The following is a 144,179-nucleotide window of genomic DNA, read 5'->3' as shown; positions in this document are numbered from 1 at the left end:
CGGACAACGGAACACCGTTTGTGTCTGCGGAGATCCTCAAGTTTTATCGCGACAACGGGATCTCATCAGTTACATCGGCCCCCTACCACCCAGCGACAAACGGACAAGCCGAGCGCTACGTAGCCGAGCTAAAACGCGCCCTTGAAAGAGATCAGACAGGCTCGCTGCAGCGCCGCCTTGCGCGCTTTCTCTTCAAGCAGCACACGACGGTTCAGAGCACAACAGGCGAGACCCCCTCGAAAATGATGTTCGAGCGTGAAATGCGAACCCAGCTCACAGCCATCCTCCCCGAGCCAAAGGCAGAGACGTTCCGGGAAGAAAAAGCAATTCCGCGCTGCGGCACGCTTAATGAGGGGCAGCGCGTCCTCGCCCGACAGTTTCTGAAAAAGCCACGCTGGGAGGAAGCTACAATTGTCAGACGCATAGGCCTGCGCTCTTGGCTCGTCAACATACATGGCACAGTAGCACGCCGACATCTCAACCAGCTGCGTAGATTTACGACGCCGTCTGAGAGCTGTCCGCCAGCGGAGAGAACACGTGCACCATCTTCCCACATAGCCTGGCACCTCTTCCCGGAAGAAGAGACTTCGCCCAGGACAGACCTAGGAGACACAGCGAACAACAGCCAGCCTACAAGTGTTTCTCCCCCGAGCGCACAAAGCCAGCGCGCCTCCACGCGTGAGCGCCGACCCCCTGCACGATACCAGGCAACTTTCTAAGGGGGAAGGAAGTGTTGTGTCCCCTTATTGCTTTTGTGTGTGTGCGCCCCCGCATCCTCCTCCTAACGACCACTCGCATCCTCCTCTTAACGACCACTTGCCCCTCGTCGCACGCTGTCGCCAGATGCCCCCCCATGGTGCGCCCCCGCGTCCTCCTCCTGTTTTGGGAAGCCACTCCCTCCCGTGGACGCTTCTCCGCTCCCTCCTTTCTTCGGGCGGCCAGTTCGGCTCCTGCCTCGGTCGACGCTGGTCGCACCCTCATCAGCTTTAAATAAACGAAGTCTTAAAGTACCGTGTGCGTCTTTCGCTGCATTCAACACAGCGACCGGACACGACATTTGGTTTATTTGGTTTACTGGGGTTTAACGTCCCAAAGCGACTTATGCTATGAGGGACGCCGTAGGGAAGGGTTCCGGAAATTTCGACCACCTGGGGTTCTTTAACGTGCACTGACATCGCACAGCACACGGTCCTCTAGAATTTCGCTACCATCAAAATTCGACCGCCGAGGCCGGGATCGAACCCGCGTCTTTCGGTTCAGCAGCAGTGTGCCATAACCACTGAGCCCCCGCGGCGGCCAAAGTACAGCCTTCCGTGAAACAACATTTAGCGCATTCCCTTATAAAAATGGTCTATAGACCGTCTATAGACTTCTTATTGGCTCTATTGACTTCCTATAGATATTGATTTTTGTCTACTCATAGTCTATAGACTGTCTATAGACAAAAAGTCTACAAAAGTGTATGGCCATAAATCTATAGATTATCTATAGGCTGTCTATGTCATTTGTATTGCCTATAGACTTTTGTCTATAGAAAGTCTACAGAGTTTATAAACAGAAGCTTATAGACACTCTATAGACTGTCTAAAACTTTTTTTGTAAGGGAATTCATCTCAAAGCTATCCATGGTACTCATAATCCACTGTGTGTAAATATAATACGGCTTGCAGGAACTCGCTCGAAACAAACTGCCGGTTTGCGTTAGGTTAGGTTGCTTGGTAAACGCCCCATTAGCACTAAAGCACTAAATGGGCTCGGAAGTTGAGCCGCCTGCGGGTCCGCTGTGGGCAATGCAGACGAGTCCCTAAGGGCTCAATGTGGGTTCTGCAACGGGGGCCCACATGGGCCTCATGTCTGAGTATGTGTTGGCATACACCTCATGCGCGCCGAGTCGGATGGAATGAAGGGATTGAGAAGGGCATGAGAGAAAAATTCATGGTCTAATACATGCTACGACTGGAATACTCCACTGCATGAATCGATGCCTTCTGCTCCGAGCTTTGTTGTCATGCATGGACATCACGCGTTATCATTAAACAAATCCTTGTGCACTGGTTTCGTTGATCTTATATTTCGTGCCTTTGCCCAAGACACTGACCAAGTGACCAACGCCATGCTTCAAGCGAAACCTTGTCCACTGTTCAAGCTTACAGTGCCAAGCAGCAATTATGTTTGCCAGACGTTAAATCTCGGCGACTTAAGGGCTTGCTCTATGACCGCATGTGGACACCACCGACCCAGTACAAATGACGAGGAGAGAAAAAGGATGTGAACGAACTACCGTGTTTTCTCGCGTAATGAACACACATTTCTGTGAATAAATGTGCTGGTAATGTGGGACGAGTGTTTATTACGCGGTAAACATGCACTAAGTGCCGCGAAAATTTTCACAAATTTTAACAGCTTATGCACGGGACGAGGTTATTTTGCGAACACGTCCTTCACACGACTATAACACCGTATTTATATGCCGACATATCTCATAACGAGTTTCATAATAGAAGAATCGCTATAAAGAATGCCGCAGCGATGAGCGATGCGTATTCCCCACGGGAATGCAAAGAAGACCCCCTCGGCAACAACATCGAGTGCTTTATCACCGCGATTAATACAATGACGTCTATATATATGTCGTACCTTGTATTGTTTCGCCAGAAAGAATCGCTTTGGAACAAGGCCATATGTAATAGCAGCTATCTCAATGCTGCGCGCAATCTTGCATATATCGACTATCACAGGGCGAATGCGGCGCCCACGGCGTGACGGAAACTCGCGTTATAGGTGGCCGGAAAGAAAAATGAATGCGGAAAGCGATGGTCAAGAACTCGGGCGTTAAGATTGCTCGATGATACGAAGATGGATCGGTGCTTACAGGCCGACCTCTCTTCCGGTGTTGCTATGCAGCAGAAGTGGAAACCCGTAATGGTGGACGAGAGCGAATTATATACCCCCTTCCACCCACCCGATCGCCTGCTTTGTTGTAGGACTTTTCCTCCGTAACCCACGTTCGGCTTAGCGCGTGCCCCCAAGTCGGCTCCGCAATACCCCACCATTATAAACTGCGCAACACGCCCGAGTATATAGCTCTATATATGCATATAAATGTTATCGCGTCGGCCAGAGTTCGCCGCCAAAGGCCTCGACAGATGCCCACGCAACACATGTGGGAGGCTCCAGTTGCGCGCCGGCCAGTCTTGTCTTTCTCATATTTTTATTCTTTTTTCGCGCCGAAGCAAGCCAGCAACGAAGACAAAACAGCCCACTGTTGCTTGCACGGCTGGGTGAGTCAGAGCGTCGCAGCCGGCTGCACACTTGCCGCAGAGAAAAGAGAAAGACGCGGCAGCCGCGAGAAAGAGAGAAGAACGCAATCAAAAGAAGACGGGAAAACGAAAGAAAGAGAACGCTCTAAAGCCGCAGGCACGCTCGCCGTCTGCTACGTCTCTCGGAGGGAGCGTCGTCTGGTTCAAGCGCTCTTCTTTCTTTTGCGTTCTTTCTTCATCCGCCGTCTATTGCAGGCAGGCCGCAGTATCGCAGCTCCGCTTCACTTTTCTTTTCTTTCGTTTTCGTTCGCTGTTTTGCTTTCTCGGCGCGTTGCCTCACGGAGCGGCACGCACGGGCGATTTCCTGCCCTCACGACGCACAGCGCTCCCCGGCGGCGGAATTTCGACCGGAAACGGAGGAAGAAACGAATGAATGCGGAGTTTTCAAATACCTCCCTCCTTAATGGTATAGACGGAGGAAAGAAACTTGTGGAGGTTCCAAATGTATGTTGAAGGGTTACAGTCACACCTCGTTAATATCAACACTGTGTGTACAGCCTGCTAGGCGGCCGTCTAGTATTACGGAAGACAGCCACAATGGAGTTCCTTTCTTCTCTGTTGGAGGACAGGCATTGTGTTGCGGTTCTCGGAGAGGCTGGGTAGTGGCAGTGACGAAAAGCATAACACGGGTTCATCGTTCCGTTCCTGGCATTTCTATCGCGATAGCTTGGCGTCTTATTTACTCTTTTTTTTCTCCGCGGATGAATGTCTTGGCACAAGGCGACGCCTTTCCATGCTTGAATAGACAGCGTAGGCATTTTATTCCTCCTGTAAACAACTTAGCACGGTTAATTAAAAGTTCTACCCCAGCTTTTCCGGGCCATTTTTTATTCTACAGCTCTCTCTACATCCTGTGCCTGAGCTAGAAAAATGCATATAGCTGTTTGTTCCTCGAATAAACCTCAGTTGAAAGCTTGCGCTCGTCCCGCCTGGTCTCTCTTCTGAACATCCCTTTCGCGCAACCTGTCTTACCATAATGCCAACGTTTCCATACCAACCCTGCATACGCAGGTGTCATTTCATGGCCCAAAAACTCGCATAGTTCGACGAAAACTACTGCCAGATAAATTGGTTGCCCTTGCCTTCAAAGCGCATTTCAGAACACTCCAAAGTGACGTTGGTGCAAATATGCGAACGCAAGCCCGATATCGGCAGGATGATAAGAACGGAGGTGAGAAGCATAGACGGCCACGTCAAAACCGGTGTGAATGGTTAGCTCCGCGAAAATTCACAACACTATCGCAAGTTTGTTTTATTGTTTACGACAGGAACCGGCGACTGGTATTCAAATCTCGCACCATATCTCCGTCCGTTCCTCCAGCTCTCTCTCCCCACTCGCTCCCGAGCCTCTCCTCGAGCGGCGGAGCGCAAGGATTGGATAGCGCAAGCCACGTGACCTCCTTTCCGTTCGCCGGTTGGCCGACGCGTCGGCCGGCCGGCTCAGTACGGCGGCGGCGCCTCGCATGGATGTCAGTGGAGCAGGCGGAAAAGCCTGCTGTGTTTTGTCGCTCGCGCGCAGCGCTAGTCAGTTCCGTGAACCTTTCGAGCTGTGCATCGCTTCTGGATTGTTCTCAGAGTGCTAGACGTCGACTTGCAAGCATACCGAAGCCGTGAGTGAACTAACATGACCGTTTATGTGCGCAGGGCGCAGTGTCTTTCCGTGTTATGAACGCGCACACGTTGGCATCCAGTGACAGTTCGCGCGAGCCGGCGAAGCGCGGCGCAGCTTTCTTTAGCGCCGGGCGTTGCCGCCTTTCCGCTATTGTCAGCGTCTTCCGCGCTATCAGGTCGAGCCGGCGGGGCGTCGGGATCCTAAATACGAACTGCGGGAGGGGCTGACGGTTGATGACGGTGCTCCGTCTCGTATTCGTTTTGCCGGCGACGCGAGACACGCTTCGCCGCGCTCAGGACCGCGTAGCTCTGAGTCATACGTGGCCTTCCTTTAGGTGCGCTGTCGGTGGCGCATAGCTGCCTCGCATTCTCTGCTTTTGTTTTTAGGCCCGTCGTCGATATTCTCGCCGCATAGCAGCGCCGGTATGCGCTATCTTTGCAGTGTCGGCCCTCCTGCCGGTGTTCAAGGCTTTCTTTGCAGAGCCATTGTGGGACGGAGATAACGGTCCGGAATGAATGTCAGGCCGACCGAGTTTCGCTATCAAAGCTGCCTTCGTAGTGGCAGTGTAGATGAGACGAAGGGATATCAGCCTCGATATGTACTAGCGTAGGACAGGCCATTGTTTTTTTCAGCGCTTGTTTTAGAAATAACTGGCACATATATGTGTCGTAGTTAACTTGCTCGTAAGATAACAAACGAGACCTAGGATTAGGTTTCTAGGCTTGGAGTTCTGTATCAAGTACTAGCGTGCCAATTATGTGCTTTGATTTCTGTGTTTAGGGGCGTGTCCATGAAGGTGGAGCTCTCTGCGAGCTCTGTTGCATAAGGAACATTTTTGAGCGCCAGAAAATATTCAGGTATAGATTTTTGCTCACAGCACTCGAAAGACGAAGGTATGACGCGAACAAGCGCTATCAACTGGGTTTATCGAAGAGCGAAACATATCTACAGGCTTCGAAAGAAATTATCACAACCAGATAGTTATATAAAAGACACGTGGGAAGACAGATATTCCAAATTACCCTCTCGATCTTTATATGTGAGCCTTCAAAGCCGTTTTGGTGTTTCGTTCAATAAAACCAGTTGATAACGTATAAACGCTTGTTCACGTCATACCCTCATCTTTCGCGCGCTGTGAGCAAAAATGGACACATTCCAACTAGCCCAACTTTTTTGCTTTACTCAGTATTCACGTAGTACATACAGGCTGCGACCGTGTTATATTGGCAAACGTATTTCCGCGGAGACACTCTTTGTTAACGCGTGCTTCATACGTCTTTACGCGCGGCGATCCCTGCAGCAACTTGTCATTACATCCCTAGTAGAGCGTGATATATTTTATTTGCCGCTAGGTTTTCACCAGGGAGGAAAGTGTGCGCAGCTTATCGCCTCTTGTGCGGTTACAAGTTTCGAGAGCGAACGATTCTGCCGCTTTCTTATCGCATGGGAATGTGCGCACCCGTGCATATGCACCGAGATTGCGTGCATATTCCGGGTCGGCGACCTCTCATCTAAAGCAGCTTGCGAAGCCTCGGAATCTCCCTACTTATCACTGACCTCTATTTTAATGGTGGTAACTGTTGTGAAACTATTACCGCTGCATGGTGAACGTTTGCAGACGTACGCTTCACATCTCGAGAATGTGTTCATGCGATGAATTCGAGAACGTTAGGAGGGTTTCAAACTGGGCTAGTTGCTTGTAACCATGGGTCTTTCGTTATTGAGCTTTCGAGAAAAGGCCCATCCGTGTTTTGTGTTTTTTCGCTCTCGTGTTTAAGTGTTTTCAACAGCGCAGTGATGAAAGACCGTGAATTCTAGAACGCTTCTCGGCCGGACTTGATGGGGTCAGTTGTATGGGTGTGCCTGTGGTTTTATTTTATCGTGCCGTCGGCGACGGTGTGAGCGAAAAATCCCCCAGAGAAGCAACAGGTGGACAGGTTGTGAATACGTCACAAGGTCACGTGACTAGGGGAACCCACCTGTCATCTGTCACGTGACTTTGTGACGTCATCACAACCTGCCCACCGTAGGTGGCACTTTCAGCATTCCCCTCCCTTGTTCGCTTTTTGAATTCCGTATATATGAGCATTTGTCCGTTTTTTCGCGAGTCAACCGCGGATTTACTTTCTTTAACGTTTGCGCTGCAGTAAACGTTTTCGTGCAAGCGAAGTTTGCATATAAAGAGTGTGCTTAACAGCTGCAAGTTGAAAACCCCTCCCTGGATCGAGCTTATAGGTATGCCAGTGCCGTTCCTCCGTGTATACAAACAGGCCTTGGTGCACAGTCGGCGCAATTACCGGGCCGCACCTGTGTTTCTCTATGTGACGAGATAAGGGCTTGATAGAGGCCACGGAGGAGCCTTGTGAGGGCTTGTACGGAGCTGCTTGAAGCTCATGCATACAGTCACTGTGGGTGGGAACCTTGGTCCAAAAGCTTTCTTACGAGTGAACTGCAAGCACGACTTGCCTTGTGGACGCATTACTTGCCCGTCAGCGGCAAAATTAAGAGGGCGAGAGAGCAAAGAACCCGGACGGCTAACACGGTTGCTGCCTTTGCGAAACTGCAGCTAGACGAGCCGGCGAGTTGAGGCAGTCGTGGAGCGGCGGCCGGGCACTGTCCTCAATTTGTTTCGTCCGCAGCGGTCTGCGGACGTCCTCCAAACGACTTGAAAGACGCAAGTGGCCGAGAAAAGGAAGTGCTCAAAATTCAGATAAACAAAAGTGGTCGGGGAAGCTAGGCGCGGCTTTGTGTGGCGGGCTAAGCAGTTGAGCCGGGAGAGATTACCGTGTTTTCATGACCACAGCCCGCAGGCTTTTACGTTTGCTCTGCCAACTATTTGCTGGAGTGCACGTTATTGCCCATTTTGGTTTGGTTTTTGGAGGTCTAACTTCTGAAAGCGACTCAGGCTATGACGGACGCCCTAGTGAAGGGCTCCGGAAATTTCGGCCACCTGGAATTCTTTAACGTGCACTGGCATCGCGCAGTACACGGGCCTCTTGAATTTCGCCTCGATCGAAATTTTAAATGAGCATTGCATTTATATTTAAGTTGGCCTGTAGATCCTCGCGTTCTAAGACATGGACTGCTTGAAATTTGGCTTCCATAAACAAGAAAAGACCAGAAGCTGAGATACAGGTATTACCGACACCAGCCGTTTCCGCAGCAAGCCGCGTTGACGTGAAGGCTGACTTCTCACGGGTCACGGGGGCTAGTCTGCTCCGCCATGAGACTCTACAGGGATCACAGAGTCTTTTCTGTCTTGACATCACGAGTTTGAATCGATTTGAAAAAAAAAAAAATATATATATTTAAATTTTTAGAACGTTTTTTTTTTTTTCATCAATGAATGCTTCGTTTCCTGACAAATAAGCACCTACATAGCCAGAAAGAGTCATACATGGTCTGTTCTGAAAGTAGTAGGACTGATCTTTTTAAACAAAATTTATTCAAGAGAATAGCACAAACGATTACAATTTTTCAAGGTAGCACCCTTCCGCACCTACACGCTGCTGCCAATGAGTTTTACAGTTTTCGTACGCCTCCAGGAACGCCTGGACCGGAATGCTGTTTAGCTCCCTCGTCACGGCCTGTTGAACCACCTCTACCGATCCGTGATGTTTCCCCACAAGCGTCGATTGTATTCTCGGGAATAGAAAAAAGTCTGGCGGCACCAAGTCGACGCTGTAGGGGGGCTGAGGCAGCGTTGCCGCCTTGTGCTGGGCAAAAAATCGGGGTCCTCGTTCAGATGCTGAAGAAGATCCTACCGGTTGGCCTTTTCCTCCTCTGACAACACTCCCGGCACCAACTTCGCGCACGCTTTCCTCATGGATAAGTTTTCTGTCACGACCTTAAAAACTTGGGTTTGAGGAATGCTCAAGTCATCAGTAATCATTCTGATACTCATTCTACGATCACTGTTAAGTAAATGTTTCCCTCGCTACACATTTTCGTTGGTCTTGCTGGTCGAAGGGCGTCTGAAGCGGTCGTCTTCCTCCACTCTTTCCTTACCTTCTCGGAAAAGCTTGTGCCACTCAAAAAACACCTGATAAACCCATGGAAGCGTCACCGTAGGCCTCCTTAATCATGTTGTGAGTCTCTTTGCCCGTTTTACCAAGATTTACTCAAAATTTGATCGCGTATCGCTGATCCAGTAAACGCTCGACGATTCTGCGTGACGAGACGTTTCGACAGGGGTTCACAGTACAAGCGACCTCCTCTCTTCAACTGCCGAGAGTCGGCTGCCGATCCTGCACGCGCAGACCACCTCTCGTCCGCCCGTTCGCCCAGGAAAAAACCAGTGCTACTACTTTCAGAACAGACCCTGTAAAATCGATTTTGCCTAGCATGCGGGAGGTACGGGCTTAGATCCCGAGTGCCGCCGGGTACCCACCGGTGATGCAATGGGTGCAAGCTTCCGCTGGCCTGTTTGGGAAATGGGTCTGTGAGCCCACCTTAAGAAGACGAAAATACCTTGTGCAAAGGCGCTCTTTGGCCGCCGATGCCCCTGCGCCATAAAAAATCACTATCATCATCATCAGGTTAACATTAGAGTGCCCAGTGCGATTCTGCCACGAACTCTTTTTGAAGACATCTTTACCACCAGCCATAGTTTCTTACTATTAAGGAACGCTATGCATCCAGCCACCGCAACAAGGATATGACTTGTTTTGTGTGCGTTATCCCTGGCACTACTTACAATTTAGATTTCGAAGAATATCGATCGCTCGGACGTCTCCTTTTCAAAGTGGAAATAACAAGCGCTCCATGCTTAAAATCTAATAATCTAGGCTGATCATCCACAAATCCGCGCTGCCTTGTGGTTAGAGTGGCTATGGCAGTTCTCTCCTTTCGCCTGTAGTCATGAAGTTAGTGGAGGCCGTTCATTAGAAACACGGTCGCGGTACCTCTAAACAGAAAAGCGTCCACTTACCGGAAACGCAGTGTAGCTAAGCGCGCGAAACGGCCCATTGAAAGTCGTTATGCGTTCATCGTTTCGAATGGCGAAAGACGCGGGTTCGATCCCGGCCGCGGCGGGTGAATTTCTTTGGAGGAGAAATTCTAGAGGCACGTGTACTGTGCGATGTCAGTGCACGTTAAAGAACCCCAGGTGGTCGAAATTTCCGGAGCCCTCCACTACGGCGTCTCTCATAGCTTTAGTCGCTTTGGGACGTTAAACCCCATAAACCAAACCAAACAGTTTCGAATGGCAAATGATAATGAGGGGAGGATGGTCTTCTTCTCAGGTCCCGACTCTGCGCGTGGGTTATGTATATGAGGTGCTGTAGTGAAGGGCTACGGATTAATTTCGACCATTGAACATGCATTGAAGTCGGACAGCCCTCAGATGTCTTTGCTTGCATCAAAATTTGGCCGCCGCGGCTAAGATTAATCAGCGCGTGTGCGTTTCTTTTTTGCTTGCGGGTTGTGACCTGCACACTATTTACGGACAGCAGACAATTAGATCCAATTATTTTTTTTTCGGTCCGAATTGCGCTACGGACGCGGGTTATAGTCCGGAAATTACGGTACTAGGAGGGCGAGGGTGAAGCTCTGGGAAAGGAGTTGCTGTGCGCGTCGTCTGCTGCTTCGGCGAACGAGCGCCGTCAGCAACACTTCGCGCAGACGAGAGAAGACTTCTTGGTCTCGACCTGCCGGTTTTTGCCAGCCATATTTGTCGAGCTTCAAAAAGTGTCACCGTGGGCTCGTTTGTCTCGGGCCTCGGGTGGAAAAACAAACATAAAAAAATGCCGCGTAAGCGTCGCGATAACGATGTGCACACACATACGTGTAGTGTGCCGGTCTCGTCCGGTCTAGGTAGTATACGTGGGCGTGCGTTGATCGCGTCTCGCTACGCTTCGAAGCTCTGCGGCGACGTCGACCGACGTTGCGCCAAGGCCAGCACGTGCAAGCCCAGCGTCACGATATGAAAGGACGTCCGACGTCTCCACCGGGAGATTTGTTGCGAGAGATCACAACAATATACGCGCGCCCGCGTCCGCAGCAGGTCGCGATGACTCAGCGGGGGTCGCGTCTTGGCGTTTCTGCGGAAAGAGCGTTGCCGAGGCGCAGTTGAAAGGAGTTTTTTCATGGTCGATTATGTGCGCCGCGCGGAAACTTCCCGCGTGCATAGACGTCACGCGCAGCTGGCGCTTTCTGTTCCAATTTTCTTCTTTTTGCTAGAGCAGTACTGTGCCGAAGTTTCCCCCGGGGGTTCCGTATGTGTTTAAATTTTCTTTTAGTAAAAATATACGTAAGACATCAATCCCCCATTCTGGCGTTTCAGCTGAGATGTTCTCCAAAAAAAAAAAAGAAAGACAAGCTTTTTGAGTTGAATGCCTTTTTCGGCATAGCATTGTCAGCGGTGGAGCACTTTTTCGTCGTGGAGGAATTCTGTGTGCGGAGGCTGAACGTGGGCAGAGCTTCACTGCACACTTAAATTGTATCCGACTACAGCACAAATTATGGCTTTATACAATAATATCAGCTATGTGAACACTTTGGACGTACACCAAGACTACCGTTGTAGGCTCTAATTTATTTTACACCTTTTTACTTTGAGCCGAATAGTCTGCTGGTAAATTTTCTTCATGCATTGTGTGCATTGCCATTTTGTTCTTGTTTTTTGTTTCTGCTGTTGTGTGAGCTCCCGGCTGATATACATTTGCTTGCACATGCATAGAAAGTACTATAGTCATTCCGCTGTTAATTAGTATAAGATGAATTGCTCATCAAGCTGTTTAAGGCCTTCCCTTTGGCCCTTGTCATCTTTCAAGGTTGTCTAATAAGTGGTAAAGTCTGAGGGTGTGCACACTTGAAATAGATATCTGCCCTCTTCTAAACAGAAGGCATTTAGCTTGTGGTCACCATGCAATAATGGCTTTCTTTTTCACATTTCGATTATGGAATGTACCAGATTATAGCATGATTGCTTAGGCCTTCAAAATATGCCAGTACTAGAGCTCTCAGCACATGCGTGCAGAATGGATGCATATGCATCCAGTGTAGAATGCGAGAACTATATGGTTGAATGTTCAGTGAGAACTGCGCCTATGGCTTTAGCTGAAGTGTGTCACTTGTGATCACTCAGTTAAACATGTGGTGCTTAATTATTGTGCATATATACGTGGTATATATTTATTCTTATTTGCATAACACATCATAAAGGCAAGCTTTGCTTTGTGTAAAAATTTCAGGAAATGTGTGTCTTAACTGTAAGACAGCTGTGACTAGGTTCAGGGTGTGTGAGCATGAATTTTTTTTTTTTTTGCTGCACGGCGTTAATTTTTAATACTTTGACTGGTTAGAATGCATTGTTTACTAGACTCTTGCTTGCTTTAAGGTGACTAACACTTCAATATGTTCTCATTTCTTTTTTTGCAAAAATTTTTTCATTCCATAGTCAAACATTAGGCTTGTGAGTAATGTTCACAGTACTGACTTTTCTTGCTTGTTCTGTTAATTGTCTTGAGAGAGACTATAATACTGCCTGCATTGTAATATCTAGTCTTTTATTGCGAAAGCAATACTACTCCCAAGAACGGCCTTTCGCGTAGCGGCGGCCACTTGGCACGTTTGACCTTTAGAATGACCCCTGACGTCATACCATGCCTAGTGACGTCACAGCGTGATACCAGGAGCGAGAGACGGGCTACCAACTCGGCTCGTCGGGTAATGGCGGCCGCTTGGCACGGTGCGCCGCGCTCCTCCCGCTAGAGGCGCTAGTGACGTTATGGCGTGACGTAATACCACGAGCGAAAGACGGGCTACCAACTCGGCACGGCGCACCGCGCTCCTCCCGCTAGAGGCGCTAGTGACGTTATGGCGTGACGTAATACCACGAGCGAAAGACGGGCTACCAACTCGGCTCGTCGGGTAACGGCGGCCGCTTGGCACGGCGCGCCGCGCTCCTCCCGCTAGAGGCGCTAGTGACGTTATGGCGTGACGTAATACCACGAGCGAAAGACGGGCTACCAACTCGGCTCGTCGGGTAACGGCGGCCGCTTGGCACGGCGCGCTTCTCCCGCTAGAGGCGCTAGTGACGTTATGGCGTGACGTAATACCACGAGCGAAAGACGGGCTACCAACTCGGCTCGTCGGGTAACGGCGGTCGCTTGGCACGGCGCGCCGCGCTCCTCCCGCTAGAGGCGCTAGTAACGTTATGGCGTGACGTCATACCAGGAGCAAGAGAGGGGCTACCAACTCGGCTCGTCGGGTAACGGCGGCCGCTTGCCACGGCGCGCCGCGCTCTTCCCGCTAGAGGCGCTGCATATGCAGTATAAAACACCTGCTTTCGCAACCTACCAGGCTTAACCAAAGCTAAGCCCCCAACAATTTTTAGTAAATATGCATCCGTTCAGGGTTATCTCATAAAATTTTGGTGTGCTATAGGAAACGGCTTAACCTTTTTATTATAATAATGATCCTCACTTGTTACATTGAGTTATACCAACATGGGCTGTGAACAAATTACTGGCTTCTTTAAAAGTTGATAAGCATTTTGGCAGCATCAACAAACTAGGCTTGCGAGTTTTGCATTTAATTGTTTGTTGAGTTGTTTTATTTCTGTACTTAAGTATATTGACACATAGCTCTCAGCAGAATGTAATTTACTGTAACGTAACCCAGTAGCATGAGTGTGCTGTCGCTTTTTGAAGATGTACTTGTTCGTTTTTTTCTTTCTTTTCTGTTTTTCATTTTACGTCATAGTGTTGATTTATGAATCAAACAAATATACTTGTGAGCATTGCGTTGTTTGGCACATGGTATACACTGCTTCTGCCAGCCCATCCACAAGCACCGAGATGCTTAGGTGCGGCAAAAAATTAATGCATAAATATATTGATGCTTCTATTATCCTATTCTATTAACGCGTGCAAATGGGCTAGGCTCAAAACGATTTTTTTATTAGGTACTTAGAAAACGAGCGTTTTGTTTGGTATTTAGTGTGGCACTTTTTTTTTATTGTTGCACTGCGCTGGGCAGTGATAGCAGCGCAAGTGTGCATGGTAGAACGGTGATCTTAGTCATTTCTGCTCACGAAAATACGAGGATCACATATGGTAGTCTTCTCGTCATTAAGCGCAGACAGTATTAACACTGAGCTGCCTTACTGCAGGGAAGGATACGTCGTAGCCCATCGACAACATGTCGGCCTCGCGCCTAGAGCAGATGAGGAGCCAGTTCCAGCAGAACCTGCAAATACGCAGTGGCCTACCACGGCCAACGCGGATCCCTGGACCAACATCCGCTGCTGCCAAGACCGCAGCTACCGCCAAACAGACCCCTCCTTCATTAAGAGCGAACGGCCATGGCCTTGCAGCAGCAGCTTCGCCAGCTTCACCAACTTCACGTGCCAATCTCATTGGAAAGCTTCAGAACGGAAGCGCCCACAAGGATGTTTCAGGCATCAGAAACGGTAGGTTATGACAGGTTTTCACATGCTCACTAGTGGTAGTGCCTTTATGTAATGCTGTTATGCAATTTTGTGTAATTTAGACTGTGGTCACTGCATTTGTGGGAATTAGAGGAACCGTGAAACCCTCTCTTCAGCTCTTTTCTATGTACCAATCCATCACTGTGCCCTTTCTTGGCTTCTTTGCATCAGTTTGACATGCAGTGCTTTGCAGAAACAAAGTCCACTGATTGCTGGTTTCACTGTGGCCATAAAAGTTGTGGGGTTGAAATGGGGGAGATAAACACGTATTCCCCGTTTAAGCGCGGCTGACATGGTTCAAAACCGCGCGGACCCCACCCCGTGGTCGCGTACGCTACTGAGCGCACGCCGACCACGGCGGGCCGTGCTCTACGGGAACAAAGGAACGACACACTGGCTGACACAAACAAGGCATTTATTGCTATAGCAACAATAACGCCAGCTAGCAACAAAATACACTGAGGAATCTAGGATGTCCGACTCACCAGCACGGCTACGAGCGAACGTCCGCCCACGGTAGGGCAAAGGGATAAACTCCGAGGCCCGACGGAACGAGCTGAGGGGAAGAAGTTTCCACACGAGGACGCCCGCGTCCAAGAGCGGAGCTTTGCGCGTGAACGTCCAACACGCTTCCCCACGCCGAGCAGAAGAGACCTACCCTTCCCCCGCGCGCGAGCGGCCAAACACGCCATCCGTGGCGCTGCTGTCGCTGCGACGCGAGCGCCCTCCCCTGTTAGCTAGAGTAACCAAACTAAAGGGAGTGCTTTTCGGGGGCAGCTAACAACAGTGGGGTGCAGTGCGGGAAAGTGAACGCAGGGGACGAAGGCGTCCCCACATCCCCCCAACCTTAAATAGACCCACGCGCCTGCAAGTTACATGCTATGGAGGAGTCTCCTGGTCTTCATGCACTTGAGGCAGGTCGTGCAGCGGAGGTCACGCCGACAGAGTGCACGCAGTCTTCCGCGGTATTCCGAAGGCGGCGTGAAGGTCTCCGCTGGGACGACTCGCATGGCCCGCGGACTATGTGCCCGCAGGCCCGCGAAGAGGAGGGCCGGTTGACCACTGCAGTCCAAGATTCCGCAGTAGTCGCCAGGGCAACAGCAGCCAGAGGTGGCTGCTGTCTGGTCTCGCCACAGTTGCCCCGGATGGATGCGGCGAACAGGATACAGGCCGCTCCGTCGCAGCAGGCGGCAGCGAGACGATGTGCACAGGACAGCAAGCCGCAGTGGCTCCGCTGGATCTGAAAGATTGCCAAAACACACTCCGCATGCCTTTAACATAGGTCACGGGAGGGGAAACGGCGTACACAAAGGCCTGGTGGCTCAATGCTCAACTCGCTAGCAAAACGTGTCGGGCGGCTGTGCAACGCAAAGTTCGAGTGAACAAAGCCCTTTCTTGAGTTGAACGAGAATGCTCGGTTCATGCGAGGTTAAAAAAAAAACAGGCGGCCAGCAAAGTGCGCCCCCTCTCAACACCACGGTCCGGTGGTCGTGTCACTTTTGACATGGCGCAGGCAGCTATGAATAGCCTTAGGCCTCACTACCACTGTGAAGGTCGACGACCCCCAACAAAAGAAAGACCCGAAACGGGTTTCGTGCGCGCAGCCGCGAGGAGACATCAGCGTTGTGGGGTGGTCCTCCCCGCTCACTGCACGAAGCAGCTGCTGAGTGATCGGCGCCCACAGTATCGGACGGTGTCGGAACGCCCGGTGCCGAGCTGCAATACCAGCGAGCTCGTTACGGCACCCGTGGCCCCAGGCCACCCGGCTCCCAGAGCCGCGACTCCCAGAGTCGAAAAAGAGACAGCGAGAAAATATATACAGAAAACTCGGACCACCAACGCGGCTTCCGTACTCACTCGCTTCGGGCTCGGCAACTCCGCGGGCGCTAGGCCTCGCGCTCCCTCGATGCGGACCAAGTGGTTCTTGAAGAAACTCCAGGAAGAAAACTTCACAAAAAAACATGCTGAGCATGTCGAAAAGTTCAAACATGCTGCAGCGCAATACACCTCGCACTCAAGAAAGCATGCCGCAGGTCCTAGCGATCAAAATTCACTCTAGGCCTAGCACTTGTCAAGTCCGGACAAAGAGCGTTCCTCGAACCGAACAGACTGTCGTTCAATGTTCCAAGAGCAGGCCCCACGTTGGGCGCCAGATGTGGGGTTGAAATGGGGGAGATAAACACGTATTCCCCGTTTAAGCGCGGCTGACATGGTTCAAAACCGCGTGGACCCCACCCCGTGGTCGCGTACGCTACTGAGCGCACGCCGACCACGGCGGGCCGTGCTCTACGGGAACAAAGGAACGACACACTGGCTGACACAAACAAGGCATTTATTGCTATAGCAACAATAACGCCAGCTAGCAACAAAATACACTGAGGAATCTAGGATGTCCGACTCACCAGCACGGCTACGAGCGAACGTCCGCCCACGGTAGGGCAAAGGGATAAACTCCGAGGCCCGACGGAACGAGCTGAGGGGAAGAAGTTTCCACACGAGGACGCCCGCGGCCAAGAGCGGAGCTTTGCGCGTGAACGTCCAACACGCTTCCCCACGCCGAGCAGAAGAGACCTACCCTTCCCCCGCGCGCGAGCGGCCAAACACGCCATCCGTGGCGCTGCTGTCGCTGCGACGCGAGCGCCCTCCCCTGTTAGCTAGAGTAACCAAACTAAAGGGAGTGCTTTTCGGGGGCAGCTAACAACAGTGGGGTGCAGTGCGGGAAAGTGAACGCAGGGGACGAAGGCGTCCCCACAAAGTGCACGGCAAAGAAAGGCAAAACCTGTAGCGATGCATGATTGACGCAGTACTACATGTGCTGTGTAAGCAGTGTTGCGCTTCATGTGCCAAGTATTCCTTTAGTTTAGGCACCTATAATCTTCATCTTTACACATTTCGGCATATTGGCAGTGACAGATGTACCAATTAAAAATGATCAATTATGTGGAAAAGAAAGAACCAGTAAAAGTCTTGCCATTGGTGAACGCGTCAACTGTGCTTTAAAGGGGTCCAGAAACACAATTTTAGTTAACTGTATTGCCTGTTGATTGCATACAGTGAGTTATAATGGTGCTATTAGCATCGGTAATACCGCATATATTCCGTTTTTTAATATTTTAATGTCCTCCCAAGAACAACTTCATGGCTCTGATGGTGTCGCCACACAGTGGCGGGTTTTTAGCAGCGGATATGACATCACCTGGCGCGAGCTTGATGATCGGACAAACAGTAAATATACTTCAAATTGTGTGAATAAATAGACACATTTTGTCACCTGTCTGCGTTTTTTATTAGATCAACAAAAACAACCTGTTTGTCTTAGATAAAAGCCCTGCAAAGCAAGTAAAATAAAAATACACCACCAGGGGCGCTCTGGCATGGAAACGACGCTGCCATTCTCAGCAAGAACGAGTTACAAAGAGCAGGCAACCATGGAGTACAAACTTCCGCGACGTGCTCTGGCTGGCTGTTTTGATTGGTTGCGCCAGGTGCCGTCATTGGGAGAGCGAAATAGGAGTGGGAAGCCCCGCCAAAATCGAGTTGAGGGCAGTGTTTTGTTTGCTTGTATTTTGAAATTTCTTCACTGAATAACTCCCGTTCCTGTGCATCGATTCCTGTAATTCTTTTTAAGGCAGCATCTGTGTGGCATAAACAACCCGCCTGAAGTATAGCCGGTATCCCCTCAAGCAGTGTTTTGCAGCCCCTTTAAGGGAAGAGATAGAAGGTGTGAAAAGAGGGAAAGTGAGAGTCAGCATAGTGGAGGGCTCCAGGTTAAATCACAAACTCGGGGGTTCTTTAACATGCACTGAAATGGCACCACACAAGGTTGCTTTTCATTTCACCTTCATCAAAATGCGGCCACCACAGCTCGGACTGAGCCATTGCATCGGGTGCTGCTTTCCAGTTCACTTCACTATGTCTTCATTTCACTTCAGTCTTCACTTGTTTTCACTTCACTTCAGTATGTAAGGTACAAGAAACAGAAAAAAGGCTACATTTTCGTCTTACTAAGGAAAAGAACAGTATCCAACTGAAGCTTCGAAATTCAATAGAGTAAACATTCCTAAGGATGATGGCAAATTATCTTGCAGGGTTTTAGAAGGCATGATGTGATTGCATATGAGTGCTGATTGATGGCTGGGAATAGTGCTCTTCATAATTTCCGCTTGTTCACACATAGTGGAGAGCTTCAGTTTGTGTTCACATTTGCTGTGAATTTGCACTTTTTTTCACATCGGTGCAAGAACTTCATGTAACACTTACTTGTAACACGGAGGAGGTGAACCAACTGTTGTTTCTGCTTCACAGGAGATCAGTGCTCTCTCACACAGACCACACATCTTGAGCAGACATTCAGTGTCCTTTGCTTCGGCGGCTAACTGCATCAATTTCCAGTACTTCTTGGCTGTCGCTGCTTCGAGTAGAGGTCGTCTATCACAAAAGCTTGCGCGTTGCAACTCATATTGGGCGCGATAGTACTATATATGCATGTAACTAATGAAATTCTAAGAAGACATTTGAAATAACAAGAGCAAAATTAGGTCTTAGCCAGGAAAAACTCAACACTTAATGAGGTTAATTTCATATTAAAGGCGCGGAGGCTGTCCTTTAGAACTGTTAGTCAATGCCGCTTGTATTTTCTTTCATGAGCAAATGTTTATTCCTTTGTGTTGGCATTTCATTGGTATTGCTCGCGTTTCATTTGTTGCCAATAGTACCCGTGCTTAATTGTTGCAGTCTGAATGAAGCATTGGCTTCAAAAATCATTATTGGTGCAAACTACTGCATGCTATTGTTGCAGAGGAGTGTATGCTGAAAAAAAAAAGCATTGGTGTAGGTAGTCTGCTCATTACTAGTAATATACAACTAAAAAACAAGGCTGCAAATGCCCCTCAAGGGGAGCCCTCTCAGCTGATAGCCTGGAATGATTCTCATGACTTTGTAGTTAATCCCCTTTGGCCTGTTTGCATGAAATCCCAAGGGGTGGCAGATAAAAGGGAACTATAGCTTAATCGGATTAACTGCTGTGTCATGAAAATCAATGGACGCCATTGGCGGGAGGGTCTTTTTTGAGGGATGTCTACTGCTTCATGCTTGAGTTGTATCCAGCTATAGCAGCTTTTGTCACCTGTTAGCCTAGGTATTTTTCATGGGAGAGCTGTAGCAGTCAGTCTGCAGGTGGCAGACGCAGATTTTATGACCAGACCTAATTCATTCTACCAACTTTTCCAGGGCAACACAATGGGACTCCTCGCTCTTTAACCAATGGGACGTCGCAAGCAAGGACTCCAGTTTCGAATGGCGTGCGGTCACAGGTGACTTCCACGGACCAGACTTTACCACCTGTTGTTAAAGGTGGTGTTCTCATGACCATGACAACAACCCAACTGAGGCAGCTTTCTAACGGACATCAAAACTCTTGCGTATGTTCACTTCACTTTAGTACACGTAGTGTATTTTGGAGTGCAATATTGCCGGTGAACCATTGTAGAATGGCATTTGTCCTTTCGGTAACACTAGTGTAGCACATTGTATTATTGTATTACACATTGTATTATTGCATGTCTGCATAGAGTGAAACTGTTGAAATGAGGACTGTCGTTCACAGGAATATTTAATTTTTATCGGTACCATGTGGGGCCTACCAGAATCAGCTGCTAAGAGTTGGGAACATTTGAATAAACGCATTTAGTGACACATTCTTTGGTTGTCGCAGTACGTATTGGCATTAATGTAAGGTTCCAGCGTACTAATGGGCAAGTGCACCTTCATTTAGATCATTTGAAGTTATTATGCAACATGTGATGCAGGGTATGTGTCTGGGTAGTAGTGTATTTATTTTTTGCACACTGCAGCCTCGCATGAGTTTTCACAGTGTAGAGACTGAGAAAATGTAAAGAGAAGTTTCATGCCTGATACGCCTTTCATTTTCTCAAAACCGGTGCAAGGTTTAGACTCCTTTGATTGTGAGGAAAGAAAATGCACATAACTGGCTCCCCTGGGTCAATGGACACTTTAGTTGTGCTTTGTGGTATGTGGTGGTGGTGTCCACCTGCAAAAAAAAAACGTACTTTCGCACAGTATTTCATGCTTAGCATGGCTTAACTACGTCATTGTTTTTTCTTTCCTCTGCGTTTTTGAGGCGGTGTGACATCATGATTAACCAGTTTTCCAAAAGCATTGTTTCGGGCTGGAATGAATGTCACTGATAGAAGCTCTGTCAAGTGGTTACATTGTTAATACTTGAAATTACTGAACTTGATACTGAACTTACTGAAGAAAGTTTATTTGCTCCAGGTTTGTGAGATTCATCCCATCGCGTTTTTTATTCTCAAGTGAAACGTGACAGTTTTATGTGCAGACATGAGCAGAGTTATCTAGAGTGCTCGCACGGTGCTCTGCAGACTACAGAAAGCGAAATTTTAAAGCACGTCATGGTTTTCATAGAAATTTCTTCTGCTCAAATGCTGCCATGTACCTTTAAAAATGACAAGCTTACGTGCGGGCCTCCAACTTAGTAGATGCACTACGATTTCGATTTATGTCTTGCGGCGTACCACTACAGCACTCTAGACAAGGCCTGAGCTGCCAGATTTCATCGTGAATTCTACATGAAGTAAAGGATGTAAAGAGATAAACAGTATGTGTGCAGATCATAAGGAATGTTCAGTGCATTGTTTCTGTTGTGGTGCACTTATGTATGGTAATAATTTTTCTCGCATATTGGAGCAACTCTTGTGGGAGCAAGTAAGCAAGCTGCGATGTGTAGGCGTTGCAGCATTTGATTGTCAGATGTCTGTGTTGTGTGCGAGCTACACGAGGTAGTCATTGATCGTTTTGTAGCCTCAGAACAACCCTCCCTGGCGAAAATCTTTCCCAGCCCAACAGAACAATTTCCAATTGGTTCCAGTTGGAACCAACTGGGTTCTAGTTGGTTCCAACTGGAACCAACTGGAAATTGTTCCATAAACCAGTTGAGCTGGGAAAGATTTTCACCTGGGCTTGGCGTGCTTTTTTGACTTAGCTGATGAGAACGAAATCTGAGACCACTTCTGTAGACTTTGTTCTGCACTTCAGATAGCAAAACAGGAAAGGATGACTTGTGGGACATCAGTTTACTAGTGCACAGTGTATATAAATATTTGGTTGCAGGGATCTCCAAAGCTTGCAGCCAAGCCCATTTCCAGTCCACCTGTGAGGACAATGACCCCGGTAGCACGGACATCAGCCATGCCTTCAAACAGAGCTGTTGCAACCAAACCCACTCCCAAACCTGTCTCTGCTGATCCGCCAAAGAAGGCAAGTTACAACATGGATGCAATGCCATTGTTGGCATAGTAGGTGATGTACCTGAGTTACATGGGCCAGTGGTTCCAGCAAGGTTTCGAGTTTGTAGAGAGGCTTGCAAACTGAATTTATGTCCATTGGTCATTCATGGCGAAGAAAACAGACATTGCATGTGGAGAGTAAAGCTGAGGTACTACTACTATTGTTGACAGCAAAAGTTACTAACGGGATGTGGATTTGGAGAAAAAAATTGATTTCGGCACAATCACATAATCCTATTGCCTGAAAAGCGCGAAGGTATGATAAGTGCGTGCTTGAACGGCACAAGATCGTCAAGGTGTGCTCCATCCACTGGTAACATACTAAGTGAGCTAATTGCAAGGCAGAGCTGAAATTTTTCTTTTTTTTTGCAGAACACATATCCTGTAAGCTTTTTCTGCCAATACATAGCACCTTTTTTTGTGTGTCTACAGTGACACTTTTCTTGCTCTGAGCAACCGTGCCTTTTTAATTTCTTTTTGCTTGAATTCTCTGGATACAAGGGGTAAGTTGAAATTGGCCATACCCACTAAAGTGTATTGTTTTTGTCTGCATCTGCTGCTGTGTTGTTGTTCAGGAAGGAATCAGACTTCTGCTGTTTGTACTTCGAAATTATCATGTGTGTCATCTCGTTTCTATTATCAGAGCTGAGAAAGGGTGTGCCTTGTTCAGAGGCACATTCCTAGTTGTTATCTGTTTAAGATAGCACCAGAGGTGTTATCTGCTTACTTGACTGATTGCCTACCTTCCTTCTGCATTTTACTTCAAGTGTGAGGACAGCACTATTGTTTCCAAATCTTTTGGACCAGGAGCACTTATTTCTTTGTTTGTGCCTGCAGCCTGCCGTGGCAATGGCTAGACAGGCCCGACCTACAAATGGTGTCACATCCAGTCCACTGAGGACGCCAGCGGCTGCGAAGGCCGCTGTGCCTCCCGAGGCCCGACCCCTGGGCCCGAACCAAGAACGGTGTGACATCTGCGGCCGGGGTTTCAACAAGGACCGCATCGAGAAGCACAGGACCATCTGCCAGAAGGCAGCCACCAAGAAGGTGAAGGTCTTCGACGCGACCAAAATGAGGACCAAAGGAACGGAGGCGGAAGCCTTTGTCAAGAAGGGCTTTCACAAGAAAGAAGTGCCTGTGAGTGGCTATATGCTATTAGCACGCTGCTGCGGACTTGTGCATCAGTTTTATCATGGCATTGAGGCTTTGAAACAAGAGCATTGCATTTTACATGCTGCTTTTATGCATGAACCCTTTGCAGTTCTTGTCATGTAGCTCTGTGCAAGAATGTGCAACAGTACAAGCAGAAATTGTGAGAACAGCATGGTCACATGTAAACGATGGAAATTTAAGGCATATATACATTGAAAATTGGACTAAAAAGATAGCTGTCCTCAAAATTCAATGTCAGGCTGACCTTGTGCCATATCCTAGAGAGGAATCAGATGGGCCAGTTGGTGCATGACACAAAATTTGCAGTGCAACAAATGGGACAGGGTAGAAGGCACAGCACTGATGTCTTCTACTCTGTTCCGTTCGTTGCACTGCTAATTTTGTTCATAATTAACACTGCGCGAACAAAAACAAGGAGACAAGCAAAAAAACAGACAACACACACAAGCGCAGACTTCCAACTTTTATTCGAAAAGATTGCCGCAGTCTTTTTATACATGTCGAGGACATGTGTTAGACATGTCGAGGACAAGGCACGTGGCTCATGACCTTTGTCTTTTTGAGGTAAAATTTGCGCGTGTTTATGAGTCACTTGTGTGCCGCTAGGCGCCTGGTCATTAACGTGGATTGTTTCGGACATTCAGAGGAGATAAGCGCACGTGTTTTAAATGTCACGGATGGGTTTGAGGGTGTGTTGATTGTATCCACAGAGGGTATAAAAAGACTGCGGCAATCTTTTCGAATAAAAGTTGGAAGTCTGCTCTTGTGTGTGTTTCTGTTTTCTTGCTCGTGTCCTTGTTTTTGTTCGCGCAGTTTTAATTATGAATGATTCAAACCAACTAGCCCGCCAGAAGATACTTTTGAACTAATTTTGTGTTGTGCTCATATGTGAGAGTACCTTGAAGAAAAGTTTGTAGGTACATTAAAGTGTATGCCTCGGGCCCTCCTCAGAGCCTATTTCAGATTAGTCGTTGAAAGAGTCCACAGCCACACTAGAACATCTGGCTACCAACATCTCTTCTCCTTCATGTGACTTAGTGATGCCAGTGCCCATACTGTATGAACTGCTTATGTGCGAAAGACTGATAAAAGCTTTCCGCACTAATAAAAGACTAATAAAAGACTAATGAGCTGTTCTCACCCCCCCTATCCCAGGTGAAGAAGCCCAACTGGCGTGCCAAGCACGAGGAGTTCCTCAATGCGGTGCGTCAGGCAAGAATGGTGCAGGAGCACTTGGCCGCGGGCGGCAAACTGTCGGACCTGCCGCCACCGCCGCCCTCTGAGAACCCTGACTACGTGCAGTGCCCCAAGTGCCTGCGCAAGTTCAACGAGACTGCCGCGGAGCGGCACATTCCGCGCTGTAACCTGGCCCCCAAGACCACAATGAAGAGGCCTGCCACCACCCTCAATGGCCGCAAGTGAGGGAGCTGTCATTTATCAGTGGCTGCTGGTGGCCTCGCTGTACATCTGTGACTTGGAGGTGAGCTCATCACCTCCTGATTCTTTTCTGGTTTATCACTTACATTAAGAGACCTGCACTGCAGGTCTGCATCGGTAATCCTCTACCTTCGCCTCACTGTTTTCCATTTAGAGGTGGAAAGGAGACGCATCTGGACTTCAGAATGAGCGTAGTGGAGATTCGGATGGTTGAAAATCTTCAGCCTGGCAGCCTAAAACGCAGAGGAAGTGTTTGGTACCTACACGTCGACACTGCTCCATTGGTTTCAACCAGTCATAAGGCGACAAACCAAAAAACACCTGAACATAAACGCAGACATGGTTCAAAGACTATGGTTGTGGTACCCTGTTTTGGGATTACTGCTGCTGCTGTGGCTAAGTGGCTATGGTGCTCGGCTGCTGACCCGAAAGGCATGGGTTCAGTCCCAGCCGCGGCGGTTGAATTTCTTTGGAGGAGAAATTCTAGAGGCCCGTGTACTGTGCGATGCCAGTGCACGTTAAGAACCCCAGGTGGTCGAAATTCGTGCTCTATCACAGAAGTTATGACTGCCAACCACTTTTCTTGATGGCAACATGTGAGCGTGAACTTTCCTGTCGAACACTTTAGGCACAACCATGAACTCCTGAAAGAGATGCGCAATGAAGCTGAACCACCACAAATAATTTGCCATGAACCCTAAATATTTTTTTTGCATTTTCAGTAATTTATTTTACTGTTTCATTCATAAATAAAATGAAGTTTTTTGCTTTTTCCTTCCTTTTGTTCTTTGTAGTTAAATGGAGCAATGAACGAATCGGTATTTTTTTTTCATTTTTTGGCAAAACGATTTGGGCAGTTTGAAGGTTTGGAAGGGTTGGAATAACCTGTCCGAAATAACTGCAGTTATTAAGAGTCTTAAATGACCAAGAGCAAGCTTGAAATTTTCTCATTCAGCAAACAGTGAATTTCAGCAGGCAAGTAGTTCACACTGTCACTGCTGCAAGGTTGCCCATAAAATGGTTCTTAGGCCGCAAAATAGAAGGTTTTGAAATTTTCGTTCAGTCAATGTGCCACCCTGATGCGAAATTTGGGAAGAACAACAGGAAGACTGTGAAGAACCAACGCCAAAAGTTTCAGTGGGCCTCAAAAAAAATTACCCTAGGGTAAGCCTTTGACAACTATTTGTACTGCGACCAGAGATGAACGGATACATGACATGAACTTTTCTTGTTGAAATGTGTGTTGAAATATATATATATATATATATATGTTCCTTTTCGTATACCTTTGCAGTGGCTGATAGTCTTCCCTGGAGATGATTGCTTCAGACTCTGCACCTGCCATGCGTGGTTGAAGTGCTCAGCCTTTCGACATTCAGTAACCTGTTTACCACGGACTACTGATTGCTGCTAGTGTTTTATGTCTCTACGACGGCGGGCTGGATTGACCATTACATGCCTTCCACATGCTTTTTAGGTGCATTTCAAGGACAGAGAATGCAGTGTTGTCTGGGGAAGATGTTCCCAGTGATCAGTGTTTATTTTTTTCATGGCGACTGAATTTTTGACTGCAACCACATCTGTAGCTGGTGATACCTTCTGCATTTAACGCATTAGACTGAGGTGAACTTGCATTTTGCTAGTTAGATACGGCACACTTCAGTTGGCATGTCGCAAGAAATTGTTCCTTTCTACTGCACCCAAATCTGGAAAATCAAATTGTTGTGGATATTAAGGAAAATTTCGCTCATTTTCTGCTAGCTCGGAGCCTTGCACATAGAGTAAACAACTATAAAGTTCCTGATTAGCCATTTATACTGAAATGCATTGATACACATGCTTGTCTGTGCCGTTGACGCATTGTTGATGCTGGCATTGTTGCTTTAAGATATGTTGATTAAGCTTGCAGATATTTCTACCTGCTGTGATGTGGCACTTGTTCTAGTGTTTATATAAATGACTGTGACCACAAGGTTAAGGTCAATCCTTTTGAGAACTTGGAGGCATGTAAATAAACACATTTTTTTCTTGTATTCTGCTGTGCAGTCTCTGCAATGAGTACAACTGAGTAAAACTCAAAATCTGATCTTGGAAGCCTACAGGTTTGAGGGACCCGGGAGGTACGACAAAGCTGACAAAGTTGCACTTCTCACACGACCAGAATGTGATTTGTGCACGGAAGGGAAGTGCAGAGAATATCCTTCATTTTGCGAGTGCATGCTTAGGCTGTTCAGCAATTTAGTCTATTTGTCGATTCCATGTTCCAAGAAAAATCGGTGAATTGGTTTTTGAGGAAAGTAGATGGCGCAGTATCTGTCACTTTGTTGACCTCAGTGTTGCTGCTTGTGTTACTGATGTGTGGTTAAGATGTTAAGCTTTGCCTCTAAGAGTAGAAAGCTACATTGTCACTGCAAGGGAGTCCACAGAACACCATCCCCTGTTTTGCTCGTAAAATGGTTTTGAGGAAAGGAAATGTTTCTGTTTGGCACATCTCAGTGGACACCTCAACCTCGCTGTTAGGGAAGGGGGGAAGATCACTAGACATGCCTTTGTTCATTCGAAACCATCGAGCTGGCATGGCAGATGGTTAGCGTGCTGTCTCACACTCCGGCAACCCTGGTTCGATTCCCCGACTCCACCAATTTCCTATGCGATTTTATTATTTTTCTGGTCTGACTAGAAAGGTTAATTAGGCTAATTGGTTAATTAACTAAACTCAGTCCCACTTGATTGGAGCATCACTACCTATATCATCCCTTTAGTTGGTTGCATGGTTACTAGCCTAAATACAATTGGCCCCGTTAGGAATTCGTGCACTTGGACGTCACGACCGTTTCGACCAATTGAAAAGCGTGACATTTCTGTCGACAACCCCTGCTTACAACGATGGGGCATTAAAGGTTTCCGCCTTAATGCCGGTGGGTACCCATGCATCCTTGTGCGCTATGGGGCGGCATTAATGGTATAAGTATTGTTGGACACTGAATCAACAATTTTCTGAACATGTGTACCAATGTTTTTTACTGTAAAGATTAGAAAACAACGGTGTTGAAATTATTGCTACGTGCGTAGCCATCACCTTCCACGCTTGTTGTCTTAGGGACCAAATGGTTTATGCATGGTGCGCTATCCTGTGCTGGGTTGTGAACAGCATTGTGTTGATGACTTCATCAACTAGCTTCAGGCTTCAATGCTGATGTGAGCAAATAGTTTTTTGTAGCTGCAGTTGCATGTAAGATATGCAAAGAGTCTGCTTTACTTTTGCATAAGAGATTTCACTGTTGTAACATCACTTTGGGCATTTAGCTCAAGTGAAGTGACAGAACATGTGCAAGCTTTGCTGATTGTCTGTGGAATCCCATGCTATTATAGATGAAGCTAGTTTTTCATTCTAGTTTGTTTTTTTTTTGCAACTTTTTTAGGGCTCTGAAATGTACGATTCACTTTTGAATATTGCCAGTTGTATTGAAAACCTTTCTGCTTCATGTCAGAAATAATGGCTTTGCATCTGCTGGGCAAAAAGCTGCACATTCACTTTGATGACAGCTGCGCTGCACCTACAAAGGATTTGACCTTTTCGTAAATCTCACTGCTGCCGTAGCACCTTGAATTACCGCTTACTGAACTAGCTATAGTCAGCCATCTTGATTTAATTATACCTTCTCCTAGCACCTCAGCAGGCACCAGAATAGGTGCATTAGTTTTTTCCTGTGTACAGTGTTACATGCAAAGCAACAAAAAAAAAAGAAAAATGTGTTCAAAGCTGTCAAACTGCTCAGGACGGAAAGCCTAACCCACTACACTATCGCGTCATACCCTTAAGGCGGAGCTGAAGTGTCCTCTTCAACTTTTTGTAGCGAACGCTACATTGGTCACGAGCTTGCGATTTCGCTGTGGCGGTGCTCCGAGGAGGCACAGAGACCGACCTTGAGCTGTTGCCTAGCAACCGCCGCAGCTGGCGGACGCCGCACGCTCGCCGCGCCATCTGGCATGACGTCACACCGCGCGCCTCGCCGCGGAGCCACCGCCGCCGTTTGGTGTGACGTCACACCGCTTGGCTAGTCGTGCTCGCTTTCAGTGCGCATATCCTGGCATAGCCGAGCTAAGCCACTGCCATTTTTTTTAGTTAGAAAAGCGCTGTTTTCGGCAAAGCATTGTTAGCGTTGTAGTACCCCAGAATACAGATAAAACGTGCGGATCAGTAGGTTGGTTAACCAATATTGAATAGTTAACTTTGTAACTATTACCGTTAAAGTCCCAAATTATTGAGAGGCGTGTAACACACCGTAAGTCATCAGCTTTTCAAAGTTCGAAAACGCGGTTTATCCTCTGCGCTATGCATGGCCCAACAAATTTTGGCTATTTCAACGAGTTGCGCGCACTTGAGAGATTGCTTTGCCTGCAAACTTCTCGGAAGCGAATGTATTTTGGTGCAATGTAGGTAACATTTGTTGGGCCACAGCGCCGAGAGTAACCACGTTTTCAAAGCGTTTTCGACCGCGCGCCTCGCCGTGGAGCCGCCGCCCTTGTTTGGTATGACGTCACACCGCTTGCCTCATCGTTGCGCTCGCCTTAGCTTTCGCTATGCATGTCCTGGCATAGCCGAGCTAAGCCACTGCCAATTTTTTTCCTCCCATTTGCTAACGAAGTGATACTGATCGCGATTTTATTGTGCCTAATGAATGGATGCATATTATGCATAGGTGCGACTTATGCGCAATTTTTTTTTCGGAAAAACTGCCATTTGCCAGGGGTGTGACTTATATAGAGGTGCAACCCAGACAACACAACTACATCCTCAGAACGTCCTGAGGATTAATTTTTGAGGACATTGTTGTGTCCTGAGGACGTCCTCTTCTAATCCTCAAAAGGTCCTCATTTAGTCCTGTTGTCCAGCCTCAGTATGTCCTCAGGACATCCTCAGATTTCCTCTGGAGGACTTTCTCAGTCTGTTTTCAGGACATCAGATGACATGTAGCCCAAGGAATGTGGGTCACTGTTTTCTTAATTACTGTTTTCTTAATTTTATTGTTTTCTGTTTTCTTAATTTTCACAACCCCTGTGCACACTGCACAGGGGTTGTGAAACGGCTTTTCTTTGTGCTTCTTTTGTCTTGGATTTTAGCAAAGAAATTTTGCAAAAGTTTCGCATACTCAAGAAGTGATTGGTTCATTCACCATATTTGTTGGCATTTACAGGTTATTCTCCATGCAATATTTTCCTACAGCAATGACTATATAACTCTACCATGCGACTCGCCGGCGGTGTTAGCTCGCTTTCCCAACTGTGTTGAACAACGTGATTCAACGCTCACCTCGCAGTTCCCCTGAACCACGTGACTCGCCGTTCATCTGGTAAGATAAAAAGCACGAAGCGTTGTCTGACGTTCGCAGGTCGCCACGGCGCAGTCACGCGCTGGAACCACTGCTGCTTCGGCTGTGTATCGTAGACGGATGATTGAATCTGGTGATTCTTATGATCAAGAATGACAGCGCGTTGGCGAAGGATATAGAGCGAGGGAACGTGTTAAAATTGAAGCCGAAACCGAAGAACGAGAGGCTCGTCGTGCGCTTCCGTTCAGACGGGTTGGACCTCAGCAATTTCAGAGCGCAGCTCTTTGGCGCCCGTTTGTGCGTTTCGCGGCGTCGCCGTTGTCCGTTGTAACCAGCAGTGGACACCTTAGTCGCGCTTTAAGCTGCGAAACCAATCGGGAGCTTTGAAAGCAGAAGGTAAAATTGGTAAATTGGTTTTTGAGGAAAGGAAACGGCGCAATGTCTCCCACATCTCGTTGGACACCTGAACCATAGGAAAGGCGCATAACTAAATTGGTTTTTTGAGGAAAGGAAATGGAGCAGTATCCGTCTCACGTACATCTCTCGGTGGATACCTGAACCGCGCCATAAGGAAGGGAAGGAGGTGCACTGACATCGCAGAGCACACGGGCGCCTCTTGCGTTTCGCCTCCACCCCAAGAAGTTGCGTGGAGGCAACTCCAAACGAACACCTTCCCCAACCCCGCGATATATGCCCGCATATACCCTGGGGTCTACTCCCCTTCCTGTCAAATGTGTGGCCAACATGCCACTCTATCCCACATAATCTGGGCTTGCCCTCGGGACTACCCCCCTAGAGGCTTGCAGCTCTCGAATCCAGACCAGTGGGAGGCCGCATTGCTCAGCTCCGACTCGGACCCACAGATCCGGGTTGTGACAAGAGCCCTAGAAGTCGCCGAACGCCACGGGCTCATGGCCACTTGATGGGGCTATAACCCCACACCGTCAGATACATCTGTCGACGAAAATAAAGTTTATCCTCCCCCTCCTCCTCCTCCTCCTTCGCCTCCACCGAAACGCGGCCGCCGCGGTCGTGTTCGAACCCGGCTACTCCGGGCCTGTAGACGAGCGCCTTACCACTGAGCCACCGCGGCGGGTTAAGTGGGTAGAGGCAACAGCGTTTTCCGCACCACTGGATGTGTGACGTCACCAATGGACGACGTCACACGTAATTAATGAATAATGAATAATTACTAAGCCGCCGCGGTGGCTCAGTGGCTATGGTGCTCGGCTGCTGACCCGAAAGACGCGGGTTCGACCCCGGCCGCGGCGGCTGGAATTTCTTTGGAGGAGAAATTCTAGAGGCCCGTGTACTGTGCGATGTCAGTGCACGTTAAAGAACCCCAGGTGGTCGAAATTTCCGGAGCCCTTCACTACGGCGTCTCTCATAGCCTCAGTCGCTTTGGGACGTTAAACCCCATAAACCAAACCAATAATTACTAAGTAATGTCAAATTATTAATGACTAATCACTGATTAATGAATAAACACTAATTAACGGCTAATTAACGACGCTTAAGCTTCTCCTTTAGGAGTGGAACGCGGCAGCGTGTTTCAGCGCTGCCAGGGAGTCCACGGAACCCACCACCCGTTCCGCGCAATGCCTTGCCCTTTGAAAGCAACGCTTTTTGAGGAAAGGAGATGGCGCAGTAATTCTCTGTCATCTCGGTGGACACCTGAACCTCACCATACAGGAAGGGAGGGAGTGGGAGTGAAAGAAGAAAGAGGGGCAGTAATGGAGAAAATGAAAATTGTATTTGAGGAAAGGACTTTACGCAGTAACTGTCTCACATATCTCGGTGGACACCCGTCATCCGTTTGTAGAGGAAGGGAGGAAATGGGAGTGAAAGAAGAAAGAGGGGCGGTAATGACGAAAATGAAAATTGTATTCGAGGAAAGGAAATTACGCAGTAACTGTCTCACAGTCGCTCCTCGCGCATGCGCAGTTGGCGCTCTCAGGGGCTCCGCGAAATCGCTCACACCTAGCGTAGTGTTGCTTCCGCAACAATAATTGAAATCAAGCGACCGTAGGACGCACACAGCAAGCCGAGCACCTCCATTTCAGGCAATCGTGTGTCGTTCGGTTATACCGGGTGTCCCAGCTAAATGTAACCAAACTTTTAAAAAAGGCTAAGTGTCCTAGTCCAGTGAAACCAACTCAGGGTTGTTCATAGTTGCGTGGCCTCTTTTCGCTCTTCAAAGTTAATTAAGTTTAATTAGCTAACTTTTTAATTATCAACTTCAGGTAGAAAGTGTCAATACAAAAGTTTTAGATCACCTCGAAAAACCGCTAGTAGTGCTGTTTCCATCAAGTTACGATTTACGTAGCTTCATTTATTGGCCTTAAAAGAAAGTTGTCACGTGACCAGCTGCTCGCTCACTTCTCTGCCCCAGTGTGCACCCAAAGTCTCATCGAGGAGAGGACTTCAGAAAAAATGGATTTTGTTCTTTAAAGCCCGTCTTGAGACGTTGAAGTGGCACAGTTGTCACGTGGAAGCTTTTTCTTATTGTGCGGGTTATGGCTAAAAGCCGGTAAAAAAACTTTACGGAAATATTACTTTGCTGCAAAGGTCTCAGTCAGCTGTTTTTCAAAGCGATCTACAACTTTTCCATTGACACTTTGTTCAAGTCAATAATTAAAAGTTAGTTAATTAAGCTTGACTAATTAGTCAACCTTGAGGAACGAAAAAAATACTGCAGACTAGGTCACGCGACTCTAAACAACCCTCATTAGGTTTGAGACGGCTAGTTCACCCCGTGTTTTTTTAAAGCTTGGTTATATTTAGCTGGGACACCTGGTATATACCTCCACTGGCCGAGCTGAACGTGACGCCAGTCTTCCCGACTACATTCGTACCAAAACTATGAGCGACCGTTTGCCGTACAGCATTCCGGGTCGTAGGATTTCTCGTTGCATATATCTTGCGTGTGCTGGTAATGTTGGAGGCTAGCTTAAGACAGGGATTGGAACCGACGTCATATGCACCTTCAGTTGTTGGCCTGTAGACTTTCTCCCATATCTACTCTACCAACTGCAGATTCTGTGCTGGGTACGCTACCGTATCCCACATCATGTGGGCCTACTAGTGATGCAAAGCTATCGATAGTACTATCGATACTATCGATGGTAAAAAAGGCAATCGATAGTACTATCGATAGGCGTATCGATACTGCTTGTTATATATAGTACTATCGATAGAATAAAATCAACCACGCGTACCCACAGCATCCTAAACTTGGTTTCCCGAGTGTGTGGTTTGGAGGTGATGACATGATTAACTGATAGGACTCGCCCGTTTTCGCAGCCTACGCGGCACCGAGCTCTGCAGACGTTCCGTATACGTAAAGTTGCTTGATAAAATGTTAGCGTGCGAATGTCCTAGTCGCGAAGCATTTCTGCAGCGGTTACGTCAGCAAGACGACGTCTGCAGTGCACGATAGTGTCGTGTAAGCCAGCACAACTTGCTCCGTTTGTTCTTTCATCAGATGCAGTTCCAGGTATTTTTCCGAACTGTCCCAGTGCACGTTGAAGAACCACAGCTGGTCGAAATTTACCCGGAGACACTGGCAGCCCGGCCGGTGGCGATGGTCTGCACGGCCGGGTCCTCCGACCGCAGCAGGGTCTCCCAGTCCTCCCAGCCTTGAGGCTCTCTAGGTCCCGCGGGGGAGGGTTCGCCGGGCAGAGGGAAAGGATGTGGAGGGAAGAAGTGAAGGGTTCTGGGCATAGGGCGCATGCTGGAGTGGGGTAGGATGGATGATAGTGGGCTAGGGTAAGGGGTGAGGGGAGAGAATGTGTCTGTAGTCTGCGCCAGGGTGTTGCTTGTTTGTTATCTAGGGAGGGATGGGGCGGGGGGTCGAGCTGGCGTGAGGCTCTGTAGGACTGCGTCAGCTCGCTGAATGTGTGCATGCGCTCCTTCGTGAATCCCCGATCCGAGGGCTACCGGCCGCCGCTACGCGAAAGACCGTTCATGAGCGAAGTATTGCTTTCGCAGTAATAAAAAACCCCAGGTGGTCGAAATTATCCCGGAGACTCCCACTACGGCACCTGTTTCTCTCTTTCTTCTTTCACTCCCACCTTCCTCGCTTCCCTTACGGCGTGGTTCAGGCGTCCGCCGAGAGATGCGGAACAGATGCTGCGCCATTTCCTTTCCTCAAAAATAAATTTACCAATTTTAGGGCGGCAGTATGCACTATGCACAAATACGGAGGCTCATCGAGCTTTTCAGCCGGGTTGAAACCCAGCCGATTTTTTTATGCGTAGCATATTGCAATCACTCAGTTCAGCCCTTGGGCGTGGCCTGGCAGCCACCAAACCACATGACGTGACGTCACCAAACCACGGAAAAAACGGAAGAAAAGAAAAAAAAAAAGACGGCTGAGCATGGTGGCGGTTGCCACCGCCCCGTTTCAAAGGGGGCGCTCCTATCCATCCATCCATACGTCACAGAGGAACAGCTGCTGAGAAAATCGAGTCGGCACATGATTGTGGTCCAGTGGTTATTGGGGGTGATTCCTGTGAAGATTGCTCCCGAGTGATTAATGTTCTTCTAGAGGAGTGAGAACGTCGCTGTTCTCGGCGCTGGGTGAGTTCGTCTAGTCGACGGCGAGCCTCCACGATAGCATTTTCTAAAGCTGCGTCTTCATCTGTGGAATCCACTGATGAAGACGCAGCTTTAGCGTGACTACCCCGACAGTGGATAAAATATTGGCGCTCATGAAGCAGTTGACCTCCCTCATCATAGAAGCTCTTCGGCCTAGCCATGGATAGTGCATCATCTATGGTGGTGCAGTGGAACTGTCGAGGCTTTGCTAATAAGGCCACTGAGGTGAATATCCGCCTTCGTGACGGAAAGTTGAAGGCATGATCGTTCCTGTTGCAAGAGCATAATTCACTACCACGCCTTTCGGGATTCTGCGCATACAATTCACCCTCGATCCCTGATCGCCGTTGCATCGCCTCCTCCCTCACCCCAGGTAAATCTGCAATTTATATTCACAGCTCCATTCCCCATACTCCGCTAGACCTTTCACGGTGGTGCAACACACGTCAAGAGGTCGTCGCCATTCTTGTTAAACCAGCACGCACCCCTCTTATTCTAGTTTCGTTTTATGGCCGTCCTAGCTCCGCATCTCCCAATCTTGGATGGGTACGTTTACTTCGTTGTACCAACCCGGGTATCCCTATTCTAGTTGGTGGAGACTTCAACGGCGCACACACTTCGTGGGGTTACCCAGCAGATTCCTCAAGGGGTGCGCACATCCAAGGCAGCTTTTCAGATAATTCCTTTCAACTTTTAAACCACCCGAATACCTCTACCCGCCCAAGAGGTGGCCCGTATTCACCTGACTTGACTTGGTGGTTAGGGCCCGGTAACCCTCGTTGGGATGTTGAATCAGACTCTTGGGGTAGTGGTCACTGCCCTATTTTTATCTCCCTCACTCCTTCGCGTCTACGGAAAGTGCGCCGCAGCGTACGCATAACATCATGGGACTCTGTACGCGCTGACAATCGTTTATCAACATTCAACCCGTCTTCAGCAGTGTCTACCCTCTCTGATGTTCTCGCAACTCATACTATTACCAGTACTGTAAATGAAGGCGACCCAAACCCGGACATACACCTCCTGAATCTGTGGGCTCTTCGTCGCCAGGCCGATCATTATGCTTCTCGCAACCCTGAGGACCCCTTGGCTCTTCCCTCTCTTCACCGAGCTACCGCCCGAGCGCGGCGTTATGCAAAGCAACTAGGCAGGAAACGCTGGGCTGCATGGTGTGCCCGCCTGTCCTCTACGCAGGGCAATCGACATCTTTGAAGAGTGTTTCACGCCATGGAGCGCCCTTCTCAGGTTGCAGATTACACTGAAAGCATTCGCCTCGCGCTGAATGTGGACGAAGATACATTTGCACAACAAGCGGCCCGTCAGTTTTTTCCACACCATGACTGCACCCCTACATCTCCTCCAGTCTTATCGGTTACACAGCCTTCCGACGAGGTTACTTCTGATTTAACCATGGCAGAATTGCTAGCCTCCATTGAACGCCTCAAAACTACCACTTCTCCCGGGCGGCACGACGGCATATACCAAACTCTTTATTCCGTAACTTGGATGGGTCTGCTTTGCAAACCCTACTGGATACTTTCAACCAAGTGTGGCGTTCTGGTGTCATCCCTGGAGAGTGGAAGCATTCTATTGTGGTCCCAATACCCAAGTCAGGTCAGCCTCCAGTATCTCTTTCGGCCCTTCGACCAATTTCTCTCGCGCCTACCATCTGCAAGCTTTACGAAAGCATTCTCGCCGCACGCTTGTCGTGGTGGCTAGAATCATACGATTTTTACCAAGATTCCCAAATAGGTTTCCGTCCCCAAATTGGAACGGAGGATGGTCTTGCTACTTTGGCTACTGACGTGCTTCACGTCTCTCCGCATAGTCACCTCGTTCGAACGGTAATCGCGACAGACATAACAAAGGCATATGATAACATCCTTCACTCTGCCATTCTTGCCTCCCTTCAAACTCTTGGCCCCCCTCACCGGTTTCTCCTATCCATTCACGCCTTTTTAACAAATCGTACCTTCAGTGTACGGGTCCATGGAAAGCCCTTTGGTAACTTCACTTCCAATAGAGGAGTGCCCCAGGGCTCCGTTCTCGCCCCCACATTATTCAATGTGGCTTTTATTCCTCTTGTTAGAGCCCTAGAAACCATCCCTTCTATCCGTGTGCTTGCGTACGCCGATGACATAACCTTGTGGTGCTGTCACCCAGATGCGTCTATCCATCAGTCGGCCCTCCAACATGCACTAGATGTCTTGACATCTCGCCTCCCACCTGTGGGTCTAACCCTCTCGCCTACTAAGTCATGTTTCATTCGCATTGGTAACAAAGCCGGCTTACGGAAAGCTGCCCCTTTAAACTTTACAGTAGATAGTTCTCCGATTCCTCAGGTAGAAACTGTTCGTATTCTTGGCCTCCTCCTTCATACCTCTGGGACTGGCACCCCTTGGCTGACAGCCACACGTAAATCAGCTCACGCTACTATAGGTCTGATTCGTCGCATAGCTATGCGATCTGGTGGCGCACGTGCTCATACGGCCCGCCAGCTTGTGCGCTCTATCCTTCAGCCACAGATAATATATCAGGCACAATTTCAACGTCTCACCCGCAGACAGTGGGACTCCCTTGAGGCTATCAATCGTGAGGCTATGCGCGCCATAACATTTTTGCCTCGTTTGACACCCATACCCGTGCTTCAGGAGTTCGCCCAAATTAATACTCTCAGTGAACTCATCGGCCAGCGGGTGGCAAACAGAGCTCGCAAACAGTCTCTACAACTTCATCGTTTAAAGACGCTCCCTCCGTGGTCGTATTGTCAGCTCACAGCCAATCGCTCCACTGTTTCCCCGTCGGTATCAGCCGCGCATCTGCCTGTAGGGTGCATATTGTACACCGATGCATCACATACTGCAGAGCGGGGAGTTACTGCTGTCCCTCTCATCCGCATCTCAACTCTCGTGCGACGTACACCGCAGATACATGTACCCCCCTGGCATTGGAACTTCAAGCCATTTACAATGCCATTGCTTCACTTCCGCTCGTTCCCACATTCAATGCAGTTCATATTTATACAGACTCCCTCGCCGCCCTTAAGCAGTTTAAGGCTGTTCGACGCACATTCCAGATTACACAATCAATTCACCTACTCTGCGCAAAATACCCATGTCCTGTACGCATACACTGGATTCGCGATCATGCTCACGATCCACATAACATTCAAGCAGATGCTATGACTCACATTGACACATCAGACGACCCGCCACCTTCCCCTCTTCCCCCAGGTCCGTTCCTGTCCCATGTCACCGATTCACAAGCTCTGCGCCAGCGAACACGCGCTCTAATTCCTCCGTGTTCGCACCGTCTCCCCCGTAGTCTTACTCGGCAGGAGGAGGTATCAGTGCGCCGGATTCGGGCAGGGGCGGCCCTGACCCCATCTGTCCGTTATCGGTGGGGTGATAAATATCTGCCAGCAACTGACAGGTGCCCTCACTGCGGCGCTGCACCGGACATTTGTGATGTGCGGCACCTGTTGTGGACTTGCCCAGCGACGGCCCCTATTAGAAAACGGCTCCTCAGGGAGGTCGGCCTGTGGTGGAACCGCGACGGGGACTATGTGAAGTGGACTATGGACAATCACTTCACCAGCAGCCTATGCGAGTACCTCGCCCAAACTGGTCTACACTCCTTCTTTTAACTTTCTGAAACCTACATTCCACTCCCCCTTCTCTCAACTTATGCCTCATGGCAGACTTCTCGAATAAAAAAAAAAGAGAAAATCGAGTGCCGCCAAGCAATACCTCGCGCAAAAAGACCGCGCAATATGCAACGCATTCTTGGCTTAACCAAGCTAAGCCTGGGCATCTTTTTTTTTTTTTTCTGTGGGAAATGAGACGAGAATTATGCTTCAAAGCGATAATTAGAGAAAACTGGCTCCGAGGAAAGCAGGATTGAGTGAATGCCTCCTTCCGGGTAGCGCACCGTGAGGGAAGGGGCGAAGGAGCCTCACGTGAAGATAGGCTGTAGTGGAGGGCTCCGGAGCAACGCGACCACCTCAGGTTCTTTAATGTGCACTTAACAGCACTGGGGCGTCTTGCACTTCGCTTTCATCGTATGCTGCGCTGGAACATAACCGTCCAGTCCGACTCGGCGGAGAGGTGGAGACATTCTACAAAGAATGACATTATGCTTAATTCATATAGGGAGCTTTAGAGAAGCCTTGCCACATGAGCTCATTCCCCTTTAAAGTTGGGTTTAGAGGCTTACGCAATGAGTGGAAAACATTTTGGGTATCCAATCTGATTTCATTTTGCAAAAGGAATCAGCATTTAGATTGATGGAAATTTTTGTTTGTTTAATGTGCTTGCTCGTGTTTTAGCGAGTAGCAATGAAGTGGTGTTGTGCCGGAAGAATCAGCTATGTGAGTAAACTCTCGGCGACTTTTGGAACGTCGGACCCAGAAACTATGCACGTCGGACGGAAGGACGCTGTCAGTTTTGATACGAAAGCATTACTAGCTCTATTGCGAGAAGAGCAGTTAAAGGAGGGGTGTTGTGGTCGGGGTCCCAGCCAGCGGAAACAGGCGAGCCAGGCAGGCGTCATCAAGCTACCATGACCATAAGCGCTGTGGTTCGTGGGCGACGCAAGAAACGTCGGCGTGGGGGTGGCTACTGGCGACGGCGTCACCGTGAACAAAGGCGTATAATCCCCTTTCATTCATTCATTGATTTTATTTGTTCTTCACAACATGACGAACACATTGTGAAAGGGGCCAAGAAGAAAAGCCGTTCCTTTACGGCTTGAAAAAAATCTTGGTCCCCCTGGCATTGACGGCAACGAACAACAACAGAATCCAAAAAGAAATGTACAGAACAACATGTACAGAAATATACAGAAACAAACAAAGTTACAACTTGACATTTTTATGGGTGATATGGCGACAAGCTCATGGAACGGTCGGGGAATAAAGACAGTTATAATGAAACAGTGGCGAAATATCTCTGCAAGGTGTTTTGTATATGAAATGCGTAGTGTGTATTAAAGACATGCAAATTAGTAAAACAACGCCTTCAGGTTCCGGAAATTTAGTTCTAAAATATCTGTTTCTGCTTTAATGTGTTCATTTAGTAATCGAGGCAGGTTATTCCTAAGACTCTGAAGCCCATAGTTCGTACGGCACTTTGGCACTTTCCAACGGTCTGTTGTCCTCGTATTATAGGTTGCATTGCCTATTAATTCGTTATGTCTTTCCAATGTCTGCAAAACTAGCCATTTATTATGCCTTATTTTCTTCCTACATAAACTATTCTCATTTAGTCTGGGGCACAACAACCGACAAAAACCTCAGTAGTGAAGTGAAGTGAAAAACATTTATTGTCCAACAGAATGAGACTACCTCACCCAGACCTCCCCTGTCCCATACCCTCAGTTGAGGGAGGAGGATCAGGAGAGATCCGGCCGCATGGGGTAGTCGCGTCAGATGCTGGCCGGGATCTCTTGTATCCCGGCGGCCTCTTCAGCCAGTCTTTTAAGGATGCAAAAAAAGGTTTTACGAATAATTAATAATTTGCCTAAGTTTCACTCAAGTAAACTTATCTTCAGAAATCTTAAGGTCATTCCAATAACTAAAATGTATCATTATAAACTCCTACGCGAATATAAATTCAGCATCAAGGAAAATCAAAGGCTGTTTTTGGACATATCGAACTTAGAATTAATACCTTCGCCGGTGGTGCTGAATGCGGCCTCCCGAACTGCGCATTCCCGCGGACCGACGGACTGGACACCCACTGGCGGCGATGGCGGAGGCGACGGCGGCGCCAACCCATTGCCCGCGTGCGCCCTGAGCAGCCGACAAAGCGGGGGTGGTGACGGCTGATTGTTCTTCCCTTGTGAAGAGTTCACCGGTTCGAGCCAACAGATCTCGTGTTTCCAACGGCAGGATCGCCGTACAGAAGCCGACGACCCTTGCGCCTGGTCGGCGCGCGAGAAACCATGCCATCCGCGACTGCAAGGCATCGGGATTCCTCCTTGCCTCTGCGTGTCTGTGGTGTGTGCGCGGTCACGTGGTGGAGGGCGGAGCCTATGAAGTGGCTCACGGCCCATTGGACACTCGGCCAGAGATTGAGATTCCCTAGCTAGGTCCTGGGGACTGTCAACGGTATTTAAGCCGCAAACCGTTGTGTGTAGAGAGCTTCTTTCCTGACCTTTGTTCTCCCTGTTATTGCGAAAGCAATACTACTTGCACTTTCACGCCTTTGCCGTGCCGCGGCGGTGACCACCATTGACCTTCATTTGACCTTGATTGCATTAGATTGGATTTGATTGGATTAGATTGGACTGGATTTGATTAGATTACATTAGATTAGAGTAGATTACATTGGTTTGGATTGGAGTGGATTGGAATGGAGTGGATTGAATTGGATTGGATTGCATTGGAATGGATTGGATGGGATTAGATTGGATTGTATAACCGATGCGTCACCACAAGTCTAACCACAGGCATCACCACCAGCTACACTACCAGCTGTACCATGGCGTAGGTGCGGATATTGCTTTCGCAATTACCGGGCTTAACCAAGCTAAGCCACAGCGAATTTTTTTTATATTGTAAATGGTGTCCTCCAAGTTTGTTGCGACTCCTGAAGACTTCCCTCCGCAGTCTGCCCGCTTCATCGCCATGCGGTGAAGACCCTGATCCTGACCGCCAAGCACATCAGGGGTCAAAATGTTTTAGTGCTGCCGGGCACAGCAATGTAATTGGTGAGAAGGCAGAGGAAGAGCCGCTCATTCGCCTTCTCGAGGCTTTTACATGTGCGAGGAGAAAGGTGATGACTATGTTGACAGTAGGTTGTAACATCTTTGAAGGTATAGACCGATTAAAATCGGGTTCCTCATCGGTTGGGGAGGTGAAAACAGCCCCGGTAAGAGAGTGCGCGGGCGGCTGCTGTCTCGTTTCCTGCCAGCCCCTGATGACCAGGGGTCATATCAGGTAACGGTGTGCTGGGTCCGTGTCCTGTATACAATTTTGGTTGATTGGATAGGCTAGGAAGAAAGTGCAGCCTTGTTCGACTTCCTACAGGCCCTTCGCGAGTCGGTGATTATGTACTTTGAATCGGAATGTGTGGCCGCGAGAGCAATCGCGACCTCGTGTTGTACTGCGCGCTCTGAAGATGAGACCGTTAAATGTGTTGCTGTTGCGAACCACCGCGACCATGCACCATGCCCCGTGGTGAGGGCTGGAGGCGTCCACGTAGTATACACCTGTTTTGTTGCCATAATGTCAGGCTAGGGCTACCCCTCGTGCCAGGCGCCGACCATTATGGTCTTCGTGTGACACGTTGGCTGGAAGAGGTCGCACATGGAGGGCGCGTCTCCACAGTTCTGGGATGTGAAACCTGCCTTCCATAGGAGTGGTGTGGTGGACATGGAGTCGAGCAAGAAGGCGGCAACCCGACTCTGCGACAAGCGCGTGTACTAGTTTGTAAGGTGCGCCTCCCAGAGCTCCTGGAAAGTATTCACCACCGCAAGGGCAATGAGCCGGCTGTTTGAAGTAGTGATGGGGGCAGTCAAGGGCACGTTTAATAATTTTGCGAAGGTTGATGTCAACGGCATCCTCCTCTTGCTTCCGTAGGTGGAGATAAGCAGTCGAATAGAGAATTCGACTGGTTATGAAAGCGTTTGCCAGCCGCTAGGCATCCTTCGTAACCCTCCGCGTTTTCAGGAAACCCGGCGGACCATGCGGCCCACCTGGTCCTCCACCTTACGGCTTATGGCTAATGTAGTGTCTGGCCGTCTGTGTTTGGGGATGTGAAGTCCGAGTACCCGTATCTTATCAGTTTCGCGTATAGGCCTTCTCACCAATACGATGCTGTGCCCGGCAGCACTAAAACATTATGGCCTCTCCTTTAACGGCAGCTGCCCGCACTGTTGTGCGGTGTCTTCGGACACCTATCACATGGTCTGGCCTGCCCCTCCAACCCGGCCATTCCCCCCATCCCCAACCCAACCCGGGAGGACTGGGAGGCGAACCTGCTCGGTTGCCACGACTTACAGGCCCAACAAGCCTTAGTCGGGCGCGCCCGGGCGGCGGCCACCGCCACTGGTATCCCGAACTCAGAAACCTCCACCTAGTGCTTGCAAGAATCGGTCCCTTACGGGCTGATCCAAACATACCTCCTGTCCTTCCTAATAAGTGTTTTCGCCACCACCACCATCTGAAAAGCCGGCGGCGTGTGTTAGTGTGTAAACTAGGCGCAGGACGCACACACCAAGCCGAGCATCGCCATTTCAATCATATATACTTGTTTGTCTATATTAGAGCTAAGCTCTTTATCGCCCGTTTCAGCGTTTCGCGGCGTCGCCGTTGTAACCAGCAATGGACACCTTAGTCGCTCTTTAAGTTGCGAAACCAATGGAGCGGGAGCTTGGAAAGCAAAGGAAAGGCGCATAACTGCCCTTTTGTAACAGTGTACACCTCAATCGTGCTTTAAGCTATATGGCGGTAGTGACAAATGTGCGCTTCATGCGTTGGCATTATTTTATTTATTTATTTATTTATTACATACTGTTGGCCTCTCTTTGAGGCCGTAACAGGATTGGGTGCACATATGCATGAAAAAGTACACAATAAAAGACTGCAGAGAAGGAACTTTTCACTCTCATAGAAAGAAACATGGTAAATGACACATGGTGACAATGTTAACCGTTTTGAAAGTGGTTTTCTACCTTCGACACGAATGCTTCAGGAGTGAGCTGGCTTACAATTTCAGAAGGCAACATATTCTATTCACGGATTACATGCGGGAAGTATGAAAATTTGAATGCATCACTGTGGTATCTATATTCAGATAGATGTTTTTCATGTTTTGTTCTTGTGACACGTGTATTAGGCGTAAGCAGGTATCTAGTTTTATCAAGTTTTGTGTCGTTATTCAAGAGGAGGAACAAGAACTTAAGCCGCAACAGTCTAGCTCGTGTGTGAATTGTAGATAGGCCGGCTTTTTGTAAAAGCAGTGAGGGAGAGTCATGGCGACTGTATTTGTTATAAATGAAGCGGACAGCTTTTCGCTGAACACTTTCTAATCTATCAATATATTGTTTAGTGTAGGGCAATCAGGCAATAATACTGTATTCTATAACTGAGCGGACAATTGAAATGTAGGCTAACAGTTTTGTTTCAGGTGAAGCAAGTCGAAGGGAACGTCTTACGGTATAAAGCGCGGAATGTGCCTTTGTGGCAATGTGTGTCACGTGCTTGTTCCAACGTAGATCGGAGCTAATAATCACACCAAGATACTTGAATTGCTCTACTTTTGTAAGGGACTTCTGTTCAATTCCATAAGTGAAGTTTAATGGTTGTTTCTTTCTTGTGACGGTCATGCAGACGGTTTTCTCCAGGTTGAGGGCCATCTGCCAGTTGTCGCACCATTCCGATATGTACAGCAGGGATTTGTTAAGCAGTATTTGGTCGGCAGAGCTATTGATTTCTTTGTACATCACACAATCATCCGCAAACATACGTACTGTTGCATCAATATTCTTGCACAGATCATTAATAAAGAGAAGGAAAAGAATTGGGGCGAGCACTGACCCTTGTGGTACGCCAGATAATACTGCTGCTAAATCCGACTGGCTGTTTTCAAAACAGACAAACTGATGTCGATCAGTTAAGTAGGCTTTTATCCAATTAGTTATTGAGCCGTTTCCAAGAAAGTGAACTAGCTTGTAGTGAAGTTTAGAATGAGGTCGAATGCTTTTGAGAAATCAAGGAATACCATATCTATTTGCCCCCCTTTGTCTATTGTCATAGCTAGGTCGTGGACAGTTTCTACTAATTGCGTTGTCGTGGACAAACCTTTTCGGAAGCCATGTTGATTGGGAATAAGTAAATTGTGGTTTTCTACAAACGTTGTAATGTACTTCAAAATTAAATGCTCTAAGATTTTACAAGCCTTACATGTAAGGGAAATAGGGCGATAGTTGGAAGCATTTGCTGGGTCTCCTGATTTATACACCGGAATTACCTTTGCTATTTTCCACATTTCTGGGAGTTCTGCATTTTCTATTGATTTCTTGTATAAAATAAGCAAATACTTGGAAATCCATTCAGCGTAACGTTTCAGAAATGCGTTCGGTATATTGTCTGGGCCTGCCGATTTTTTCGTGTCAAGACTGAGAAGTAGGGCAAATATTCCTTCTTCAGTTAGTGTTATTTCCTCTAGTGTATTGCTGCTGTCGTTAATATGGGATTCTATCGTATGGGTGGTGCCATCATCCAGCGTAAACACAGATTTAAAGTAATTGTTAAAGGAAGTGGCTGTGATTGGTGCAACATTCGGATCAGGTATACTCTTTCTAGTCCTTGAGTTCAAGTACCGCCAGAATTTATGAGGAGCCGTCTTAAGAAAGTTAGAAAGAGTGACGTTCATATACTTCTGCTTGGCCGCTTTCACAGCTTGTTTGAGTGCTCGTGAATGGATGCCGATTTTCGTAGCGTAACTTGACAAGTACAGTCTGCGTTTCAGCTTTCTTAGGCGTGCAATTTTGCGCTTCAGATTTATGATCCCTCTGGTTATCCATGGGTTTGTTCGGTGCACTGGCTTGGCTTTCTGTGGGATATACTTAGATACGCAATCTTGTACAATAGTTACGAAAGTCAGCCATAACTGGTTGACAGACATTGAGGGATCTTGGGAACTAACGCAGAAGTTTGAGTATGACAGTTCCAATTGATCAAGAATGCTGACATCATCCGCGGCTGACCAGTCAAGAATCCATGTTTTTTGCCTTTCAAAAGAAGTCGATATGCTTAACGGGAGGACACATAATGTAGCCTTGTGATCTGATAGACCATCTACTACCTCGCTTGAATAGTTTGCAAATTGAACTATATCGCTAATAAACATAAGATCAAGAGTGCTAGTACTTTCTTTTGTAACGCGCGTTGGGTCGCGGATTACTTGCATGAGACCAAAGTTAAAAGAGATGTCAAGCAGTGCTTTTGAGCTAGGTATGTCTGCATTACCGTGATGGAGTGTTTCCCAATTGATACCGGGAAGGTTAAAATCGCCTGTAAGGATAACTTTTTTTGACTCGTTTAAGTGGTGTTCCATGTAGTCTGCCATCAGGCATAACGTTTCGTCGGTATCATCAGGCGGGCGGTACATCGTGCCTAGATAAACCAAGTACTGACCCACAGTGACTTTGCACCAAAGCGCTTCAACGCCATCGATAGCTGGCATGGTCGCTGCGCGTATGCTATCTTTGACCAAGATTGCCACTCCACCGCCACGTGTACATCGGTCTTTACGCATGACAGCATAGCCAGGCGGGAAAATATCCGCATCTGATATACTGGGAGAGAGCCAGGTTTCTGTTATGGTGATAACGTCAGGGTTATGTTCGATTAAAAAGGCTTCAAGCTCAGATGCTTTATTCACGACGCTTCTGGCATTTATGTTGGCTATTGTTAGAAAGTAGGGCGTAACGCGTTTGCTTAGTTTTTTTTCCTTCGTGGTTGTTTTTTTCCTACGGTTACTTTCGTTTCCGTATCACAGTTCCAGGTATAGAGCACATCGTTAACTTTAATCTTGTCATAGACCAACGAAACTTTGTCACCTTTATCCTTGTTTGGCTTGCAGCTGTCCCTAAGCTTTTTTCGGATGCTATGAAGCCGCGGCGAAAAATCTTCGCTTACTGATATCTCGGAATCCTTCAATTTGTGACAGTTTTGGAAGATTTTCGATTTGTCTCGAAAATCACATAACTTGAGAATGACAGGTCTGGTTTTGTTGGCCTTAGCTACGCCTAGGCGATGAATTCTTTCAACTCCCGATATTGTGACACCAAGAGTGGTAGCTATGACGCCGTCGACAACTTCTACCTCTAGGTCCTCTTTAGTTTCTTCGTTTGATTCTTTTATCCCATAGACAATTACGTTGGACCTTCTGCTCCTGTTGTCTAAGTCATCAACTTGAAGTAGTAATTTGTTCATAGTGCTTTCTAGACACGCAACTCTGTCTTCGACGCCAGTCATTCTCGATTCTAGAAGGGATAACGTGTCGAGTTTAGTGTGGATCGCTTCTAATGATTCGTTAGTGGCCTTGTTTTCGTTTTTGATCTCGCTGACATCAGCAGCAATCTTTCGCACTTCACTCAACACTTCTTGCAAACTAGGGCCTGGATTAGATTCCACGTCGCCGGCTAACAACAGCAGGCACTTTAAAGAGGTGAAATATTCAAAAATGGCAGAACACATTTGCCGTGGGCATGGCAGCACCAACAGGAAGATGTCATTACTTCGAAAACATTTACCGAAACGGTTTCTCACCTGGACGAAGAAAACGAGAGGGTTACTGGTCATCATCCTAGCAGTGCCGCCATGCCCAATGCCGGTGTAGGGCGTGTCGCCGTATCTATAGGCAGGTGATATCGATGCCGTTGTGGTTCCCGGTGCGCTTCCGGAAAGAGCGTAGCCGAGAAATTCAGGCTGGTCGAGCATCCCGTTGCAGGCAGCTTGGTCCCACGGTTCGCTGAAACACTCGTCGGCCCGCAGAATGGATGGTGTCAGTGCTGTCTCAGGGATCCGGACGCCGTAGACATAGTCGTCGACGTACAGCACAAGACGAAGAGCCTGGACGAAGAAAACGAGAGGGTTACTGGTCATCATCCTAGCAGTGCCGCCATGCCCAATCCACAACGTTGTGCCATTTGTCCTCAGCCGTGTGCTGTACACTATCCCATACTTACACCTATCCAAACATGACATAAACGCTTTGGATGCTTTGATTCGCAAGGCATTCAAGGTAGCACTTCACCTTCCCCTCAACACACCCACAGACAGATTACTAGGCCTGGGCCTCCACAATACGATCGGGGAACTGGTGGAGGCCCACCGACAGGCCCAATACATCAGGCTCACACAAACCTCCACAGGTCGGTATATCCTGGACACCCTCGGAATCAAAATACCGGCCAACGACCCAACCCTCCTCGCCATCCCACGATCCCTTCACCGAGAGCTCCTCATCAGGCCGCTCCCGAGGAATATGCACCCGTCCCACAATGAGCAGCGCCGCAGAGCCCGTGCGAAGGCACTTCATCGAGCGTACGGCCCCCAGCCGGACGCCGTGTGGGTGGACGCTGCCTGCACGGGTGATGAAGCGACAGCAGCTGTGGTGGACTCCTCTTTATCCGCCCTCCTCACACTACCTCTCCCTCCAGACACGTCCCCAGAGGCTGCAGAGGAAGCCGCCATTGCCCTTGCTATAACCCGCACGGAAGCCCGGTACATTTTAAGCGATTCTAGAACTGCGATTCTAAATTTTGCTCGAGGCCGAGTCCATGTCCCTGCTTTTGGCATACTGGACTCGCCCGATGCCCCCCCGCCCCGCCAAGTGGAGCTGATATGGGTGCCCGCGCACTCCGGGAATCCCGGAAACGAGGCCGCCAACCTTTTAGCCCGAGGTTCTTTAAACCGGGCTCAGGTGGCCTCTGATCGGGGATTCACGAAGGAGCGCATGCACTCATTCAGTGAGCTGACCCAGGCGCACAGAGCCTTACGCCAGCTCTACCCCCCGCCCCACCCCTCCCTAGATAACAAACACGCAACACTCTGGCGCAGACTACAGACACACACACTCCCTTCACCCCTTACCCTAGCCCATTATCATCCCTCCTTCCCCACTCCGGCATGCACTCTATGCCCAGAACCCTTCGCCTCTTCCCTCCACATCATTTCCCTCTGCCCGGCGGACCCTCCCCCGCGGGACCTAGAGAACCTCAAGACCTGGGAGGACTGGGAGACCCTGCTGCGCTCGGAGGACCCGGCCGTGCAGACCATCGCCACCGGCCGTGCTGCCAGTGTTATGGACCTTCGGAACATAAACACTTGAGTGCAGTGGGGTCGTGCGGGGACCCTGGGGCGTGCCCCGAATTCCTCTGTAAATAAAGTTTTCTCTCTCTCTCTCTGTGCCATTTTAAGGAGAGGAAGAGCGCATAACTGGCTCTCTGGGCCAGTGGACGCCTGAATCGCGCTATAGGTACGTGGGGTGATGAGAGAGAGAGATGTGGGCTGCATGCGTTAGCGCAGGCAACGGTGAGGGAACCTTCGCGATACCACCCTGACACCTGCCAGGGTGTCAGGGTGGTTGGGGACTTTAATGTTCATATAAAGACAAACAGGAGTTTCTTACCACTTATGCGGAAGAACATCCCGTTCCGTAACGCCTCCCACGGCTGTGACAACCTCGCGAAATACTTGCGTAGACCGCTGTGTTAACCGGGGTGCCAGTGTCATGGCCCTACGTGGCCTGGACGGATGCGCGTAATGTGAGGGCTGTGCGGTCGCCCTGAGACCTTGCACGGTTCAAACTCGCTTGCCTAATAAAGTTTTCCATCCATCCATCGTCTTTGAGAACCAGGCATTGGTGCAGCAAGTCGAGCATATATCCACCTATTTCTACGTCCACAAAACTTCCATGACAAGAACTGTTGGTGGAGTGTCTCTTGAAGAAGGAATATGTGTTTGGTTGGTTTGGTTTATGGGGTTTAACGTCCCAAAGCGACTACGGCTATGAGAGACGCCGTAGTGGAGGGCTCCGGAAATTCTCCGGCCGATTCTCATGCACCTGCTAACGTGGGCAGCATGAATATGCATGGAGTGGCGTGACAATGCAGGGACGAGACTGACCCCGAATACAGAGGAAGGGCGCTTTCATCGGCCACTCCCTGCATTGTCAGGATAGCAGGTTCATGAGAAGCGGCCGACGCCATTGGCTAGAAGGGGGTTCTTTGACAGGGAAGAGCTGTTTCTTTCTTGACTTGTATCCAACTGTAGAGGGCAGGAAACAATGTATAACAGTGCAACGGCAGGAAATCTATTCGACTGATGCTGCGTCGACGCGACAGAGGCACCGGTAAGAGCCAATAGAAAATGGAAGGTGGTTATACAGGGTGTTTCACTTAAGGCTTTACACAATTTTTAAAAATAGGAGTTAGAAAAACGCTTTTTTCGGCGCAGCATTGCTAGCGTTGTAATGCATCAATATACAGCTAAGATGTGCTAATCAGCTGGCTGGTTAACTAATACTGAATAGTTGACTTTTTTAACTATTACTGTTAGGCTCCTTAATTAAGCGTGTAGCCCACCGTAAGTAATATCCCTGTCAGTCTTAAGAATTTTGAAAAAGCGGTTACCCTCGGCGCTATGGCCCAACAAATTCTGTCTACATCACTGCAAAATACATGCCTTTCGAGGAGATTTCACGGAAGGGAACCTCTCCAGCGCACTTAACTCTTCTAAATAGCCAAAATTTGTTGGGCCACAGCACCGAGGCTAACAGCGTTTTCGTGAGAGAGAGGGAGAGAGAGAAAGGAATTTTAATGAGAGAAAAAGGAGGAGAGGTCGGCCGCCGGTAACATGGCGCTGGCCTGCTACTCCACGCTGGGGAAAGGGAGGAAATTCTAACAGAGCCGCGGCGGTGACTCAGTGGTTATGGCGCTCAGCTGCTGACCTGAAAGACGCGGGTTTGATCCCGTCCGCGGCGGTCCAATTTCGATGGAGGCGAAATTCTAGAGGCCCGTGTGCTGTGCGATGTGAGTGCACGTTAAAGAACCCCAGGTGGTCGAAATTTCCGGAGCCCTTCACTACGGCGTCACTCATAGCCTGAGTTGCTTTGGGACGTTCGACCCGATAAACCAAACCAAAAGCTCATGTGAACTTACCGTGGGCTGCACGCTTCTCAATAATCAAGGAGCGTAACAATAATAGGTAACAAGTTAACGATTCAAAATTATTTAACCAGCCTGGTAATTAGCACGTCTTATGTGTATTCTGATGTGCCACACCACTGACACTACTACCCTTATAAAGATGCTCTATAGACCGTCTATAGACTTCTTATTGGCTCTATTGACTTCGTATAGATATTGCGTTTTGTCTATTCATAGTCTATAGGCTGTCTATAGACAAAAGTTACAAAAAGTGTATGACCATAAATCTATAATGATCTATAGGCTGTCTATGGTATTTATATTACCTATAGACTTTTGTCCACAGAAAGTCTACAGACTTTATAGGCAGAAGTCTATAGACACTCTATAGACTGTTTAAAACTTTTTTTGTAAGGGTATGGCGAAAAGGCACTCTTCTAAGTCAAAAAGCAAATCTAATTTTTAAAAAACCATGTAAAGTCTTACGTGAAGCACCCTGTAGAAGAAATGCATTTAGAAGTAAAAAAACGCCACGTACCTTGGTCCTCGTCGATTGTGTGTGACGATTTCGAACTTGCGTAGACGTGGCTGGGAAAAACTCTCAACGAGAGACACATGTTGTGACATGACTTTAATGTCGCGAGATCCGCTTTATTTACACGTGAGACCGAAGCGCCCGTGGAACAACAAGAAGGAAAGAAATGAAACGATGAGTCAAGCACGTAATCCACACAATGACATTGGCGCAGATGCAGAGAGACAGAGAAACTGGACAGGCAGGCTCGAAAGACACACCGTCGATGTTCGCTGGGTTTTCGCGGACGCCTCAATGACGCAGACATCACAAACACTACACACACTCAAAGCATTCGTTACGAAATAACACTTCAACACATTGCACATTCCCGATGCTTGTGTTTCGACGATGTAGCGCTGCGCTTAGTCACAGTTTATTAAGTATGGCCGATGCACTGCTAAGCACGAAATGAACATGAACAACGTTTCGGGATGACAGCGTTACGGCCTTTATCATGGCTTAACTACGCGCATGCGCTACGCACTGCGCACGCGCAGCTAACACCTGGAAAGTGCAGTCTCTGTGGGGGCATGCCCCAAAAGGTAATGGCAAAATGTCATGTTGAAGCTTTAGCACTTTCATAGCACTCTAAGCAGAAAGGAGTGAAAAGGGAGTAAAGTTGTCCTCTAGCGTGCACCCTTTAAAAAGGGAGTGTGGTAGAGGACAGCTTTACCCACTTTTTACTCCCATATTCGTGTATTCGTGTTTAGAGTGTAGAGGACAGCTTTACCCCCTTTTTAATCCCATATAGGTGTATTTGTGTTTAGAGTGTAGAGGACAGCTTTACCCCCTTTTTACTCCCATATTCGTGTATTCGTGTTTAGAGTGTAGAGGACAGCTTTACCCCCTTTTTAATCCCATATAGGTGTATTTGTGTTTAGAGTGTAGAGGACAGCTTTGTCCCCTTTTTACTCCCATATAGGTGTATTCGTGTTTAGAGTGTAGAGGACAGCTTTACCCCCTTTTTAATCCCATATAGGTGTATTCGTGTTTAGAGTGTAGAGGACAGCTTTACCCCCTTTTTACTCCCATATAGGTGTATTCGTGTTTAGAGTGCATCATGTCGTTATCGCCTTATAGCCACGCTGATGCTTTTCTTTGCCAGCAGGTGCTCACGCGCGTCTCCGAATTAACAGCTTAGACGAAGTTATTATGGTCGGATACAAGTCAAGAAAAAAGCGGCTTTTCCCCGTCAAAAGATACCCTTCCAGCCAATGGCGTAGGCCAATCCTCCTGAACTTGGCAGCATGTTAGTAGCGCGACAATGCGGGGAGAGAACTATCCCCGACAATGCAGGGAGGAGGCTACCCTTTTCTTCTACCACCCTCTGCGTTGTTAAGCTAGCAGGCTGCTGAGAATCGGTCGACGCCATTGGCTGGAAAGGGGTGTTTGACTGGGAAAAGTCGCTTGTTTCTTTACCTGTATCCGACTATAGTAATGGTAATTATAGAGTGGCAACTGCATATTCTTCGGTTACAGCGGACTAAAAACACGACTTCAGAGCAACTCATAGCAACGGCTCGGAACAACGATGCGTGACATTGGAAAGCTTTGCGCATGCGTACTGGCTCAAAACAGCTGGTGCCAGCCGCCGTATCTGCTATCTGTATCAAACGCTCTGTTGACTATAGACGGATACAACTCAAGAGGGCAGCGGTAGGTACCTTTCAAATGTGGCCCTCTAGTCAATGGCGTCCATCGACTGTCATGACATGGCGTTTAATCCTATTTCGTGGAGGCAGCTGCCAGCCAGCTGCAATTTCACGTTAGGAGATTAATCGCGACTTCATGTGACCCGGTCGCCGCTATTGGCTGGAGTGCCTCCTTTGAGGAGCATTCGCCGCTGCTTTCTGGAGTTGTATCCTAATATATAGGTGTACCGCTTCCATTACCGCCTCGGACAGGCGATAAATGCGCACATACTCTAACGCACCGCGCACGCGCAGTCAGCGCTTGGCAAAACGAACAGAGCAACAACTACTTTTGTTTTCGTAATGAAAGTGCTAGAACGGAAACCTCCCAAAGGAGGTCACTTTTGGCAGCCTCAGCGACAACTTGAACGTTTTGACAAACAGCTTAGGAACAACAACATTGTAACCACGAAGGGCACGGACCCCATGTTAAATCAATGGCAATATGCAGAAATCCCCTATATTGGTACGTGTCTAGTACAACGTGTTTTCTCAAGATAGGGCCGACTGGTCAACGTGGGTGCGTGCAGAACATCTGGCTCGGTCTATTCGCTGCAAATACACCGACAATGGCACAACCAATGGTTCCCTGTGCGGAAGAAATTCACTGGTGGCACGGCGACGCTATAGTTCAGTATTGCAGCGTTCTCTGGAAGCATCGGAAACGCACCTGCGATCGACCACCGGTTAGTAAGTAGTACTTAATAGCTGCCAGCAGGAACTCTAACCGGATCAATTCAACATGTGCTCAGGAGCTAACCAGCGCGAAGAAACGCGGACACAGGAATCACAAATACAACCGCCCTTACAAAAAAGTTTGAGACAGTCTATAGAGAGTCTACAGACTTCTGTCTATAAAGTCTATAGACTGTCTATAGACAAATCCTAGAGAACAGACTGTAGGCAATAGAAATACCATAGACAGTCTATAGACAATATATAGATTTATGGCCATGCACTTTTAATAGACTTTTGTCTATAGACAGTCTATACACTATTAATAGACAAAAAGTAATATCTATAGGAAGTCAATAGAGTCAATAAGAAGTCTATAGACTGTCTATAGACCATTTTTATAACGGCGGGACGAGCGCTTGTCCTGGTTGTATGTGTGATTCCACTGCTGACATATTTTTTTTTGCACGGTTGGCATGAGAAGCTCTATGGCAGCTGTTAAGTGCTAGGGGCGGAATGTGTAATGAAAAAAAAAAGACGCACGCCCAAGAAAAACATGCATGGCGCGTCGTGGAATGATCAAAACTTGAATGGAAATTCTAACCTTGACCCTAAGAGCGAAATAGAGCTCTGTGAAGAAGAAGAGCGCAAGATGCACGGTTCGATACGATCTTTGTTCGAGAAGCATGCTGTAATGAAACCGATAGCCCGTGAAGCAGGCACAAGAAAGCGCTAAGTCACTGTCATTTGGACCTCAAGAGCGTGTGGGGACCGTCTTCACAATGCTTTTCGTAGGGGAGACTTAATTGTGATTGGCCAGAGTCCGCTTTATCTGGCCAATCACAACAGCTAACGAGATGATAACCTATGAAACAGTGACTATAAACCAGCCAAAAAGAAGAAAAAAAGCTGTGGAAGAGTAAACTGTAAGCGAGCTTAGCATATCAAACGCTCGGGTAACTGCATTCGGCCGCTTGCATGAAATAATGGTACTAACGGAAGCCCTTCTAGTTTTGGATTACTTCTTTTTAGTTTTATTAGCAGTTATTGGCCCACCAATCGTGGAGTGACACATCGAATGCCTTAGCGTGCAATGAATAGCCAATAATGTTGTCAGTTATTACCTGGCAGTTGTTTTCTTTTGTTTTACTGATCGCGAGCAGGGCGGGGTACACCGTGACGTCACTGGAAGAGCAAGAAAATATCCCCCGCGTAATACCACCTTCGAGATTGTTTCAAAATTCAGCACACTGATGGATCCAAAATGAAAAGATCTCAAGACATATTCACTGCTTGCGACAGTACAGTGAACTCATCAACCGTGAAAAATACCTGACGGGCAGTGCCACTTGCGGTTGAAACCAGAGTTCATAGATGGCGTGTGTGCAGCACCTACCCTTCCAAACCTGGCCGCTGTAGAAGCGAAGATTATAAGCCGGTGTTTTTAAAGTATGGTCGGTTACAACTCAAGAACAAAGCGACGCATGCTGCTCAAAGAAGTCGCTACAGCCAATGGCGTCTACCGATTCTGATGGCGTCGTGGTTAATCCTCTTGGACCTGTTTGCATGAAATCGTAGGGGGTACAGATAAAAAGGGATCAATCACGGCTTAATAGAATTACCCGCGGCGTCATGAAAATTAGTCGACCCTATTGGCTGGAAGTCCTTCTTTGAGGGGCATTTGCCGCCTCTTTCTGGAGTTGTTTCCGACTATAATTTACGCATAATGGAACTCTGGCCAAGGCTACCACACCTCATGATTACGTAACCTTTCAGAACCTCTAGCCAGCCACTCCGGTCCGAGTGCCTGAAACGGGCTGCCAAAAGCTGATCGAATTCTGTGGTCACAAGTCCTCGATGAACGTCACAATTCCTGGCTGACGTCACGCTGTGCCGAGCAAACAAGCCTGAGTATAGAGATGCCTATGCCACTGTAGGCGCCGTGTTTTTGAGATGGCTGTTCGCAAGACGTTTAAACTGTGATCAAAATTTTCATAAATCATCTTAGCTGCAAGGTTTGCGAAAGTTATGCGCAGAAATTGAACCACATGTGTCTCGACTTCTAGAATTTGTTACAACATCGCTGAAACATGCACTCTTCGCATTTAGTTCCCAAGCCGTCTGGTTATGCTCTGCGCGACAGTCGCGTAGGTTTTAATCGAAACCGTCCTTAAGGCAAGATTCGAAAATTCCTTCGAGCGAGAAAATGGAAGCTATATACCTTCTACGACGAACATCGAACAGCCACAGAACATACAAATAAATCACCCGGTCATAACACTATCGCAGCTAACACAGTTTGGGAATGTGCCCTGGAGGCATACTGCTTGAGTTGGTCCTTGGTTGAAACGTTTAGCTAAGAAGAAGTCTACATGTCGCGAGAAGCCGCGCGTCACTGCGCAGGTTATCGATTTGGTCCGAAGTCATTTATATTACCGCGACGCCAAACAATACAGACGAGAAAAAGATGCGACTAAGTTCTTCGGTTCAAAAGACGTTGCAGTTTCGGTCGTTAGAACGCAAGAATCCTTAGCTCCTATGGACTCCTTGGGTCAATATGCACCATACAAACTATACCGTTAGCATCATACATTACGAATTAGTACGGCGGCCAGAAAAGATGGGTTGCCGAATATAAGGGACAAGGTTAGATAGACAGTACCAATATCACAGGCTTATTTCTTTTTGGCGTGAAAGCAGTACAAGGCTGTGAAATTAATTAGAGAGTTTTAGTCCTACGCGCTTAAATTACTACGGAAGCAATACAAGCACAAATCCAAGATCTGATTAGAAGCTGCTAGGTTCGCTGCGACGTCATGTTTAGTTTTAGCTACAAGCTACTGGAACTTTTCAGATGTGCAAAAGCTCATGGCAGAAAGCAAATACAAAACTGTGTGCAAAGAGGCATCGGTAATGAAAACTTCGCGCCAACAGTCAAGCAATGCACAGCACATCTGAATAATCGCAGTGGTAGTGTGAAATCTCGGTAATGCGAACTCATTTAATTCAAACTTCCCGATTACCTGAACTGAAGATTTAGCCCTGGCCGATATGACTTGTTTAAAGTGGAGCCCAATGACGTTCCTTTTGATTGGAACTCGCATATTTGGACTAACTGTTCTGCGCCTTCTAAGTTGGAATTGTCACGATTCGACCGGATTAGTTATACATTACAAATATACATAACACACCGCAAGGTGCCACTTGCCTTACAGACTACGCCCACGTCTCGGTTTAGGGTCAAGCCGACTAACTGTGCCGCAATACGAACAGGTTTACGCGTTACGCGTTTTCCTAAAACTCTCTAATCGGCAGCCGACTGAGGTGCGACTAGCGAATCGTCACTGTAACGTTTTTTCGAACCTGCGGAAGATGTTTCACGAAGACATCGTGTAATAAGAGTGGATATGGTTGGTACAGCTTTCTTCTCCCTTTCACCGTTCCACTCCCTTCATTTTGACTCACGCGTTATACCGTATACACTGGGACCACGAAGCGACGATAGGTGGCGGTATAGGTAAAAACAAACGAGCTACGATGACGATAAAGTCGCCTCACCCTTGCCTTCCAAACCCTGCTGCCACCGTTCTCGTTCGCCGCTTTCATCAACACGTAAGTTAATCTGTTGAAAGCCCAACGAACAAAAAGAAAGAAAAAAGACACATTCGCGGGCATAGGAACACACATTCACATTCTCACTGGAACACAGTCACCACAGTATTCAGACGCTGATCTCGAGGGTAAGTGTTTTTTTTTTCTTCTTCACGTCCTGTTTGTTCCAACCACTTTGGCCGTAGGAAGAAACGAGAGAATGCACCACTGGCAATCCGACGGTGTACAGGGTGTTCAGTATTTATCTGTCAGGTCTGCAAACAATTCTCGTGCACAAACTACTGGACTATTTGGGTTCATTCACAAAGCACAAGGTAGTTTATGATAGTCTGTGCTTCTTTGCAAATAATTTAACATTCAAACTTGCCTGGACTGTCCGGAATCGGCGAATAACTACAGTAGTCTGCGAGCAGAATTTTCGTCGAGGCGAGAAGAGCAGTAGATTTAACAGCCATCTCCGATACTGCGAGAACTTCCCAAGCTCCAAGCAGGAACAGTGGTTGCCTCGCAGTTCGCCAGATGGCGCAACCTCTCAAATAGGCTATTCCGCTCGCCTCGACGAAAATTCTCTGCGCAGACGACTGCAGTTTTTCGCCGATTCCAGTCAATCCAGGTAAGTTTCGATGTTAAATTATTTATTGGAAAACGCGGACTATCGTAGGCAGCCCTGTGGTCTGTGCTTGTGACCAAATAAGCCAGTAGTTGGCGCAGGAGAAACTTTTACAACTAGAACAGATAAATATGGAACACCATGTATATGACGTGTCCATTCGTCACAGTCCAGTCGGCGACGTCGAGGTGATGGCCAGGAAACTTCAACTTCCAGGAGTCCAACACTGACTGCTTCTTGAGCACACGAAGAGCATGATTTATATAATATATACCCTGATGATGGAGTGACGTTTCACATGAACTAAGCACTTTGTTAATACCGAGCAATTGTTCCTTTGTACTGGCGATGAACGCTCCCGAACGCCCGAGTTCCGTCGCACCGACAGCGCCGCTCACGAGCGTTTATGGGACAAATAAAGAAGAAACAAATTTAAGAAGCGTTCAGGTAATGCAACACTACTTTCACCGTTAGCTAGATGCGAAAAAAATAAAGTGACTACAAAATATGCTCGGACGTTTACTCGAAGAAAGGGTCAGGTGACGTGTTGACCACGTGACCTTGCGTTGCGATAACGTCATTTCATCCACTCGGCGATCTAGTAATATCAGGGCAGCTTGACCATAATAGTTGGTTCCGTAAAAACAGAGGTAACTAACAACTGACTTTGCGAAGTTAACATTTCTTTGCAAATCAATCCAAGCACCGTAGTGTGTATGTACAACCTTCATCAAAAGTTCCCATGCCAATGGATTAGCTGTTGAACAGCGTAGAGAAGTACGCACTATGTCATCCTTTGCTCCGGCAACCTCCGAAGTGGTGAAGACGAGAGTCTTTCCCCTCCAAGTGCTCAGAGCTCAGAGTTGTGCTGGGTTGAAACACACTGAACAGCCCTGCGGTAAGTAACCTTAAGTGGCCTGAGAACTTTTGAACAAGACTGTAGTGAAGATCAGTGTGAAAGCAGCAATAACGTCATCAGTTTTCTTCGGAATAGAGTACAGCTCAGCTTCACTGTCTTGGGGCATGAGAAGTTCGGACCGGAAGATAGAGCGAAGGTGAGAAAGTGCGTAGGAGGCTTCGCACTTGTTTAGTTACCCCTCGGCGAGATGACCATAAAGGTCCTCGCGGCGCTCGGGACAATATTTCACCACGGGCGTCGACATTCTTCAAACGAAACGACGTTGACAGAGCGACGGTCGGGCGTACGGGAGCGGTTCAGGAAAGTGTGTGAGGAAGAGATACCCACGTGGTGAAAAGAAAAAACAAAAAAGAAATGGCGGCGGAAGCGGGGGCGGGGTGGTGTCGTCGGCACTGCAGGTTCCTCCGAGCCGTCCGTCCGCCCCCAACCGCCACCATCACCGCCCCCATCACTACTGCAGCGGAGGTGCCGACGACGACGCGTCTCAGACAGACGCCCGCTTCATCATGAGAGCGTCCAGGGGCAGTAGCACATCGTCGTGCACCAGCGAAGACTCGGGCGGAGACGGCGAGTACCGCAGCGAATACCTGGTGGCCACGCGGGCCATAGGGAAAGGGGAGCGAAGGAAAGGGAAGAGAGAAAAGGTCATGATGAGATTTTCGCTCAAGAAACGCAAACACATTTCTGAGGACAGACAAGAAAGAGACTACACGACGACGAGGAGAGAGTTCACGGAAAGATGGTTTGGTTTGGTTTATGAGGGTTTAACGTCCCAAAGCGACTAAGGCTATGAGAGACGCCGTAGTGGAGGGCTCTGGAAATTTCGACCACCTGGAAATTTCCGGAGCCCTCCACTACGGCGTCTCTCATAGCCGTAGTTCACGGAAAGAAATGGCGCAGTTATTTGAAAGAGGCTGTTGATCTTTTTATACAAGCGAGATTAATTCCTCGAAGAGCTTGCAACGAGCGTACAGTTGTCAGCAATATAAAAGAGAACAAACTTCTTGCGCACTATTGCGAATTTTCTGGTGATTTCTCTGGTAAATTTGAGAAAGACTTTCAGATATTATACGCAAAGAGGAAAACTAGTCTGAAATCAGAAAAAAAAAACTGTACTTGTCACACTTAATTATGGTTTATTGGGGTTTAACGTCCCAAAGCGACTCACGCTATGAGGGACGCCGTAGTGAAGGGCTCCGGAAATTTCGACCACCTGGGATTCTTTCGCGTGCACTGAGATCGCACAGTACACGGACCTCTAGAATTTCGCCTCCATCGAAATTCGACCACCGCGGTCGGGATCGAAATCGCCTCTTTTGGGTCAGCTGCCGAGCGCCATAACCACTGAGCCAAATTATGGGGCAATCAATAAATTAATGTCCAACATTGATTCCCTCTAATATTGCTCCCGACTGCACGGCTCATTATCTTTCGTTTTCTTTTTGTGGCGATAGTAGCATGGTACTTCCTCCTTGGTTATTTAAGCCACCTCGGTGCATTCTCAGCGGCGTAAAACTATCCCTCCACTACCACGCACTTTGTGTACCAGTGAAGCTTAAGCGACGTATAGATACAAGCGGCCTATAACGAAGCAATGGGTATAACGAAGGAAGCGTATTTCTGTTCGCCAAATAAACAAGTATTTACCATTAAGTGATTCCACCGTCCCTTTGTTAAAACGAGCATCAAAGTTTCGAGCGTTAATGGGACACCGAGTAGAGTTCCATCTAATTTTTATTCTCTGTAAAATTCCATTGTATGAACCTATTCTACGTCTCACATCTTAATGACTCAGCAGTGGAGGTTGTGAGCACGAGACAACGGCTTTGAGAGGAACTTGCGTTTGACTGGCGAGCTCGTGAGATCAGCAAACTTTCGGAAGGCTTCCACTTCATTGCACAGAAGTTTTTATTTATTTATTTATTTATTTATTTATTTATTTATTTATTTATTTATTTATTTATTTATTTATTTATTTATTTATTTATTTATTTATTTATTTATTTATTTATTTATTTATTTATTTATTTATTTCGTTACTACCAGGGCCGTTGAGGCGTTACAGATATGAGTGGTAAGTATACTTATACAAATAAAATACAATAACGAGAGTAGTTAACATAGGTGATGAAGAAGAGCAGATTTAAAAGCTTCTGGTTCAGCGATGGAGACGATGCTGGCGGGCAGGTGGTTCCAGTCTGAGCTGGTCTTGGGCAGGAAAGAATAAAAATACTTGTTAGTTCTGCAACTTGGAACACTCACTTTGAGTCGGTGATCAATGCGAGATGATACATAACTTGGAACAGCGAAAAGACTTTGTTTTAGCGATTGATTTGTGTAATATATTTTTTGGAAAGTGAAAAGTCTAGAAAGATGACGCCGCAGTGAAAGACCTGGAAGGTCTAGAGTTCTCTTCATGAGTGTGACGCTAGAGAATCGCGAGTAGTTAGACAAAATAAAACGGGCTGAGCGATTCTGAATTGATTCTAAAGTATTAATCAGTGACCTAATGTTAGGGTCCCATACAGAAGACGCATATTCTATTTTAGATCGGACGACCGTTTTGTACAGTAGTAGTTTTAAATTAACCGGAGCAAGTGAAAAGTTACGGCGAAGGAAACCAAGCATGCGATTAGCATTGTTAGTTATGTGTTCGATATGCGTTTTCCACGAGAGGTCATTGGTAATGTATACGCCAAGATACTTATATACAGAAACAAAGCTAAGGGGGAGTCATTTAGAATATATGGATGCGGAAGTAGTGAGCCTACAGGACCGCGTAAAACCTACGTCGTGGTCAAAACGCCAGCCGAACTGGTGTGCAAGAGCGGAGTAGATTCGAAGTGTGCTACTCAGTGCGAAACGGAGGAGTTTCTTATCTCACGGTCGCAGCCGCGCGTAGCATCCCTAGCAAGCCCACCGCTTCGTTCCTGTGAAGGCGGCACGCGCAGCTTGTATCCATTGTATATACAGTGGAGCCGGACCGGGCCGAGGTTTAAAGGGCAACTGCAGCACTTTTTTGAGAATTTCGCGATATTCAAGGATTCAAATCTGTATAGAATGTAGATAAAGCATTCCAAGTGTTTTTGCACTAGCATTTAAAATAGTGACGTAATCGACGATTGAATTTTGCGCTTTTCCTCAATGCACTGGAGGAGTGCAGGAAAATTCAGCGTGACGTCACGGAAGGTATGATTTCAAGTTACCGGTGTCGTCAGCCACACCCTGCCCTGACTTGTTAGACGCTGCCAAACAACTCTCGGCAGGGTTTGACTTCGGTGCCGTTGGTTTTTTCCTTCAAAGCAGGCGTTTGTGCGGTGGAAATGTACCGACACCTTCGATGACGTCACCATGCGCCCCCCACTTGGCGTTGTGCGCTGCGGAGAAGCTTGAAGGGTGTCCAGATTTTAATCGGCGATTACTTCCCTATTTCAAGTGCTAGCCCAAAAAGACTTCGCATGCTTTACCTGCTAGTTTCACACATTCGACCCTCTTAAGCTCGCTGATTTCTAAAACCTATGCAGTTTCCCTTTAAGGCAGCAAACGACTCATCTCACGCTGTGCGAGAAGTCTTTAACAAGTTTTCCTTACTAGGATGTAATTTTTTTATTTAATGATGAAGTTAAGAGACACTGAGTTCTAATTAAGCTTGGAACGTCCTATTTCCCTGGAGCACACTGCATGTATAAGTAGTCCTCAAAAGCTGCGATGGACTTTTGCCACCGGTTGACGAGCCTCCTTACGTCGTGGAAGAATTGAGTAGGGATGTTTTGTTTCATGACGTAAACATGTCCAACATTATCGGACAAAAATTTTGAAAATTGCAAAATTGCAAGACACTCTTATTGAAATAGTGAAGGTAATGGTCCATTCTTCTGATGTACAGCAAAATCTTTCTTTCAAAACGTTTACGTCGATCGCATCGAATAGTTAAGACTGCCATATAAAACCAATGGGGAACGCTTTTGACAGCAGCAAAAACGTTAATAGAACAAAAATGCAAGACTGCCGTCGGGTGGTCTGTGTGTATATTGATTGTTATAGTATAATCTTATATTATATGAAAAAGTTGCGTTGATAAACGGTTTCCAGCTCAAAAATGTTTTTGTCCAGAAATGGTGGATATGTACAGGCTTCAAAGACCGACGAAGAGGTCACTAGTGCAGATAGCAACCGTTGGTTTCGCCAGCAGGCGATATCAATCTTTTAGGACGTGCGCTGCACGACCACGCTAAGAATTGATGCGATCCCGGGAAATATGACGTCCCCAACTTGCATTTTAATGTAATTCCTTCACTTCTCCTCTTCGATAAAACATAGCACGAAGGGAGGCTGTACTAACTCCACACCCTTTGAACCACTGCCCTGCTCAAGCGTATCTGGTGTCGTTCGAGACCATTTTTTAAAATTAGGGTTTTTTTTATTATCTCAGCGCTAGCACCTGAGTTATACTGGGTGATGCCGTCGAGAAAGGCTCAGGATTACTGTCGCTTACATGAGGTTCCGTTCAAGGTGTGCGCGCTGTAAAGGGCGCGTCTACCCTTACAAATTTTTTTAGACAGACTATAGACTCTCTATAGTCTATAGACTTTGTGCGATGATAGACTCTCTAAAGGTCTATCATCGCACATTTTTTGTTAGTCAATTTTGTAGATTTCATTTTTCATGTTCTCAAACCGTAAGTTCGTTTGCCTTTCGTTACCGGCATTTTCGCTTTTTTTTTTAACTTTTGTACGTCTTTCTGCTTTGTTAGCAGCTGCATTTCCTGCTAATTCAGTGGCTGTATTTCAAACATTCCGCGTTTTCCAGTGTATGCCTTGTAGGGGGAACGGACCTCGTCTAGCCTCTTTAGGGCTTTCTGTCCGTGCCCCTGAGTCTCAAGATGTTTGAATAAGCTGACTTGAGTGATTTCATTTGATCGATCGGTCGATTGATTGATTGATTGATTGATTGATTGATTGATTGATTGATTGATTGATTGATTGATTGATTGATTGATTGATTGGCTTTTCATTCTGAGCATTTTGGCACCTTTAAACCCCCGGTTTTTCAATTTTGCATTTATTTATCAAATAATTACAATGATTTCTTTAACTCGTCATTTCCTGTCACGCACCAATCAATCATCAATCACTAGAACCGTAAACTACCATTATACAATTTCGTTTATGTTGGAGAAGAAACAGCCATTGCTCTAGCCATTGCGGGATCCTCGGCAGAAACCATAGTCAGAGACTCAAAATTGGCGATACGTAACTACACGTTTGGAAGAATCTCCCCACAAGCAGCACGGATTCTGCTAAATTATCAGCCCACACGGCGCATTCGCCTAATCTGGACGCCTGCTCATGCCTCCCTTGCTGGTAATGAGGCGGCTCATAGCCTAGCTCGACAACTGTCCCGCCGAGCTGGGTCGTGCAGCCCACCCGCCCTATACTCCGGCAAGGACAGGTTGAAAGTTGAAAGTTTATTGAGTAATACAATAAATGTTACAATTGTATACAGCGAGAGGTCCCATGGTACAAGACCGCGGGCGGGACCTCCCATGAAAATAAATTTCAATATGCAACATAATATAAAATACACAACACATTAATTAGCGACGAAACAGAATAAATATGGGTACATAATGTAATATTAGTTACTGAAATATTTAAATACAAACAATGTAATGCACGATAATGTAAAATAAAACACAGATGCCGCGATACATAGAATCAATAACATAACAAAAAAATCACAAATTAAGAAGGAAAAGCTTTAGTTTGACCTTGAATAAAGAAAGCGTATTAGTTTGTTTGACGTTTATGTTTAAAGAATTCCAAAATGATACGGATGAAAAATGAAGGCATTGTTTGCCGTAGTTAGTTCTGACCTTAGGTAGTAAAAAGTTATTACGCATCGCAAAACGTGTGACGATGTTGCTCATGATCGTGCCGAGAGAAAATATGCTTAGCGGGAGATAAGGATGAAGAATCTTAAAGAATAGAATACCAAGGTTGTAAAAATAAAGGGCCGAGATAGGTAGAACGTTTAAATCTATGAACAAAATGCGGGAGGGTGACATTCTTGACATTCTTGTTTTCTTACAGAAAAATCCTGCAGCACTACAGGCTTGCAAGACTCAGATTCCCCCCAGCAGATAAAACGCTCTCCAAGCAACAGGCCAAAGCCTGGCGTAAACTTCAAACTAACACCTATCTAAATCCCCAATTGTGTAGCTTCTATTCGGAAGGACTCTACTCAGACAAATGCAAAAATTGTGATATGAAAGCCGATCTAAATCATATGATCTGGAACTGCCCTCAGTCCCTACCCGCGAGTCAGTTCATTACCGACTCTGCTCATTGGGAGGCTCTATTGCTCAGCCCCGACCCGGGGACACAGATCAAGCTCCTCCAGCTGGCTGAAGACGCCGCCGCCGCCCAAGGGATAGCGGCCGCCGTTTAAGCGGGGGGCGACTTCGGGTCACTCCTCTATATCCGCTGGTAATAAAGTTTCACCACCACCACCACCACGTAGCCCCCGATTAGTTCCGACATGCGGTGCCGACTATACTACTACGCCGACAGCTTTTCGACTGAACAGGATGTATAGGCTGTCGCGTAATAAATAAATACATATATAAATAAAACACAGCCAGATCTGTACTGCAAGCAAAGCAGTCCACGAGTGCGCCGCTGTAGTTTCGAACTGGAAAGGTCGTCTGGGAACAGCCGACGGCGGTTCATGACGAATTAACGCTCGCAGAGAGCAAGCCCCGAAGCATCCAATGTGCTTCCCGGGTTTGTCCTCGTCTAGCGTAGATGACGAATGTATGTGGTTCGACCATAGGACCTCGAGCGCTAAAGCCGGATAAGGCCTGCGTGCACTACAGATCCGAACGAGGCAACCAGGGCAGACAGTCGAAAACTGTGTAGAACAGTACGGGTCTTATGTGTCCAAGTACTGTCTTGAAGGTGCCTGGGCAATCTACAAACGTGGACTAAGAATTTCATTAAAATGAGAGAAAAAATTCCTTAAAATTTAACTACTATGCAAAGAAATCGACACGAATCAGATGTATGCAGTAAAATTGTAGCACGTGGGCCTAAAGGGACAAATTTCGTGGTTCACAAACAAACAAATGAATAAGACAGGAACCCCACGAAGTGATTTAGGGGAACTCCGCAATATGAAGTGAAATTTAACCAGTACAATGATTACATTCAACATCGACCGTGACGCTGCCATACAGTTACAACACCAAGCTAAACAGCTAGTCTTTTTTGTCTAAGAAACATTTACTGTGCATAATTCGGGGCGAATTTGTCAACACCGAACCACAATGAATTCTTCTTCAACAGCGAAAATTTGATAAACGCTATTGCCTTCCTTTATAGCCCCATTGTTGTCATAATTAAAGGTACTAACTGTAACCATTCCCAATTTTTGAATGCTAACAGTTGCCACAGCGGCAAGGAAATACCTAAGCAGCACATGAATGACCACACCAAATTTCTGCTAGACTGTCTGGGATTGGTTCCTTCAAGAAGCCTAAATTACGCAAGCGGGCGAGCTTCCTTTATTGGATGTATGGCATGCACTTCCGAGTAACATTCTCACTGACTAGCAGGTGGAAGTCGAAATGCTTGTCCCGACATACTACGCCTAAGGCCACGCCGTTTAACCGGGACCAGCCGCGGTGGCTCAGTGGCATGGTAATCGGGTGCTGAGCCCAAGGTTGCAGGTTCGTATCCCGGCCGTGGTGACCTCATTTCGTCGGAAGCGAAAGGCAAAAACACCCACATGCTGTGCGATCGCTGCGGTGGAGGTGAAACAATCTCACGCGGACGAAGTTAACACGGAACCCTCTACTGAGGTGTCCCTCATATCCAACGTATAGCTTTGTTATGTTATAAAGCGCCATACCATATGTACTACATACCATGACATACAGTGCAAGTGAATACCTCATAGAACAGGACAAACGGCAGCAATTCACCATCACCACCATGAGCTGCTTATACTTTATCATGCAAACAAATTTGCTACTTTCTTTGCACTATATTTATCTTGCTCACTCGTCTCATATTTCTTAATTATGCAGCACCCCAAAAGGACCTTAGTGGTAAATATATGCGATGGGGATGGGGATGGAACTGTCTGCAGCATCTAGTACTCGCGACGGATATTCAGTACTTGCGGAGATACTCACAGAAGCTAATGATGTCTTTGCGATTAGTCTCTTAGAGAGAAGTGGTTGATATTCTCGGTGGACTAATGGTTGTGGCATAGCACTTACCCACTAGAACTTTCGCCATTTGCCAGCTTTAGCCTTTTCTGGCTTAGAGTGCGCTTTACTATATGGACAGTCCTTCATTCAAGGCTTGAAATGCTTGCAGTGCGAAACGAGCAAGGCCGCGGGTACAAGTAAAATGCGCATCAGCGCTGTTCTGTCAAGTTCTTTAACTGTAAATCACCATATCAACAGGTATGATAACAAAAACCAAATAGGTAAAAAATTATAGATGATTAATGTAATTGATGAAGCAGAGTATGCGTTAGCATTAATGCTTCCCCAGACGGAGTAGCCGCACCTACTCAGCGTGTGACATTCCGTACGCCCGCTCCACTTTGCCCACCCGTCACCTCTCCCACTCCTTTCTTTCTGCCCCATTTCTCAAAAAGCGCAGAAGGGGATCTCTCTTTCTCTCTTCCTCCATTTCTCCCCTTGTCCACCGAGACTTCACACGGACGGACAGACAGATTTTTCCAACTTCGGAGTTCTAATGGTAACGCATTAAAGAAGAAAATGTCATCAAGCGTCAACGTCATAGATGCCCGGTCAGAATCACCGCTTCTTAGCGTGACAGTGTAACAGGGCGCATATGCTCACACATTTCGAGTCTTGCTCGCTCGATAAAACAAGGCTTCCCTTCTGCAGACATGCACTAAGAAGAGAATGGAGAAACCCACCTTGGCTGCTGCGGCTGCGGCGGTCTGGACGAGCCGTGCGCGTAGCACGTGCACGAGCAGACCGACGTCACGTCGTCCGTGTCCGAGTGGTCGCCGCCTCCGTGTCCCGACACGACGCTGCCGTCGGCGGTGATGACGTCACCTTCGAGGCGCACCGCCTCCTGGGCCGCGCACTGGGCCTCGGCCTCGTCTCGCCGCTCGTCCTCGGTGTTCATGGTGAGGAATCGGAGCACGAGCAAGTTCATGGCGGCGGACACCACCGAGAGGCCGAACAGGATGAAGACCAGGCTGAAAGCCACGTACTCGGGCTTCTGCTTGAGCGCGCCTTCCTTCTGCAGAGCCACGTAGTCCCCGAACCCGATGGTGGTGAGCGTGATGAAGCAGTAGTAGAAGGAGTCGAAGTAGTCCCACCCCTCGTAGGCCGAGAAGGCGGCCGCACCCGTCGTCATCACCACGGTGCTGAGCACCGACACCAGGCACACGAGGTTGGTCTCGGACACGTCCGTGTTTCGCATGCGCAGGCACCGCTTGCCGTGCTTCAGCAGGTAGCCGACGAAGGTGTTGAGCCGCTCACCGATGCTCTGGAACATGACCAGGCCCAGGGGGATGCCCACAAGGGCGTAGAACATGCAGAACGTCTTGCCGCCCCACGTGGCCGGGGTGGAGTGGCCGTACCCTGCGGGCACCCGAAGGAGATCACTTACGCCGCTGTACACTCGCGCTGCACTCGGTGCAACTTCTTGAGCTGCACTACCTTAAAGTATTTACTAGGAATCACACATGGCACATGCAGGAATCACACATGACACATACAGGGCTATCAGCCATACCGATTAAGAAATAGTAATGGTTGGTGAAGGCTACACCAAGCCAGAGGCGGCACAGCAAAGTTTCTTCGCTTCGTGGTAGGCCGGATGGAAGCCGGAGCTTCAGATCTGGGTCCAAGGATTTTAAACGTGAATTGGAAAATTGGACGGAATTCCACGCGGCAAGTGTGGTGATGTCCCGCGCAAGTGCGCGAAGCCTGCCCGCTGCGTCTGATCTCGAAAGAGGGATCGACATAAAACCGCCGTCCTGGTAAGCAGTTCGCGCGACCTCATCCGCGCGGTGATTGCCTGCTATGCCGCTGTGCCCTGGTAGCCATTCGTAGATAATGTCATGTCCTTTGCTGATGGCTAAAAGGCACACAATAGTACATGTAAGAAGTCAGTAACAATCAAGAGAAGGTAGCAACGAGAGTATAGTTACTACCGTGTTGCTACCATTTTTTTTCTCAAAGTGTACAACACTTAGTGGCCTCAATAATAAAAAATACCGCGATGAAAGAAGCTATGCTGAAGAAAAGAAATATATACTTACTTATTCTGCACCAAATCAGCATTTTTAAAATCCGAACTGTTCCGATACAGCACAAGTGATCAGCAATCGCATCAGAGTATGCGATCTTTTCCCAGAAAGCCACCATGGCCGTCTGATTTGAAGAGCTTTTGCACACAACTGCACTGCCCACCAGCTTTGTGATGTCGACACCGGACCGTGAACATACATACGTTCCGCACCCTGCCGCAAGCATTGGGCAGTCTTTGCAGCACAACGTTACTGCCCAATTACGCAGCGCTAAACCCGGCCACGAAATGATGGCGCGCTCTAGATATTATGCGGAGCGTAGTTTGCATCGGCCTTGCCGCAAGTGTCAGTGATTGCGCATAAATAGAGCGCTTCTCTTCATCACCGTCGCATGCGTATGCCTTCAGGGATCCACAATCTACGTTGCATCATCGCGCAAAGAACACAAACCAGTTCGTCAGAGGAAACAGGGCGCATTATGAGGGAACCGTATACAGAACTCTTCTGTCAGCGCGCATGGCAGCACTACTGTGTATACTGCGTGTGCCGGCTTTATTACCATTCCGCCTTTGGAACCGCGCCTACTTCTTCAAAATGCACCAAAGTGTATACGCCCATGCGTTCAATGCTGGTTCCGAGCGCTACAAGAGGATGTGAGCTTCGTCAAGCAATGGAGGCACCCTTAGCCGCCCTCAAGAGGACTCAAATTGTGCCGGGTATACATTATTCATGCCTGCGCCGACAGTTCCGTCGGCGCTGGAGAAGTGCTCACAGCGCCCCTCTTGGAAGCGAAGGAAACGGCGAGGAGATCGAAGTCTTTTCCTTTTCTCCAGCACCAGAGTTTGCCAGCGGACCAATGCATCCGGAAAGCTCATTTCAATTGTAAGACGCGTTGTTATTCTTACTTTGCGAATGTAACGAGCAGGAAACATCTCATTTACTACACCGCGGAGTGATAAACACTTCAGCCGTACTCGTCGCGTTCCAGATGGTCGTTCGGTCGCGGCGACGGTGGCCAAGAACTGTCCCCTCAGCACGTCGTCGTCTCGGGAAAGAACCCGTATGCAGAAGTCGATAGCTCGTAAAAGACCAGCGAAAGCAGCAACGGATGTATAAGTGTGTGCAAGAGAAATGACTGCCACTCTGACGTCACAACCGCCGCCTCTCTTGCCGTCTGCAGCGCCCTCTGGCGTCGTCGACGTTTTTTTTTATTTTGTCCGCGAACGCGGTGAGGTTTTCTCCACTGCCCTCGGTTATGGGTCTACGGCCACTTCTTCGGTACCCTCGTAAAACGCGGCGTAAAAAATGCACGCAGTGCGCGAGCGAGTAAATGAGCCCAAGTGGACCGCACACTTCATTGGGGGTGCTGTGCGTGCATAACGAGCCCGCGAGGCGGAAGACAGCATTCCCTGGTTTGGCCGGCGCACTATGCGTAGGCACTTTATGCGGGGAGGGGGGGTCCTTTGCGTAAATAGCCGCGGTTCGCGCCAGTGAGCTGCGGCTGACGACAGGCAAGAAAGGACAGAAAAGTGCAAAGAACAGCCCCTGGGCTGAGCGAGAAAGAGCAAGGAAAGATAAGTTTAACAAAGGAGTTGCGGTACGGCGGGTTACAGACGCTGCAAAAATCTAAGAACAGATGAAGAATGCAAGCTCACCAATGCCCCCGGTGACCTTTAGGGACAGAAAAAGAACCCGGAAAGGATGGGAAGAAAGAAAAAAGGATAAGCGGGAAAAGTGCCCCGGAGGTTAAGTGGCGTTTAAGAGCCGCGGCCGAGAGATGGTCGTTCCTTTTTTTTACGCGCGAAACACGTGGCAAAAAATAAACAAAGGTGGACCTTTCACTGCGGACCAGTGTTCAGCGTGTGTTGAGAATCTCAGGGTTCTCCAAGGGGTGGGAAAAGGTGAGAGGGCTATACACGGTGGCACTCTATGAAGAAGGCGTAAACTCCTGTTCCCAAAAGGAGGAGCTGGGTAGGCACACAAGAAAGGGCAGCTACCCCTCACTTTCCCCTTTTCCGTCTCTTCGTTCAAGTTCGTCCGTTAGAAGCCAGGCTTGAACGACGATGCCGTTTCCTTTTTCTCTATGTTTTACCTTTCTCTTTCTTGCTCTAGGGCTTCCCGTTTCCCCAAATAGTACCGCGCTTCGAAGAATTAGGGATCGCTCCTTTTTTCTCCCTGCTCCATCCTGTGATCGCTGCTTTTCCCCGAGATTCGCGATGATGCGGCAGAAAAATCCACGGCCGTATCGCTAGAGCAAATTGAGCACTACAGCACAGTTGACGACGACGACGACAGTGAACAAAAAACAACAATTAAATAGAAGGAGTCGTGTGAATAAGGGAAAGAAGGAAGGTCAAATCCGAAGGAAGAGGCTCGGCTCCGATCAATTTGCGCGAGTGACAGGGTTGCGCTCAGAGAGCGGTGTCGACCGTTCGTCCCGTTTTTCCCGAAGGCGGCGGCAGGGGTAATCAGCGCGGGTTCGCGCCCGCCGTTGAAACAAATAGGGGGCTCGTCGAATGTTCTATGCGCGGTCTTCGAGTCGATTGCTGTGTACAGGAGCTTATATATATCTTATAGCTTATATAGGGAGCAGAGTAGAGGCGGTTGGTGGAAAAATCAAAAGAAGAGATCGAAATAGATGAAGAGAACATAAGGAAGATGGGAACGATAGAAAAGAAGGAAGAAATGAAAAAGAAGGGATGAGGAGAATGGAGGACGACGGAGATCAAAAGAGGGAACGCGGGATGCTGGGACTCAGACATAGCGGCTGTGTGGGAAAGACCCGGAAATGAAAGGGAAAACACGGCGTTGCTGATCACCCCCCCCCCCCCCCCCCCCCCTTATGTTTACACCCAAAGAAATGCGATGCGAGTCTTCGGTCTTCGTGCCTGCCGGCGACGACTGGGGGGGGGGGGGGGGGGGGGGAAGCAAGTAAACAGTGACGAGTCTGCCGATATTGGGCGTCGAACTCGATATAGCGGCGGAAGACTCATACGAGCGCGTCTCAAAGAGGGGTCCTTGAATCTATACATGTGAAAAATCTGAAAAGTGAGCCGTGGTAATACTTCCTTCTGACGTTACATCTTTCTTTCGTGCTCAGACTCGCAGTTACATTGGGAATCATCTCTTAAACAAACGGAAGTGGGCTTAAGAAACGCGGGCCCAAGTATCGATAGAGGGGAACAATTTCTAGGGCATAGATTTGAAAAAGATCTGTCCTGTTGCCAGAAACGTCGAGGGTGCGCAGTTTTTCCGGGAAACTTACATGCTTCCTTCTTCCATGCGACTACCCGTCGTTTTTTCGATGTAAGAATCGACGCTCACCTTTAAAGCTCAAACCAACTGCTTCACAGAAAAAGAAACTTGAAAAGGAAAGAACACATAACGAATTAGGCTTGGATACAGACAAAAAACTTTGAGCGGTCTACTGCCCAAGGTAGCATGTGACGTGGTAGCGCGGTAAGGATTTTTACGGGGCATCAGTTGCGTCTCCTAGAGGATCTTAGAAATTGTGTGTTTTCCCGGTGGAAACAACTGACTTCTTAAAACACGAGCTAAGGCTCGTAATGTGCCTTAGTTCTTACCTTAATAACTTAGGAACCTAGGTACCTAAGCTATCCCAGTTTCTAAATGAACTTAGCTGCTAAGCTCCCATACTTCTCAAGCTAGGTACAGCTTTGGTCAAAAGTCTTAAGGCCAAAGACTTTTTGCTTCAGACCCATTATAGAGCCATCACAACACTACTGAAGACAGAAGGACCTTGAAGTGCTAGCAGAAGGTTCCTTCTGTATGTAAATAAGCTTCCTGCTTAACTTGTGCTTTGAATGATCCGCTACATTTTGAATGATCCGCATTCTGGGGACATTACTTTCGCTGCAGGTGAACACTGTGGCCTTACGACTTTTGATCAAGACTGTACATAGTTCCTAAGCACATAAGGTGCATAGAACTCAGGCAATAAAGTATACTAGAACTTGAAAGCAAACCAAACGACGAACCAGGGCAGAGCAGAGCTAAAACCCCGACAACAGCAGAACATGGATTGTGGGGCAAGTGATGATTGCCAACTACTTTTTTTTAATTCACAACCTTGCTTATGTTATATAGCACCTGCGCCACGACACTTGTGCATATAGTATACGTGAACGGGCCCAAAAAGAAGACCGCTGCAAGAAAACAGCAACTAAATCCCTATAGCCAAGATAAGCTGTTTCCCGCCTAGACAGGAGTGACACACATGAAAGCTCCCTTGATACAACCACGCGCTTCTGTGATATGTAGTTCCACGATCCTTACGCCGAGACATGTTTGCGCTTTCGAAACGTGAAGCAAAGCCGCTGCCTAGACAGTAAGCGGCCTAATGCGTAAAAACAGTTTCTTTTAGCAAGGATTCCATAGTCTTGTAAACACACACTGGGTAATTCGATATACCAGCTTCTGGTACACCGCCTCTTCTTTACAATGGTAAAAGTGATCCTACGGTCGATGGCGCAAAATTCACAGTCTGGGCTCTTGTTCTATCACCAAGCGCATCCTATCTAACGATATTCCTCGCAGAAAGCACAGTGACAAACCCGAAATCTGAATCCTGTGTAAGACACCAGGAGCTCAGCTCCGGCTTTTCAGGTCGACCTACTGCAGCCGTCCTTCAACCACCGAACATCGTTTTGCACTTTCATAAGCCTCAGGGAAGCTAGTAGCAAAGCGTAGGGATAGCCAGGGCCTCTAAGGCTGTCAGCAAGGCGAACGATGCTGTCTTCTACACCGTGAAAGAAAGCAGGACTTTTTGAGGGCCGAACTCTGTGCTTGAAAAATCAAGCATCAAATTGAGGAGTGTGTACGCCTTCTCGCAACTCTCTATAGCGTGAAGTTATGTCCTTCACATCCCAAACAGCAGAGGTAACCGGCCCAATATCGAAAGTGCATTGGTAAATACCGGCCCTATATAATACCACTATATTAGCCTAATATTGGTCATATAAAGGACCAATATTGGGCCCGATTGTTTGGTGTAATTTCTTGAACTCCTAAAGGGTAGTATTTGTTGCGATGGAGATCTCTGGCCTGCACGAAAACTAAATCGTCGTTGGCGAACATGGACACTTTTGTAACTTGGCCGGTAATATGCGTCTTGTACTGCTCTATATGGATCCTGACCAGACAGAAAATTTTAGTGTGTTCGTGTGATCGATCATCATCATTATTATGAGTACACAGAAGGACAAATGCCTGTACCATTTCTCATCAATTAATATTTTCCTTTGCTAGCTGCGGCCACCTTATCCCAGAAGACTTCCTAATCTCTCACACTCACGCCCCCTGCTAAGCTTGCCTTCTCTTTGAATTCAGTGCGTTACCCTTAATGATCATCGGTTATCTTACCTTCGCACTACATGCACTGCCCAAGCCCATTTATTCTGCTTGATTTCGACTAGGACGTCATTAACTCGAGTTTGCTCCCTCACCCACTCTGCTCTCATCTTCTCTCATAGCGTTACACCTATGAATATCCTTTTCATAATTCGCTGTGTTGTGCTCAATTTAAGTTGAACCCTTGTCGTTAGCCTCCACGTTTCCGTCCCATAGGTGAGTACCGATAAGACACTGGTCTTATACTCTTTTCTCGTGAGGAATATTGGTAAACCGCGATTATGATCTGAGACTACCTGCCAAATTAATGCACTCTACTCCATTGTTATTCTCCAAGTTATTTCACTCTCATGGTACAATCTGCAGTCAGTACTTGCGGTAAGTATATGTATTTCCATACTGTTTCTACCGCTTCGCTGCTTACCGTAAACTGCTGCTCCCTTCCAAGACCGCTCAACATTACTTTAGTCTTCTTCACGTTAATTTTCACACCAACCGTTCTGCTTTGTGTGTCAAGGTCCTCGATCACACTTTACAATTCATATCCTGAGTTGGTTAGCTAAGAAATGTCATTAGCAGATCAATACCCAACTCTTGTTAATTTAGATCTATTCACACCCCCTATAAGCACGCAGTAGTACCTTTTAAATTAGACTAAGACCAACTAATTCGGCAGAACTTGTCACCGACAGTTCGTGAGTACGTAAAACCTCTTTGATAAGTTCCTGGTTCCCACCACTTCCCCGTTCATACGCTCAAAATCGCGGGCAATAAAAATGTCCCATAGAGGAACACTTTTTCTTCCTGTTAACACGTTCCCAGATAACACAATTTACAGGCTACTACGTTCAAAATTTCGACAAATCCTGGTCGTATAAGATGTTTAGCGACCAGATGTACAGAGGGCAAAACGCATGTGTTTCGGGCGTATTACGCGATAACTAGCGATAAGATATGGTTAAAAATGGTCTGGATGCAAACATGTGCTGTTAAACTCACAGAATTTCATCGTCATTTTTTGCCTTCTTGGTTGCAGCGGCTTTGGTATCTCCGGAACACAGAGTTTGGTTGTTTTAGGCATGTGTTTTGCCCTCTGTAGGTATGGCATGCGACGGGGAAGAGCTGAAGTGCAGGGGCAGTCAGCCGTCGTGGTGGCTTTTCTGCAATGTCTTGCTGCACGACAGCAATGCATACAAAAGTGCTAGGGTTTTAACGTAGTTGAATCGAGCAGACTTGCGAAAGTATTTCTTCATTCTTCGCCTCTTCTTTCCAGCATCTGCATGTGCACGGAACCGTGTTTCTCCCTTTTCATCTTCACACCTTCTCTTCCATTGGATACAGCTGGCGCGACGCCCTGCTCCCATTGGCTACAGCTGGCGCGACTCCCTGCTCCCATTGGCTATAGATGGCGCTGCTGCTCCGATTGGATACAGCTGGCGCGATGCCCTGCTTCCATTGGCTACAGCTGGCGTCGCGCCCTGCTCCCATTGGCTATAGCTGTCGCGACGGTCCTCCGAACTTACCCGAACTTCCTCTCATTGGCTGCAATTTGCACGACGCTCGTCCGAACTAACCCGAGCTTACCCGAGTTACTAAGAGGCTTCACACAATATTCTTGGTCGTGTTTTACCCCACGAAATAGTACTTTTGCACTAAAAGTAGGGGTTTGCATACGCAACATGAAGAGTAGAAACGCAGTGGCTTCTTCGGAGTGCCATAAGGCAAGAGGGCAAAGCATCTGAGAACTACATGTGTGCGGGCCAGCTCCATGGAACGTAGAGAAAGAAACGCTGCCGCAGACAGCTGCGCGATGGCTTTTCCGCAGTGCACTTGTGTAAAAGGGCGAAACAGTTGTTAAGGAAAGGAAAGAAACACTGATTATGTCATTGCCTAGGAATGCCATTAGAAGTGATTATGAAATGAAAATTTGCAATAAATGTCTTTTTACCTGAATCAACAGTTATATTTTTATAATTGAGTGGTTTTAACATGTATTTTCCTGGATGATACGTTTTTTTTCGCCTTTTTAAAAACGTATCAACCAGGTTTTCCTCAAGACTCTGTCCGTTGTTACCGTCCTCCATGCGAACCACAACGAAGAGCACAATATGTTCGTTAGACGAAGTAACACAATTAAGCAATGTCAGAGTTCGACGCGACGCTTAATGAGCTGCAGTGTTAGGGAACTTTCGCCAGACTTGACGAATAGGAAATTTACAGAGATCATGAACACTTAAGGGGGAAGGGGGGTACCTTGCGAGGTGTGAGTGACACGAACAGACGCACGCTGGTGTGGCAGGCGGTGGAAAAGTTGATGACGTCACAAGATCATGTGACCCCTCTCGAGCAATCATTAAGTTATTTGCAACCTTCTTTTTCGTGACACGGACGGACGGACGCCGGCTTTTCTCGGGAACGAAACGTCTTACATTACCTCATTATGAGATGCTGTTCGGAAAAGAAACACTATGGTCTCGAACTCTTGGTTATATCTTGCGCACCTCAGCAGAGTTCTTATCAACACCAATTCCCCCTGTTCCACAACCATGAAGAGTCCCCCATCCTCAATCACCATTGCGATTATCTCACCATTGGCTAAAAAAAAGTCAATTACAGCAGCCATCTTTTCCCCCACGCTACTTCCGGGGTGCCGAAAGGTCCTCAGCACTTTAACCGTCTTTCACTCCCACTCATCGGCACAAAATCCGCACTATCGCTCCCTTTTCGTTCTTCTCGAAAATCTTCCTTCTTCCAGTCTTTTTTCACTGTTCCTTTTTGAGAAATCCAGCCTGTAGTCAGCACTTGTCTCTCCGTTCTGCTGTCGTAGCCCTTTTAGTGTGTCCTTCCCGCAGACACTAAAGCTCGTCGCCATTCATTCTCGTTACCACGCCACTCCCCTTGGTTTCGGACTCCCTCGCCCTGTTCGCGGCGGTAAATTGCACCATGCAGGCAACCGCGTTTCGTTTGGAGGAGGGGGAGCTCAGACCAACAATACAGAGACGGTCGGTTTCTTCTTACTGCAGAAGCGACTAAACAAGTGTCCGGGGTCTCCGTTCCCTCTCAAAGAATCATCTGTTCGAGACGGCCTAGTACATCACGAGAATCAGTAGAAAGAAAATATTAAGCAACAAAGACCAAGTGTACAGGGTGTATGCGACCACAAATGCTACCACCACCGACACCACAGGCCGCGCAAACAAGCAAAATGCCAACTAGGACCGAAAAAAAAAAAAACTCTAAGTGGCGAACACGGATGTATTGTGTCTGTGTGGGTGGGCGTAGGCAGGGGTGGGGGGTCGGTGGTCTTTCACAGGACGCTGGATAGCGACTGGACACACCATAGCCCAGACCATTACTGATGGATGAAATGAATGCCTCTATACAACTCCAAACGCAAAAGGGACGGTACACTGTGGACGGCAACCCACGGCCCGCCTGCTGTGGCGGGCGTGGGTTGAGGAAGAGAAGGGGGGGGGGGGGGGGGTAGGGAGGACATCACCACACATTGGAAGTGAACAGACTGAGAGACGGAGAAAACGAACGGTTATGGAAGCCCCACACACGACGAACACGATCTCGCGTATCGCCGCGCCCAAACGCAGACACAAATGGACGCGCACACACACACACAGAGAAAGGCCATTAGCGCGCGCCTTATAGTTTTGATGACGGCCGCAGAGCTGGGTTCTATACCAAGGAGAATAAACGGCGCAGCACATTACGAGCAGCGCTACGCTTTCTGGGGGGAAAGGGGGAGGGGGGGGGGGGGTGGCAGCGCCGAAAAAAGACAAAGAAAACCGCGACGGCGGAGATCCCCGAAATTCTAAAAGCAGCGCCATCTCGAGGCTGGCGCGGGAGAGAGAACATAACGTGATTTGCGGCGCAGACGCCCAAGGTTAGCGCTGCTTTGTGGAGCGGCACCGCGTATAGCAGCGCGTGTCACTAATTGCGAACTACATTACTTGGAACTTCGGGGCCACTTGAGATATCGCCCCAGAAAGATATCAGTGCGGCAAAACCAGAAATAATAAATGGCGCTTTTCTCTCTTTCGCGGAGCTGTGCCTTATTGCCTCTCATTCAACTTTTTTTTTCTCTTAATGCGGTCCCCTAACCTGGCCCCCTGCACCACGTGACCAGAGATAGCGCACGTGCCGCTTATTTTCGGCCCACCTACATCAAGTGACCGGAAATGATTCCATGCAGCCTAATGAGCCGCGTACATCGTACTCTCTGCAAGCTAAGCCCACGTACCTCCGCATGGTCCACGTGATTATACGTTTAGCCCAAGTGGACCACGTGACAAACGATGGCCCGCGTATAGTGTACTGAGAAACGTGCACCGTACTGTTCGGACGCATATCTGAAATCATTCTGTTGAACCCGGAGCAAGGGGAGGAGGGTTTGTGTGCGGGAGCAGTTTTCGGTTGAAACAGACTATGCCAACACTTTACATCCGGCTGATAGCCCCTCGTACTTACACCGCGGTAAACATTACTGATTATCCGGAAATTAAAGGCGCAGTAACTGTCTCACTTTTGCGTGGGCACCTCAACCTTGCCATGGGAGAAAGGAAGAAAAAAGACAGAAAGAAAGATGGAAAGACAGAAAAAGGCGCCATGGCCGCACCGTGAGGAAAGTAAGTGAAAGAAAAAAGAAGGTGCTGTAGTGGAGGGCTCCGGAATAATTTCCATCGGCTGGGGATCTTTAACCTGCACTGACATCCCACACCACACGGGCGCCATATTCGTTTCGCCTCCAACAAAACGTTGTCGCCGCGACCTCATTTGAACCAAGGTAGTAAAGTAAAAGGAGAAAAAAAAGGAAGAGCTAGTAGAGGTTGGAACAGTCGCGAAGGCATGGAACCATAGAACAGAAAAGCAGAGGGCAGATGAAAGAAAAGTGCCTGAAAGAACTGACCGGTGCACGATATCGTTGGTTGTTTTGGTTTATGGGGTTTAACGTCCCAAAGCGACTCAGGCTATGAGGGACGCCGTAGTGAAGGGCTCCGGAAATTTTACCACCCATGGGATAGTCGAAATTTCTGGAGCCCTTCACTACGGCGTCTTGTTTGTTTTCATTCGAATACTCACACTGAAAGGGACTGGCCGCCGCGCAATTGACTAGCGCAAACTACCACTCTATCAGCAGAACATAGAACGATCCCAACAGTGAAGCAGAGGGCTAGCCTGAAAGGAGGCGCTGAAATGAAGGTACAACATGAGAAAACGTGCATCTGTTATGCATTCAACGATCACATATTTTGGTCATGTTCAGCCGCAGAATGCAGCACATCAATGCCCTTTTCATATCTCACCGTCAGTGCGCTCAGTCGACAAGACATGCAGCTATAGAGAGTGTGAACAACTGAAGTGGTCTCGCCTTAAGGGAAGCTCAAACGGTTTTTTGAGAATTCGAGGTTATTCAAGAATTCGAATCTATCAAGCTTCTAGATTAAGCATGTAAAGTATTTTTGCACTCGCATTTAAAATTGTGACATAATCGCCGATTAAAACCGCGACGATGTTTAGGCTTCTCCTCACTACGTTGGAGGAGTGAGAGGAAACTCGGTAGTGACGTCATTGTTGCCGAAATTACAGATGTCCGCTGCTTACGCCTGCGTGCTGCTGTGAGTCGTCAGATGGCGCCAAACAGTGCATCGTGAGCTCCACCTTCGATGGCGTCGGTTTTCTTCCATGGGATAACCGTTTCTTCGCTGGAAACGCTGTGCCGTCATACGTGACGTCATTATCGGGGCCTCTGACCGTCGCTGTGCACTGCAGAGAAGCCTGAACGCCGACGACGACTTTATTCGGCGATTTGCGCCACCATTTAAAATGCTAGAGCAAAACGACTTCGCAGGCTTTACCTGCACATTTCGCACATTCGGCAACCTTAAACTCATCGAATTCTAAAACCACTTCAGTTGCCCTTTTTAACCACAGGGATTAAGCGCAAACAAGTCGTGATAACCACTGTGTGGCGCCATTCTGGTGCCGTCATAGTTGCCCGCGGAAGTTCGGCCCGCACAGATTGCCTTAAGCACAGAAGAGTAATCCATACAGACTGCCTCCGCAACAATTCACATTGCTTAAACTGAACATAAAGATTTTTTTCTCCAAGAATCTTGATCTTGGAAACGAAGCAAAAGTGACGATAGTTTCAGTGTACTATATAGCGCCCACGTATTCGACGTTAGCCTCCCATGCGGTCCTTGCTCTTGCAGTCTAACATAACTGGAAATGTTTATTTAAAAAGTCAGTGTGGTGCAAAGTCTCATGAGCTGCACCCTGGTTTGTGGGGAAAATGTTAGTGAATGGCTTCGGATTAATTGAACAGGGAGACGAAGACCTAAGCAGTGTGCTGAGGTCCTCAATCGAAAGTTATACAGGGAGAGGAGATCCACTGTCATCAGATTAGCCTGAGTGTGGCTGAGGGGTTTAAAACGCACGGTTTTACCGCGCGCGACCGCGCTGCAGCTTGGTGGCGTGGCAGCGATTGCCATGCCACACGCCACTCAGTCGATGCCAGTGGTGGCATGGCTTTACTATACAGGGTGCTTCATCTAAGAACTTTATACAATTTTTAAAAATAGGCTTTTTTAGTTAGAAAAACGCTTGCATAGTACTGTCTGCGGTGCAGTACATCATAATACAGCTAACACGCGCTAATTAGCAGGCTAGTTAACTAAAACTGAATAGTTAACTTTTGAACTGTTACTGTGAGGCTCCTTAATTATTGAGAGACGTGTAGCCCATCGTAAGTAATATCCATATCAGTTTTTAGAAATTCGAAAACGCGGTTACTCTCGGCGCTGTGACCCAACAATTTTTGCCTGCATCCCACCAAAATACATTCGATTCCGAGAAGCTTCCAGGCAAAACAACCTCTCTAATGCACGTAACTCGTTGAAATAGCCAAAATTATGTTGGGCCACAGCGCCGAGGATAAACCGCGTTTTCGAACTTCCAAAAGCTGATGACTTATGGTGTGTTGCACGCCTCTCAATAATTTGGGACTCTAAACGGTGATAGTTAAAAAGTTAACTATTAAATATTAGTTAACCAACCTACTGATCAGCACGTTTTATCTGTATTCTGGTGTACTACACCGCTAGCAATGTTTTGCCGAAAACAGCGCTTTTCTAACTGAAAAAGCATATTTTGAAAAAAGCTGCGTAAAGCCTCGGGTGAAACACCCTATATATTGTTTTACCCCGCACCTCCACCAAATATTGTTGCGGGAAAGAATATATTTACAGATATTTACAAATAGACAAGAACAGCTGCGAGCGGCACCACCGAGAACACAGTCCGAACTTCGTTGTCGTCTTCTACTCTGCGCACTCGTGCCATCGCTCTTTGTCGTCGTCGTCTACCCGCATCAATATGCTTTACGAATAGTCGGCCTTATAATGAAATCAGCAACCTTGCGCACAGTAGCAGTATGAAGCCGCCTCGGTCGGTATTTTTGGAACGTCACACCACCACCTTAAGCTGATCAATAACAGATGGCGCCACCGTCGGCCTTCTTAGCAAATGGACGGCGGTTTCCGTGTCGACCTGTCAGACAGAAAGAATGAAACAAACAAAAAGAACAGAAAAGTAAAAAAAAAAGTAAGCAGTGGTTCGCAGAAGAAGGGCCGCCAAAATGGGATTCTGAAAGACCACGCAGTGTTTGTGTCACAACCGGCGCGGCAATCTCGGTCAATGCCGAACCCTCCCGCGCGCTGCCAAGAGCCCTAAAACAGTTCGCGAGCAAACACGTCAATGTGCATAAGTTGCTTCTCGACCACATTTCTGTACGACATCAATCACAAAGCTAAAACGCTTCTCTCGCCGTCATGCACCGCGCAATACGAACGCTATTTTCGGGAGGCGTTTCTATTTATAACTGCGCCGTTGAAACGCTGCCACGCATACCGATAGCGCAGTGAGCGGAAAGAAGATATTTACAATAGAAAACAGCGCCGGGAACAAACACGTATACTATAGCTGTCAGCCGGAAACGTAAAGCAAGTAAGCAGACGCATGTTTCGCCTTCGTCGGAATATGGCCGACATTTCAAAAGCGCGTAGCAACCCGCTTGAGAGCACTCTTGTGCAGTGCGTATATTGGGGTCGGTCAAGTGCTACGCGCGCTTCGCGAATCCGAAAAAAAACACACAACAAAATGAAGCAATAAGCGCACGCTCGGCTAGCGCGGTGGCGGTATTATATCGTCGCACTTCCTCGAAAAATGAGTAAAAGAAGATGTAGAGACTCGAGTAAGGCAGAGCCGACCGAAAGGAATGAAAATGGAGATCCCGAAAGATACGGCACTTCATGCACACGCGAACTTTTAAACCGCTCGAGAGGAAAGAATGTTATACTCCGCTCTCGTCCATGTTTTCTTTATGTTTTGTTTGTTGTTGTTGTTTGTCAGCGGAAACGTCGGCGCTGCGCTCGGTAAACAATGAGGAATGAGCGATGAATCCCGCGAAGGTGGCTCTTGCTTGAGTAAGCAGTCGAGAGAAGATGGAGCGAAGGAAAAGCGGAAGATGAAATTAAAAAAAAAAAAGGCTGGGGAGGGGGGGGGTAGAATCGAAGATTGCGAAAGCGCGGAATAACCGGCGGTAAACAGAAGGGCCCCAACACTTCCGCCTGGAAAGAGTAAAGCCGGAAGTGTTACGCGTATATTCGCTTCTTTTGAGTGCCGCGGCGTATTTCGCTCTTGAAAAGATACAAATTATTCAAGTTGTGCTGCACCCTAGAGAGAACCGCACACTTCCACAAATTTGGAAAACGGTGAGGCTGTTAGCGGGCTTGTAACGGGGGCCCTATATATGAACCTTATATTTATGCCCTATGCATATTGTTGCACTTAATTAAAGGGCAACTGCACCAGTTTTTGAGAATATCGCGATATTCAAGGATTCAAATCTATATAGACTGTAGGTAAAGCATGCTTAGTGTTTTTGCACTAGCGTTGAAAACAGTGACGAAATCGACGATTGAACTTTGCGCTTCTCCTCAATGCACCAAAGAAGTGCGGGGAAGTTTAGTGCAACGTCATGGAAGGTATGATTTCAAATTACTGCTGTCGTCAGTTACACCATGCCGTGCCTAGTTGGACGCTGACAAACAACTTTCGGAGGGATTTGCGTTCGGTGGCGTTGGTTTTTTCCTTCAAAGCAGGAGTTTGTGAGTTGGAAATGTGCCGATACCTTCGATGACGTCATCATGCGCCCCCTCACTTGGCGTTGTGCGCTGCGGAGAAGCTTGAAGGGCGTCGTGATTTTAATCGGCGATCACGTCACTATTTCAAATGATAGCCCAAAAAGACGTCGCATGCTTTACCTGAAAGTTTCACAGATTGGACCTTATTGATTTCTAAAACCTCTGCAGTTTCCCTTTAAGACTTTGCATATTTTTTTTTTTAAATAGGCTTTCGCAGTTAGAACAGCGCTTATTTCGGCATAGCATTTCCAGTGATGCAGTGCATCAGAGTACAGCTAAGAAGTGGTAACTAGCACGCTGGTTAACTAATACTGAAAGTGAAATTTCTAACTGATACTGGTAGGCTCCTTAATTACTGTGAGGCCTGAAGCCGGCCGTAAGTAATATCCATATCAGTTTTTAAAAATCCGAAAATGCGGTTATTTGACGCTGTCGGACGACAAATTTTGACTACAACGCTCCAAAACACTTGTTCGAGGAGCTTGCAGGCGAAGCAACCTCCCCAGTGCACGTAACTCGTCGAAATGGCAAAAATTGTTGGGCCACAGCGCCGAGGGCAACCGCTTTTTCGAAAATCTAAAACGTTATATGGATATTACTCAAACTGGGCTACAGGCCTCCCAATGATTAAGGTGCCTAATAATAATAGCAAAAAGTTAACTATTCAATATCAGTTAACCAGCCTGCTAGTTAGCACGTCTTACCTCTATTCTGATACACTACACCGCTAACAAAGCTATTCCGAGAAAAGTGCTGTTCCAACTCAAAAAGCCTGTTTTTAAAAACTGTGTAAGTAAGTGACGTTTGTGGCTATTCTCGCGAGGTGTAGAGCAAGCCGCATTATTTCCGGCAACAAAGTGCTTCCTCGGATCTCTTGGCGACAAGGTTAAAAGTAATAAGCGATGGGCAAGTTATGGCGCCTAGTTTCCGCGTTGGCGACGCCTGTTCTTAATGTTGCTCTAGCACAAAATCTCAATATGGAGCTTCGTTTTTTTTTTCCTCTCTGTGCTTTATCAAGCAGCCGCTCACCCCCTGTAGTTTTCATGGCAGGGAAGCGCACTTGACGTAAGCGCGCAACGAATAATCAATGTTGTTTGCTGTGTGCGCTGAATACATCTGCTTAACCGCTTGCTGAACGCTTAGTGCCAGCACGAACCCAGCCCTCCTTTGTCGGAGGCAAGCGTTTTAGGAGCGTTAGCTCTTACTCATCACGTTTCGACATTTCGTGGGGTCTGCTACCACCCTGAGATCACAGCGCCATCTGTGGCAGCAACTAGAAAACAGCACATCTCGCACTGAGACTGGTAGCGCCATCTACAATAGCATTGTAGAAACAACCGCCTTCCGCGTGCCAATGATGACGTCACGGTCCAATATGGTGGATAGAGGTGGAACTATGTGAGTACGACGTCAGGAAAATACACGTACAAATTCGTTTTTCCATTGGTGTACCTCTCTTTAATCTCATTCATATCAATTTTACCGCCTTTATCCGAGGTGAGCATTGATGTGGGGATGATGGTGGCTCTGCTGGCACCGCTGATAACGATAAAGACAGATCAGGGCGCATGTATCTTCCAATGGAAAATACATGGAAGGAGACGCCCTACATTCTAAACCCAAATACACCTATATGGGATTAAAAAAGAGAGTAAACTCTCCTCTAGCGCACTCCTTTTATAAAAGGGTGTACGCTGGAGGGCAGCTTCCTCCCTTTTTACTCCTTTTCGTTTAGATAGTATAATGATACGCGTCTCGTACACGGATCAAAAAAGGAACAAAAAGAATAAATTGATATAGAGTTGGAGAAGTAATTCACAGGAACAGCTAATTACGTTATGTGTTGGCAATATGCGATAGCATTAGAAGCTGTCTACGCCTTAACCGGCAGTGACGTCACTTAAATTCGGTGAAGTCGCTTCCCTCCAGCCAATAGGAATCATCCTGCCGAATGGCGCCACTTTACACCGTCCAATGGTGATTATCTGCTCCGGTGACGTCATCTAATTCCAGGAAATGGGCGAATTTTATGACCGACGACAGATTTTTTTTCCCCAGATAAGGCTTGTAATGTTATCGCATCAAAACAAATAATGCGCGAAATTAAAGTGAATGAAATGTAGAACAAAACACGCTCGAAATTGTGAAACGTTTTAAAAGCCGCAGAACTGGTGCGAGCCGGTTCGATAAGCGCGGGCAGGATACAGCTATAGGATGTAAATGCAGAAGGTTGCTCATTTGCAAAACGCCACAGCACACAATATCCCACAAAGCAGCTGTTTCTGCTTTGCAAAACAATATTATCTATTAACTGGCGTAGCGCTAGACTAACAACCAGGCAGACCTCTCCTGTATTCATTAAAAGTCTCTCCATCTCTGAGCGCCTGGTTCTTTTTTACCAAAACAGATGGCAGCACTGTCTGCTACATCTGTGTAAAGTTCATGACCACGGGCACACGACAGTCCACGAAGCTCTCACCGGCTTTGCACGCAGGTGTGCCTTGCGAGCTGAATCTCAAGCGTGCTGCATATTACTCAAGCTCCTCCGCCAGCAGGCAAAAAAATAAAAATTCTGAAAAACCGTCCCACTGCACTGATTGTCTTGAATCCCATAATCTCTTTTTTCTCTCCAACTACCGCGCTAACGTGTGTAACAGGCAAATCCTTCGAAATGATGATACATAAGGGCAAATGCTGCACTTTTTCCTGCCCGGCCGCGAAGTATTGCGTAAATGATGGAACAGAAACGAGACTACACGGCTCCATACGCCGCATACATAACAGTAAAATAGAAAGAGCAGACGAGCGAGCAGGTGAGGGACGATGGAAGTGCATTACGGTCGCGACGTATGAGAAGATGCAATTATCTCGAACTATGAGCGGGCGGCCGAGGAGTATGTTGGGCAATAGTCACCTTCCCCCGACTCCGCTGTACTGCTATGCGTGCATTAAAAGGGGCACGGTAGGGTAGCGCAAGGATTTATTACATTTTTGCTTTTTTTTTTCCACGTGCGTAGACACGATCCTCGTTAGACACTTTCATTCGTCTGCCACCTCGGGATTTGCGTCGTGCTTCTCACATTTCTGCAACGAGTGCAAGGTCAAGAAGGCCTCCCCCCCCCCCCCCCCCCGCCCAGAAAAAAAGAAAAAAAGAGGCCCGAAAATACTATGTCGCTTGTGCGGTCACGTGATCGACTACACCGCGAATAATGCAATCACAGAGCCGACATTATTCGATTCCCGCCAACTGAAATTGCGCTCATATCTCCCCTTTTTTTTGCGCAAGCCTTTTTTCTGCTCGCTCTCGAAGGTCAGAAAAGCCTCTGTCGAGAGGCTGCCGATCTTGACAGGGGCGAGGTGTAAACACACCCAAGTGTTGTGCGGTGTCAGTTCACTTTAAAGAACTTCAGATGGCCGCAGTTAAACAAAAATTAAAATTATATTTAGTCGTCCTTATCGCCTTGTTCTTCGTTCGTTGTCCTATTTTTCGTGTTGCTGCCATTTTTGAAAAATATTTGCCGAGGTTTTGAAACGCGCCCGAGTGATAGGTATTTCATCACTAATCCCCTCAAGGATTTTTTTTTTTAATGTGAAGTTGCTACTTCACTAGCAAAGGTGAAAATTCCGAGGTATGTGTGATGCCTCAACCTTTGGCCTTGAACTTTGACCCTGATCTTGCATGCGGTTGTTCTGAGGCGGCGTTGCCTCAAAGTTTTCGCACGTCCTACTCGGTTTAACTGCGTTATAACCCTACCATTTTTTTATGTTGGCTTCATTAACACCGAATATAGCGGAAATTAAAAAAAGGTGATCGTATTCTCCGTCCAACTCCTACACACCGGCACACAAGAAAATAAAATAACTGGAAACCGCCCCGCCCCAAATCACCCACGTCACGTGGGCACGCGCCCAATAAGAAGGCTCGCCCGATTACCTATTCGCGTCATTGGGGTAGGGGCGGCTAAAAACGCGCGGTGAGGTGTGGCCCCGACCGGTTGCGAGCAGAAAGGTTTAAAAGCTATTTTTACATTATAGCGTCCACGCAGAGCATTTAAATTTCACTCTAATACTCACAAAGACCATCTCTTAACATTTTTTTTTTGTTTGGGATATGAAATCAAAGTCATTTAGGGGTTTCTTCAATCCGTAGCCCTTCACCACGGCTACTTTCTCTCTCTCACCTTCTGTCACCTTAATCGGTGGCGCAGTGGCTTTGGCGTTCGGCTGCTGACGCTAAGGTCACAGGTTCGATGCCACCTGCGGAGGCCGTATTTCGATCGAGGCAAAATACAAAAAAAAAATAGAGGGGATACTTATGCTCCGCCTTATAGGGTATGACGCGATAGAGATAATGGGTCCTCACAGCGGCCTGGGATCTTATATGCGCATCGCTTCGCAGGCACGGCGAATGCTTCACATTCAAAGATCGCGAGGAGTCCTCAAACCACTCCTGGCGCAGTGGTGCAGTGGCATGGCCTCCGAAATCGCCCGCATGTCGGTGATCTCGGATGCCATGACAGCGGTTAAGCGATGATCCACTCCTCCGATAGGTGGCTCTTTCGAACAGCCAACGGTGAGGCTGGTGAGACCCAGGATGACCCAGGACGCCTTTCCTGAGCATCCTCCCGCGACCAGTTATTAATTTAACTGCCGCATGCCACGGTGGGCACGTTGTCGTCACAGTGTCACGTGACCTATGTGGAAGGTGGGCCATCTGTTTTTTTCGTTCACAACGCGGACCACCAGATTTTCTGCAGAACGGGAGCCTTTACTCTGTCGCGTTAAAACGTCCGTGTTCTCTGCGATGTCAACGCACGTTAAAGAACTACAGGTGATCGTTTAAATTAATACGGAGCGCTCCATTATGGCGTTCCTTATAGCCAATGTGTCGCTCCGTAACGTTAATCCATACAATTCTCATTCGCAATTCTCTCCCACCTTTAACTCTTCCCCCCTCCTCTTGATCACGGTTGTCATGAAAGTCATTAAGAAAGGAACTGTGCAGAACAAACACGGGCGAGATGGGAAAAGGACATGCACAGACCCGCGACTGACTTTATTCGGAGGTACAGTCAGAGCGGAATGAAATGCGAACATGCATATGCCGTATTTTTCTACTTTGAAGCGAGATATTCCTTTACACCGGTTTATGAAAATGTACTTGGGTGGACCTTCTACCTGGAAAAAAATTAATCAGGCTATCGTACAAAAACCAGCGCTTACGAACACGGACAGAGGACAAGGTGAAACAGACTGACGGCGCTGAACTTACAACTGAATTTTATTCATACGTAGGCAGTCAATTTATACATTCACACAGACATGCGCGAAGACATCTTGTCAAACCCGGATACATTGTTGCCACTCACAAGCGTAAAAAGAGAGAAAACAAAAAGGAGCAATCATCCATTCAAGGCACGTGTGTCATTACCTCACCCTCCCTACCCAGAATGAAGCAAGCTTATTTCCTTATTTAATCAGGCTAGTAGTACACTATTGTAGGGTACAACTTAAAAAAAAAACAGCAGTTGCAAACACTGGGCCGCGGTCCGCGGCGTCCTGTATTACTCCGCTGGCCAATCGCAACTGTAAACGAAATCAGCTTTTTAATTCTTGACTATATCAAACAATCCACGTATAAAAATATTAGAGCTCATAATTTTTTCTTGTGATAAGCTTCTTGTTTACGTAACAAGAAACGTTTAAGCAGCAGACTACTTTTTGCCCTGGAGGAAATCTGTGCGCGGAGGCTGAATGTGGGCGGAGCTTCACTGCAGACTTAAGTTGTACCTGACTGTAGCCTGATTCATGTTTCCTTTTACCGCTGCCCCACCGTACGCCTCCACTCCTCTGTGTACGCCTGTGACCGTATGCCATACCATACCAAATACTCAGGCTGTGAGGGACGCCATAGTGGAGGGCTCCGGAAATTTCGACCACCATACTGTACCATACCGTACTGTATCGTGCCATGCAATACCATACCATGCCAATACTCAGGCTGTGAGGGACGCCATAGAGGAGGGCTGCGGAAATTTCGACCACCATATCATACCATACCGTACTGTACCGTGCCATACCATACCAATACTCCGGCTGTGAGGGACGCCATAGTGGAGGGCTCCGGAAATTTCAACCACCATACCATACCTTACTGTACCGTACCATGCCATACCATACCATGCCAATACTCAGGCTGTGAGGGACGCCATAGTAGAGGGCTCCGGAAATTTTGACCACCATATCGTACCATACCGTACTCTATCGTGCCGTGCCTTACCATACGACATCCAATTAAGTTTTCAAGCAGTTTTTGCCACAACGACTCTCGGCATCACGCACGGCTTATCACTAACTGAGACTGCAAGCCAACACAGCCGAATGAACACCATGTCGAACGAAGCTAGGCCGGCGGGTGTGCCTGCTTTTCGGTGATGCAGCAGCGTGCGCACACCTAATTCCGGCACTGCGGCGGGAGTGCCCTGGGTGAATGCATCCATCATTAAAGGAGACAGAGGGGAGGGGAGCGGGCTTAGCGGTTGCTCGCCCCAACCACACGCGCGCCACACGCGTTCGGCGCCGAGCGGCCGCAGAATTGGGCAAGAGCCAAATGCGGCATCCGCGGTGGCAGCTCAATTAGTTTCGCCCCTTCTCAGCTATTGCTACTGCTGGCCTATACACATTTTCTTTTTTTTTTTCTACTTTTTTCTAGCGAATAGCGAGCGAGAGCGGATTGGATGGCTATATACTGGACTACGGCTATGACGGAGAAACAGCCGCGGTCATCGGTCACTCCTCACGGCTTGCGGGGCATTTACTATACATACCAGGGGAGAATTTAAGTGGGGAACTCTTGAGATTCTGAGGTTTCGGATTGTTGCACATTATTTTGAAGTGTTGGGGCATATATATTTTGTATTCAGCAGTTCTTCGGACCTGACTTTTTGTTTCAATTGTGAAACCATTGTTTGAAATCGGTACAGCTATAGTCAGATACAACTCAAGAAGGAAGCGGCTTTTCCCCTTCCAACCAACGTCGTCGGCCTATTATCATGAACCTGCTAGCGTAACGATGCAAGGAGCGGCGTGACAATGCATGGAGCGGACTTTCCCCGACGTCGGAAGGAGGGGAATATTCCCTTTCATCGGCCACTCCCTGCATTGCCGCGCTAGCAGTGCCATGAAAATACCAAGCCAAACTACGGTCCTTTCTGTAAAGTAAAAAATGGCGATACATGTGAACGGACAATCAGCGGAGGCCGATAGAGAGGTGGGAGCGGATGGTGAGCGGAGTTGACAAGGCATTTAAGAGTACGACTGCAATTTGTTACCGCTATTCCCAAATTAGACAACCATAGTCACGCAGAAGTATAAGTCTTCATTTAACTCCACACATATGTTCGAGCATCCGCCTCATACGCGGGAGGTGCTGGGTTCGATCCCTAGCTAATCCGCGTACCAACTATTTTCCAATGGCTGCAAGTTTTCCCCTGAGCTGATGCTCGGCTTCTTTGGTGTGAAGTGCTTGCACAATGGGTCTTTGACCCACCTTCTGTAGGCAACACCACCTTGTGCCACGGCGCATTAAAATCATCATCAACTCCACTAATGTGCTGAGTCATGCCTCGTGGGAGGAAACAGCGCGAACAAAACGACAGACGAAGCAAGAGGACAGAAAGACGAGCGCTGTGTCCTCTTGCTTCGTCTGTCGTTTTGTTCGCGCTGTTCCCTCCCACGATGTATTAGTACAAACTCGCCCAGCTATCCATCCTTCTTCAATGAGTCATGCCTATCGGCGCAGCTCGCCTGAGGTCTTCAGTCACTAAAAAATGGAACTACTTATTAGAACGGAGCCGCCGATTAGACAGTTAGTATGAGCTTATTGAAGCATACTTTCGGTTTTCGTTTTCCTCCAACTCGCTTCTCTCTGGGTGAATGATTGCCATGATACTTTTTCAATCCTGATACGGAAGTAAAAATCGCCTTCTCTCTAAGGGCGAGCTAAGCGTTCCCTTTTACATTCCACGCACCTCTACGGCACACAGTGCCGTACTCAGACTGAGGCTCACCTAAGTCGCCTCTAATACGTGCTGGTTGGCTCATGAAGAAGGAATGGCTCAATGACTGTCTCACTCTTGGCGGATGCCTGACCCGCGCCATGAGGGAAGCGGTGAAGGAAGGGGTGAGGTGACGTAGAGAGAAAGAGTCGGCGTAGTGTATGGCGACCATCTGGAATTCTTTTACGATTCTCTGAGAAAGCTGAGCCCACTAGCGTTTTATTGCGAAAGCAATACTACTCCCAAGAACGGCCTTTCGCGTAGCGGCGGCCACTTGGCACGTTTCACCTTTAGAATGACCCCTGACGTCATACCATGCCTAGTGACGTCATATCAGGAGCGAGAGACGGGCTACCAACTAGGCTCGTCGGGTAACGGCGGCCGCTTGCCACGGCAGGCCGCGCTCTTCCCGCTAGAGGCGCTGCATACGCAGTACAAAACACCTGCTTTCGCAACCTACCAGGCTTAACCAAAGCTAAGCCCCCGCCAATTTTTTTTTTTTTTTGTAGTTCGTCCTCATCGAAACACGACCGGCGTGGCCGAAGTTTCGATGCCGTGACTTGAGGCTCAATAACGGAACGACAGAACCACTGCGCCAAAGAGAAGGATCCCGTTGTACGCGCACAAATGACCCCGATAAGGAGCTGGCCTTTGCGCGAAAACCAAGAACTGTGGACGTTCCGTTAACCGTAGAAATGAAGGTAGATGGAAAGAAAAAATCAGGAGAGAGAGAGAGAGAGACAGGTTTGTGGGAATGGATCGGGAGAGGAGTTAGCCAGACACTTCTGTGTATGAGAGCAATTTGTTAGCGCCACTCAGAACGGTCATTTCCGCTCTTCTTTCCCGGCGCAAACGACTGATATGGTAGACTGAGCGCTCCATTTCCTAGACGAAGACGAATGAGGGTTGCGCGTAGAGTGGGTAATTAGATACCGGGGACAACGAAGACGTGAAAGTCCATTCGCGCGGAAAAGCGACGATAACAGGCTCCCCCGGTGACAGAGTCAAGTGGGCACTGGACTGCTCCTCTGCCTGTAGGTACACGCTATCTACGCCTGCATTTGAAAAGCGAAGGTCAGTCATGGACATTGAGTAAAGCAGAAATTTGGGCAAGTTGGTACGTATTCATTTTTGAAACAGCGCAACAAAGACGGGACGTGGAAACTGAGGGGACGTGGAAACTGAGACACCGCCTGTTTGTCTTTACCCCTCAGTTTCCACGTCCCGTCTTTGTTGCGCTGTTTCAAAAATGAATCAGTCATGGACAAACTAAACTAAAATAACGGACGACGAACAAGAATCAGTGGCGCCATGAAACGAGGAGAAAACGAACCACTAACGAGATAAACGCTGTCAGTGCTTTGGGGAGATAGCGCTTGTGAAGGTACGTTTGCTAAACTGAGCTGCAGAATCAAAAAAGTATTTAAAAACTGTGTGGTTGTAGAAAACACTCAAGGAGGGATTGCCAGAGCAAATGCACATCCCTCTTAGTTCTCCTAACGACGATTGTGCTGATCTAGGCGCGCTTGCCTGCGCCCTCCTGCTATTCTTCATGCCCACGGTGTCTTTTTTTTTTTTTTTTTTTGCCGTTGCGGTGGCTCAGTGGCTATGATGCTTGGCTGCCGGCTCAGTTCGATACCGGCCACGGCGGTCGAATTTCGATGGAGGCGAAATGCTAGAGGCCCGTGTACTGTGCGATGTCAGTGCACATTAAAGAACCCCAGGTGGTCGAAATTTCCGTAGCCCTTCACTAGGGCGTCCCTCATAGTCCGAGTCGCTTTGGGACGTTAAACCCACGGAAACCATAAACCTATTAATGTCTTTATTTCTTGATTTCGTTGTTGCATGGCGTCACCATTATGTTTTTGGTCGTTGCTTCGCCATTTATAGGTTAGCTTGTCCACAATGCCCCACCTTCGCCGAAAGTAACCTGGCTGCAAGACTTTTTCCTGAGTCGTATAGAGGAGCACTTGTGCTACCCACCAAGCTGTGGATCTCTGCAAAGTAATTTCGCGTTTTTCTGTGCTGACAAGCCAAGCACAGACGAAAATGCTCGTTTAATAGAGGTGTTTGAATACGTTTCAGGTGCACGGAGCAATCGTTCTAAACTTTATGGTCTATGGTTTGTCATGTGCGAGTCTGCACCTTCTGAACACGCTGGTGTCAAATCGACGCGTAAGCCACTTAGGTAACTTGGCGCACCATTAGACGAGTTTAATCGTAACGCACAGTACTAGAAAGAAGGCGTTCCAACTCTGCAGCGTTACTCATATTTTTGTCCCCCATAGTCACTCGACATTTGGCAGAGCGGCGGCCTGTAACCTGTTTCTGGCCACTAATTTTTTTTTATGTTATCCAAATCATTCATTGTGCTAGACTTTATACAAAGCGATTTCACAGATTGTTTGCTACTTTCATGATGAGTTCGTCTTGTCAATCTATGAGATGTGACAACCTTTTCCGGCCTGTCAGCGCTGATGGCCATGGTTCAGTTCATCTTTATGTGGGGCAGATTCTTTCCCGTTTCATGTTTTTATATTTCACACGCGTTCACTTCAAGATTAAGTTGTCCATTGCTTAGGACGGATTGGCGCTGACGTCATTTTGATTGCTCATCCGCAGTGCTCTGGCAAACCGTGTCAAAAACATTATGGCCAAATAAACAAGTAAGAATTCCCTCGAACCCGCTGCCCCGAGTCAGTGTAAGTGGCGAATGTAATATATGATGTGAATATATATACCATGTCTGATAACAGCTACTGCATCACAAAGGCCTTTCGGCTGTTGTCTGATTAGCTTTGCTCAGCGCCAACCTCCGCTTCCCTCTAGCCACGAATTGCCTAACCTCATCCCTCTATTCAATTTCCGGTCGCACTAGGCTACGTTTCCTCTGGGGCAGTATTGGCACTTCCTTGCTCTAATGGAGCGCCGTGTCTTCGTGTTCCACTTGAGGGAACAAGAATTAACGTGACAGTAAAACAACGCGCGAACTTAACGAGAAACATCAATAGATTACATTTAGTACCCTGACTACATATGCGCACAATTCGCATATAATTGGGGACAAAAGTGGTATACTCCAGGCGGCGAGAGCCGGAGCAACGGAAAACTACGCTGCAACGCCATCTACAGGCGTCATCTGGGATCGAGACATCCAGTGTGACTTGGCTCGTTTCAACGTTTCGAGCTTTAGCTCGCCAAAATGACGTAGTTTTGCGTTGCTCCGGCTCCCGCCGCGTGGAGTATACCACTTCTGTCCCCGATAGTAGATTGCGTCTAACTACTGGCTCGCGCACAGGCACTCATCGACTTCGGTGTCCACTGGCCGAGCCACAACTTAGTCCAACGAACTGTCCCCGAACTCAATCTTGTTCGCTTCATTTCCTTTAGAGTAATAGCCGTTGTTTCCGTAGCATGTCGTCACCGAAAACTAGCTTCCTAAGGTGCATGTTCCGTAAGGTACAAGGTGTTTAAGGGGCTATAGGGAAAAATGCATTGACATTAAGTGGCATTAGAGAGATGCTCATTAAGAGACATTTAGGCTGCATAAGTGGCCGGATACGTAAAGCATACGAGACACTTTACGTGTAAATCACGATGCAAATTGGACTAGAGACGTAAGGTACTGACATTAGGAAACCGTTTCGTTTCGGCAAAGTGCATAAGGGACTTGAGACTTAAGGCACTACCATAAGGAACGTCTGGGTCGGGGAGCGAGCGCGAGTACGCCATTCGTGGTCACGTGGTCTACGTTGGCCGTTGGAGGGAGTGGGGCAGGTATGCACTCATAGGACCGAGGAATGACATATGACACAATTATCTCCAGAGCTCTTATATCACACAAACTGGGAAATTTCGCTTCGAAAAGTAACTAGTCCCAGTAGTCACTTTTCAGGTACGTAGGTATGGCGGCCCCTTCTGGAAGCAGCCCATGAAAGCTGTTGTCATGTATCGCCATTGTCTTCTGAAAAGTGTTTCTTGTTTTTTGCCTCTTTACTTTATCCTACGACCTGTTATATCTATATAGTTAGTTTTTTTTTTATTCGAATAGTCTGCCATGAGGCATAAGTTGAGAAAAGGGGGAGTGGAATGTAGGTTACAGAAAGTTAAAAGAAGGAGTGTAGACCAGTTTCGGCGAGGTACTCGCATAGGCTGCTTGTGAAGTGATTGTCCATAGTCCACTTCACATAGTCCCCGTCGCGGTTCCACCACAGGCCGACCTTCCTGAGGAGCCGTTTTCTAATAGGGGCCGTCGCTGGGCAAGTCCACAACAGGTGCCGCACATCACAAATGTCCGGTGCAGCGCCGCAGTGAGGGCACCTGTCAGTTGCTGGCAGATATTTATCACCCCACCGATTACGGACAGAAGGGGTCAGGGCCGCCCCTGCCCGAATCCGGCGCACTGATACCTCCTCCTGCCGAGTAAGACTACGGGGGAGAGGGTGCGAACACGGAGGAATTAGAGCGCGTGTTCGCTGGCGCAGAGCTTGTGAATCGGAGACATGGGACAGGAACGGATCTGGGTGCGAACACGGGGAGTGCCCCAGGGCTCCGTTCTCGCCCCCACATTATTCAATGTGGCTTTTATTCCTCTTGTTAGAATAATTGTAACTTCACTTCCAATATAGTTAGTTAATGGAGCTGTTTCACTGATTTTGTTGCCACGGGGTTGAGCACTTATTAACAATCTCGATGATTGCAACTTGAACGCAGTTAACGTTATTGACCACGAGCGTCGCGGCAATCCGTAAGCACCCAAATTTTGGCCCAGCCTTACTCTTCTGATGCATGGACGCCATGCAAAGTTTCGCAGAGGTAATATCACGGAGCGCTCGCTATCACTGTATCTGCTATGAGGCAGCTGTCGTCACGCCTTGAAAGCAAGGCAAAAAAAAAAGTGTTTTTTTTTTTTCTCAGTCGCCTCAAGCACCTAGCCATGGCGGCATAAAGTCGAACGAATAGGTTCCAGGAGTCCATGAGTCCTAATCCAGCCCGTGAGTTGCCCCTTCGGTGATAGGTCCAAAATTTACGCAGAATAATGTAAAAAAAGAAATGAAAATGAAAACCGGCCTCGGTGGCTCAGTGGTTGGAGCGCTCGGCTACTAAGCCGGATTTCCCGGGTTCGAAACCGGCCACGACGGCCGCGTTCGGATGCGAAGCTCAGGCATGAACACGGCAAACGCAGGCACACCTACAGTTATAGAGAACATCTGACATGAAAAAGCATGTCATAAGGTATGTGGATTTTAGCACCAAGAACACACACATGGGCTGTGAAAACTGCCATCGCACAGCACGTGAGCATGCTTATGTTTCATCGGCTTGGGAGTAGAAACAGAACAGAAATAAAATAAAGCCTCGTGTGTAACCGGTTATAGTCAATGTTTTTTGAGGAATCCCCTAAGGTGGAGCACATTTGTAATAAGGGAGCCACTATTCATCAGCACCCACGCAAGCGCAGCCATACAGCTACAATGGAAAGCTATTATTTGTAGCTGCTCTTGGGTGGGTGTTAATGAGTAGTTATTCCATTGTTTAACCGGTTTTGCCGCATCGGATGTCGTGGCCCACTTTGCCTACACCTTGAACATGGGAAGCGCAGTAAGTTCTCACTGCTCAGCGGACACCTCAACCGCGCCATGAGGGAATGGAGAAAGTTGGGAGTGAGAGCAGAATAAAAGGTGGTAAAGTGGAGAGCTCTGTAAAAGTTTCAACAACGTGGGGATCTTTAACATGCGCTGACATCGCACAGCAAACAAGTGTCTTAACAGGTGTCCCTAATACACCCTGTCTATTATCTCGGCGCGGTTGAAGTGTCCGCATAGTGAGAGAGAGAGTTATTGCTCCTTTACTTTCATCGGCAACTCCCCCTTTCAAGTTGATTTTCTTTTCCTTAATTGTTGTAGAATACGAAGACATGTAATTTTCTTATTTTTTCTTTTTATTTAATTTCCTCCACGCATAAGTTTTTCGTATTTATACTATCTCAGTTGTCCTCATCCTCACAACTTCGTTGACTTTCAGGCTTTTATGCCCATAGGTGTGCACTGACGCAATACACTGAATCAATACCGGAATCGACCCAGAGGCAATAATACTGTGTCCGATAATGAGACCCGGCGCAGTGAATTCCCCGAAGTAATTAAATCGCGCTGCTCCGTTCTATTTAAAACTGCCCAAATGCGATTAAAACTCGCACGCCTGATATAAAAGACTCCTTTAAATTTCATTAAGATTTTCAGTACTCAGAAAGCTAAGTAAAACACGTTGCGGGGCTAGTTGGTTATGCCTTTTCTTTCGTTAAAATTTCAGCAGCGCTAACTTTTAGGACGAATACACATAGTTGGAGTCAGCGCCCGTCCTGTCATGTCCTCTGTGTATTCGTCCTAAGAGTTGACGCTGCTTAAATTTTAACGTCAGAAAGCTAAAGGTTCGTTTGAATATAAATTAGAGATCTTAGCTCTTAAACAAAGTTAGAAACATACTCTTTCATCAAATCGATCATACCCAGCAATACCGGACAAAAACATTTTCGAGCGGTAAACCGTTTATAAAAGCAATTTTTTCATATATTGCAAGATTTCACTATAACAATCAATATACCAGCAGATCACCCCACGGCAGTCTAGAATTTTTTTTTATATTAACGTTTTTGCTATCGTCAAAAGCATTCCCGACTGGTTGTCTATGGCAGTCTTAACTGTTCGATGCGATCGATGGAAACAATTTAAAAGAAAATTTTTTCTACATATCAGAAGTATGAGCCATTACGTTCAATATTTCTGTAGCACCATCTTACAATTTTAAAATTCTCAAATTTTTTTTTCCGAGAATGTTGGACGTGTTCCAGTTATTCGAAGTATGAACATATTCATGCGTTGGTCAAATATAGTATGTTCATATGCATCGGAGAGGTTTAGATGTGGCTGTGCAAGGGTAATTAAATTTTCATCAAAGGAACCACACAGCATCAGTGCAAACTACAAAATAATATAACTACTGCAAGAGACATTACAGACAAGCGTGATCTCAAGAAAACGACTACCATTCTGAGGGGTCAAAATACTCCGGTAAAGGGGCTAATTAAATTGCCGACCTTCTGTCCTTCACAAGCCCTTCGCTGCTTCACTAATTACTTCGAGAAGTAATTTAATTACTGCACTCTCGAAGCAGTCAAACGTCCTTTACTGCACGGTCATCCATCTCTCCTCAGAGCAGTGGAAATAGTTCCCACTGATTTCACGGGCCATGGAAAAACAAAACCGTCCAACTCGCAATCGCGTCTCGAGGTTCCTTCTTGAAGAGAAGTTTATTGGACTCATTATTCATACAAAGGGACCATAGTCCCTCACAAAGACAAAAACAACAAGGCAGCGACTAGTGTCGCTCGGTACAAACAAGCTATGAAACAAGAACACGACTGCTGTCGCCGTTCACACAAAATCATTCACAGCACAGAATGTTCGAAGGGTCCATAATGTCCAGGCATCGCGGGGGGAAGCACGCTCACTAAATACGATGAACGCGCACCGACACCGCGCACCACACACTCAATACGGCAGGAGCCGCACCGTCAAGCGGCCCCCGCTGGCGGCGATGAAGCGGGTGCTCCACCGCCGCAGGAACTCGTCTTCTGGGAGGGTCACATGATCTAAACACGCCTGTTGAAACAGGCGCGCCCGAACCCTCTGCAGCATGGGGAACATGGCGCTTTGAGGCCGGCCCTGCAAGGAAGCGACGCCTCTCTGGCGCCACAAAACAAAGGTCCCGACGCACAGCAAGAGCCGCACAAATGCGTCGCGCGGCCTGGTGTGCGAGTCGAGGCTAAACAAAAAACATGCGCGACATCAGCCTCCAAAAAGTGCGCGCTACGACGCACTCAAAAACCGCGTGTTCGAGGGTCTCTGTCGCACCGCACTGGGACACTTCTTGTTCGAATTGAAGAGTTTATGAGAGTTAGCCCAAGTGCTCGCATTACTCAAGGTCGCGTTAATATGAAACACAAGGCATCAAAGTGGGACCAGTGGTTGGTACCATTGGTACACAGACTGTGGACCACCTAATTGGCGTAGAATGTTTGGAGTGGCATCAGCAGATTCAGCGCGTTACGAAGCATAAGATTACTAGTCGAATCAAAGCATAGCGTATAAAAGGGACTCGCACCGACGACCTTTGGTTACCCAAACCGTGACACCTTGAAACTTCGAACATCCATTACGGCCAAATTAATCGACCTAGGACATTCGAAGTGGTGTCGCAAGATTTGTCTTCTTGCGTTGTATACGTTGGCATTAAAAAAAGTAGATATCCGGATAAAACGAAAAATTGGTACCGGATATAGCGAAGAGGGTTAATGACGCAATATTCGTTCGATATTGATAACGCTCGATACTCATACGCTGCCTCGGCGTTTTGCTCTTGTTTCACTTTGCCTTAATGTGACGAATTTCGATTGCCGCTAAAGTTCCGTAGATTTCTGCGTGTTATCGTACTTTCTTAATTAAAAATACTGCGCCGAGGAAATCTAACGACGCCACCTCTAAATGGACTGACTTCGTTTGCTGGCCTATTTACTTCATTTTGCCTTCACTGACTTCCTTTTCTGGCCTATCTCACCCTCACTTGGGTGCACCAGACTGCCTCTAATTTCGCCGACTCCCTTCGTCCCGTTTCGATCGCTTCTAATCGAACGGGTTGCCCAATACCAGTCTGGAAGCGCCGCAGTGATATCCAGTGCAGCAACAGCAGTATAAGAGGAAGCGTTATAAGACATGTCGCGACCCAACCGAATGTCTTTTTTTTCCTACACTTCCGTCCTCTTTTTTTATTATTGTTACTTTGAGCGCATCTATCCTCCTGCCTGTGTCCCCTCGTACATACGTACACCATACTTGCACACGTTCTCTCACAAACACACATTGCGGCAGGTATGTCGTCGTCACCGAGCAATATCGAACGGCAGCGACGGTTGGTTTCTGCGAGGGGGGGGGGGGGGGAGGGGGCGCTGCAGCCGGGAGGCTGTCACTCTTGCCGCCTGTCGTGCTGGCGACATCCAGCAGCGGAACGACCGCCCACGGACGCGGAGCATCATTAGAGCAGCGTGTTACCCTGACTCGTCGTTCCTCGACAGCGCCTTTCGTCGACCTCCCCTAGTACACCACCGTCCATCTTGCTTCGACACTTCCCCCATGTCCTCCCTTCTCAGAACTCGAGTGCCTCCTCCTCCTCCTATATCTCATCACAACCCTTTCCCCTTCTATACCCACCGCGATGGCTGTATGGTTGCGGAGTTCAGCTAGTCAGCACGTGCTGGCGGTTTTGATTCTGGCCGCATGTTTTCAAATCGAGGCCGGTATACAGCGTGTGGCCTTAGGCTTTTTGCGCTGTGCCTGTAGGGTGAAAACAAAGAAGGGATAAAAAATGTGGGGGATTAACCTAGTTAGACCGAGTAGACGTGCGAAAGCAGGTGTTCATTCTTCAATTGGAGGGAGCAATAAACTCCGCCTTAGGGGTGTGGCATGATATGATTAGTGGGCTAATGGCCGTATATGCAGAGATGGTCATTCTCTACTTGAGAGTCATAGATGGCGGCGAGTCCTCATACCACAACGAGCGCAATGGCGCAGCGGTTAAGAGATGCCCCAATACAAAGTGGCAGGTGGCTGGCTGTTTCCATCACAGCAGCAGGTAGGGATAGTGCGACCCACGTTGTTCTGGGTTAAATGTTTAGGGGAATCTCCCGAGGCGAAATTACCCCCTTCCACCGTCTATGGGACGAAATTCAGATGTCAGAACGCCGGTGTACGATGTCACAATGCATATAAGAGAGCATGGATAGACATGAATTGCGAAACGTAGTGCACTGTGACCTATGAAAGCCACTACTCGTAGTCATAGTCATGACAACCATTCTGCAACGTATCATGACAGTATTTCGCAAGTAACGTGATGTAAAGTGTATAGAGTTTGTACAAAGTATGCGTAGTCAGTACGCGTAATCAGTCATGACTCGGAATCATTCTACAGTGTAGCATGACTCGGAACTTCACTTCCACGACGTAGTCTGACTCAGCACTTTACAAGGAAAATAATGTACGGTTATAAAGCTAGTAAAAGTATTCATCGTCACGCCTCTTGTAGTTATAGGCATGGCTTATAGTCATTCCACAGCACACCATGACTCAGCACTTTACATGTAACGTAATGTGCATAGAATTTGCACAAGTATGCGTAGTCATGACGCGTATACCCTGGGGTCTACTCCCCTTCCTGTCAACTATGTGGCCAACATGCCACTCTATCCTACATACTCTGGGCTTGCTCTCGGGACTCCCCTCCTCGAGGTTTGCAGCTCTCGAATCCAGACCAGTGGGAGGCCGAATTGCTCAGTTCCGACTCGGACACAGATCCTGGTTGAGACAAGAGCCCTAGAAGTCGCCGAACGCCATGGGCTCATGGCCACTTGATGAGCTATAACCCCACACCCTCTGCTACATTTGTTGGCGGAAATGAAGTTTATCCTCCTCCTGGAATGAACAAAGGCGCGTCTAATGATGGTGTCTTCGTTCGCTCCCATCTTCCTCCCTTCCCGTTACGGCGAGGTTCAGGTGTCCACCGAGATATGCGAGACAGATACATTTCCTTTCATCAAAAACCAATTTACCGACGAGCAAGGCGTAGAGCCGAACGGGCGATGGCGTCCTGTGGACTCCCTGGCAGCGTTGCAAGACGCTGTCGCGTTCCACTCTAAGAGGCGAAGCTTAACATCTTAACCACACATCAGTGATAAAAGCAGGAACACCGCGCCTAAGGTTTTCGCCTCATCGCACTTTGGGTGAACAAAGTGCCCCCATGATTTTTTTTTTTACAGGAAAGAAAATTGCGCAGTAATTGCCTCAAATCTCGGTGGACAACCGAACCACACCGTAAGACAAGAGAGGAAGGTAGGAGTGAAAGAAGAAAGAAGTGCCGTAGTGCAGGGCTCCAGAATTATTTCGACCACCATGGGATCGAACGTGCACTGACAGTGCACACTGGGTTGCGGGGCAGGGACGCGCTTCGGCTCGCCCATGCCTTCGTAACCAGCAGAATCCTCTTCTTCGTTCCCTATCTTCGCACTGCGAAACAACGCGAGACACGAATCGATGCCGTAATTAGAAAGGCTACAAAGCGAGCACTGCACCACCCAGTGGCCACGTCCAGCCAGTATTCGCGACTATCGCAGATGGCATCCGGGCGCCGCCTGCTAGACCGCCTGCACATCCAACCCTAGTGCACTCTAGAGGATATGTGTCGGATTCCAGCCCACATCGTGTCAGAGCCGCCGCGGTAGCTCAGTGGCTATGGTGCTCGGCTGCTGGCCCGAAAGACGCGGGTTCGATCCCGGCCGCGGCGGTTGAATTTCTTTGGAGGAGAAATTCGAGGCCCGTGTACTGTGCGATGTCAGTGCACGTTAAAGAACCCCAGGTGGTCGAAATTTCCGGAGCCCTCCACTACGGCGTCTCTCATAGCCTCAGTCGCTTTGGGACGTTAAACCCCATGAACCAACCAACATCGTGTCAAGCGGCAGCTCAGTTAATCGCCAGAGGCTGCTCGGGAAGAGCAACCTGGATCGCAACCCAACCCAGGCAACCCAAGTCCCGCCGATGGCAGCGCCTGCCATAGGAGGGCATTGGCGCATCGTTTTTAACCGCTGCACCACTGCTCCAGTAGTGCCATGAAGATTCCCAGGGATCTATAAATGTAAAGTAGAGAATGACCAAAACCCATTATCGCTGTTCGAACAACTGTCATCCGAGAACGCTGCATCTGAACACCGGAACCGAAGTGAAAACCCAATCGCTAGCGCACCTAATTCGCATTTGGCCTAACTACGCAAATCGACAATCCCTTCTGTGTCCAAGACACTGGAAGGAAGATTTTGATACTAAGAAATGATAGTGGCTTAGCTCAGCAAGGCCAGGATATACATAGCGAGAGTATGGTTAAACTTGATTACACCTTGTCATTTAGCTTGTTCTCCGGCTACGTCCAATGTTTAGCTTTGGTTGGTATCTCCCCGTTGTGTCTAATTGCGGCTACATTAAAGACGGGACATTTGTTATGCAGCAAAGTGTGACGCATTTATTTTATTTCCGGTTCTTCGTCTTGTAGTTGAAGCGTGGCTTCTCTCAGTCTCTCCAACTCACTATTCATTACTACCGACGGCTCCAGCGAGCCGCCTTCTATATATATATAGCTGCACCAACCCCCCTCCTCCTACGGCGCATGCGCACAGCTGTTGCAACTCAGTTTCGCCGGCACGCCGCGGCACTGGCTCTTCCTGTGACGTCACGACAGATGGCGCGGCGAGCGGCGGCCGCCAGCTGCGGCGGTTGCTAGGCAACAGCTCAAGGTCACGACGCGGCCACGGCGAAGCGGCGAGACTTGCGCGTAATGTAGCTCTTGCTACAAAATAATCCACGTAGCGCTTCTAAGCCTCTCAGAAACGTCGCCCAAGTGAATGTGCCAAAACAGGTCAGTACCATTTACGAGTTTTAATTCGGGAGTGCATTTAACGGCTAAATTTTAGCCTCTCTTAGTAGCCGCCGCGGTGGCTCAGTGGCTATGGTGCTCGGCTGCTGGCCCGAAAGACGCGGGTTCGATCCCGGCCGCGGCGGCTGAATTTCTTTGGAGGAGAAATTCGAGGCCCGTGTACTGTGCGATGTCAGTGCACGTTAAAGAACCCCAGGTGGTCGAAATTTCCGGAGCCCTCCACTACGGCGTCTCTCATAGCCTTAGTCGCTTTGGGACGTTAAACCCCATAAACCAAACCAAACCAAGCCTCTCTTAGTACGCAGATTTTTTGTCTATCCGGCCGCGGGTCCACTCACTCCAGTGAGATGACTATCTCCAACTGGGCTACTATCACTACCGCGTGCAGACAGAAGGAAGCTGATAGACACTGATGCAAAAGAAAATATTGCAGTAATAAGCGCGTCGCAAACCGATATTGCTGCAGCAACAGAAACCCCACCTACTCCCTTGTCATCTGGCATGCAGGTCCTAGAAGCTTAATTATGCAAAGAGCACTTCTTCGTGTAATATTTAGCTCGCAATCATCGCAAGCGATGATTGCGAGAGCAATCGCAAGTGAAGCCTGTGGATGGAGAAAAAAGCGTGAAAAAACAAGCATAAAGCACAACGAAACAGCCCAGTGAGCCTGCGCCGGCACTCGACCAGAGCACAGCTCAAGGCTTCAGGAAAAGAAAGATAAGAAAAAAAAAATGAAGCAGCGATTATTTGCAAATGTCAGAGGCAGTTGAAATACCAGAGTTTTCAATTCGTTCGAGAACAAGTACAAGGAGCTTTGAGGTGTGTCTAGACGGTGGTAGTATCATATCAACAATACAATCTGTCAGTGGAAGAGTGCCGACTCGGCAAGGTATCAGTTATGAAACGGCGATATGACAACAAAAATTTTGTTCGCCACACGAATGTTAGCGAGCAGACAGGTCATCCCACAAAATGTTACCACGAACGAATCTATAAATGAAGAGAACATCTGGCCGCACTCGTCGACACCGCAGAGTGGGGACACTTGTCACGAGAGAAATGCCCCCCCCCCCCCCCCCTTGTATCGGCTTTCAAGGGACGGAAACGGTGCTTACGAATGGAAAAGAAGATATTCTGAGCCCATTCGATACAGTAACTGTTCGGCTTGAAGGTTTCGTTCAACCAGTTGATGGCAATCGAAGAGCGGTTGGCAGGGAGACGTATACAACTTTAGAAATGAAAAGGAACCTCGAAATCCTCTTGAACATCTGCAAACATCGCCAAGACAACGAGCATAGCGCCAGTAATCTGCGTGATGTAGGGCGAAAAGGCCAGAGAAGAATCAGAAATTCGGCAGAGACATTTAAGACTGCTTACATGTGGGAATGCGAAAGCATTACTCTCCCTGGGTGCAATGACATCCACCCACAGACACACACGTGCGTACGACACCAACCCGGAACGCTGTACGACGAACGGTTGCATCACAGTTTTGAAGGCGCGCCATTGAAGAGGAATTTTCAAATTTTGTTCTGAACTAGAATGCGCGTTTTAAAACTCGAGTTGTAGTTAGAAAGCCTTTCTTAAGAACTAGAATGCGCGTTTTAAAACTAGAGTTGTAGTTAGAAAGCTTTTCTTATTTTTTGTCTATTTGAAGGAGTATACGATGTGCCCATGTTTATATTATGTTTATGTTTCTAAATTAGCATACTTGTTTTCTTTAGGTTACTTGTGGAAATCTGTCAAACTTCTTTTCAGTTTTTCTGCGCTATGAATTGTCGAGATTATAGTTGCCCTTTGCACAGCCGCTTTTAGAAATGTTATACTTTACTATGTATGATACATGTAATGGCCACCTGCTAAGCTCTCAACCAGAGACTGGCAGCATTCCAAATAAACAAATAAAATATGTAGTCGGTCCGAATCCCTATCGCAAGCTAGCCTCAAATTGACTAGCACATGTAAGCTATGTCCAACGAGAAACCGCATGACATTACCCGGATTGCTGTACGACAAACCATTGCGTCACAATTTTGGTACCAATGTAGAAAGGAAAAACTGGCGCCCATAGAGGTCTGCCAGTGGGAGGTATAGACTTATGCACGAATGAACATGTATATGATTGTCTGAAATGGCAGTGCTCGGCTTGCTGCGTGCGTACGATGGCCGCTTGATGACGTCACCATATTTTGCCATCGCTCGGATTTTCTGTTCCATCCGCGTGTACACACACTAGCAAACACACACCGCCGGCTTTTCTCGTAATAGGGCTAGTATTGCTTTCGCATTATAAGTACTTCCAAATTGCGCGTTTCTTCCGCCCTCGGCAAAGTTGCACTTCCGATTTTGTACGTATAGAGAAAATGCTGCGTCTTCGACTCAGAAGACCACTATGGTTTTTACAGCGTTCAAAATAAGATACTTTTTCTAACACCACAGAAGGAATTATATTCTGTCAGCCTAGGGAGCTTTGCAGTCGTGAACATCGCGCGCTTCCTCTGAACGCCGTCGGCGAACAGCAAAAACGAAAAGTTCTGTAGGACAGTATGCAGCAACATCGTTTATATTAATAAAAAATAGACAACGTTACCCAACACAGAGCTCTGGGGCGCACAGCTGGTTACTTTGTACCTCTAAGATGCCGTATCATTAACACTGACACAGCAGTATCGGGTCCCGGAGGAAGCTTGAGCTTATTACAGAAGCCCCTTGGCAAGTAAATATGTATACGCGTGGCTCAATACATCGAAGGTCTCACTCGTGTCACAATATACAGTATGGAGCTGGCTTCTATCGAACACCGCAGGGGAAGCTTGAGCCACGAAAAATGAGAGGTTGGTTGTAGTAGAGTGACCGCGAATAAAGCCGTCTTTATTAATAATGAGGAAGTGTTTAACTAATAAATACACACACTTATGAAGCTCTAACACAGAGATTTTCGAATTGGAACAAAGAAGAGAGATTGGCCTGTAGTTACCAAAGTCAGTGTTTGCGCCGGGATTGAAGCCAGAAAATACAGGAAAGACTTTCCACACACGAAGTAACGCACAATACAATAGAAAGTAAGTAAATATTGCAGTTAAAAAAGGAGTGAACATATATATTTCTATATGCCTCTAGTATGGGAGTAGAAATTCTATCTAATCAAAAGAAAAGCGAAAGCAACATCTGATTAATGCTCGCTTGCACAATGCCCTCTTCCAGTATCATCAAGTTGAAGTTCGCACCCAGAAAATCAGTAATTTTGGTTCGTCACGGTCACCGCTTAGCCTATATACAGAGGAAAACCGGCGAGCAAAGCTGTCAGCCACCTCGAAAACCTCATCTCCATGGGAACCTAAAAGATGACTGAATTCTTTTGGTATATTTAATTGGGAGTGCACATATTTCCAGACGGCTCCCGGTTGAGTGCCGTTCGACTCAACTGACGCTAGGTTTAAGTATGATCTCTCCTTTGCAATCTGTTGCACAGGGCGCAAAGGAGCCGGAATTGTGCGAAAACTAGTCCGCATCAGAGCGTTGATCCCTCTGTGAGCTAGCTCTTGAGGTTTCAGAGCGTTTCGCAGTTCGGAAGACCACCAATGTGGAAAGTTTAAGTGCTTAGGCATATATTGCGGAATGCATTTCTACACGCCAGTAATCAATATTTTAGCGAGACGGTCAGCCGGGTTGCTGACATTGCAAAGGTCGACGACAGACTCGCAAGTAACCGCAGAGTAACATAAATTATTTGCGCGGTACTTGTATATGAATTACTATTAGAGAGGGATTGGTGTACAGAAGAGGATGTGGAATTTAGGAGGTGAAATTTGCCGGGTCTCAAATATCAGGGCAATACATCCGGATGCTCTCAAAGTTCAAGAAGCAGAGGTCTAGAACATTACCACTGCAGTTTTGTGTAAAATTAAGTTGTCGCATAGATAAGAAACATGCAAAACTTAGCAACATATTGCCTTCCTGTTCGATGTAGTGATTACAATTAGAGCACGTTTGTATGTCTGAGTGAATATCAGGGCCACTGAAGTACCCAAGGAGGAGGAATTTGTAGTTGCAATCAGTACTAGGCAACTGTCCAATGGAGGCCAGACCTGATTAAAGGCGACAACAGGTACTTCAGGTGAAATATAGAAAACGCTTACTAGAAGTGTCTCATACTGAAAAAGTAGGAGCTGAGGTTGTTGCAAGCGACTGGTAGGATTAGCCTTGCGATTATCCTGCCGACAATCGCTCCCCCATAGCTGCACTTAGGTATTAGTTAATCTCGAAAATTTGAGGTACAGATCTGCGATCTGGCAGATCTACAACGGACAGTCAGAGTCCAATTCATTCATTTTCCTTTTAGGTTTCCAGGTCAGAGCGTCACGGGCAGTGCATATAATTAACAAATAAATAATAATCATTACTTGCATCAATGCAATCATGGTGTACACATCATGACGTTTTCAGTATGCCGCGTTTACTCGCATAATGAACCCACTTGTTTTCTCAGAAATCTCTGAAAACTGGAGTGGTTCGTTCATCAAGCGGGGTAAAATATCAGAAAAGAAACTGAAGCAGCGAAATCGGACAAAAAGTGGCCTTGACAAATATAAACTTCATCCGGTACGACACAAATAAAGCAAAACTCACGCACTTTTATTATCTTAAACCCGCACATATAACTATTATCTTATACCCGCACATATAACTCGTACAGCGGCCCACAATTCTGTCCAAAGAAACCACAACTAGAGTTCGCTCTAGCAAAACTCACAGTAATCAGCCCGATTCCCAATCGCATCAAGTTGCTACAGTCCTTAATGTGGCCGATCAAGCGAAAAAGCCCTTTGTGAACAGGCTTGGTTTCTATTGGTTATCGAATCCCTCGCGAAACGTTTTACTTGGCTACTCGTCATGCAGGGCGTGGTATAATAAGCTTGACATTCAACCGATGGTGTTTTATAGCATTGCGTAGTTTCTTGGTTGTCCAAAAAGGGACGAATGTTAGGATTTGATGTGATCATCATCAACAGACCGCAGGCCGAAAAAAAAAGGGTGGGGGGGAGGTGCTTTTGTTATGCGAGGAAAACAAACGTATTTTTTGACAGCCAAATTAAGGGGTGCGTCCACTACGGGAGTAAATACAATACCATAGAATAGCAGAGCCGTCTAATGTATCAACTTCGAATACTTTCATTTCTGGTTGTATTTCAGTTAAAACTGCCTGTCGAGGGCAACATTATTTTCCACAATCTCACATTAAAAACAAAATTCTTCACAATAACAGTCCTAACTCAATGCTCGCAACCTGAATTTTTGTCTCCCTGTAACGCGTACCTTTTATGACCAAGGTTTACTACAGTTGCAAAGCGCCAAAATATGGAATTATATTCGTTGTTCTCTTTCACGTTTGTCCCGGATCTGCATATTTTCTTTCACTAGCGACGATGTTCAGTGATATACACTGTGCTACCAAGAATGACCATGCATGGACCTCGATTACCTTTGACTACTAATCGAACATTTTTTTTTTGCGAATACTTCGTATTTATATGCAAATAAAAATGTGAAATACACTTATTTTAGGATGGCAGTGAGCCCATAATCTCTATTCAAATATCTCGTGCTACTTAGAAGGGCTGCATTGAAATCGAGCGGCACGGTGGCAGCAATAGCCTCAAGTTATCGGTCCAGTTGCTTTTCCAAATACAGACAGGTGCAGCGACAGCGGCTATGCAGTAGCCGAATACTCACAGCGTTCTGGCCAGGGTGCAGATTGCACAGAGAATGTCTTTAAATTGCAAAAGTTACTTTTACGACAAAGAGCGAACCTTCTATTTTTTTCTGCTCTTAGAAACGCCCACTCGCTGAATTCCTACCTTTCGCCTCGAGATTCTTGTCCGATTCTTCCACATGCGTGTATGAGCCATTTGATTTCGGGGCAACAACGGTAAAACCATAGCGGCCATTTTGTTCCTTCCTTTCTGAATGAAGAACTATCGCACTTTCCGTAATGGGAGCTCTTTTCCATTCCATAGACCAAGGCACGCCTCAATTAATTCCAAGCGTCTGTGGTGTGCATTGTTGACTGCGCCCGCGAAAGCACGTCACACGAGAAGCCGACAATCACGCGAGAAGCATACAAAACGGTTGTATTCGGACAGAACGGAAACATGTGATTCACACCCAGCGCGTGAATCTGGGCGTAGTGGCCCTTTCGAACGGTGCCAAACCTCTCGACAGACTCTTCAAAGAAATCCGAGGGTCCGGCTGCTATGACGACCGGCTGCAGAACCCCGAAAGCCTTCTGCCAACTTCGGCAACACGATCAAAACGAATACGCGAAGCAGCCAGGCACACCACGACCATGAACTGCGCGAAGCATTTAGCACACCCCCGCCTTTTTATAAACCCAACGTCACCGCCCGAAGCGTCCGATACCAGAAAACCCCGGAATCCGCTGCCGTCGAAAACCGACACGTTATCTCCCATTCATTGCGTAAACGCACGGTTCGAACCACGGCAAACCCACTAAACCTGCTATTCCTCGTTAAACGCCGAGTGCCACCGCTTGTTTTCGTCCCGAACTATGTGTACGTCACAGCTTTTGCAAGCGCGCGGCGCGAACTAAATCCGGGCAGGTGTGATTGATGCACAGCGCTTTGGACGGAGCGCTAAAGGAAACACATCCACGTCCTCGCGTCCGGGCACCCACGCGTCTCCGTTCAGAAAAGCGCATCACTCACCGATGGTGGTGAGCACGGTGGTGGCGAAGTAGAAGGCCCCGGTGAACTTCCACTGGGTGCCGGCACGGTGCGGCACCATCTTGATGACGACCGTCTGCCAGATCTTCCGGTCGTCGGCGCTGATGTTGTACTTGCGCACGAGCATGTCCTCGATGTAGGTGAGCGTCTTGTGTTGCTTGCCCTCGTGGTCCGACTCGAGCGCGTCGAAGATGGCCGCGCCGACCAGCAGGTACGTGAAGGTGCACACGATCAGCGACAGTGTGCGCACGTTTTGCCTCTTCATGGCAACGCGCCGCCGGCCGCGCCGGCGTGATCACGACCAGGGCGAGCCGGCGCATCGTGTTCCGCCGTCAGGCATGACGCGCGGCCCCCGACTAGGCCTAACGGAACTCCGTTGCTCTCGCTGCCCGGGCTCGCAGGCGACGACGACGGCGGCAGCGACCGCAACGCCGCCGCCGCCTTAGCAGACGGTACCCGCCACGGAGCGATAGCGGCGCTGGAGTCGCTGGCGCGAAAACCTCGCCTTCCACCCTTTTTCCTCTCTTCTCCTCCTTTCCTTCTTTCTCCTTTTTTCTTCTTCCCCGACGTCCCCCGAAAAAAGAAAAGGAGTTAGTAGAAACCACTGCCACCGCCGCAGCCAGTTCTTCTGCAAGCAGCACTCGCTCGCGCTCGGCACTGTGACTCCATTCCGGCGCAGAATCGATCGATCGCAACCCCACCTACCCTTCCCTTCCCATGACGTGGCCGCACACGTGACCGAATGACGTCAAAGCTAGGGCTCTCTCGGCGTGTTCCCCTGCGTTGCCAGCTAACCTTGGCGCGCGCTTCCTGGGTGGTCAAATATTGTTTCGTTTCTATTGTCACATTTTTTAATTCCTTTCAGCAACGACCGACTTTGCCCTTTGCAAGAAGTAGAAAAACTAGAACTCCATTTAGAGCTCGAGTAATCTCTAAACACACATACGAATCCGTTCGGTGTTGTGAAAATGTACGGCTTCGTGTTTTCAAGGGTTTCTTTTCCAAGTATTGGCGGTCGTAAGCTAGTGCAAAGCAAAGTGCAATAGTTTTGTACAGCCCCGCAGGTGCAGCAACCTTGTACCAACTTCGCAAAGCACGATGTATTGGCGGTGTATAGTTGAGGTTATCGAGGTAAACTATTTTACGAGTGTGCATAAGTGGACCTGAAGGCAACTTTTAACGTCCGCCAGCCTGGAAGCGGTGCAATCTGGGTCATGTTGACATTGTTGTCTTGTGCATAAACAAAACGTTTGCCCGTAGCTGAAGAGAAAAGGCACTTTTCGTGCATTGGTAACAGCACTTGTGGTGCACCGACCAAGGGGCTTACACAAGAACACTTGCGCAGACAGCGGCAGCTTACTCTTGCAAGTCTAACACCACTTGCAGCTTGCATCCTGCCACATGGCACACTAGTATATTTGCCATTCATATATGCAGCATTTATAGAAAGCACCTAGAAAAGTCATGGTTTAGGTTAAAGTAAAACTATGGCATCGGACCTCCACGGTCATCATCTCCCAATTCAGTCTCATTTCTGTAGCATCGACAGTGGTCAAAGGGTTTCCAAGGGTTCTTTTTCTTTCAGAGCACCAATGTTTGCACTATTCAATCCTTTAGAAGCCCTCTACAGGTGCAAGACAACTCAAGACCTCAAAAAAAGGAGAAAGGAATCAGATGCAACGGTAAGTACAACACTATAAGAAAAACTGCAAGGTACTAGGATAAACAAGTAAATAGATTATTTACATAGAAAACCGATCAAAAAAAAGAGCAGGCAAGTTACGTGTGAGAAAATGAGAGAACTGGAGTTCTGTCCGATATGCATAGTGAGGTAGCGTGACATGAAGCCTTATAAAATTAGTTAATTCCCCCCCCCCCCCCCCCCCCTCAAGAGAGTGGGCTGGGGGACAGCTTATTTCCTTTTTACTCCTTCCTGTGTAGAATGCACGTGCGGCATGCTTTTTTCAACGAAAAGGTTGCAGAAAAAAAGGGAGTTCAGGGGGTTTACAAAACATCATTGTTGATGCTAAATAAATTTGAATTTTAATTTGAATTTGAGTGCACTGGAGGAGATCTTATTCCCTTTTTACCCCCATATAAGCGTATTAGGGTTTAAAGTGTGCAACCCCCCCCCCCCCTCCCCCCCTCGATTCCCTTGAAAACCTCCTCCAGTAGCTCCGTAAAGTCTCCTCTGCCACGTGTAAACACAAGGTGATAAGAGTGAACGAGACAAGAAGAAAAAGAAAAAGGAACTACAGGAAAGGTCAAACCAAGCGGTGCAACGGAGCGCTACCATTCGCAAAAGCACTGCGCCAAGCAAGTGCATTCCGAGCCGACCCCTCACGCGGCTCGAACGTGTCTGTGAAATCAGCCTCCGCCTATACGTGACGTCACTGCGTGAAAGCTCCTTCCAGCCTCATGTTCCCACGCGTCTCGCTGTCCGTAATGCACGCGACAGTCCACGCGCTGTTTTCGCCGTCCCGTCCATCCACGCACTCCAGTCTCTCCACTGATGGGGATGCGCTATGCAAATGTGAATGAATGCACGCACAGGTAACGGGACTCGGGCGTCAGGTTACGTTAGGGCTGCCTTTTTTTCACGCGCTTACTTTCGCACTAAAACCGTGCAGTACCATGGGAGTTGAAGCTGGCGTCGAGCGCTGGAGGCTCTGAAGTTAGGTTTGGTTCATGAACCCGTACAAAATTATGATGCGCGAAACATAAGGTTGAAGCTCGTTGTACTGTTTTTGTTATTTTTTTAAAGGGGGAAGTTGCTAAAGTTGATAGATCGTTCTAAAACTACTATATCCTGCATCAGGTCTAAAAACAAGACGAAGACAGTGCATACACAGCATCTCACAGCACCAGCCGTGAAATGAGGTCTTCGTTTTATTGTTTTAAATCCTTGAGGCTCTTAAAATTCTAAAATAAACCAGCCAAGGGTCTACGAGTGCCTCTTCTCTTGGGAGTAAATTGCGATGTCACGCTGGAAGCTTTGAAGTAAGCGAATCTGAGGAAGACAGTTGGAATTACTTAACCTTTACGGTGGTTGCGGCAGAAAGTTTATGACGAGGACACAGAAAGGAACGAGCAAAGAGACGCGCAGTCAGCAAGCTGCTACTTGCTGAATGGCTCAGAGAGGAAAACTATGTCCCGTAAAATTTCTTTACAAATCCTCCATGTTTTCTTAAAGCTGTTACCGCGTCTAAGTAGTTTTAATCGTTAGTGCTGCACGGGTGTTTTCCTGACTGGTGTAGCGGAAACAAGGTGTCTTACTTATATCCATCACATGATATCATTTCCGCCAGTCGTCTTAATTCTATCACATCAACCAACCCAGCAGAATACATAGAGAGCAGATTCTGCGACAGCAATTATTTTCTTCAGCTGTGCTATTCGTCAACAACACACGCGTGAGCCAAGCGCTGTCACGAGAGCGAACAGCAACCTTTCCGAAGCCTCGACGAATCGAGAAACATTTGCCAAACCTTAATGGTACAGGGTCGGTCGAAAGTTACTGGTGAAGCTAAAAATCTTTGTAGAGAGTAAAAGAAACATCGGTCTAAGTTCTGACAACCTCTCTAGCTTTACTGACATCTTAAGTGCCAGGATATTTTGTTAGGAACATTATTGGCCATAATAGTAATCATCACGATAGTAACCTACATGATGTCGATAATAATAGTAATTATAACAGTGATAATCATCATGTACACAACAGTGCAATAATGAAATAGATAATATAAAATGATAATAATAATTTACCAATAACCCTCAAGAGAAAAGTATTAAACAGCTGTAACTTACCGGTACTCACCTATGGAGCAGAAACGTGGAGGCTAACAAAGAGGGTTCTGCTTATGTGAAGGACAACGCAGCGAGCTGTGAAAAGAAAAATGATAGGTGTAACGTTAAGAGATCGGAAGAGGGCAGAGTGGGTGAGGGAAGAAACGCGGGTTAATGATGATCCTAGTTGAAATCCAGAGGAATAAATGGGCTTGGGCAGGGCATGTAATGCGAAGGGAAGATAACCGCTGGTCCTTAAGGGTAACGGACTGGATTCCAAGAGAAAGCAAGCGTAGCAGGAGGCGGCAGAAAGTTAAGTGGGCGGATGAGATTAAGAAATTTGCGGGGATACGGTGGCCGCAACAGGCGAAGGACAGGGTTAATTGGAGCGACATGGAAGAGGCCTTTGCCCTGCAGTGGGCGTAGTCAGTCTGATGATGATGATGAATAATGGGAAGAAGAATCAGACTATAGGCGCCCGCAACATGCGAAATCGATTACAAAAATGCTGCCACGTGTGAACTGTCTTGTCGACACTGTCTGGGGTTAACCGACGCCAGCTTATAGCTCCAACAGTGCTGCAGAGATTTTATCGACCCAAACAGTACTGGGGAAGCTCGGCCAGGAACGGCCACGCCACAAACGCGAAGTGGCGTGATAACTTGCCTTCTCGTGCATTCTCGGAAAGGAGCGCGATATTTGTTGCCAGCAGAGTAACCATGCATAAGCGTTAGTGTACGTTAAGTGAGTAGTGTCGAAGATAATCCAGCATAATTAATGGCTTCCCGTTTATACCGAAGTGGTGACAAATGTCGCATAGCCATAAATTACTAGCGTGCTCAGTGTCTTCGGATTAACGGCCTACCTTCTTCCCGCTTCTAAACGACTCCCTTGACCCTCTCCAGCAATCCTTTAGTCGTCTCTTACTTGTTTATACTTTTCGAAAATAGAGCATGTCCTGGCTATTCCGAAGCCCTACTGCTTCGCGGATTCCCGCGGCGGCATCGTGCACTGAGGGTTGGAGGGTCTTACACTGGATAAGAATATGTTCTATCATTTCCCTGTCTTGCATGCAGTAACAGCAAGCGTTATCCGTTTGCTGTATTTGCTCTAGTGACATTTGCCGTAGTGACGTATTGAGAAGTAAAGAAATCCCAGCAAATCCCAACAGCAAGCGTTATCCGTTTGCCGTTGGGATTTGCTGGGATTTGTTTAGTTCGCAATAGGTCACTTAAAGCAGCACACAAAGTCTTTCTTGTTTCTTCATCAAGCAACGGAATTAGTCTCATTAGTATTTTGTCCAAACCTGTTGCTCTATGCAAAGAGACCCTTTTCTCCGCTTTTTCCCAGTCTAACTGGTCTACGTCGACATCAGAAACTTCGCCTTGGTTGCAGCCTGCATCAAGCCGCGTACCGCTGGCGTAATCACACACTTTATAAGCCTCTTCCGACTGTTCGCTGAAAAATTGCATGGCAGCTTCATTTTTCAACAAGTTACCGTCATCATCATATTTATGGGGAAGCGTTTCTTTCAAAATGGTGCCAAGTGCCTTCAGGTGGTTCCAGAACTTTCTAGGCGCCTGCTTATCTCTCATTCGAATACCTGCCGTCCATTTACAGGTTGTGGCCTTAACATTTTCCTGCACCATATTGTGGGCGTGGTTCTCTTGATTTCTGTATTCGTCCCATTTCTCTTGAATTTTGAATAAGGGTCTAGCGTACTTACTCGAATCTAGTAAGGCCTCGATTCAAAGCCGACACCCGAAAGTTGAAGGCCAAATAATAATAATAAAAAACTTACTTTCCTCGAGTGTAGGCCTACCCAAAAGACAATTGAGAATGACAGAATGGACAGCACGCAAGCAGCATTCATATCATTAATCTGCTGCCGCTCACTCGTCTTGTTCATCACGCCATCACTGACGTCCTTATCACTGTCCTCTTCGTAAAGTGCTAATTCGTCTGTGCCGTGAAGCGCATTGGAAATGATGCACTTTCGGAACGAGGGCGGAACCAAGCATTCCAGGATGTCATCCTAGGCTGCAGCGAGCTACCATTTCCCAGAGGCACGCGCTTTATGCGGCCTGTTGGAGTTAGCTCGCGCGTTTCACTGGTCCCATGGAATGACTCGCTCTCTTGCACTTCTGTGCTCATTGGAAGTGTCGCTGACCTCCCCGATTACACTAACTGTGCCAGTACCGATTTCACTACTGATTCCACTTCGGGATGGCAGCCTTTCTTCGGGCCCGTGGAGGCCTTCCTCGTTGCGGCACAAGCAATAAGTTTATTACGAATACAACGACAAAATACTTGAATATAAGCCGACCTAAGAGTTTCATATCTCGTGCTCAAAAAAAAAAGTATCGGTCTAGATTCGTATATATACCGTATTTTCCCGTCTTGGTTACGGGTGTGCCCGAGAAGTTGCTTGGCGGCTTGATACTGCATCTTTACTATCCACGTCCCACCAACATTTGGGTTTCTTTTTTGCTCCTCCACTTCTTATTCTTAAGTACCAAATCTATCTATCTATGAATTACCTTTAGAACTTCATCATACGCTTATGATCTATTTGACCCCTTTCGAATACAAGGGCGAGCCCGTAGACAGACTTCTAGAGGCTGCGGTGCGCTCAATTGCAGGTGCTGGCCGCAGGTGGTTGATCTGCACGTGCTTGGTTAATGAGGCCCACCCGACTGCGTAGATTTATGTTTCAAGTGAAACCGAAAAACATCACGGATTCGAAATATTGACTGTTAAAATTTGAAAATTTGAAAATTGCCAATTGCTGCGCATATATTGTTGTTGCCTCTTCATATCAATATATGCCTGTTCAAAAACAGCGGCGATCAAACTTAAAACTGAGCGTGATTAGGAGAAGCTCTGTCTCATCACACAGGTGGCAGCATATCCAAGCTGGTGGTGGTCAAGCATAACGTGGTCGCATCAGTCCGCAAATGACGCACACCCAATTACATACTCCTCCTCTCGATGCACACGCAGTTAGAATGTTGACATAGTTCTGTTAAGCTTGAATAATGACAATCAAAACAGTCGCCATTTATTTCCCAGCACTGCTCACACTGCTCCAATAACATTTTGACCCGGGGCGTGCACTACGACACCTACAGAGTGCTTGCCCTAGATGGCGTGGCTTTCAGTTTTTTAGTAGCCACATAGTCGCGAACCGGAACTTCTGTGCAAGTGCAATGATCAAATGAACAGTAAGCCTGAACCGCGATACATCATTAATTCATGTGCGTATCGCAGATCGGGCAACCTCCACCTGCCAAGTGTATAAGATGCTGCCTTTCATTGTAACAAATCTGCAGCAAACAGAGACACCTGCAGATCGAGGTTCCACAATGCTTCCACGATATATGCTCGCAACAAAAGCAGCTTTGGCTGCAGGAATGCGCATTCATAAACGGCTTCGTATATGCGCGCTGCAATCACGTTTTTGCCGTTCGAAGCGCATAGCGACCTTTCCTTCTCTTAAGAGAGGTTCGCAGGTGCTCTCAGACTAAAAGGAAGGCATCGAATCGCAGCAACGCGGAAAAAGTTGGCACAACACGACAAAGGCGGAAACGTCTTGATTCGCTACTATGCTGCAAAGACTCCACACACGCAGAAGTTATTCGAGGAAAGCGGAGAAAAAAGGAGAGATAAAGGAGTTAGGGTTGAAGGGCCAAAGAAATTAAGGCCGCCGCGGGGAAGCGACAAAGCCTCGCGGCACGCGCGCACAATGCAAAGAGTAATGATGGGAAGCGAGCCGCTATCCCCGGCCAGCGTGCGGTCTCCATGGCAACGCCGATGACGTCACAGCGGGGCTATCGCAGACGACACGACTCCTGAGCGTCGTCTGCTGCAGGCGGCCAGCCGGCCCCGTTTTGCGCCGATGGTGTTTCCGTCCGGCAAATATTAATAAAAATAGCAGGAAAAAAACAAAGGTCATATTGCTGCGCCGTGCGCGGTATCTGATAAAGAACACACGCCCCGGCTCCCGGAGTGTGGGGAAAAAATTGAAGTAGGTGTAGATCTTTGGGGGCTCTGCACGAATGGCTCTTTTCAAGTTCCACTTCGCTGCCCGAGTTTGCTGTGCAGGAGATTACAAGAGTTTCGTACATCGAAGGAGAGATGTCAGTGAAAGCCGCGCTTCGTTCTGATTGCCACAGATGAACATTTCGTTGTAAGTCAGTTGCTCTGGCTGTAACGATGCAGGAATCACTACTGCGATGAAAAGACTTGTGTAACCATTGAACGAGCTAGTTTTTCTGGTGTCCACGCCTATTTCGTAATGCCGCACACATTGTAAACTGTTTGCTCGCAGCTAGGAGTTGCAATATTTATTCCGTGCAGACAAGGAGGCCGGTACACAAAACGGGCCGAGAGTTCTGGTCTCGAGTCATCTAGCCCAGAGCTCGTCTTAATAGCGAATACAGATTACTACTCTATACGGAACACGCGGCTGGAAGAAGGTGAAAAAAAATTTTGAAGAGGTGTGTTGACGGTTCGGTAAGGACAAAGTACTACATCGCTGCTACGGCGTCGCGTCTTTGAAGAATGCCACTGGCGAAAAGAAAATCCACCTTCTGTTTTACTTCCCGGCCACTTGCGCAATGTACCTTCGCGCTATCGATTAGCGATAGGATGCTACGTACACGTGGCCTTGAATATGCGGTGAATTTACGCGTGTGCTTCTGCACGGGCTTGACAGGCAGGTGGTTTTCACCGCATAAAGAGTCAATAGGTGGTGAAGCACGCTTTCCCGACGCACTGAGCAGTTCTGTGCAGTCACAGAAATCCTAGAACTTTACATTCATTGTGATTGATCTTCGGGGACTAAATAAAGTGATACTACTACTACTACTACTACTACTACTACTACTACTACTACTACTACTACTACTACTTCTACTACTTCTACTACTACTACTACTACTACTACTACTACTACTACTACTACTACTACTACTACTACTACTACTAATAATAATAATAATAATAATTTCCAGAGTTTCCTTTTGCAGTATTAACGCGCCATAGAAAACGTCATCATCACAAAAAAGGGACCCATTCTTGTCTAATATTGAGTTAGCAGAAAAAGTACAAGTGGTGGCGACGCACTAAATCATTGAAAACAGGGCACAGCCTAAAGAATATCGGAGGCGTTAACAGGTCCAAGTTACATTTTTGTTAATAGGTACGCAGATGACGAAAGAACTGCGAGTACAAACAAGGAAGAGCTATGATGAGCTTTGTTTAAGGGCTGGTGAGGATTGCTTAATTTTCTTTGTTTTTGTTGCCCGTTATATCTTGTGACGTGGTAAATAACCGCTCAATACTGCGTAATTATACCACGTTGAAGTCACGATCCTGAAATTATCAGGATAAGTCATGGGAAGTTGCGAGTACTGATTGGCATCACGTTACGTTAAAAAAGGTTCGTGCACCTGCATTAAACTGTGTTCAGCAAAACAGTCGATATAAGCTTCTTAAGCTTAGCTTCTCTTAAGATCCGCATGGTCGCAAGCCTGTGTCTGAAACAAAGGACGTCCCGTATGCCATTTCAGCGCCGTTGGCGTAACACACCAGATGTAACTCATAACGCTTATTGGTCAAAATGTTGTGATGTCATGCATCACGTCATGATCACGCACCATGGCGATTGGTTGAAACATAGCGGCGTCGTGCATGACGTCAAGATAACGCGCCACGCTGATTGGCCAGAATGCTAATCACTGATTGGGCCGAATCCAATGGCTTCACTCATGACCTCACCAGGCTGTCACTAGAGCTTACCCGTGCCGCTAACGCTAGTGTAGCGTCACAAACGCAGTTGACATCCTATATCTGTACCCAGATTTTCCAAACACTCTAACCAGCATCAGCATTTTTTTTAACTCTGCAGGCCTCTGTTTTAAGTGGACCAGCTTCTTAATTTAATTTGCTTTAGTAAAACTCATAACTTCTTTAAGGGCCTCTCCATCGGTTTGCTAAATGGGGAGTATGTACAGGGTGCTACCCTTCTCATTTTCTGACGTCCAGTGTAGCCTCGATTAAATACAACATAATCGATGTGGACGCAAAAGATGCAGAAGAAGAACAGGAAGGCACAATATAATTATAAGAGCGGGCGTAAAAAAGTTTAAAAGAAAAAAAAACGAAGCCTGCAGTCTACTCCGCGATCTAATGAATTTCCCTACCTCATGAAATGCACCACCTTTATGCAACAGGTACCACCTCGTTGTGCTTCACCCAGCAGACCTCCCATGGAGCTCCGTGAATTCTTCAAGGCTATAAGCGAAGCTTGTAAATAAAAATGCGTGAGTGGCTCCTCTGGCAATCATGTGAGCTTAGGAGTGTATTGGATAGGTCGGCTCCCATTGAAGCCCCTGTATCACAGCGCTAGCCATTTGAGGGACAGGACTAGGGCATCTGGACAAACACTTCTAGTTCGCATGGCTGCCACCACGTGCGATGTGGCGCTAAGCACGCAAAATCATAGCGGGAATTTCGAACTTTCAATACATTCCATTGATTTTCTACTGCCGTCGTAAATAGTTGGTGTGAGAGCAGGAAGCATTTTTACTGGCCACATTTTGCAGCGCGGAAGAACAGTCGACCACGGTAATCACCATGTTCGCGCAGAATCTCTCAGGACTGTCTAATTTTTCTAAAAATTACAAGTCTAAAAAAAAATTCCATAGTGTCACGGGGTGTTCTGTATTGGCGACCAACAGATGGTGCTTGTAGCTGGATGTCCAGGAAAGCTGCATGCTAAAAAGAAAGGAGTAAAAAGAGAATAATCTGTTCTCTAGCGCCCTCCCTTTCATTATTCTACACTCTAAACCGAAAGGAGTAAAAAGGGAGTAAAGTTGTCCTCTAGTGTGCACTAGAGGACAGCTTGCACCCTTTTACTCCCATATAGGTGTATTCGTGTTGGGAGTGTAGAGGGCAGCTTACTCCCTTTTTACTCCCATATAGGTGTATCCTTGAGTAGAGTGTAGAGGACAGCTTACAAACTTTTTACTCCCATATAGGTGTATTCGTGTTTAGGGTGTAGAGGACAGCTTGCACCCTTTTACTCCCATATAGGTGTATCCTTGAGTAGAGTGTAGAGGACAGCTTACAAACTTTTTACTCCCATATAGGTGTATTCGTGTTTAGGGTGTAGAGGACAGCTTACTCCCTTTTTACTCCCATATAGGTGTATCCTTGAGTAGAGTGTAGAGGACAGCTTACAAACTTTTTACTCCCATATAGGTGTATTCGTGTTTAGGGTGTAGAGGACAGCTTGCACCCTTTTACTCCCATATAGGTGTATCCTTGAGTAGAGTGTAGAGGACAGCTTACAAACTTTTTACTCCCATATAGGTGTATTCGTGTTTAGGGTGTAGAGGACAGCTTACTCCCTTTTTACTCCCATATAGGTGTATCCTTGAGTAGAGTGTAGAGGACAGCTTACAAACTTTTTACTCCCATATAGGTGTATTCGTGTTTAGGGTGTAGAGGACAGCTTACTCCCTTTTTACTCCCATATAGGTGTATCCTTGAGTAGAGTGTAGAGGACAGCTTACAAACTTTTTACTCCCATATAGGTGTATTCGTGTTTAGGGTGTAGAGGACAGCTTGCACCCTTTTACTCCCATATAGGTGTATCCTTGAGTAGAGTGTAGAGGACAGCTTACAAACTTTTTACTCCCATATAGGTGTATTCGTGTTTAGGGTGTAGAGGACAGCTTACTCCCTTTTTACTCCCATATAGGTGTATCCTTGAGTAGAGTGTAGAGGACAGCTTACAAACTTTTTTACTCCCATATAGGTGTATTCGTGTTTAGGGTGTAGAGGACAGCTTACACCCTTTTACTCCCATATAGGTGTATCCTTGAGTAGAGTGTAGAGGACAGCTTACAAACTTTTTACTGCCATATAGGTGTATTCGTGTTTAGGGTGTAGAGGACAGCTTGCACCCTTTTACTCCCATATAGGTGTATCCTTGAGTAGAGTGTAGAGGACAGCTTACAAACTTTTTACTCCCATATAGGTGTATTCGTGTTTAGGGTGTAGAGGACAGCTTACTCCCTTTTTACTCCCATATAGGTGTATCCTTGAGTAGAGTGTAGAGGACAGCTTACAAACTTTTTTACTCCCATATAGGTGTATTCGTGTTTAGGGTGTAGAGGACAGCTTACACCCTTTTACTCCCATATAGGTGTATCCTTGAGTAGAGTGTAGAGGACAGCTTACAAACTTTTTACTCCCATATAGGTGTATTCGTGTTTAGGGTGTAGAGGACAGCTTGCACCCTTTTACTCCCATATAGGTGTATCCTTGAGTAGAGTGTAGAGGACAGCTTACAAACTTTTTACTCCCATATAGGTGTATTCGTGTTTAGGGTGTAGAGGACAGCTTACTCCCTTTTTACTCCCATATAGGTGTATCCTTGAGTAGAGTGTAGAGGACAGCTTACAAACTTTTTTACTCCCATATAGGTGTATTCGTGTTTAGGGTGTAGAGGACAGCTTACACCCTTTTTACACCTGTAAAGGTGTATTAGTGTTTGGAGTCTAGAGGACAGCTTACACCCTTTTTACTCCTATATAGTTATATTGTGTTTAGAGTGTATGTATAAAGGAGTAAAAATGGAGTAAGCACTCCTCTAGCACACTCCCTTTTAAAAAGTTCGCAAGTGGCAGCTTACTCCTTTTCATTCCTTTATTTTTGGAGTGTTATAAAAGGAAGTATGAAAGAGAGTGTGCTACAGGAGAGCTTACACCCTTTTTACTCCCATATAGGTGTATTCGTGCTCAGAGTGTGGGCATATGTCGTCCCGTTGCACGTCTATCGACGTCCTCAACGGTGCAGAGCAAGAGTAGACTGCCTTTAGTTCAGATGCAATTATGCACCCGTTCTGACAGATGGACAAAGGAGACCGTAGAGCACTATACCGGGCTCTGCAAGTCAGAATGTGTCCGTGTAATGTATTTCGGTCATCAGAAGAAAAACAATGATTCTGGACGATCGCCAGGTACGGCCGTCATTGCCTCATCATCACCCAGGAGGAAGGCTGCTGTTCAATATTTGATGTCTGGGGAACAACAGCTGTTTTTTATTATTGTATTATTATTATTATTGTTGTTACTATTATTATTAAAAGCAGCAGCAGCTATGATTGCCACTATTCCCAAAGCCCCCATCAGAACTCATTTAGAACATGTCACAGAGACAGCCAGTTTTATTTTACTTCGCAGATCCAGCTTACTTTTTATTTATGTATAAAATATTGCCCGCTTTATCATAGTACAAGCAAGATGGCCATACAAATATTAACAAATCTTAATAAAAATAGCAAAAATCAAAAGTACAAAGCACACAGATATTGTCCAGACATCATAAAAACTAATGAATTAACATTGCACAGCACACCAGCCAATTCGGCACGCACTCTGCGAGAACAAAAAGGAAGAAACACTCACTCAAGTAATGAAGGAAATGCCCAGAACAAAGAAGGGAAAGAAAATTGTAGCAACGATAGGTTTGTTGCACGGACACAGCGTCGTTCGCTCTAAATGACGGCATCAACACGTGTCCCTCCGGCATCAACGCGAGACTGAGGTCGTGATAAAAATGAGGGCATGGGAGGCGCACTTTGGATTATGGGGTCTTCTTTTCTTTACTACACGGCTCTTCGGCAACATTGCCGCCAGTTGTTGAAGGCTTGTTTGGCGGAGATGGCGTCTTTCGGACAGAATGACGTCATCACCACGTGGCCAGCGGCGCAGCTATGGCGGCGACACCAGTAGGCCCTGGCGCACGCGTGCGTCATGACATCTGGCAGTGGCGTGATGTAAGTGCCTCGACTGCATTGTCCCGTCAGGTTACGGGAATCATGGATCATGCGATTCCTTGGTGACGTGTCGTATGGATCTGCAATCAATTATTGTCATAGCTGTGTGATTGCGGAGCCTGACCACACCTTAGCTAGGGAGCATTTGGGCTGCTTACGTGGAATTTAACGCCAAAGATTTCTGGCGTCGCTGTCAGTAACATTTAAAAGTGGTAATAGGATCAGTCATTTGCGCGGTGAACAGCATTCGACAATGACGCTGCCAATGGTACTTGATCATGCCACTTTCCATAGCACAGCATTTCATATGTAAGAGGGTCTAGGGTTTCCTCACTGCAATGCGAAATAGCAGCTATAACCTGGGCCCCCTCGATTTGGTTGCAAGCGTGTCCAAATAAATGAAATTAAATAATTCGGCTGGCCAGCAGCACTTGATGGTGCTGCATTTGATAGTGCAGTTGGTGGTAAACATTAGATAGCGTCGAATTATCGCTCACCGGGGAAGCCGACGTACATGATCTGTCGGCTGGTCCAGGGGTTGTCTGTGGCGCGGATGGCGAACCCAAGTGCTGCTCCGCCTACCAGGCCAGCAGCCATGAGCAGAGGAAGCAGCCGGCAGGACACGCCCTCCACCACCTGCTGTGGGCGTTCCTCTTCCACCTCCACCGGCAACGGACCGCTGCCGCCCGATTGGACACCACTCGACGACGACGGGCCTTTCTGCTGCTGCTGCTGTAGCTGTTGCTGCTGCACGAGCGAGGTGCCCGAATTCTGGACTACGGAGTTCCACGGAGAATTTTCGGCGCTGGGGCCACCGCCGTCCGCTCCGCCGTATCCGCGTTTCTGTGGGTTGGAAACCCGCGGAAAGGCAATGGACAAAACGGAACGTTTTAAAAAATTTGAAGGGACACGCTTAAAGTCCGCCTTAAAGGGAGACTGAAGCATTTTTTCTGAAAATCGGGCTGGCAGCGGCATCCTATAGTTTTCCATACTGTATGCTGGAATATCGCATCCAAATAAGGCAAAAACAAGCGCGAATTGCCTTTTTTAGCCGAAATATGCGGCCTGTGCCGCGGGGCACGCCGCGCGGCGCGCCGCCGCCCGTGATTGGTCAAGAGAGGTCGTGACGTCACTGAGGACTGGAGAAGCTGCCGATGCGGATCTGGCGCTGCGTTGGGGGCAGATCGCAGCTTTCCGTGTCGTTGTAACAGCGAATACGGCGACTATTTTTTTTTACTGACCACCGAAGAAAAGGATACTACAGTTTGCTCATTCCACGTATCGCCTGAAACCAAAAAAGACACAAGCAAAAAATTCTATGCCTAGCACAAGCATACGCCAGCGTCAAAGACGCGCTACAGCACAACATCGGCTCGTATTCTCGGAAAGTAGGGAGGGCGCCACTAGCGCCACCGTGATCGGCTGTGCGCACACCGAGCTCCAGCAAAATCACGTCTACGTCCAGGTTCCTGACCTCGGATCGCCACCAACCGGTCTATAGGAGTGCTACTTCATCGCCTGTACGCCTGGTAATCAAAATTCCAAGCGTTCTGCGCCGTTTTCTGGCACATCAGCATCTGGCTGGCCGCCCACGCCGGGCGCGCTAAGCCAAGCCTACATCTGCACCTCCGGGGCAACGCCCCCCGCGCTCGCCAGCATGCTCGCAGCCGGAACGGCGGGGAGCTCGCCTAGCCAGTCAGCAGCCCAGGCGCTGAATCACAAGCACTGTGCTCCCGCGGCGCCCCGGCAAGCCACCGCAGCCACGATCGTCATGAAATTTGCGAACCACCTCAACCTCGGCAACACTTTATTCCCTGTGCTCTGTCGGTCCGTCATGGATTCCGCCCGCCTAACCAAGACTGAACGTGACAATACCTACATCAAACTCCGCACCTCGCAAAACATCCTGGCCATCGATACCCACCGCCCAGCCGCTGCTGACAAGCTGCTCCAACTCAAGCAAGTTTCACTGAACAACACCCAGTACGAAGTCACCTCGTACGTAGCTAACGACCCCCTTAACGCCCGTGGTGTTATACACGGCATCACCATGGACTTTACCGAAGACGACTTTGCCGCTAACCTTCGTGTTGACGGCACCCGACTACTAAGCGCCCGCCGTCTCGGTCGTACCAACACACTTCTGCTCACCGTCGAAGGGCCCCGTCTACCACGCTATGCCATCTTCTACAGCGGAGTGTACCGCGTCTACCCGCAAAAGCCCCACAGCAAACAATGCACGCATTGTCACGCCATAGGGCACCGTGCCGACGTCTGTCCTAACAAGCCTAGCCTTGTTCGGTGCTCGATTTGCAGCCAACCGTTTCCTCCTGACCAAGACCCAACGACTACCCCACATGAATGTGAACCACACTGCTGGAACTGCAAGGGAGACCACACACCGTCTCATCCTGAGTGCCCCGCAAGGAAAGACGCTGACGCTGCAGTCCTAAAGTGGCACCGCGCCCAACGACGCCATCGCGCCCGCGCCGCCCCTCCACCCCCTAAAGCCGACGCGACCATCTGGCCGCCCCTGCCTACCTCGAACCGCTACGAGGCCCTTCAGCTCTCCTGCAGCAGCAACAGCCGCAGCAACAGCAGCAGCAACAGCAGCAGCAACAGCAGCAGCAACAGCCCGGGGCACGAGACCGCGCAAAGAAGTCAATCTCGAACCAAGCCCTCTGCCAAGCGGCCACCGTCCACCACTTCTGGTGCGGCAACCAGCACCTCCACCTCCTCTACTAAACCGCAAGCTTCCGTGATGCAGTCACAGACTCCACCAAGTCACGAGGTGAGCGGTCCATCTCCCACATCCATCGCACCCCCTCCCCCGTCCTTCCAACACCGGTTTTACTCCGTCCCTCCACACCTACTCCACTTTCACCCCTCCCTACCGACAACGCTATTGCTCTCATACAGCAATCCCTTGCTCCCGTCCTATTGGCCTTACAACAACTGACGGCTCGCGTCGAGCAACTAGAGCACCATCTCCTCTCCCTCGCGTCCTCTGCCCCATGCTCTCCCGACAGAGACTCCAATGCTCCCCCTCGAAAGCGCGCAAGCGCCCCTCCTGTGCCTAACCTCGACACCATGGAGGAAGACCCGCATGATGAGTGATATCATGCGACACACATCTCCACCCCAAAACCCTCTAATTCTTTGGCAGTGGAACTGCCGCGGTTTTCGTCGCAAGAAAAATGCCCTCTTGCAACACATGCGGATTACTGGCGTTAACCCAGACGTCATCGCACTGCAAGAAACGCACGGTGCCTTTTCTCTTCCAGGTTACGACCATTTTACTCAGCTAAGTATAGTCATGAAGAGAAAAGGACATCAAACGCCCCCTCCTCCGCCGATTTTGACGGTTACATACATACGGCGCACGATACCCACCATTCAGGAAGATACATCCCACCTCAACTCCGGGACGAAAGAGCATGTCCTGACACACTCCACCTATCAGGGTCACCGTATCACGATTTTAAACTGCTACTGGACTCCCTCCGACTCTAAAACCAGCATCCCACCTTTGCATACGGCCCTCCCTGCCTCTAATGTCCCTACTACTTTCGTCCTTCTTGGTGACTTCAACTGCCCACACCCTGCATGGGGATACGACCGTACTTCAGCCTCCGGACGAAAACTCGACCGCTTCGCCAGTATTCATCACCTCACCCTCCTGAATGACACGTTCATGCCTACACGTCTAGGATGTGGAGCACAATCCGACACAAACCCCGACCTTGCATGGATTCGCAGCGATCTCCGCGCTTCTTGGAGTAATACGGGTGACACGATGGGGAGTGATCACTGTATTCTTCAGATAACGCTCACGTCCCAGCGACCCTCCAGACCACCCGGAACACATCTACCTCCCACTATGCTCGTAAACTGGCCAAAGGCTCGGCCGGCCCTCGACTCCTTATCAGTCTCACTCGAGGACCCCGAAAAATGGTGTAGCGCCATTATGGAGACCGTCTCCCAACACAACTAACATATCCACCGATCTCCCGACTATCCATACATTGACACACACCTACTTGGGCTATGGAAACAACGTCGCCGGGCCATAAAAGCTTGGCGCAACTGTAGATCTAGCCACGCACTGAAAAGAAAAGTTGCTGAACTAACGCAAGCAGCCCAAGAATACGCTGACCAACTAGCCACGAACAACTGGCTTCAGCTCTGCGATGACATGGTCGAGAGACTCCACACTCCAAAAGTCTGGCACATTATGCGCACTCTACTTGGACAGGGTAAACCTCGTAACACACTTCAAAAGCTACAGTTGGCCCTCTCCGTCTCACAAGAAGAGCTGGCTGAGCAAATCCGAAATCAATTTTACCCATCCTCTACTTCTCCTGCCAGCTCCCCGTCATACCCTTACACCGAAGAAGAAGCAGACGAGCAAGGAATGAATTCTGACTTCACATTCGCCGAACTTCAGGCTGCTCTACGCTCCCTTAAGCGAAACACAGCACCTGGCCCAGATAAAATTACCTATGGTATACTCCGTAACCTCCCCGATTCAAAACTAGACGAACTTATTCAGATCATTAATACTGTTTGGCGCTCCGGGAAAATTCCCGCTGCGTGGAAAGAGGCACACGTAATTATGATTCCGAAACCAGGAAAATCCTCTGCGCTCATCACTAACCTCCGACCTATATCCATGACTTCTTGCCTAGGGAAGCTGATGGAGAAGATGGCCCTTACCCGCCTCGAATGGCACATGCATACCAATCGCTGTCTTGCTCCCACTATGGTCGGATTCCGCGCCCACGTATGCACACAAGACATTGGACGGCAAATCTATGAGGATTTGTACGCCTTCCCAAGCAGCGCACAGCTTCGAGTTTTGACCGGCGTGGATATCAAAAAGGCTTTTGATAATGTCGCCCACTCCGCAATTCTCACCAACCTGGCAGACACTCGGCCTGGGGTCCGCATGTTCAACTACATCAAAGACTTTCTTACAGACAGGACCCTCCGAATCATTGGCCCCGACGGCACACCTTCCGCCCCCTTTCCCCTCACCGCAGGTACACCACAGGGATCCATTCTTTCACCTATGCTTTTCAACTTGGCAATGAAAGAACTGCCCCGAAAACTCGCTGAAATTCCTGCCTACGCCACGCTATATATGCGGATGATATCTCTCTCTAGTCTACCACAGGAAACGCCGGGGAACTAGAATCCACTTTGCAGCAAGGCCTCGACGTCGTTCAGGAGCATGCACGCCGCATAGGTATGAGTTGTTCCGGCGAAAAGTCGGAATACATCGTGGTTTCTAACGCTCCTCAAAAAACCGCTTCTTCCTACCGCGAACTCATTCAACTCTCTCTCGCGCAAACCCCTATTCCCCGACGGAGCCACATCAAGATCCTTGGCTTCACTTTTCAACAAGATGGCAAGTGCAACGTGTGGCTTAGCCAACTCCTGCAACAACTGAACCAAATTCGCCACATGCTGTCCCGTATATCTCGTCAAAAGCATGGACTCAGAGAACACGAACTCCGTCGAGTTATAGAAGCACTCGTTTATTCGAGGGTCATGTACGCCTACCCCTATCAACGCCTCACATCCTCTCAAGTAAGCAAACTGGAAGCGTCTCTGCGTCGCTTCACTCGATTAGCCATGGGAGTTCCCATCTACGCCGCAAATGCTCTGATCGCAGACGCCGCCATTTTCAACTCCCTCGAAGAACGCGCAGCAGCACACCACCGAGCCCAGATACACCGTCTCTCTACCTCCGAGCAAGGCAGAGACCTCCTCAGCCTTTTCGGACACACCATTTCCCAACTACCCTCGCTTCAACCATCTGCTCCCCCGTGGAAAAGCCTCCCGCGTCTTACTGTAAAACCCATTCCACGCCACATGTCTCCAACGATAAATCCCGGGCGGCGTGAAGCACTGGCGAACCATTTACCCGCACTGGGCCACGACACTTACTATACCGATGCCCATATCCTCGAGCACCAAGTAGTTACTGCAGTAGTCGGCCCTCGAAGCACCTCCACGCATCTCCACACAGGAGTGCCCTCCTCAACCGACGCAGAAACGCTGGCCATAGCAGAGGCGATCACGCTTCACGACCACCTTTCCTCCACCATCACCATACGTGCAGACTCTCAGGCTGCCATACGCTCATTCGAATCTCAAAAACTCCCTCCCCATATCCTAGACACTTTGCTGCAATACCTAACAGCCCACCCTACGCTCCATGTCCGCCTTGACTGGATTCCTGGTCATCAAGGTATACCGGAGAATGAGCTTGCTCATGCTCTGGCCCGTGAAAAAATACCACCGGGCCCTCCGACTGCCTGGCCAGCCCATTATAATCCCAAGGCAGACTGCGCTACACACCGACAGGACCGCCGCGAACACCTTCGCAATTTGCGCCACATGCGACGAACCCTTCCTTCACCCTCCCATTTCCTTTGCCGTGCTGACACCACTCTAATTCGACAGGCACAGACTAACTCCCTTCCCTGCGAACTGTATTCCCACTACATCCTTCATAAACCGGGCAAACCCGCCTGTCTCGTGTGCGGAGAGCACCCCTCAAACATTCATACATATTGGTTATGCCCCCGCGCCACTAACTCTCCCACCATACCTTCCTCGCATACCTTGCCTCCCCCCTTTCACCTCACGTGGGCCCGATGGACCGCTCCACCAACCTCTCTGCAGCCCACCCTCTGGCCGCTCCTCGCCGCCCACATCCGACGCATCCAAGGGACACGTGGCCCCACTCCGCCGCCGCCGATAAATAACGCCCACCAAACGGGCAGATAAGATGGCTCGGACTTGAGCTGAAAAATAAAAGTTATCTCTCTCTCTCTCTCTCTCTCGGAAAAGAAGGGGTGCGAACAATACTCAAGTCAATTACCACCACCGGACGCCTCCTGGCTCGCCCGGAAGAGCGTCATCCTAAAGAAAAGGCCCAAAGCACTGTGTAAATCCTGTTCTCAGTACCCGGCGTTGCAGGTTGGGGCAAGAAAGTATTTCAAGTGAACGATGAAGGAGCACAAAGTTGGTGTCAAAATTAGCGAAGCGCAGTGGCCAAGCACTGCGAGGCATGCGACCACAAGATAGTGACGCAATCATGGTGCGCTGGAAACCAAGCCAAATACGCGCACAAATACGCTTCACTCCTGGCGCGTTCAGCAGATGCCAGAAAATATTAATCGCTGCCTCGGAAACGTTCGCCCTTCCTAGATTTGCAGTTTAGGTTCAGTGAAGTAGTTGCCAACTATATGTGTGTTTAAAAGCCAAGCTAGCTGCAACTCGACCGCTGCCACAACTTGATGAAGAAACCGAGTAAGGTTGCGGTGTTTTTTTGCAAAAACTCGATTGGCATTCATTTCTCTCATAAATTTGCATCCAAAATCAACGTCGAACGCTTTCATTTTAATTGCTTAGCTAGGATTAAACGAGATGCCGCATATGAAGAGCTTCGATGCTTGCTTGCTTTGCTTTATTGTGATTTGCTCTGCTTGCTTGCTTGCTTGCTTGCTTGCTTGCTTGCTTGCTTGCTTGCTTGCTTGCTTGCTTGCTTGCTTGCTTGCTTGCTTGCTTGGACACGTCGAACCGAGTATAAAATCACTAACCGAGCCTTGCTGAGCACGTCTCAGGTGGTCTGGCCGCACCTAAGCTGAGGAGAGCGACACATGCTTAAGCCTCTATAAGGTTTCTTCAGGGGCTAAGTGAGCATGTTTCTACTTTTAAAAGAGGCGCTTCTTCAGAATGGTGACACGCCTCTTATGCGCGAGGAAATCGATGGAACTGTGTCATGGTTCAGCCGCGCCTTTTCGACAGAAATCTCCAGAGATCACACCAGGACAAGCTCTGCCTGTAGCCGCTCTTACGAAAGTGTTTCGAGCAGAGTAAGCTTGCTTTAGTCGGCTTGAACTCTTCGTCACAGCAGCGAGCGGTTGCGCTGCGAGCTTGTGGTCTTGCGGAAAACAGTGGAAGACGACACAGTCGCGGTCGTAGTTGTTCGTGGACACGAACGCAGAGTAGCACCTGTTGAATCTGATTCTCAAGGTCGGCTGACACGCTTTGTACGTCGCAACGCACGTAGTACGAGGAACAACGCATGCAGCACGAGAAACAACGCGCGCTGAAAGCGCGCTCGGGTGCGCCGAAGCATCCCCGGCTCCTCAACATGACGTCACGCAGGCCGACATGGACGAGGTTTCCCTCTCCGCTGTTCCCCTCTCCTGCGCTCGCGCGGGGCGCGGGAAATTTAAACATCGCGTTTTAATTGGTGATTGCGCCACTGTTTTAGCCAAAATCGAAAAAATAATTTCACAGACGTGATCAGCAATGACACTACTTCAAAACCCTAGAAGGTTAGCCGATTCGAAAACCGCCTCAGTATCCCTTTAAGGGTATGATGCGACAGCGTTAATGAGTGAATGCCCGTATATGCGGAATTGGTCACTCTGGATTTTCACCACTCCTGGTGCAGTGGTGCAACGGTTAAGCGATGCGCCACACTCTAAAAAAAAAAAGGTAGTTGAGGTTACTACATTTTGGGCTAGCAACAACCGTCACATATATGACTACCTATGTAGTAACTGTGCGTAGTAACTGGAAGGTAGTAACATTTACTACCTCTGGAGAGGTAGCAACAGTAACTACCTGCAGTAACATTTGCTAGATTGTTAGATTTGCTGCCATTCAGGAAACCCTTTTCATTATATAAAAACATGGGGCACTGAGTAGCAATGTCACCAGGAATGTTAGTGTACATACGTGTGCATATTCCTATCATCTATTTACAGATCAACGTAGTAATGGATACTACCAGGGTTATAATGAGGTAGTACAAGTGTAATGACTGCCAAAAAACGTAGTAACAGCAGAAGTCTCTACCTTGTTACTACTTAATTTTCTTTTGAGGTAGGAACAAGGTCGTAGGAACATAGTACACAGGTAGTAAGGGTTAAAAAAAAGGCTGCAAACGTTTCCACTACCTTTTATTTCACTGCCCTGCCATGGCATGTGCTGCCACCGGTGGGTCTTGTGCGACCCAGGTTGCTCTTCCCGGGCAACCTCTCGCAAACTATCATTAATTTAACTGCCACCTGCCACTGTGGTGCGCCTGCTCATAATCCGGTGGGCAGATTGGGATGACGACACACGGTCACGTGACCTAGTCGGCCCACCTAGGCTGCTTCTCTTGGGATTTTTCGCTCATAACGCCGACGACGGCGGCGAATTATCTGGGGAACGGGAGCCTTAAAGCTATCGCGTTAAAATTAGGGACCCACTACGGGACACGTGGGATGCTCTGAAGCGATACTGGGGAATTCGTTTGACGCTCTAGGATAGCTGCTGTGTATGGTATTCCGCAGGGAGCTTCTTTGAGGGACCACTTTTGGAGCTGCTGCGGAACCACTCGTTTTGGTTTGGTTTGGTTTATGGCGTTTAACGTCCCAAAGCGACTCAGGCTATTAGGGACGCCGTAGTGAAGGGCTCCGGAAATTTCGACCACCTGCGGTAATGTCAGTGCACGTTAAAGAACCCCACTCGTTTTGGGATAGCTAATCGAATGTAAGGTTAGACTCCTGAGAAAAGAAAATGCGCCGGAACTTCCCCAATAAGATCGCACAGCGACTGGTTGTAGCTAAGCGCCGCTGTAAGGGGTCTGGTATTTCGATGGTTGCAGATGTCGAGAAGTCAGCCCCGCTCGTTCGGTGGAGTTCGCGGAGATCTCTGGGGTTCACGTTTGGGAAAGGGGTCGAAACGCGTCTCTTCTTTTGTCCTGTTTAATCACGGCAGCTATGCGAGGGGCTAAAAAGCACGTTAATTTTTCACGCTCACCAAGTTACGGTCCTGCATCTTCGACCCCTTCCAGATTGTGGACCGAACACCAAGGAGGACAGACCGTGAAGACGAAAGCTCGCGCTTGCCGCATCCGTGATCGTTTTCGCTGCAGTGGAATAAGTTTTCTGTCGCGACATAATGCCTCGACCAAATGCGGCCCCAATGATGTTTGCGCAGAGGAAAAAAAATCCTACTGTCGTAAATTAAAGAGGTGGTTAGAGCCAAACAAAGATTGCTGTTTTTCTGTAGATTGCCCCCTACTTCTGCATTAAGAAGAGGAAGACGAGAAGCCATGCTCGCGGCTGCGCTCATTTTTTTTCTGTGCCTTGGCCACTCCCCCGTAGTGGGTATGTGCCATTTTCTTTGAGGCCGTCCAACCAACTCATGGTTCCATGGCGCACGAGCCAGCAGTCCACGTCGCCATCTACAAGACTGGTCGCTTTCCCTAGCAGCCATCTTTCTCGCATCTGGACTAACTGGGCGTTGCTCTAAGTGTACAGCATCACCACCATCATCATCATCAGCCTGACTACGCCCACTGCAGGGCAAAAGCCTCTCCCATGTCTCTCCAATAACCCTGTCCTGCGCTAGCCGCGGCCACCATATTCCCGCAAACTTTTTTATCTCACCGACCCACCTAACTTTCTGCCGCCCCCTGCTACGTTTGCCTTCTCTTGGAATCCACTCCGTTACCCTTAAGGACCAGCGGTTGTCTTCCATTCGCATTACATGCCCTGCCCAAGCCCACTTCTTGCTCTTGTTTTCAACCTCTTGCCATATTTGCATTCGGGCTGGAAGCACTGTACGTCACGGGGGTATAACTCAGGTCGATCTGCACTGAGCGGCCGTAATTGACCTAAATCTGGAGCTGGACTACGAAGTGCGCATGCATTCAAACCGCTTTCAACTCTCGGTCCCGCCTTCGGGAAACCGTCCGTGACGGGTAATGTGCAGCTGGGTTTATCAACGTTGATGAAATCTTGCGCAAGGACCGCCGTTCATATGAGATGCGGTGCGATAAACCACAGGTGCAGTGAATAGGAAACGTCACAGCGGAAGTACCATGTGGTCCTTTTTTTTTTCCTTTCTATTCCTGGCTTGTCTCGTTGTATATCACAGTGAATTGACCAACTTGCCCAGCTTTATAACCTTTCTAATCGGGGTGCAGGATGGACGCTGGTGGTTAGGCTAGCGATCTTCAGGACGGCGGTTTGTTATAGCTCTTCCGTAAATGCACGGGTAATTGCCATTGGCCGGTGCTCCAGAGAGAAGTTTATAGGCTGCTGAATAGTTCTCACCCATAGGCAGGATAGTTCTTACCCATAGGCAGGCCCATGAAAATCCTACTTTTGTAGGGGAGAATTTCTGGGCAGAATTAACGGCCTAGTTCCATCCCCAAACGTTGGTTGAAAGTATACATTATAAAGCTCATCATCCAAAGGCTCAACTTCGAAGAAACCTTACCGGCATTCCTCAGCTCTAAATAGATGGCGAGAGCGTTGTGCACGTAGGCGATGGCCACAGTACTTCGACCATTTCTTTCCTATTGTAGCCTGCTGAGAAATAAATTCCAACGTTTAAGTTGATTAAGAATGGAGGTATACCCTTAGATCACGGTACTCGGTTGACAACTCTACATTAAAACGGTAACGCATGGACACCACAGCCCGTGGTGTCCATGCGAGGTGGGCGCATGGACACCACGGGCACTTACTACAGTCCATGTACTTGGGGTTTATGTGCCCTTCTGTGCGCTCCTTCCTCTTATATAGAGACCTGCCTTATAGAGACCTGCATTTTCGGTTTGCGAAATTTAGCGCGTGCGAAATAATCTAACGGCGAAATCATTAGAAAGACTTTGAGGTATAGAATAATAAGTTTGCAGTATTCGCCGCAAAAGTAATGTGGGTGGTCCGTTACGGTGAAGTGATAGCACTCGACACCCCGCACTTCCGTTTATATACTCGCACAGTCAGATGTTGTCACGAAGGCAAAAAATGCACAGGAACATCTAATTACATTGACTTTTAATTCGATAGCATTAGAAGCTGTTGAGGGCCGCCGCGGTGGCTCAGCGGTTATGGTGTTCGGCTGCTGACCCAAGACGCTTGTTCGATTCCGGCCGCGGGGATTGAATTTCGATGGAGGCTAAATACCAGAGGCCCGTGTGCTGTGCGATGTCAGTGCACGTTAAAGAACCCCAGGTGGTCGAAATTTCCGGAGCCCTTCACTACGGCCTCCCTCATAGCCTGAGTTGCTTTGGGACGTTAAACCCCAATAAACCAAACCAAGCTGTTGATATATTTAGGGATGTGACGTCACTTCCGGTCTAGTGATGTCCCTGCCCTCCAGCCAATGGGAATTATCAGGTGTGGTGACGTCACCTTCCTTCAGCCAATGACCCGGTCTGGTGAGGTCTCTTACCACCAGATAACGAGAATGACCAGGTCTGGTGACGTCATTTCCCCCAACCAACGGGAATTATTCGCTCTGGTGACGTCGTTTTCCTGCGGCCAGCGGTATAATTTTATGACCGTTGGCACAATTTTTTTTTCCCCGATGACACTTTTATTGCCATCGCAATAACACTCCAGGCTTACTCGTGGGGAGCCGGGTAAAATTATCCTTCATGGTGCCGTGAATGACGCAGGCGTGATCGGTGCCCTGGTGGCCACCGCGGTGGACCTGCTGGTGTTCTCGGCGAGCCCGCCCACCCTGCAGGTGTAGATTGAGATCCTCATGACGGTGCCCATCCTCTGGCTTCCTACATACATCGTCACCCGCGTACTGGTAAGCTCCATGTTCTCGATGCGCTGTTAGAGCCCCGCGGGAGTAGGTCAAGAGCAAATTCAAGCACTCCTTAGAGCTGTCAGATCTTGATACTCGTTGGTGAACACCGGGCAGGGCCGGATTAAGAAAAGTGGGGGCCCTGGGCTAATGCGCATCTAGGCCCCCTCTCCCTTTTCCTCCACTGATCCCCGTGCGCCCTGCTGCACTACTCGAGCCGCCGCGGTGGCTCAGTGGTTATGGCACTCGGCTGCTGCCCCGAAAGACGCCGGTTCGATCCCGGCCGCGGCGGTTGAATTTCTTTGTGGGAGAAATTCTAGAGACTCGTGTACTGTGCGATGTCAGTGCACGTTAAAGAACCCCGGTGGTCGAAATTTCCGGAGCCCTTCACTACGGCGTCTCTCATAGCCTGAGTCGCTTTGGGACGTTAAATCCCCATAAACCAAACCACTACTGGAATGTATCCCATGTTTCATTGTAATTCCACCTAATTAAAATGAACGAAGTGCGATCAATGGGATTCGTGTAACAGTAACGCAGTAGCATTAGTTTTGCGCACAAAACACTACGGGACTCTTGGAACGCGCGACACGTGTCCGTCGGTGCCCAAGCGCCGAACGCCACGGAAGAGCCGCGTGAGCCGACCGACATCATGCGAGGCTGCATTGCAGCTAAATTGCAGCGCGCTGCGTGCGCCGCCTACTCTCCTTTTTCACTGACACCGGGCACAAGCCGACAGACAGGTTTTTGTTCGCAGCACTGTTTTAATGCTAACGCATTAAAGATAAGCAGGCTGAGCTAGCTTCCTACAGTCGAGCTGGGTGCTTCGGCGGCGACTACGAAATAGAAACACTCGTTAATTAGTGCCCCGAGAGGGTAATATTAAAAGTTGTTAAAATTAATTTGACTACACGATGAACGTTTACTACTGCCCTCACGAGGCGCATTTGAATAGCAGAATTAAAGTCCTGGATGAGTGGTGAGCGTGCTCGGCGCTGAGCCGAGTATCCGGGTTCAAATCCAGCCGCACGGCGGCCGCGTTTTGATGGAGGCGAAATGCAAAAATGCGCCCATATGCTGTGCGATTTCAGAGCACGTTAAAGATCCCCAGGTGGTCGAAATTATTCCCGAGAGCTCGAAAACGGCACCTCTTTTTTTTTTTTTTTTTGCTGCCGCGGTGAATCAGTGGTCATGGCGCTCGGCTGCTGACCCGAAAGATGCGGATTCGATCCTGGCCACGGCGGTCGAATTTCGATGGAGGCGAAATTCTAGAGGCCCATGTACTGTGCGATGTCAGTGCACGTTAAAGAACCCCAGGTGGTCGAAATTTATTGGCAGTCTGCTATCATTTTCTTGTACTAATGAATTATTTTTTGGGGCAAAACGTAATGCTCTTGCTTCACTGTCGGGCGACGTCCTTTGCAAATTTGTAGCTTGACACAGTAGAAAGAAAGACTGTGCATCCATCAAGGCGTTACAAATGCAAACTGTGGGCTTTGCACCAGATCTCCTTATTTGTTATTCAAAGAAAAGTCGTGGGAAAGTACATAATACTTGCCAATTAATGCTCCAAAGCTAGACGGAGGACATTGAAGGATGCCCTGCTGCGGGGTCCAGGTTACTTTTGACCACCGGCAGTTTTGTAATGTGTACTGGCATTCATGCATTTTAACAAAATATTGTTAAAATCATAAATGCTGCTGTCAGTGTAGTCGGCATTAAGAGAAAAAATTACGGTGGCCCTCCTGTCACTAAGTCACGTGACCTTGTGACGTTATCACAACCTGGATCTCAGAAACCCCACCAGTGGCTGTGTTTGAAACAGCCGCTGTTCCAAACATAGCCACCTTCTGTGGCAGTGGCACACCACTTAACCGCTCCTCCACTGTGCCAGGATCGGTAGGAGGACTTCCTCCGTTCAATAAATGTAAAGTAGGGAATGGCCAATATTGCATACTTGGGCATGTAGGTAGAACCTAGGCGACAGAGAAGGACTACTTGTGCGAGAGGTATCAGTAATGCTATTGCACTGTATCCTTAAGTGTGGGTTAAGCGTTACGTGATGGCGAAGTAATTCTTAAGTTCAGGTTAAGCGTTACATGATGGCGTAGGAATTCTTAAGTGTAGGTTAAGCTTTACATGATGGCGAAGGAACGAATAGTTTCCATGGCTGTGAAGTGATATGCCAAGAAAACCCTAGGCCACTGAAGGGACCATTTACGCTATCACATCATACCCTGAAGGCGGGGCTTAAATGCTCCATCAGGTTTTTGTCCCTAGCTAAATGCATATGAGCATTGAAACCGTGGTGTGGTGCTCGTCAGCTAAGTGCCTAAGCCACTGAGTTTTTGTGTAAACATTGGATTAGGGCGCTTAGCTTGTACTAGCTAAGTATAATAAGCCTAGTAACCAACTTGCCTAACTTTGTTTTCTGGTGGCAAGATGTATTAGGCTGTTTCATTTCGACCAAATTGTCTATCCACTGGAGAGAGAACTTAGAGCAGTCAGAATAATGAACACAACAGGAAGGGCACTTCTCACTGTACTTCCAGTGGTTGACCCTCTTGTCTGTCCTGGCTTCACTTGTTGCATCAAGTTGCTGATTGTATGGTTCTACACAGGGCGCGTGGCTATTGAATACTTGGATCCAAACCCCGAAGTGCAGAAGAAGTACGCCTTCAAGTGTCACCGTGCCAAAGACAGCAATGGCATCGAGCTCATCTACCCTGTGAACGCAACTGTGAACGCATTCCACAACTTGTACAAAACATTTGCGGCGGGAGACAGTGACGGCCACGTGAACATCTGGGACGGCTTCAACAAGAAGCGTCTCTGTCAGTTCCACAAGTACCCATCGAGCATTGCATCCCTGGCCTTTAGCCATGATGGCTCGCTGTTGGTTATTCATTCCTCTGCGAACAGGGCGAGATTCATAAAAAACCGCACGACGCCATCTTTGTGCGTCGTGTCACTGATCAGGAGACAAAGCCGAAACAACTCCATTATCACTGACTTGTTTTTGTTTTATTTCTTTATTTTATTCAATAAACATGAATGTTTAACTCTGAACACCTGTACTGTCTCCACTTCAGCACCCCTTTTGAAGTGACCTTGTGAATTGTTCTTTTTCCGTTTTCATTTTGCTGGATGACTTTTGAGCTTATAAGCTTTTAAGCAACAGGCATTAGCTGCATATGGAAAGTGTACACCTTGGTTGATTTCAAGAAGCAAAATTGGTTGTTAGTAAGTGGAGCTCAATGCTCACAGTACTTTCATCCAATATTTTCCTTGTTTGCATTAGCTGAACTCAAATTAGAATATCGAAAATTCGAACTCGCCAGAATCGAGCTCTTGGTTCATTCGAACTGACGAATTGGCCGCGTCTGAATTACGTGTATCTCAGTAAGAAAAAATGCCCACTAATTTGAATGCACGAGCGAGTGCCACTGTTAATTCGCTCAGTCTGAGCTGAGATTTGCCATCGGGCATCCGCAGGCCAGAAGTTGAGTGGTCGCACGGCGAACGAGTAACCACGGCGAACCACGGCGAACGATTGCATAAGCTGCCACGCGCAGTCTGCTGCGCTGAAATTGGCCATGGTTTCTTTGCGGCAACCGAAAGCTCCTCGCGAACATAAACGTAAGCCCAGCTGTGCTGCTGAGAAACGTAGCAAAACATTTTAAAATTCTATGTTTTGGGCATAGGAACGTTTCTTTCCGCTTGGTAAGCGGCTTTGGGCAGAGTTTCGTGAGAATAGTATGGCAACACTGGGATAGCAGACGGCGAGTACGTCTCACGAAACTCTGCCGCGGCTTTTGTGGAAACCCTCGCACATTGACTTACATTAGAGGAGTGAAGACTGTCACCAGCGCTGAAATCACATACACAGCCAGTTTAAACCACTAGAGTGGTTTATCACTGAAACAATGTTATTTATTTCTGTCACCAATATCGGCAACTGTTATTTTGCTGGTCCTGGACTAGGGTGACTCGTATCCCCATCGAGGCGCCCAGTTGTGGACGTGATGTCACTGCGTTGTTACCGTGGTGGCAGTCGTAACTTTAAAAAAATATATATCTAGAAAATCAGAGCTAAATATAACGATTTACTTGTAGTGGCAAACAAAAAAGTCAGTGGTGGGAATGCTGCGGCGATTGCGCAAACTTGCGCCTTTATATTAAATCTGATACATGCTGCTACAAAGTGCCGAGGGGCTGCACATGCGCGGGAAGGCTTAGCGCGGTTTACGTGTCCGCTGTTTGGAACGCCTTTGTCGGTGACTGCTTTGCACCCGCCGCGGTGACTCAATTGTTAGGCGCTCGGCTACTGTGCCGCAGTACCTGGGTGCGAACCCGACCGCGGCGGCCGCGTCTCAATGGAGGCGAAATGCGGAAGGCGCCCGTATTCTGCGATGTTATTGCATGTTAAAAATCCTCAGGTGGTCGAAATTATTCCGGAGACCTCCACTGCGGCACCGCGGGTGCACAGTACCATGTAGTAACTGAGCTGACGTCGCATGAACAGAGGCTTCGGACGACGTAGGCGGGACTCGTCTCAGGATATTAGGGACGGAAACTACCTCGACCGGGTAGTTTTGCCGGTAGAAATCCGTCAATGCATTAGAGTCGGAGCGCTCCCTACCCAATGGGCATTGGAAGTCCCATGGATGTCCTGCGGATGTTTAGGATGTCTGCAGGACGTCCATGGGAGGTTCAGTGCCCATCGGGTAAGAATGTGCTGGTGGGTCGTCACGATGGACGGAGAGGGCCAAGGCGCAGCTCCTTAGAGAAAAATATTCGGGGGATGGAAGCACCGTGGAGTCTCCGCTGGGAGCATTTCCCGCAAGGTAGTAGCCTCGGCAGTTACGCGAGCAGAGTTGGGATGGCTGAAGAGGATACTACAACGCTAGGAATTACTCAGGAAGGCGCCAGCACCATTCTTTGCGATTACAAGACGGTCCTCCGCAACATTGCGCGAGGGCGAATCTCCGCCACCGAGTACCACGATGGCAAAAGGCAGGAAAGTTATTGGTCTGGTTTTGGTCCCGGCTCATGAAGGGGCCGCTCACCAGTACGCTCGAGGTTTTGTCAGCCGTGCTGGTGAGGAAGACTCCGACGCGGGGACCATGCGAATTGAGACGCTGGACAGCTGCCAGGCCATTGCGAGTTATTACAGAGATTTTAGGGGCGAGTCTGCCTCCCCCGAATACGTCGCTGAGCCGAGATCAAGCCACCACGGGGAGGCGACTGCAGACACGGTCGCTGCCAAATTCATGGATCAGTGCGAATATATTTCTGATCTAGTAAATCCTTACTGCCAGCGTTGCGGTGAACTAGCAACGCTGGATCACATAATTTGGGATTGCGCGGAGGATCTGTCTCCAGCAGGCCTGGTTATAGCACCCTCAAAAGCATGGGAAGCGTACAGTCCAAGGCCGTGGCAAGAGTGCAAGAGGTAGTCAGAAATATTTTTCGAGGGTGTCATTCGCCGCCGGTAGAAAAGTAAAAGAAAGCCTGCGCCCAAACAGTATCGTAGTCCATAGAGTTAAAATACTTTTAATTGCTTTCATAAAGCCGAAGGGTCCGTCGTTTCGTTCACTCTAATCTCTACATAAAATACTTGTGCACACAGGATTGCGTGAACTTGATTCGCAGAGCACATACGTAAAAAACGAAAAGTCGCGGCAGTTTCAACTATTTTCATGTGATTTACAACAACACAAGAGCTTCTGCTCAATAGCAAAGTCAGCAACTGCGAACGAATGGTATTTGTCAAAATTTATACTTCATGCATGTAAACCTGCGCCCGGCCGCAGAGGCGCTTAAAAAAAAGCTTTTTTTATTTTCGTAATAGTTTATGATCATTTGAGGACAACGCAAAGGATGAAAAAGTAGGCTGACGTGAAAAGGTATGTTTAATCGGGTGAACTGTGCCTACTGTTAAAAGGAGTGCCATACTTCGTGCGGTAGCGAAGAGGTGTGATTCTTCTCAGCAATAAGTTCCGCTTCCTATTCTAGAGCCACGACAACGTAGTACATACATCGATCTTTTCAGGAATAAACCGACACTCTTCTTATTTTTGCTTTTACATTTTAATATATCGATGCGGTGTGTAAATAGCATCGGCGAAATAAAAAGGCCGAAAGGTGTGTGAGAGAGAGGAGATGCGGCACTCAGAAAATTTCGGGGGGGGGGGGGGGGGGGGGGGGAAGGGGTGCTCTGGCACTGACCCCGCAATGTGCAATATTCGCAACATACGCAACATTCGCAATATCCACAATATTCGCAATGTGCTTTCCTTCACTGTTTATGCTCTAGTGATATAATGGTAACGTTCCAAGGCGCCCGTTCAAGTGAGCGCGGTTTCATCGATAACCTGCCTTATTCCGTTGCCGTCTCTCCTATCGGGGTGAATAGGTGACGTTGCACTTGCATGAAGCAGCCTGAAAAAAGTCAGTCGAGCGCGGTAGGGCGAGAGCCTAAAACTTAGGTGAAACAATGCGATCGCCGCCTAAAAAAAAAAGAAACAAAGGTTTTTGCTGTAGCCTCAGATGGAACACGTGCGAAGTAAGGCAAAAGATAAGGTCACACCCGCTTGTTCTCGGCACGGCGGGCGAGAATTCGCGAGATTAGGCCTAAGTCTACCGGGCAGTAGCGATGCGGCGGCAGCATGGCCGCGCCCTTTCAGTGGTGCTCGGGTGTAATTATCTTAATTATTGGTGACGTTGTTGGAAACTGACCTTGACTGAGTGAACTAATGAAAACCTTCCTGCCTCGCTCGTCGAACTGTGATGTCTCCTGAAGCCCTGCATTAATTGGGGCCTTGAAACTATTGTCAAGTTAGAGTCGGACCAGAATTGAAGAACCCAGCTATTACCGCGGCGCCTGACAACGTCGTGTTTGTGCCACCTGTTCGCCTGTCCATCGCTAAACACGGCGGATAACCTCTTCAATCACGAAACAACGAACTTCTGCAAAGGTACCACTGCTGCCAGCCTGTCAACGAAGTGCGGTGTTTTCGGCGTCGCCCCTTCAAAGGGGGAACTCGGCTTGCATGGACGATGCCTTCCCAAAGCTTCATCCGCGGCAGCAAGAACGGTAAGTGCGATTACAATCGGTCCGTTCTGCTACTCGCACTGCTGGATTCGCGAGTTTTGCAATAATCGAGCTTCTGTTAGCGTAGAAAATGCGCTGAACGCACTTACGAAGATAGCGTAACAACTTTTATCCGGAGTGATTTCTGGCGCCAGTCGCAGAAGCACAGCTAGCTGTAAGCAGGGATAGGCAACATGCGATCATGTGTAGCTGAGGGGTGATCGCGTGTCTGTTGTTGGTCTAGAAGTTAGGGCACAGCTGCAAGCAACGATAGGCAGCACGCAGTGATGTGTAGCTGAGAGGTGATCGCTGATCTAGAAGTCAAAGGCACACCCTGAGACGAGCGTCTCTTCTAGAAAGCTGGGAGGGAAGTAAGCACCGAAGTTGTCGCTCAGCGATTACTGCAGATTAAATAATTAGAAGCACTGTTTTTCCCGGTACAGCAGGGATGGAACTTTCGTACCAGTGGGTTTAAGCATTCTCCTTTAGGAGAGAAAAGGAAATGTGGGGAGGTTAGCTGGAAGAGGACACCGGATCGATACCCTGCACTGGGGGAAATGGATGAGAGGATGTCAAGGTGCACGAGAAACGGTAAAGCGCTGTTCTCTAAAGAATGAAAG

At 48.0% G+C, this 144,179-nt stretch overlaps 2 protein-coding genes and 1 long non-coding RNA gene across 3 annotated transcripts; 2 read left to right on the top strand and 1 right to left on the bottom strand.

The window, feature by feature from the left end:
- Positions 1-14,030: 14,030 nt before the first annotated feature.
- Positions 14,031-26,333, top strand: LOC149331690 (uncharacterized). The gene is made up of 6 exons (XM_089556821.1): positions 14,031-14,347; positions 19,595-19,785; positions 21,515-21,661; positions 22,528-22,827; positions 24,019-24,343; positions 25,595-26,333. Exons 1-5 carry the CDS (start codon positions 14,077-14,079, stop codon positions 24,283-24,285), a joined length of 1,176 nt encoding a protein of 391 aa, XP_089412947.1. The 5' UTR covers positions 14,031-14,076; the 3' UTR covers positions 24,286-24,343; positions 25,595-26,333.
- Positions 26,334-58,104: 31,771 nt separating this feature from the next.
- Task6 (TWIK-related acid-sensitive K[+] channel 6) lies at positions 58,105-110,596 on the bottom strand. Its single transcript, XM_089555550.1, has 3 exons — positions 110,186-110,596; positions 66,938-67,613; positions 58,105-58,566 (listed from the first exon to the last, which is right to left on the bottom strand). Exons 1-3 carry the CDS (start codon positions 110,466-110,468, stop codon positions 58,464-58,466), a joined length of 1,062 nt encoding a protein of 353 aa, XP_089411676.1. The 5' UTR covers positions 110,469-110,596; the 3' UTR covers positions 58,105-58,463.
- Positions 110,597-136,221: 25,625 nt separating this feature from the next.
- On the top strand, positions 136,222-139,532 carry LOC149331688 (uncharacterized). The gene is made up of 2 exons (XR_016284853.1): positions 136,222-136,466; positions 139,085-139,532. It is a non-coding gene; the product is annotated as an uncharacterized LOC149331688 (long non-coding RNA).
- Positions 139,533-144,179: the final 4,647 nt, after the last annotated feature.

The sequence above is a fragment of the Amblyomma mixtum genome, chromosome 8 (assembly GCF_055824585.1).
Source record: "Amblyomma mixtum isolate Tamu chromosome 8, ASM5582458v1, whole genome shotgun sequence".
In the NCBI taxonomy this organism is placed as follows: domain Eukaryota; kingdom Metazoa; phylum Arthropoda; class Arachnida; order Ixodida; family Ixodidae; genus Amblyomma; species Amblyomma mixtum.
This window is presented reverse-complemented; position numbering and strand designations above follow the sequence as displayed.

Bases quoted from the DNA above. Each gene is read 5' to 3' on its own strand.
- LOC149331690 (XM_089556821.1), top strand. From the start codon at position 14,077: ATGTCGGCCTCGCGCCTAGAGCAGATGAGGAGCCAGTTCCAGCAGAAC. The intron at 19,786-21,514 runs GTATGTTCACTT...ATTTGGTTGCAG, and splicing joins ACGGACATCAAAACTCTTGC to GGATCTCCAAAGCTTGCAGC. The intron at 21,662-22,527 runs GCAAGTTACAAC...TTGTGCCTGCAG, and splicing joins CTGCTGATCCGCCAAAGAAG to CCTGCCGTGGCAATGGCTAG.
- Task6 (XM_089555550.1), bottom strand. From the start codon at position 110,468: ATGAAGAGGCAAAACGTGCGCACACTGTCGCTGATCGTGTGCACCTTC. The intron at 67,614-110,185 runs GTGAGTGATGCG...GGGTGCCCGCAG, and splicing joins CACCGTGCTCACCACCATCG to GGTACGGCCACTCCACCCCG. The intron at 58,567-66,937 runs GTGGGTTTCTCC...CGTGGCCACCAG, and splicing joins CCGCAGCCGCAGCAGCCAAG to GTATTCGCTGCGGTACTCGC.